The sequence below is a fragment of the Lytechinus pictus genome, chromosome 9, assembly GCF_037042905.1.
Source record: "Lytechinus pictus isolate F3 Inbred chromosome 9, Lp3.0, whole genome shotgun sequence".
In the NCBI taxonomy this organism is placed as follows: Eukaryota; Metazoa; Echinodermata; class Echinoidea; order Temnopleuroida; family Toxopneustidae; genus Lytechinus; species Lytechinus pictus.
Window position 1 is genome coordinate 18,909,810 of NC_087253.1, and position 104,395 is coordinate 19,014,204.

At 36.8% G+C, this 104,395-nt stretch overlaps 4 protein-coding genes across 7 annotated transcripts in view; 1 reads left to right on the top strand and 3 right to left on the bottom strand.

The window, feature by feature from the left end:
• Window positions 1-26,642: 26,642 nt before the first annotated feature.
• On the bottom strand, window positions 26,643-48,281 carry LOC129268169 (arylsulfatase I-like). 3 transcript variants are annotated; one of them, XM_064104862.1, is made up of 11 exons: window positions 48,109-48,281; window positions 44,561-44,756; window positions 43,737-43,896; window positions 42,755-42,867; window positions 41,135-41,251; window positions 38,095-38,220; window positions 36,809-36,938; window positions 35,640-35,994; window positions 34,614-34,765; window positions 31,143-31,304; window positions 26,643-29,512 (listed from the first exon to the last, which is right to left on the bottom strand). In XM_064104862.1, exons 2-11 carry the CDS (start codon window positions 44,681-44,683, stop codon window positions 29,268-29,270), a joined length of 1,683 nt encoding a protein of 560 aa, XP_063960932.1. In that variant the 5' UTR covers window positions 44,684-44,756; window positions 48,109-48,281; the 3' UTR covers window positions 26,643-29,267. The 3 variants fall into 3 exon arrangements, with proteins under 3 accessions (XP_063960932.1, XP_063960934.1, XP_063960933.1); XM_064104864.1 differs by having other exon boundaries at window positions 41,144-41,251; window positions 48,109-48,278; XM_064104863.1 differs by lacking the exon at window positions 41,135-41,251 and adding an exon at window positions 40,020-40,130 and having other exon boundaries at window positions 48,109-48,255.
• Window positions 48,282-52,172: 3,891 nt separating this feature from the next.
• LOC135155430 (uncharacterized) lies at window positions 52,173-52,919 on the bottom strand. The gene has a single exon (XM_064104380.1). The coding sequence runs from the start codon at window positions 52,917-52,919 to the stop codon at window positions 52,173-52,175; it is 747 nt and encodes a 248-aa protein (XP_063960450.1).
• A 6-nt stretch (window positions 52,920-52,925) lies between these two features.
• LOC129268168 (arylsulfatase I-like) lies at window positions 52,926-97,999 on the top strand. The gene is made up of 10 exons (XM_064104381.1): window positions 52,926-53,027; window positions 77,637-77,796; window positions 79,468-79,580; window positions 88,422-88,532; window positions 90,645-90,773; window positions 91,670-91,799; window positions 92,743-93,097; window positions 93,587-93,735; window positions 94,564-94,722; window positions 95,063-97,999. Exons 1-10 carry the CDS (start codon window positions 52,926-52,928, stop codon window positions 95,206-95,208), a joined length of 1,554 nt encoding a protein of 517 aa, XP_063960451.1. The 3' UTR covers window positions 95,209-97,999.
• Window positions 98,000-101,904: 3,905 nt separating this feature from the next.
• LOC129268167 (uncharacterized) overlaps window positions 101,905-104,395 on the bottom strand; it is a 17,650-nt gene continuing 15,159 nt past the window's right edge. For both annotated transcript variants that reach the window (XM_064104865.1, XM_064104866.1), the window contains exon 7: window positions 101,905-104,395. This exon is cut by the window's right edge and continues 623 nt beyond it. The gene's annotated coding sequence lies outside the window, so the exon portion shown is untranslated.

The window sequence follows — 104,395 nt, forward strand, 5'->3', positions numbered from 1 at the left end:
TTAAAAGTAGGATAAAAGAGCATTGTAGATTAAATGCCTTGCTCACGGGCATAGCTGCCGCGGCCGGGATCGAACCCCGGACTTTTTCATGTATAGCCAGGCGCCTTACACCACTCGGCCACGGCACCTCACACTCATACTCATGCACACACACCCACGCACCCAAGTATGTAGGCCGGTCTATTTCAATTCGTCTAATGCCAATTCGTCCAATTACCAACTCGTCTACTATCATTTGATCTACTATCACTTCGTCCACTATCCACAGAGTCTAATTGCAAATTCATCCACTCACCATTTCGTCTAATAACCAGTTGATCCAATAGCCATTTGGTCCATATACCATTTGGTCTAATTGAAGTGTTAATTGTGCAAAATAAATGAAAACGAAATGGATTATGAACAAAATGTTGATTAGAAGAATTGATGATTACTCTAAATTGTTATTGGTCTAACAGAATGTTAATGGATGGAATGGCATTAGACTAAATGAAGGTAGACCATGCGGTGAGAGGACGAGTTGGAACGAATTGGAAATTCACCTGTAGGCCTGCTGTGGTCAATGTAATTCATGGCCCAACTATAAAAAACAGTTTAAAGGAAATTTTATGAAAATCGTTGCTTGTGTCACATGACCTTAATTGTAATTGATCTATAATCTATATAGGGGAGACATTTTCTTTTTAAATCACAATGACACGATATCTATCACCCGGGGATCCATCACTCTACATCTGCATAAACAAATAACAGGGTTCCCAGCTTTTCGAGAAAACAAAGCTCCCTGATTTTTCCCTGACGATGTTTAAAAATTCCCTGATAATTATTTAAACACATTCCCAGTTTCGCATGTTTTCTAAGTTGTTGCAGAGAATAACATGCATTTTCAGTATGAAAACAATAATTTATAACTAATTAGTAGTATATTAAACAGGCATGTAATGGCCTCCCTTCTCCCACCCTATACAGAAAGAGTACCTGTACTAGTGCAGCCAAAGAGGCTACACTAAAAAACCACCATATAACCAGTCAATCAATGAATTTTGTTTTGATATGCAACAAAATATAACAGTCTGACTGACTACCATGCTTTCCCTGATTTTTTTCCTCATTTGAGGCATTTTCCCTAGCTGATTTGAGGTATTTTTAAAATCAAAAGATTTTTCCCTGACTGGAAAAAAGTAAAATAATATTCCCTGATTTACCTGATGGGCTGGGAACCCTGCATAGAAAGAAATAGAAGTACTTTGTCAGTTTACAAGGGTAGACTGTCCTATTGGAGTCAGTGTTGTGCCAGTGTTGCTTCTTGGATTATTTCAATCCTGAAAAATACTTATTTCGTAATATAAGCCTCGTCTCCAAAGCAGAAATATGTGTTTTGTACTCTTTATACATATATGGTAATCCCTCATACAATCTTAAATCGTTGATATAGAAAATGCAACTTTTTTCATTGTTTTGATTGTTAAATATTTTGCTATATACTATTTATTTTCTTTGTTGATTTGTTTAAAATTGAATAGTTGCAGAAACAATAATGAAATGAAAAACAAATGAAAATATTCCATGGTGTTAGTGCTAGAAGGAAGCTCAATTTATATTGCGATCCATATAGCTCCAACACAAATCTGTCTACAAAACTAGTCCGAGTCCAAATCACATATTTATAGCCTTGTGAGATTCATTCCAGGACCGAATTCATCTAAAGGCTACTGCACAACTTGCAATTGGTCTTCAAACCAATTTTGGAACAAATCTCATTTTCCTTATTTTCTGAAAATGCGAATGCATAAAATATTTTTATTTGAGGTTCAAAATGACTTTTAGAATACCAATATCAAAATTTTTTATGATTGCAAGCCATTATTCCGAAATAAAGGTCAAATTTGTTTCAAATTGTAGCCTGTCGCATGGTTGCTGTGACGTCATTAGATAATTAATTTACTTTTATGCTACTAAGAATGGCAATATTCTTGTGGATCTGAACGTAAGTGTACTTTGCGATTATCTAGAAATTTGCAGAGTAAGTTATTTCATATAGACAGGAGTCGGCACAAATGTTACGACGCCTTACTCCAAAATCAAGCCGCATACCAATCGTAAGGTGTTTGGTGGACTTTAGATTAAATTGGAGCCGGAGCCTAACACCAACACCAAACGGTCGACAGTGAATATGAAATAATTCATCAGGCGCGGATCCAGGAGGGGGCCGAGCCGGCCCCGGCCCCCCCCCCCTATTTTTTTTACAACCTGCAGAAAAAAGTGTACTCTTTAACTTGATAGAAACTATGAAAAACAGAAAGAAAAAGAGGTATCGTACCCATGATGTGTAATTTGCAGCCTCGTAACGGCCGGTGTACCGGCGGATCCTGCGCCTGGCAGATACTGTTCTAGGCACCAAATCCGCCGGCGGATCGTGTTCTACTCCGGCGGATTCAGTACCAAAAAAGGCCACTCTCTTCGGAACATATCGTTCTTGCGCTATCGCGATATCCTTCAGTCACATACGTGGAGGTGCCGTGGCCGAGTGGTCTAGGCGGCCTGGCTATACATAGAAAGTCCGGGGTTCGATCCCCGGCCGCGGCACCTATGCCCGTGAGCCTGGAGGCATTAATCTGCAACGCTCTTTTATCTTGCTTTCAAATAAATGGAAATGCTATATGCATTAGTGGTAACTATATAGGTGTGCACTGTTAAAAAAAAATACGTCTTGTAATAAAAAACATGCATTTGTAATTTATTTTATACCTATTAAATCCTTCTTATCACAATTTTAGGGATAAATTGGATACAATATGCATCAATTATGATTGATACAGAGTATTAAATAAAGGCAAACAATGGCAGGATTTTGTAATAAGTTTTCTAAAGGGAAGTATATAGATAATGATCACTGCAAATGAAATTCTTGATTTGCGAAATTCCTATGTATTATTATTATTTCCTCCACATTTTCTCGTATATTTTTTTTCTCCCTTCCCTCCTCTTTCTATTTCTCCCTTTTTGGTGCTATATCACCCACGCGTATACGCCCCAGATATATTCATAATGTGCCAGAAATGTTAGGAAACTGGAGAAGAGGCAAAAGGGGCGAAATGAGCAGGGACAGAAAGAAAGGCAAAAAATAAAGAGATGAAAAACCAGAAGGGGTATAGTAAGAGAAACAAAAGATATAAAGGAGAAATTATATTTCACTAAAGATCCCATATTGATCTTAAAATTAGATGACTGAGAGGTAAATTAAGGAGCATACAATACGTGGCGTATCTAACTTTTGTCAGGGTGAACTTCCGGTCCCCAAGTTCAGATTCCTTAACAAAAATATTGAAGAAAAAAAAAATACATGATAAATTAAAAATTGGCCTACAATAAACTACATAAGAACTAAATCATGTTTTGACATTATTATTTTTTTTTTTTTGTTAAAAATGTCAAATTTATGTTTTCACCCAAAATTAGCATTCTACAAGCAATAATATGAGTTAACAGCAAAACATATTTTCATACACTTATTTGCATCATTTATTTGGAAATATGAAGTTTTAATTTGTTGAAATTTTTCTAAACATTTGCAGTTTCAAAAACCAATATGCCTATATAGTGCGTATCGAAAAAAAAACGGGACAGATTTGAAAAGTCTATAAAATTTTTTGTTTCAAATTATGACATCTATATATTGGTGTTAATAGGTGCTCTGAGGTCTTATCTTTCAAATGCCATTAAAAAATAGTTTTGTTCATGCTTGAGCGAACACGGAATGTTTTTGTTTGGGGTTAAAAAGGAATATTGCGCCAAAATGGCATAACATGATAAATATGATGATCGGACTTCTTGCTATTTAGCAGACTTCCTTTTAACCTTTTAATTATCTTTGACATAATTTTCGAATTATGCTGTTAAAATTCATTTTCGAATCTGTTTATTTGCCTGAATTGTTCTATTGTTTCTTTTAAATATGTTCTCTTTTAGCTTTCAATATTCATTCTATAAGCAAAAACAATTTTTTTAAACCGAAGTATGGGAAAGCGTGTATTTTTTTAATCCTTCCATTGTGTGCTACAAAGGTTATGGTGCTTTTGAACAGTGGCATACAGATGGGTGGGGGCTCGGGGTGTTACCCCCCCCCCCCCCAATAAAAAAAGTGGAAAGGGAATACAAGGAAAGATAGAAAGTGAAATATGATTTATTTTCTAAATATTTTGTCAAAATCTATCACAGAATTGGATATTAAAAAAAGTGGAAATTTTTGCTTGCTCGCTCACAACTATTTAAATACATTTTATCCGATCTGCCATATCTAGCTCCTTCAAAATTTACTCAATACATTGCCATTGAAAGACATGAATCCTTTCCTGTTTGCCCTGTCAAGCACTTAATTAAACTTGGTCAAGGAATCAATGACCCCTTGAAAATAGGATTCATGTTTTTCTATTATAAAGGTACCATAACGTAATTTTTTTCACCTAATAAAATACGATTTGAATAACTACAAGTTCTCCCAATTAACATGATTAATAACGCAAATCTTCTTCCTTGGGTTGACAAAAGTCTTCTTTTCTTACTTATGAAGGAAAATTCAAAGGTTAAAGAAGTTTTAATGAAAAAACAAAATAATTCAAGTATATAAATTCATTTGTAAATAAAATTTGACAGCATAATTCGAAAATCATGGCGAAAATAATGAAAAGGTAAAAAGGAAGCCTGCTGATTAGCAAAAAGTCTTATCATCAAATTTCTAATTTCTGCCATTTTCGCGCAAGCATCTCTTTGAACCCCCGACAAAAACGTCCCGTGTTCGCTCAAGCCTGAACAATTTTTTTTTTTAATGGCATTTCAAAGATAAGATTTCAGAGCATCTATTAACATCAAAATATAGATATCATAATTTGAAACAATTTTTTATAGACTTTTCAAAACTGTCCCGTTTTTTTTTATACGCACTGTATGGGGGTGCACATTTTCGCCAAACAGTCTGGCAAACTGACACTAACATTGGTGTGAAAAAGCACAGTTAAAGAGATCGATGCATATTGCGGACTGAAAATAGTATACAAATTCAAAAAAACAAAATGATGAAAATTTCATCAAAATCTGATAATAATAAATAGCAAAGATTTGGCGTATGTGCCAGGTCTATGTAATACATGAAATATCGAGACATTATTTCTCCTATTAATCCTCACCCCCATCGAGCCCTATGTCGAACGCTGTATGGATCCGCCCCTGAATAAAAATTCACTAAAGGCGGACGAAAATTCCCCCCCCCCCCCCCCATTGCGATCGACATTGCCAGAGCCGCGCATGCGCGCGCTGCCGAGGTTGTCTGAATTACACGTATAGTCAATAGAACCAAATCTGCAAACTTTAAGCCGCGCAAACCCGGCGTATATGGTTCCGATTAAAAACGATATCGGCCATTTAGAACGATATCTGCCGGCGGATACGGTATCTGCCGGTGGAACCGAATCCGCCGCTACACCGGCCCGACCCAACCCCGAAAGGAAACAAGAAAAAGGTGAGGGGATCAATTGGAAAATAGACTTTATATTTAAAAAAATCGCTAGCGCTTCGCGCTCGCATTTCTTGTGTAATAAACCCCATTCAAGAGGATTAATGGCACTTATATATCCAGTTCTGAAATCAATTTGCACACAATATTTTAGCACGCACATCAAGCTTTCATTATTTTGTTTGATTTAAACAAATTGTTTATCAAAATTTTCGGCTCGCGCTCCGCGCTCGCATTGTTTGATTTGGGAGTTACCCATCCTCTTTGAAAATTCTTACCAAAATTTGTCAAAATGCTCCTTTATCATGTCAGTAATATCAACAAATTAAGCTCGTGCTTCGCGCTCGCATGTAATTGTTTGTGAACACACAACTTGTTCTTTATTTAAATAAAAACGCGCTTAGATTGTCCAGTTTTCAGGTCGAAATATCCAAAAAATTTGAGCTCGCGCTTCGCACTCTCATTATTTAATGGGTGATACTTCTACCCTCTTCATTAATCACTAAAGTGCAGTCCTAATTGAGTCCCTTTTCACGTTACTATAATAAAATTTCGACTCGGGCATCGCGCTCTCATTGTTTAGTTGGATACTTATCTTTTTTCATGATTATAAAATCTCCTCAGAATCTTCAGGTCTAAGGAAATAAAATATCAAATAATTTGAGCTTGCGCTTCGCGCTCGCATTATATATTAAGACCACATGTGATACCTTATTTTGTTTATAACAATAAAAACTAACATATTCTTAAAACTTCAGTCTTTAGTTAGGACTACCCCCTGAAAAATCAACAAAAAAATCAGATTATAGCGGCAAATCGAGCAAAATGTTGATGAAAATATTTTTCGGCCCCCCCTATTGGCGAAAGCTGGATCCGCCCCTGTTCATTGTAGTTATATCCCCCTACTGCTGGCTACACTGCAAAAATAGTGATTAACACTACACCATCAATATTTAAAAATATATATATATTTGACACCAGCATCAAATTCATGGGCTCGTATTCAGGTTTAACTTAGACCATAGTCTAACTCTGTGCTAATGTTATGGAAAGCCAAAAATGTCAAAAATGATCCTTATGTTGTATGTTTCTTATGGTTACTGTGCTCTTTCCCAACTCGTGAATGGTGAAAGAAAGCCCCCTTATTTATCCTTCCAAAACAGTTAAACTTGATTTGAGAGAAAAATGAGCCGATACATTGAAAATGATACTGTAAGAGATTTATGCCACTATATTGGCTATCCATAGTTAAAGCAAAACTTGAAACCAGAGTTCAACACCTCATGGTGTTTCAACACATTTCGTTTATTATTGTAACACTATTCAGTCTTATGTTAAACACCTTGGTATATTTTAAAGGGGTCCTCTGGGCTGAAAATAATTCATCAAATCTGATAATAAAGTTATTGAATTTTAAAGTTTAGCAATATTTTGTGAAAACAGCTATAAGCATGTAATCATGAATATTCATTAGGTGGGCTGATGATGTCATGTCCCTACTTTCATTTTTCTTATGTTATTACATGAAACCATAATTGTTACATGTTATCATACAAGTGTGTATGATATGCATCCCTTGTAACAAGTTACAGTAATAAATAGCTAATGCATTTGATCAATCCAATATTTTTAATTCTTGGAGGACAAAATTTGAATAAACATAATTTCATATAATAAAATACAAAAGAACAAGTGGGGATATGACATCATCAATTTGCTCGTTCAATATTCACGAAGACATGCATGTAGTTGTTTCAACAAAATTATAAAAATCTTTAACATGTCATAACTTTGTTATTCCTTGTCTGATTTCTTATCGTATTTTCAGTGTTTTGTTTGTCTGATTTTCTTTTTCTGTTCAAATCATTTTATTTTCAGCCTGGAGTACCCCTTTAACACTTGGGGTTGTGGTCATCTCAATAGTTTTTACAGTGTAGGATTTACAGTAAACATCAATGAAGGAAAATTAAATATTTTTTATAAAGTACAAAGCAGTATTTAATGTAGAAAAATATGTTCCATCACCACTATACATGTACATATCGTGACAAAAGATTCAAGACTCAAGATCAACTGATTTGAGAGGATCCAAAACATACTACTATAGTTATGGAAAAAATAGCTACATGTACAAAAGTTTTGTATCACAATAGTTCGTAGAATAAAAATACAAACAAAAATATCTGATAATAATTTAATCCTTTTTCCTGCTTAATATGTAAATGGCAAACTTGGGTAATGTGCAAATTATGTAAAATAATTATTTCATAGTGGAAACCAAATGGCACTAACATTTCTAACAATGATTGTCTTTGCTCATTGCCTGATGGAGTCTAGCAGCTTGCAGACGAAACGTTGCCTTCCAACTACGTTTGATACATCGTGAGACAACTGGTTATTTCTTCTACTCAATAATTGTATCATCCATATAAAACAAACCTGCTATATATAACAATAGTCAAATCATATAACCTAAAGATATCTAAATTACAATGGAGCTTTGACAAAAATATTTGACAATAATTGTCTCTTCCAAATTTCATCCAAATTTTCCTGCTAATTATGATAATTGGCAAACATGGTAAACATATAAGTCAGGTTTGGTAACTCCATGTCTTGGAATGAAATGAAGTAATAGTACAATTTTCGAACAGTCATGCTTTCTTGAACAAATTTGTTTGAACATGTTCACGGTCTTACATGTATATCACTACATGAAGTCAAGTAATATCATAACAATATGCCAGCATAAACATTTGAGGAAAAAAATATCTGAAATGAAAAGGAGTTTACATCTGCACTAGAAGTCGAAAGGCAAAATGAAAATGATAATCAACATTTTGATTTTTAACATGATTATATATCATAAGATCCCTTTTCACATCTTATGCAAACGTCATATTTTAAAATTGCACCAATCACTTTATAATAATTGCCAAAGGCATCCACCTCAAGTGGTTGGAGGCATTATACATATACATTACTCCATTTCAAATATTATTCATTTACATTAAGGCAAATATTATCAATTGCACTTAAAACTTCATCATCAACTTCAACTTTATTCATTTTTTTCAATTAACGTACTTAACTTGACTCCAATGGATGCAATTGAGACCAACATTTAGCTTTCAACACTCCAGTCATTTGTGGAGTTGTGCGTAACGTTACAAATGCATCCTGAAACAGCCCTCGAGTCCCCATTTTCTTTGCAGTTGTGCACTAACGCAAGAAATTTGTTTTAATTTACGATTAAAAAAGTGGAAGTGAGTCTTGCACTCAGCAATAGGCTTGTGACTCCACATCTACCAGCTTGGCATATATTTTTAATGCATTTCTATACCCAATTTACTTAACCCTAATTAACTGGGCTATTTCAGACCAGGTTATACCGCATACATTCGTAATTCCGAAGGTTCGTTAGTCCAAAAAAAACGAAATGAGGTTCGTAATTCCAAAGGTTCGTTAGTCCGAAAACGAAGTGAGGTTCGTAATTCCGAAGGTTCGTTAATCCGAAAAAGAAATGAGGTTCGTAATTCCGAAGGTTTGTTAGTCCGGAAACTAAATGATTAACTAACCTTATTTCGTTTTCGGACTAACGAACCTTCGGAACAACGAACCTTATTTCGTTTTCGGATTATCGAACCTTCGGAATAACGCCACAAATGTTCGGATTAACAAACCCTTTTACATTTTTCGGATTAACGAACATCGAGGTATAGGCAATTTACGTGTTTCGGAATTATGAACCTTCGGAATAAACAACCTTCAGAATTACGAAGTGTAACCGGTTATACTGGGGGCAGAAAGGGGAGGGGTCAATGTGACCACACACCTGATCTCGATCACTGATTGCACGTTCATCGCAAATATTTGCATGAATTGGAATTTGTGAATTTTTTATGTATTTCTTTGTTGTTTATGATGAACTTTGTCAGGGACCCTATTGCGATCATAATCAGGTAAAAATAAAGCCATTTAAACCAGCGAAAGTAAAAATTATCATACATATATGATTTCTTGAGGAATATACAATTTGAATTGACTTTGTACATGAAATCATGTTTTGGAGCAAATTTGGGTCTGACATAGGAACAGTGATTCAAAAAATTGCCTCGTCCGTTTCAGAAAATTCTGTTTCAGCATGTCTGAAAACTGAAATTCTGTTTCCCCATTGACTTTGTGTACCTGAAAAAGTGACAATTCCGTTTACATTGGAAATCAATATGCAATGAGTAGCGATGTCAAAATGCTCGCGCTGGTCAAACTTTGTATCTGCCACTGTACTAACATTGCTTTAAAATCTATTGTAATTGAAGAGATACGACTACAACAAATATTTATAGAAGCATAATTAACATGAATACATCCTTACCTTTCACATTATTAGCATTATTTTAGGGTTGAATGAGATTTTATCAATAATTTTAGGACTCTTTGGACATCGTTTTGAGCAGTCGACGTCTTCCGCCTATCCGCCATTTTTAATTTGAGGTATACTGCGATCAGCAACACACGGCCGTGTTCCGGCCTTTACTCTAGGTTCATTGAGATATGTTCGGTCGCGCTCAGCCAACTAGCACTTGTGAATATTTTCGATACGATTGAGTGATGGAGTCGAGTGCATTGTGTGGATTGTCATGATTGTAGCGAAGTGAGATCGTGTTTTGCGGCCAGTTGATATTCGTATTTCGTTGAGGATTTGGGAGTAATTTCTGTTGAAAAATACATTTTCTGTGATTTTCCATATTGAAAAGCCACTTTCCATTTCAAAAGGCCAATTTTGTGAATTCCGTCCGTTTTCCGCAATTGCGGAAAATCACTGTCCCTACAGGCACTTACGAAATGTACTTGGGTGTCCCAAATTTGGTCTCAAAAGATGCAAGAGAGCAACACGGTAAAAAAATGTGTGGTATCGAGGGGGGTCAATTTGACCCCCCCCCCCCCCACCGGGTAAGCTTAGGGTTAAATAAACTGCATATATTCAAAATTAGTAATCTAAGATCATAATGCACTAAATTTCATTCCAGCTGGCAAATTATTGAAGTCTCCAAAGCCCCATCTCTCCCACTACTAATCTATGCCTTTAAGAACCACTTTTTGAGTTCTGGCGTTTGTATTGTACGGACCCTGGCGTAAAATATCAGACGGACCTGAATCATAATAAAGTTCGGGTGTTGAGTCCGTACCGTTTCTCCACGGAACCCAGCAGTTGTCGTGGTACTTGGGGTTGCTCAGTGGATCCGGTTTCTTGTTCCTGATAGGGACCATTGTTTTACGGTACTCTTCAATCCTCATCATCAGTATATCAACAATATCTGTGAATAAAAAAATTAAAATAAAAGTAAGAGTGTATAAGTAAATCACTAAAATATTGACAGTATAAGAGTGTATTGGGACAAAAGAGATCTGTTCTACTTGGGGAATAAATCAACTGAGAAGAAGTATATAACACGTTTGGCATAATGAGGGGGTGTTTCACAAAGAAATTAGTGTGACTTAGAGTCATGCTTCCGCAAACGCGTACCTGTTATTTAACATGCGAATCTGATTGAGGTGTACGAGGTCATGCACGTCCGTGCACATGATCTAACCAATGCGGTGAAGCCTTCTATACCGAAACCAAGTGGGAATTTAAGTGCAACTCTATTAAAGTCATAATTAAATCTTTGTGAAACACCCCCTGGTCTAAAACACTGCTTAGACCTAGATGAATATGCGAGTTGTGGAGGTTTGTCTTTATCTGCAAGTTTACCTGTACACGCATTCTGGCTTGAACCCAGCAAATTAGATCACATGTTCAATCTGATAAAACTCTAGGAACCATGATATCAAGAATGAGGGTTTGATTCCCACCTGGCCCTAATGTCCTTTGGCAAGGCACTTATAAATGTTTGTCACTCTCCATCCAGGGGCCCGTCTTACAAAGAGTTGCAATTGATCCAATCAATCACAACTATGGAAAGCCAGCAACGTCAACATCTAAAATAAATCTTAGTTAAAAATACTTTCTAGAAATTATGTATATTCAAACATTCAGTTTTGTTGTCAATTCAGTATGCTTCTCTTTGTCATCAAAGGACATTGTGCAAATTTCCTGAAGAAAAGAATTATGACAGTGATGGATTTCCATATATTGGAGATTGATCGGATCAATTGTAACTCTCTGTAAGACGGGGCCCTGGTGGTACCCAGTAGAATGTGAACGTCAATATGATAAGACTGACAAAGATCAAATTGATTCGACAACGCATGTGTGCGCCGATAAACGGTTGCCTGGCCAGGATACTCCCCAGGGAGCGAAGATGGTGCACTTTGTGGGTGGAACAGTGATGGATCCTATGACCAGGGTAATAATAATAACAATGTAAAGTGTTTAGAAACCAAAGTATGAAGCACTATATAAATGTAACTATTATTATTAACCGTATCAGACATCTGAGCAGGGCAACTTTAAGACATTATTACCTGCTTAAGACTGGGATCAAGTGGTCGGTCAATAAGTATGCATCTGTTTAACCACGGACAAATTTATTGCCCGCTCAGGAAAAAATGAGTGGAAAGGTAGCGGGCAATAAGGCAGAGCTAACATCCCCGGCCGCGGCACCTATGCCCGTGAGCCTGGAGGCATTAATCTGCAACGCTCTTTTATCTTGCTTTCAAATAAATGGAAATGCTATATGCATTAGTGGTAACTATATAGGTGTGCACTGTTAAAAAAAAATACGTCTTGTAATAAAAAACATGCATTTGTAATTTATTTTATACCTATTAAATCCTTCTTATCACAATTTTAGGGATAAATTGGATACAATATGCATCAATTATGATTGATACAGAGTATTAAATAAAGGCAAACAATGGCAGGATTTTGTAATAAGTTTTCTAAAGGGAAGTATATAGATAATGATCACTGCAAATGAAATTCTTGATTTGCGAAATTCCTATGTATTATTATTATTTCCTCCACATTTTCTCGTATATTTTTTTTCTCCCTTCCCTCCTCTTTCTATTTCTCCCTTTTTGGTGCTATATCACCCACGCGTATACGCCCCAGATATATTCATAATGTGCCAGAAATGTTAGGAAACTGGAGAAGAGGCAAAAGGGGCGAAATGAGCAGGGACAGAAAGAAAGGCAAAAAATAAAGAGATGAAAAACCAGAAGGGGTATAGTAAGAGAAACAAAAGATATAAAGGAGAAATTATATTTCACTAAAGATCCCATATTGATCTTAAAATTAGATGACTGAGAGGTAAATTAAGGAGCATACAATACGTGGCGTATCTAACTTTTGTCAGGGTGAACTTCCGGTCCCCAAGTTCAGATTCCTTAACAAAAATATTGAAGAAAAAAAAAATACATGATAAATTAAAAATTGGCCTACAATAAACTACATAAGAACTAAATCATGTTTTGACATTATTATTTTTTTTTTTTTGTTAAAAATGTCAAATTTATGTTTTCACCCAAAATTAGCATTCTACAAGCAATAATATGAGTTAACAGCAAAACATATTTTCATACACTTATTTGCATCATTTATTTGGAAATATGAAGTTTTAATTTGTTGAAATTTTTCTAAACATTTGCAGTTTCAAAAACCAATATGCCTATATAGTGCGTATCGAAAAAAAAACGGGACAGATTTGAAAAGTCTATAAAATTTTTTGTTTCAAATTATGACATCTATATATTGGTGTTAATAGGTGCTCTGAGGTCTTATCTTTCAAATGCCATTAAAAAATAGTTTTGTTCATGCTTGAGCGAACACGGAATGTTTTTGTTTGGGGTTAAAAAGGAATATTGCGCCAAAATGGCATAACATGATAAATATGATGATCGGACTTCTTGCTATTTAGCAGACTTCCTTTTAACCTTTTAATTATCTTTGACATAATTTTCGAATTATGCTGTTAAAATTCATTTTCGAATCTGTTTATTTGCCTGAATTGTTCTATTGTTTCTTTTAAATATGTTCTCTTTTAGCTTTCAATATTCATTCTATAAGCAAAAACAATTTTTTTAAACCGAAGTATGGGAAAGCGTGTATTTTTTTAATCCTTCCATTGTGTGCTACAAAGGTTATGGTGCTTTTGAACAGTGGCATACAGATGGGTGGGGGCTCGGGGTGTTACCCCCCCCCCCCCCCAATAAAAAAAGTGGAAAGGGAATACAAGGAAAGATAGAAAGTGAAATATGATTTATTTTCTAAATATTTTGTCAAAATCTATCACAGAATTGGATATTAAAAAAAGTGGAAATTTTTGCTTGCTCGCTCACAACTATTTAAATACATTTTATCCGATCTGCCATATCTAGCTCCTTCAAAATTTACTCAATACATTGCCATTGAAAGACATGAATCCTTTCCTGTTTGCCCTGTCAAGCACTTAATTAAACTTGGTCAAGGAATCAATGACCCCTTGAAAATAGGATTCATGTTTTTCTATTATAAAGGTACCATAACGTAATTTTTTTCACCTAATAAAATACGATTTGAATAACTACAAGTTCTCTTAATTAACATGATTAATAACGCAAATCTTCTTCCTTGGGTTGACAAAAGTCTTCTTTTCTTACTTATGAAGGAAAATTCAAAGGTTAAAGAAGTTTTAATGAAAAAACAAAATAATTCAAGTATATAAATTCATTTGTAAATAAAATTTGACAGCATAATTCGAAAATCATGGCGAAAATAATGAAAAGGTAAAAAGGAAGCCTGCTGATTAGCAAAAAGTCTTATCATCAAATTTCTAATTTCTGCCATTTTCGCGCAAGCATCTCTTTGAACCCCCGACAAAAACGTCCCGTGTTCGCTCAAGCCTGAACAATTTTTTTTTTTAATGGCATTTCAAAGATAAGATTTCAGAGCATCTATTAACATCAAAATATAGATATCATAATTTGAAACAATTTTTTATAGACTTTTCAAAACTGTCCCGTTTTTTTTTATACGCACTGTATGGGGGTGCACATTTTCGCCAAACAGTCTGGCAAACTGACACTAACATTGGTGTGAAAAAGCACAGTTAAAGAGATCGATGCATATTGCGGACTGAAAATAGTATACAAATTCAAAAAAACAAAATGATGAAAATTTCATCAAAATCTGATAATAATAAATAGCAAAGATTTGGCGTATGTGCCAGGTCTATGTAATACATGAAATATCGAGACATTATTTCTCCTATTAATCCTCACCCCCATCGAGCCCTATGTCGAACGCTGTATGGATCCGCCCCTGAATAAAAATTCACTAAAGGCGGACGAAAATTCCCCCCCCCCCCCCCCATTGCGATCGACATTGCCAGAGCCGCGCATGCGCGCGCTGCCGAGGTTGTCTGAATTACACGTATAGTCAATAGAACCAAATCTGCAAACTTTAAGCCGCGCAAACCCGGCGTATATGGTTCCGATTAAAAACGATATCGGCCATTTAGAACGATATCTGCCGGCGGATACGGTATCTGCCGGTGGAACCGAATCCGCCGCTACACCGGCCCGACCCAACCCCGAAAGGAAACAAGAAAAAGGTGAGGGGATCAATTGGAAAATAGACTTTATATTTAAAAAAATCGCTAGCGCTTCGCGCTCGCATTGCTTGTGTAATAAACCCCATTCAAGAGGATTAATGGCACTTATATATCCAGTTCTGAAATCAATTTGCACACAATATTTTAGCACGCACATCAAGCTTTCATTATTTTGTTTGATTTAAACAAATTGTTTATCAAAATTTTCGGCTCGCGCTCCGCGCTCGCATTGTTTGATTTGGGAGTTACCCATCCTCTTTGAAAATTCTTACCAAAATTTGTCAAAATGCTCCTTTATCATGTCAGTAATATCAACAAATTAAGCTCGTGCTTCGCGCTCGCATGTAATTGTTTGTGAACACACAACTTGTTCTTTATTTAAATAAAAACGCGCTTAGATTGTCCAGTTTTCAGGTCGAAATATCCAAAAAATTTGAGCTCGCGCTTCGCACTCTCATTATTTAATGGGTGATACTTCTACCCTCTTCATTAATCACTAAAGTGCAGTCCTAATTGAGTCCCTTTTCACGTTACTATAATAAAATTTCGACTCGGGCATCGCGCTCTCATTGTTTAGTTGGATACTTATCTTTTTTCATGATTATAAAATCTCCTCAGAATCTTCAGGTCTAAGGAAATAAAATATCAAATAATTTGAGCTTGCGCTTCGCGCTCGCATTATATATTAAGACCACATGTGATACCTTATTTTGTTTATAACAATAAAAACTAACATATTCTTAAAACTTCAGTCTTTAGTTAGGACTACCCCCTGAAAAATCAACAAAAAAATCAGATTATAGCGGCAAATCGAGCAAAATGTTGATGAAAATATTTTTCGGCCCCCCCTATTGGCGAAAGCTGGATCCGCCCCTGTTCATTGTAGTTATATCCCCCTACTGCTGGCTACACTGCAAAAATAGTGATTAACACTACACCATCAATATTTAAAAATATATATATATTTGACACCAGCATCAAATTCATGGGCTCGTATTCAGGTTTAACTTAGACCATAGTCTAACTCTGTGCTAATGTTATGGAAAGCCAAAAATGTCAAAAATGATCCTTATGTTGTATGTTTCTTATGGTTACTGTGCTCTTTCCCAACTCGTGAATGGTGAAAGAAAGCCCCCTTATTTATCCTTCCAAAACAGTTAAACTTGATTTGAGAGAAAAATGAGCCGATACATTGAAAATGATACTGTTAGAGATTTATTCCACTATTGGCTAGCCATAGTTAAACCCAAACCAGTTCAACACATCATGGTGTTTCAACACATGTTTATTATTGTAACACTATTCAGTCTTATGTTAAACACCATGGTGTATTTTAAAGGGGTACTCTGGGCTGAAAATAATCATATCTAAAAAAAAATAGAGTAAAATTTACCAAGCAATGTACTGAAAAAAATTCATCAAATCTGATAATAAAGTTATTGAATTTTAAAGTTTGGCAATATTTTGTGAAAACAGCTATATAAGCATGTCATCATGATATTCATTAGGTGGGCTGATGATGTCATGTCCCTACTTTCCTTTTTCTTATGTTATTACATGAAACCATAGTTGTTGCATGTTATCATACAAGTGTGTATGATATGTATCCCTTTAGTATCCCTATATTAGACCCCAAAATAGCCAATCTGGAATAAAATTATTGGAAATGGTTTTTCAACTGATTTCAGTAGGTCTGGGTGTCAACATTTACCAAAAAAAAGTTAGGAGGAATACGGGTTGGGGAAAGTGGTTTTTTTCAAGGTCAAAGGTCAATGACCTTTTTACATTATACTGTATAATGGTATCTCTGAGATGAAAAGGCACAGGTTGGTGATCATGGTGTCAAAATGCACAGATTCTTACCAGAAGATCAAATGAAATAAATTTAAGTACCTAGAATGCACATTCACCCATAAAATTTAAGGCCAAAGGTAAACTGTATGACCTTTTATGCATTATATACCATATTATATAATGGTATCTCTAAGATAAAACGGCACAGGTTGGTGTTCTTGGTGTCAAAATACACAGATTCTTACAGGAAGATTGAATAAAATAAAATTAAGCATCGACAATGCACATTCATCCATAAAATTCAAGGACAAAGGTCAACGTCCTTTTTAACATAAGATAATAATAATGGTAGGCCTATCTCTGAGATAAAACATCGCAGGTTGGTGATCTTGGTGCCAAAATGCAAAGATTTGTAAAAGAAGATTAAACAACACCAAAATAAGTATAAAGAATAAACTTTCACCCCCTTGAAATCCAAGCTCAGAGGAAATATATATATATATATATATATATATATATAATTATGTATATATATACACTGTTGGTCATAAAGGTGGAATAAAATATTTTTGAAAAAAAATCGACAGTAATGTTAGTATTTGAAAGGCTACGCGTAGACAAAATGGTAATTGAGTGATTACATAATGTTTCCCCGTTACACAGGTGACATTATAACATAAGAAATTTGGATTTCGTAATAAATTCTTTTGTTGAAGACTATAAAAGCCTATGCATATGATATTCTGTCCCTTTCCCTGATTTAGCACTGTGTATAAGAAGGTTGCATTTTTTCGAGTTCCTTGTACCGTTTGACGTTCCCTGGACTATGCCTGGTCCAACGGCAACAGCAACACGCGAGAGAGTGGTAGCACTGCGATAGGAGGGCTACAAGCAGACTGATATCGCAGAAGTCCTAGAGATATCACAGGATGCAGTCTCTAAGATCCTGAAACGTCAACGTGAGGCATGGAATGTGCGGCCACGGAAATCTCCAGGACGTCCCAGATTGACCACAAGAAGAGATGATCGCCAACTGTTGAATTTCAGCCGCAGAAACCGGAAATTGCCCACGAGCCGTCTTCGTTGCTTGTGGAGGAGACATCATGGGATCAAGGTTTCCCGGTCAACCGTTAATCGCAGATTGCTCCAACATGGTTACCGAGCACGACGGTTGAACAAATGTCCACGCCTGTCTGTTCGCCACAGAGTAGCTCGTCTTCTTTGGGCTAGGGAGCACAGAAGGCTTCATCCAGGACATTAGCAACATGTGGTCTTCATGGACGAGAGCCGGTTCATACTTGACCGAAAGGATGGGAGACAACGAGTTCGTCGATTAGCCGGGGAAAACCTTCACGATGAATGTATCCACGAGACGACTCAAGGCGGAGGCGGCTCAGTGATGATATGGGCCGGCATCCATTATGGAGGGAAAACGCCACTGGTGGTTCCGGACGGAAACGTCAACGCCGCGGCCTACAGGGATGTCTTGGAGTTCTACTGTCTTCCATTTGCAAGACGAGTGTATGGGCACAATTTCTGACTGCAGGATGACAACGCTAGACCGCACAGGGCCGCTGCAGTAAGGGAATTCCTGGAGGCAGAGGGCGTCGTACAGTTGCCATGGCCAGCTTGTTCGCCGGATATGAACCCCATAGAGCATGCATGGGATGCCCTAGGCCGAGCCATCAACGACAGAGAGGTCATTCCTCAAAATCTGCAGGAGTTGGCAGATGCTCTGAGGGAAGAATGGGACGCTATGCCTGTTGACGTCATCAACAAGCTAGTGGACAGCATGCCACGACGTCTGCATGCACTGGTTCATGCCAGGGGTGGACATACCCGATACAAGTGACTGAGTAAGAACAATGACTCAAGTTTGATGCAAATTTGTCCATGAAATCACAAAAAAAAACATATGGAAAACTGAGAGAGATTGAAAATAAATATATCATGATCCTTTAATTTACTGTATATTGTCGTCATTGTTGTTCTATGCTCATGCAAATTAAGTGAAAAAAAGTTGATAACCAAATAACACTTCTTTATAATATATTGCGATGCAATGAAAAATAAATAAATGGAATCAAGTATATAATTTGAAATTATTTTTATCTTAAGTAGCAGCATTTTATGCATCATAATCAAGGTTGTCGTGTCTTTTTCTCTCCAACGATAGGCCACTCACCTCAATCCCAGAAGGAAAAACCAGTAAGACCAGTAAGATTTTTTACTGGGGGGGTATTCTGAAAAGTCTCGTAAGTTTCCACTTAAGTTTCCTCATAAGTTACCCATTTAATGGAGCGCTAATGTACCTCCAAATTCGTATTCTGAAAACTCTATTAGCGCTCAATTAACTCCCTTTAGGCCACGCCCCTACTGAGCCGAATTAGCCAATCAAATGCGCTCTTACAACGTAAAATTTTCTCCCAGCGCGTAGTGTCTCTTCACTTTGCTGGCTTGCAGCGCAGCGCCCGGCTGCTGCAGGTGGACTGCACCACGATATTGATACAAAAAATTTTTGCTGAAAAATAATGCTAAAAGCATTTGCATCGGAGATTAACAGGAGGGTCATTATGTTGTTGAAGCTAACTGTTGTCTTTTCCCTTTCTCTCATTTATTGTACCTTTGTGATTTTCTCTTTTTTTTCGAACGCGTTCTGATTTCACATCCACCTATTGTAGCTTTCTTTGTTTTGTTTTTTTTACAATATTTTAGTTGCCTCTGTCTCGGGGTCATGATGGGGGGGGGTTCTTCTTTAACTTAATTCCTACTTATTTTAAAAATAACATACTTTTCATTTTTATGAGAAATCTTCTTCAACAAAATGCTGATTTGAATAAAATGATTCAAAAAATCAAACTAGCATAATCGTTAAAAAAGCCGAAATTTTATTGAAATTGGATGTACAAATGTTATGATATTTAAGATTTTATAGGTGGGGAAAACGATGGCATCCCTCAGTATTTTTTTTCTTTTGTACCAAAGGGGTCAATGCTTATTTTTTCATTGTCGGAAACAAGGTTTGATTCCCCCCTGAACATTGCTGCATCTATTGTTACTTGGCAATCTCATTATTGTCAAAATAATGTGCAAAAATACTTTATGATGCTTATAATAAAAGAAAATATAGAAAAATAATAGTCATATTTCCCCTATAAGTACACAATTTCTGTTTTCTTTTTCCTTCTTTTCTAATTTCTTTATTACCAAATATAACCCCCATTCCTTATTTTACTTGTATAAATTGTGAATATTTTTGGAACAAATTTAAGCCTGAAACATATTGTTTAAAAGTCCGCCAAGTTTGGACACCCATACCACCTTCTTTCCCTTTATTCCCTTTTTATACCTTTCTCCTTTATTCTCTTGCTTCCTCCTAAATTTGGTCGCAGTATTAAACCGATTTGATGATATTTATACGAAATGAAAGCCACATTTAGCAAGAGAAAATGAGACTTAATGGACCTCTTATCACCATTATCTTTCCCCACTGGAAAGTCCGCTAATTGAGCGCTAAGAGACTTTTCAGAATACCAAAAGTCTCGTAACTACTCAATTAAGTCTTCGCGCGGTCATAATGCGTACTGTTGCAAGTGCGCGCAACGCAACCCTGCCAAATAAGGAAAGGGGCACTTAAGTGACTTTTCAGAATACCAAAATGCTAATTGAGCGCTAATTGACCGCTAATTGAGCTTTCAGAATACCGCCCCTGGTTTCCAGTAGAATTTTTCCTGGTTTCCAGTATATTTTTACTGGGCCAGTTGATTTTTAACTGGACCAGTAAAAATCAACTGGAGACCAGTTCAAACAATTGCATTCCAGTTAAAGCAAAGTAGTAATACTAGTTAAATTGTTTTTCATCAAACTGGTGTTACTGGTCCAATAAATGGTTTCCAGTAGATTTTTACTGGTTTCCAGTATATGTTTACTGGACCAGTTGATTTTTAACTGGACCAGTAAAAATCAAACTGGAGACCAGTTCAAACAATTGCATTCCAGTTGAAGGAAAGTAGTAATACCAGTTAAATTGTTTTTCATCAAACTGGTGTTACTGGTCCAATAAATAATGACTTTATTTCAAGTCAGATCATTTGACGAATTATGGAAAATGAATCTTGCAATTCAGAGAAAGTTATTATCGTTATCATTGTTATCATCATTCTTCTTATAATTATCATAATTATTATTATTATGATTATTATGATCATTGTTGTTATCATTCTTATTACTGTTATCATTGTTATCGATATTGTAATCATTATTATTAATATTATCATAATTATCAAGTATTAACATTATCATTAAAATAATTATTTCCTTTAATTATGATAAAGATCAAAGCAAGATATATTCCTCTGATATAGTCAACTGGTCCAAAGTAATTCATTGTTTGAAATTGAACTGGTCAAGACCAGTAATACCAGTAATTCTGATGATGCTGATCACGTGGTTTACCTCATTTGCATATTTCCTATTTCAAAAAGAAAAATCAGGATTTAGAATGGAATATCCTTGCAATGGCACTCATTGTTGTTTAAAAACTTTCCAAATAAGTGTGTGAACTAATTCACAGTGGAAATGTGTAATTTCATATATCACATTTAAAATAACAGCAGAAAGGTTAATTTACTAACCATCTTTTCCATCACATTTCACTGACCATGGTATATAACAAACCAAATGAAAGTAATAAATTGATCCAGTAAGACCAGTACGAGGACCAGTTTGACCAGTTCGAGGACCAGTTCGAAGACCAGTAGAAAATACCAGCAAAAGACCAGCTGTGAAGACCAGTGAGACCAGTAACAAGCACCAGAAACAAAACCACTATAAAATTCCAGTAATTCAAGACCAGTTTAATTTTTAACTGGACCAGTGAAATTTTAACGGGACCAGTATGACCAGTTAGACCAGTAAACCGATGTTCCAATTTCCAGAGTTACCAGTTAAAATTATACTGGTCTAACTGGTCCAGTGGAACTGGTTTTTCCTTCTGGGATGCTATCATTTATTTATTCATTTTATCTATTTATTTCGTTTTATTTACCCAGGGTAACCCCATCAGTGGACTAAGCACTGCTTTTTCTTGGGGGACCTGTATAATAAATATTATTAACTATTAGCTTAATCTTCTGAAATTGTATAAGATAGGTCTAACTCTCAGATCATTTCCAAACAGCAGAGGGATGATGATGAAGATGAAATGAAGGCCATCATTAGAGCTGCAGCTTATGTCATAGTAAATGGCATTAAGTGTCTGACATTACGTATCTCAACTTCAACAAAGATGAATTTCCGTATTATTAATTACCTCTCATTGCGAGCTGCCAGAATCTCTTGAGATGCTAATGCTGCAGGACAAAACTTCATATCTGCTCTCTGCCTTACGTCACCCATGATGCTATTTCTACTAGGTATCAGTTTGCACAAGGATCATACTGTATTTGGTCCAGAACAACTGATTGTTATCATGCACAAATTATATAATAATGAAATTCAAAAGGAGCTTACAAGTCCCGGTTACAAGTACACATCCATTGACCTAAAACTCCTACAGCACCACTTCCAGTTCTTGAGAATCAAGCTGTGCAAGATATCAGTAATAATAGATCCTGGTCTGATATCCCTTGACAGAACGTTAGTCTTTCATTGAATGGGACAGATCAAAGTCCTGAAAATGTCAGAAGGTTTTCAAGAGTTTAATTACTCTTTGCTAAAGTTGAGACACTTAACTTCATTTACTATGACAAAAGCTGCAGGTCTAATGATTGCCTTATTTCAATTCTTCATCATTGTCCCTGGCTGTATGAAAATGTTCTCGGATGATGCTTGCCATGAGAGTTAGGCCTATCCTTTCCATTTACAGATTAAGTTATAGTTTATAGTATTGATTGTAGCATTTGAGGTTAGTGACTTGTACAGAGAAATTAGTACCTTGACTTAGATTTATAAAATGCATATCTAAATGCTGCTACTTTAGACAACTTCGCCATTCCAAATTATATCATACATGATTTTTTTTACACTTTTGGCAATGCATTACAATATATATTAAAAAGTGCTATTTGATCTCAATTACACCTCGAACTTGTATTTTGACATCATCACTGGTCAAAGATTCAACTATTAAACTTGTTCATTTTCCACGCAGGCCAGTCTTTATCCCATCAGAATCACTATACCTACATGCCACAATTAAGTTATCGACCTATTTACTTAAATTCCCTGACGTTATTAACATAGTTGATTGACATCTAACCCCTAAATATATTTTTCATGGCCATTATTTATCCTTATTTCAGAGTGAAATTATTAAACACCCAAGTTTTCATTACAAATAGCTATCTTTGTTTCTATTATTCACAAATAAAATGTGAATATAATGGATTAATTTCTTTTTTTGGGAATCATGCATGGATATATAGATATTACTTAACTTTTGACCTTTGACTTTGGATATCAAAGGTGAAAGATTATTCTATATATTTTGTGCCTTTTTATTTTCTTGCAAAAATTGCTTTTGACACCCAAATCACCAACATGCAGCGTTTTATCTCAGAGATACCATTATACAATATATAGCCTATGTAAAAAGGTCATTGACCTTTGACCTTAAATTTTATGGATTAATATGCATTCCAGGTGATTAAATTTGACCTTCCTGTAAGAATCTGTGCATTTTGACACAACGATCACCAACCTGTGCCGTTTCATCTCAGAGATACTATTATTATATACAGTAGGCCTATTATATACAGTATGATACATAATGTAAAAAAAGGGTCATTAAACTTTGAAAGGCTTTGGCCTTGAATGTTATTGTTTAAGGTGCATTCTGTGTACTTAATTTTATTCTATTTGATCTTCCTGTAAGAACCTCTGCATTTTGACCACCAAGATCACCCACCTGCACCTTTTCGTCTCAGAGATACCATTATACCGTATATAATGTAAACAAGGTCATTGACCTTTGAAAGGCTTTGACCTTGAATTTCATGAGTGAGTGAGCATTGTAGGTACTTGATTTGATTTTATTTGATCTTCTTGTAAGAATCTGTGCATTTTGACACCATGATCACCAACCTGTAATATTTTATCTGGGAGATACCATGAAACAGTATATTCAGAGCTGCCAACCTTGTGCAAGCAAAAAAAGGAATCATTATGGCCAAAAAAAGGAATTTCCAACAAAAAAAAGGAATGTGTTAAAATGAACCTTAAAACCACACGCGACAAATATCCAATGCAAAAAGTATGTATGCAGTGAACAATAAAAAAAAATTAATCTCTAGGCCTAGTCTGGGCTAAGTAACCGAGTGTTACAAATTGGACCCTTAGTCTTGGGCCTGTTTTGACAAAATCTACCAACTTTAATTAAGTCAGTAGCAGGGCTCGAATTAAGAATTGAGAGGGGAAAGGCCATTTTTAAAAGGGCACTTTCAGCTTGGGGCAACTGGTAAAGTGGCCTTCGATGCCCCAAAATTTCAAGGGGCATCAACCCATTCTAAAGGGCATGAAGGCCACTTTTATTCTAGTCAAAAGGGCACCAAGGCAAATTTTTCAAAAAAAGACAAGTAGGACTTTAATTTTGTAGTGCAACCTACTCTGGCACTTCCTTATCAGAGTAAAGATCTGTCGAGAAAAAATTCTTTCAGGGGCACCAAAATCAGTTCTGGTGAACATTTTTTTGGGCTCCATTTTTATGTGGCTACCTTTCCACCTTTAAAATAATACATTGTTTTGTGTTGAGTTTCCTGACAAACTACCAAATTGTAGACTAAGAGAAATAAAAAAAAAAGTTCACATCAATTCAGACTTCTCTTCCCAAGTAACATTGTTTTTGCCAAACAGTACCCTTTAAAATTAAAGTGTCATAAAATGGAAGTACATGTAACATTCCACAAATATAAAAAAAATATTCATAAATCAATCTAATCTAAAATTCAAATAGATCTAGAAGTTCAAATCATTCCACAAAAGTCCCATCGTAGATCACTTCACGATGTACACAGCTCAGCCTCAATCACACTGCACGCACACTCAATCATCCCCAGCAGTGACAGCACTATAGAGCAGACATCTAGGCCGCCAGAACCGGGGAAGAAATCTTCCCATTTCTGCTAAACTTAATGCTACAGTGCCGACTTTTTTAAAGAATTCCAAAAGCAGTAGGACATCTCTCTAGTATAAATCATATGAAACTATCAATAAATGTTTAATATCACCCAGAATTAGTACTTCAGGGGACAATGAAGAGCTTTCCAGGTCTTTTCAAAGCCGAATTTATCGTATTTGTTTGATACGAGTTGATGAAAATTAACCAGACAGTACCATTATCCGAAGAGAATTTATGTAAATCAATTCCAGAAAATAGCCTCAAAATTTCATTTCTTTATTACCACAATTAATTTAAAAGTATATGAAAAATATCTTTAGATGATTCCATCTTTAATATATATGATGAGTATTTTTGTAAAATTTTGCAAATGGAATAATAATTTCCCTCAAACCTCCAAATCCCCCTCCATTATAAATGGACTCTTCTCTTACTACATTTGGGGAATTACCCTACTCAATTCATCGTACTACTCGCTCTGCGCTGCAGAACGAACGTTGGCTCCACTCACCTGAAGAGTGTTGGCCCGTGCGTAAAGACAACGTATTAATTTAGCAGTAGCGTTAGATCTATCATTCGGCGGAAATCCGATTTTCGGATCGTTTTTTGTACATAAAACATCACTTTATAGGAAAGAAATTACATGTAAATTTAAGATAAGATATATAAAATTCAGAAATATCGTACCTTAGACCGCAGTTACTGCTATTTCCTTTCAAATGATGATCAAAACATAATCATCCTCGATCCTTTCGTTGGTCATCGTAAGTTGCCATCTTGGATGACGTCATCATCCTTACAGACGTATTTACCAGTCGCTATACATCGCGATTCATGCCATGCATGCCGCTCGCATGTTCAACTATAAACGAATATGTACGCGCGCGCTATCAAATTATCAAACTGCGTTGGAAAACCGGCTGGCGGGCGACTACGCACGCGCAAGTACCAGGCTCATCTCGGGCTCAACACGCACTACACATACATTGTACATACAATTATGTACACACATTATCAAGATCGTCAAAAAACGTAATTTGAAAAGAAAAACCATAATGCCGTAATTTGAATGAAAAAACGTAATGATTACGGCAAAAACGTAATGGTTGGCAGCTCTGTATATTTAAAAAAAGGTAATTGACCTTTGACCTTGAATAAAAACACTTTCCCCAAACCGTATTCCTCCTAACTTTTTTTCGGTAAATGTTGACACCCATACCTACCCAAATCCGTCAAAAACCATTTCCAATAATTTTATTCCAGTTGGTTACTAATTACCGGATACTACTTGTAATAAGTTACAGTAATGAATAGCTAATGCATTTGATCAATCATCAATCCAATATTTTTAATTCTTGGAAGACAAAATTTGAATAAACATAATTTCATATATAATAAAATACAAAAGAACAAGTGGGGATATGACATCATCTATTGCTCATTCAATATTCATGAAGACATGCATGTAGTTGTTTCAACAAAATTATAAAAATCTTTAACATGTCATAACTTTGTTATTCCTAGTCTGATTTCTTATCGTATTTTGTTTGTCTGATTTTCTTTTTCTGTTTAAATCATTTTATTTTCAGCCTGGAGTACCCCTTTAACACTTGGGGTTGTGGTCATCTCAATAGTTTTTACAGTGTAGGATTTAAACATCAGTAAACATCAATGAAGGAAAAGTAAATATTTTTTATAAAGTACAGAGCACTATTTAATGTAGAAAAATATGTTCCATCACCACTATACATGTACATATCGTGACAAAAGATTCAAGACTCAAGATCAACTGATTTGAGAGGATCCAAAACATACTACTGTAGTTATGGAAAAAATAGCTACATGTACAAAAGTTTTGTATCACAATCGTTTGTAGAATAAAATACACAAACAAAAATATCTGATAATAATTTAATCCCTTTTCCTGCTTAATATGTAAATGGCAAACTTGGGTAATGTGCAAATTATGTAAAATAATTATTTCATAGTGGAAACCAAATGGCACTAACATTTCTAACAATGATTGTCTTTGCTCATTGCCTGATGGAGTCTAGCAGCTTGCAGACAAAACGTTGCCTTCCAACTACGTTTGATACATCGTGAGACTAATGGTTATTTCTTCTACTCAATGATTGCATCATCCATACAAAAAAAACCTGCTATATATAACAATAGTCAAGTCATATAACCTAAAGATATCTAAATTACAATGGAGCTTTGACAAAAATATTTGACAATAATTGTCTCTTCCAAATTTCATCCAAATTTTCCTGCTAATTATGATAATTGGCAAACATGGTAAACATATAAGTCAGGTTCGGTAACTCCATGTCTTGGAATGAAACGAAGTAATAGTACAATTTTCGAACGGTCATGCTTTCTTGAACAAATTTGTTTGAACATGTTCACGGTCTTACATGTATATCACTACATGAAGTCAAGTAATATCATAACAATATGCCAGCATAAACATTTGAGGAAAAAAATATCTGAAATGAAAAGGAGTTTACATCTGCACTAGAAGTCGAAAGGCAAAATGAAAATGATAATCAACATTTTGATTTTTAACATGATTATATATCATAAGATCCCTTTTCACATCTTATGCAATCGTCATATTATAAAATTGCACTAATCAGTTCATAATAATTGCCAAAGGCAACCACCTCAAGTGGTTGGAGGCATTATACATATACATTACTCTGTTTCAAATATTATTCATTTACATTAAGGCAGATATTATTAATTTCAATTAAAACTTCATCGACTTCAACTTCATTCATTTTTTCAATTAATGTACGTAACTTGACTCCAATGGATGCAATTGAGACCAACATTTAGTTTTCAATACTCCAGTCATTTGTGGGGTTGTGCGTAACTTTACAAGTGCTTCCTGAAACAGCCCTCAAGTTACAATTTTCTTTGCACCAACACAAGAAATTTGCTTTAATTTACGGTAAAAAAAATGAAAATGAGTCTCGCACTCAGCAATAGGCTTGTGACTCAACATCTACCAGCTTGGCATATTTTTTTAATGCATTTCTATACCCAATTTGCTCAACCCTAATTTAACTGGGCTATTTCAGACCAGGTTATACTGGGGGCAGAAGGGGGCAGGGGTCAATCTGACCACACTTCAGATCTCGACCGCTATTCGCAAGATTATCGCGAAAATTTGCATAAATGGTATTTGTCATGCATTTCTTAGACTTTTATGATGGACTTCGTCAGGGACCCTATTGCGATCATAATCAGGTCAAAATAAATCCATTTAAACCAGCAAAAGTAAAAATAATCATAATACAAATATGAGGAAAATATTATGAGGAAAATACAATTTGAATTGACTTTGAACATGAAATCATGTTTTGGAGCAAATTTGGGGTCTGACAGGCACATGAATTTTTCTCCCATAGACTTTGTGTACATGAAAAAGTGACAATTCAGTTTACATAGGAGATCATTACGCAATGTCAAAATGCTCGCGCTGTTCAAACTTTGTATCTGCCACTGTACTAACATTGCTTTAAAATCTATTGTAATCGAAGAGATACGACTACAAAAAATATTTATAGAAGCATAATTAACATGAATACATCCTCACCTCTCACATTATTAGCATTATTTTAGGGTTGAATGAGGTTTTATCAATAATTTTGGGACTTTTTGGATAACGACTTCCGCCTATCCGCCATTTTTAATTTGAGGTGTACTGCGATCATGATATGTCCGAACATAGAGGGCAACAACACACGGCCGTGATCCGGCCTTTATTCTATGTTCGTTGAGAGATGTTTGGTCGCGCTCAGCTAGCTTGCACTTGTGAATGTTTTTGATACGATTGAGTGATGGAGTCGAGTGCATGTCACGATGTGTGGATTGTCATGATTGTCGCGAAGTGAGATCTTGTTTTGTGGCCAGTTGATATTCGCATTTCATTGAGGATTTGGGAATTTTTTTCTGTTGAAAAATACATTTTCTGTGATTTTCCGTTTGAAAAGCCACTTTCCATTTTAAAAGGGAAATTCTGTCCGTTTTCCACAATTGCGGAAAATCACTGTCCCTACAGGCACTTAGAAAATGTACTCGGGTGTTGCAAATTTGGTCTCAAACGATGCAAGAGAGCAATACGGTAAAAAAATGTGTGGTATCGAGGGGGGTCAATTTGACCCCCCCCCCCCCCCCCCCCCCGGTAAGCTTAGGGTTAAATAAACTGCATATATTCAAAATTAGTAATCTAAGATCATAATGCACTAAATTTCATTCCAGCTGGCAAATTATTGAAGTCTCCAAAGCCCCATCTCTCCCACTACTAATCTATGCCTTTAAGAACCACTTTTTGACTTCTGGCCTTTGTATTGTACGGACCCTGGCGTAAACTATCAGACGGACCTGAATCATAATAAAGTTCGGGTGTTGAGTCCGTATCGTTTCTCCACGGAACCCAGCAGTTGTCGTGGTATTTGGGGTTGCTCAGTGGATCCGGTTTCTTGTTCCTGATAGGGACCATTGTTTTACGGTACTCTTCAATCCTCATCATCAGTACATCAACAATATCTGTGAATAAAAAATAAAAGTAAGAGTACATAAGTAAATCACTAAAATATTGACAGTATAAGGGTCTATTGGGACAAAAGAGATCAGTTCTTCTTGGGGAATGAATCAACTGAGAAGAAGTATATAACACGTTTGGCATAATGTGGGGGTGTTTCACAAAGAAATTAGTATGACTTAGAGTCATGCTTACGCAAACGCATACCTGTTATTTAACATGCGAATCTGATTGATGTGTACGAGGTCATGCACGTCCGTGCACATGATCTAACCAATGCGGTGAAGCCTTCTATACCGAAACCAAGTGGGGATTTAAGTGCAACTCTATTAAAGTCATAATTAAATCTTTGTGAAACACCCCCTGGTCTAAAACACTGCTTAGACCTAGATGAATATGCGAGTTGTGGAGGTTTGTCTTTATCTGCAAGTTGACCTGTACACGCATTTCTGGCTTGAACCCAGCAAATTAGATGACATGATCGATCTTACAAAAAGTTCTGATAAAACTCTAGGAACCATGATACCGAGGGACGAGGGTTTGATTCCCACCTGGTGCTAATGTCCTTTGGCAAGGCACTTATAAATGTTTGTCACTCTCCATCCAGGGGCCCGTCTTACAAAGAGTTGCAATTGATCCAATCAATCACAACTATGGAAAGCCAGCAACGTCAACATCTAAAATAAATCTTTGTTCAAAATATTTTCTGGAAATGATGTATATTCATACATTCACTGTTTTGTTGTCAATTCAGTATGCTTCTCTTTGTTTTCATAGGACATTGTGTAAATTTCCTAAAGAAAAAATTATGACAGTGATGGATTTCCATATACTCGAGATTGATCGGATCAATCGTATCTCTTTATAGGACGGCGCCCTGTTGTAAATGGGTACCCAGTAGACTGTGAACATCAATATGATTAGATTGGCAAAGATCAAATTGATTCGACAAAGCATGTGTGCACCGATAAACTGTTGCCTGGCCAGGATACTCCCCAGGGAGTGGAGATGGTGCACTTTATGTGTGGAATCGTGATGGATCATATGACCAGGGTAAAAATAATAACAATGTAAAGTGTTTAGAAACCAAAGCATGAAGCACTATATAAATGTAACTATTATTATTAACCGTATCAGACATCTGAGCAGGGCAACTTTAATACATTATTGCCTGCTTAAGACTGGGATCAAGTGGTCGGTCAATAAGTTTGCATCTGTTTAACCACGGACAAATTTATTGCCCGCTCAGGAAAAAATGAATGGAAAGGTAGCGGGCAATAAGGCAGAGCTAACATCCGGGTATTTTACGCGTTTTTGTACATGGCCTTGAACCGTGCAGTGCTGTATGTCAAATTGAGAAAAATACTGCGTCCCCAGGCCAGGGACGCGTCATGTCAATTGCATCACAATGGTAAAGTTCAGAGGCCCAGTCTGCTCAACCTAGATTCCCATTCTTAAACTGTAAAATATTCAAATTTCCCGATTTTTGCTCTAGATGTCTGATTTGGTTAATAATAGCAATATTGACTGGCCTGGGGGCGAAAGGATATAATTGAGTTGGGGCGATTTATGTTGTATCGCCCCGAGGCCAGTCAATATTGCTTTATTATTATTATTATCATTATTACAACATACCTTGGTTCTCATCAGCTATGTTATTAAATTCACATGGATCTTCATTAATGTTGTAGAGACATGGCTTCTGAAAGGGATCACAGTTCGTGGAAGCATTATCAGGCTTGGGTGGGCAGCTCACTACAAAGGCGTTTGGAACAGGTTTAGAGTCGGATGAGTTGTCTGCAGTAGGAAGAAAAATAAACAATATGTGACCAAACACTCGCAAACCAACAATAACTTGTCTAAAAATAAACAATTATATAATATTGACTGGTCTTGAGGGGAACATCAAATATATTGCCAGCAAAAGAATCATATTGGCCCGAGTCTTTAGACGAGGGCAATATGGGTCTTTTAAGGGCAATATATTTGATGTTACCCGAAAGAAGGGCAGTCAATATTTTTATTATCATCCAAATCGGATATCTAGAGCAAAAATCATGATAACAGTGATATCTTTTAAGAATAGAGTTCTGTTGTGTCATGATAATATCAGTGTCTAGGCTCTGCACTTTACCATTATGACGTACTTGCAAGCGCCCAGATCCAGTGTTGTCTTTATTATGACGTAGATCGTTGGTGCGCGGAACATTATGAAGCGTATCACTTCATTCGCATCCTCAAAGGCCCGGATGTGAGACCAGGGAAAATACAAAGGTATATTTTGCGTCGTCTCTGCATGCAAAGTCAATACGCGCATTGAGACCGAGGAAAATACAAACAATATATCTATCCCTTCCTGATAATAATAAAATACAGGGAAATACGGTTTTGTAAATGACCAGCTCAGATGTCTGATACGGGTGATAATGTTTATTATTACAATTATTATTATTACTAATATTAGTATTATTACTTTCATTATTATTATTGTTATTATTACTATTATTGTTATTATCATTATTATTATTACTTAGTAGTAGTATTGTTATCTTGATTGTTTTCAAAACAAATTTTAAAAAATTCATTAGCTTGAAAAATGTATCAAGTAATTCATCAAAATTTGTATCTTTGTATTTTCATATTCTTCCCATTACACAACTTGCTTAACTTTTTGACTTTTCTCAGCAGAACAAAAATAATGTTTAATTGGTGAATATGCTGACAACTGGCACTCCATAACAGTGTGGTCTATTAACCCAGGTTTCCCTAAACCATGACAATCAGAATACTACCCAATGGCCTGTATTCTAAGGTCAGGTTTCACTTAGACCATGGTCTACCTCTGTGCTAAAATTATAGATAGCCAAAAGTGTCGAAATGTTGATTATATTGTATGTTTACTCTGCTCTTTCCTGAATCTTCAATGGTGGAGACAAATAACATATTCATACTTCCTAGACTATTGAGACTGATTTCAGAGTCAAATGAGCTGAAATATTTTATCTCTACTGTTAGTGAGTTATGTCACAATTGGCTATCCATACTTAACTCTTTGCCCGCCACGGACGACTCGCGGCACATACAGCGGACTGCCAACAACGACTCAAGTCACAGTTTGCACACAATGCATACGGAACGCATTTAATTGTAATTGTGTGCACACACATACAATAGCGACGCGTGTATTGCATTGTTTACGAATCTAGCTTTCGTGTTATAGCTTTTGCCGACGTTGTTTACATAGAGATTTTTCGTGTAAAATTGAGTTTTTTGAACTGCTATAGGATATATTTCGATGAGCTTTCAATAGCTTGCACTGCTTTCCTTGTAATAAAAGAATGATACAAATTGCCACCTCCCTATAACAATAAGGAGATCAAAGTATCAATAGACGGGAAGTCTCCCAGGACGGGAAGTCTATTGAAAAGTAGCCAGGGACAATTTCAATAGAAGAGTTTAGTTCATTGCCAGTTTACTCTTTTTGAATGCCCCATTTCAATCCTAAACTGCTTAGCTCATAATGACCATAAAGACATGGATTTTTCTTATGTAATGAAAGCTAAAGAACACATCTTTTCAATGGACTAACTTAGAAATTTAACCTTCATTAGGAAGTATTGAATATAAGAGGTATAAATTACCCTCCTAAACGAAAAATTTGAAACAGAATGTAAAGTTAAAATTCTCAAAAATCTATGATTTTATACATAGCAAAAATGATACCATTGGCAAGAGTATTCATTTCTCTAAAACTTTGCTACACAATTTTTTTCAATACGATAAACCAGTAAAAAGTTATTGCTAGTTGAATAAGACAGTGCACGCAAACCCCCTCTGAATGTGGCACCCCAAAATTAATGTGGCGCAGAGGGGATAGTGTACGTGGCGGGCAAAGAGTTAAACCACAACTTTAAACGTGACTTTGAATTAAACCCGACTTCAGAATACGGGCCAATGAGTTTACTCCACAAACGGGGGTGTTTCACAGACATTTAAGTATGACTAAGAGTCGCATTTAAACGCCTAGTTACGTGCGGTATAAAAGGCATGACCACATTGGTCAGATCATGCCATGAGGACGTGCACTACTGCGTATCAATCAATAAGATCGCGTGTTGCATATCATGTACGCGTCAGCATTTAAAGGGGAATCCAGCCTTGCCATTAAAATGTTGTGATGGGAAGGAGAAAAATAAATTAAACAGAATGGTGAAAGTTTGAAAGAAATCGGTCAAGCAATAAGAAAGTTATAGCTGCTTTAAAATTGAGATCACTAATACTATGTAGATTTCAAATTGGCAACTGGGTAAGTAAATTATGACAAGGGGCAAGGACAACTTTCCCATAGGCCATGTAATTTATTATCAGGGATTTGTGGTTTTCTCCTAAGTACCCATTCCCCTGGGGCAGATATCTAAATATAACCTAGGTAGTATAATGTTTTATGTCCTCAGGAAAGAAAAATATAATTTGAAATAAAACTTTTGGGAAAAATGACATTTTAGCCATTATATGTATTGGAGTACATGGAAGAGTAGTCCTTGCCTTACATCACTATGACATCCCATATGCGGCCAATTTTAAGTCTCCATGGGTATAAATAATAATATAGGGTATTTATAATGCGCACATATCCACCTTGTTAGGTGCTCAAGGCGCTCCTATATTACCCGGCTAAGCTAGGCGTTCATAGCGCACACAGCTTTTTAAGGAATTACTTCCTACCAGTACCCATTTACCTCACCTGGGTTGAGTGCAGCACATTGTGGATCAGTTTCTTGCTGAAGGAAATTACGCCATGGCTGGGATTCGAACCCATGACCCTCTGTTTCAAAGTCCGAAGACTAATCCACTGGGCCACAACGCTCCACGGTATAGTGATTACCAATATTTAAAACTTTTTAAAATTCATAACTTTCTTGTTGTTTGTCCAATATTGTTCAAACTTTCACCTATCAACTTGTCTGATTTTTCTTTTCCTTATAAAAACAAGTTTTTATTTGGGTTGGATTCCCCTTTAAGTGCGACTTAAGTTATACTTAAATCTTTGTGAAACACCCCCAGGTTTCTTAAATTGCCTTTTAATATCATTAACAAGATTCTTACCAGTGGACTCTCCTTCTGGCGGGTACCAGTCGGACCACTTGCCGTTGTAATTCTGGCCTTGCACCAACTTATAATTCCCAATACGGATTGCAGATACATTCCGCACAGGATCAATGTTATGCAGGATCTCATTCCTAGGTGAAGGCTCCCCTCTGCAATTAGGCATATATATATTGTAATAATGATTTCTGAAAATATAACAACTTGAAGAGGGATTTTTTATTCCAAAAACAACTTGAAGAGGGATTTTTTATTCCACAACATCAGACTCCAAACTATCAACAACAAAAATTATTCAAAAATTTCGATTATTATTTATTTATTTTTTTTTTTAAATATAAATTTAACAATAATATTACCATTTTAAGCAGGCGCCGCTGGGATAAAAGTTTTTGGAACTGTAGTGCCTACTGTGGGTAGATCTATTAAAGTTAATTTATTTTAGTATTATTTTTATTATTAAAATTATTTATATTATATAATATCATAATCAGGAATTTCAGTAGAATGAGAGTAATAATTTCAATTTGACTTTAAACTTGTATTGAATACATAATGAATTCTTTAAAAACCAAATTTAATTGCAATTTGACAGTTGATAACCAAGATCTTGGGAAGGGCCTTTAGGTGCCCCCCCCCCCATTTTTCCAGGCTCAAAATACCTCAGTCCTTTTAAGGGTTAAACACTTACCTCAATATTCTTAAAATTATTCACACCATTTTCGGCGCTCCTATATGGACAAGGTTAAAGTTGATATATCGAATAACGACCTTTGTTCTCAATACCCCCCAAAACAAATTAGATCATTGTCCATCCAACATGCATACAAGACAAATGTTTAATGGTGATCTGTCCCTATATTTGTTTTGTTTTCCACTGTATTTCATCATTTTTCATAACTGAAGGGAAGGGAGGGGGCTATTAAAGAAAAGGTGTTTTCTATGAAATTCAGGATAAATTCCTGAATTATATGAAATGTTCACATTTTCCGAGAAGTGTTTGTTTTCACGTTGTAACCCACTCACCTTGAGAGCATCGGCCAGACATCCATACCATCGAGATGTTCTAAACTGCTGGTATTCCCGCCTGCCAAGCCATACAACGTTGGAACCCAATCACAAACATGCATCATTCCATCGCTCATTCTCTTCGGCTTCTCAATGAGGGCGCCCCATACGAACCCAGCGCCACGAAGCCCACCCTCCCACGTCGTGTCTTTCACTCCCCGCAGCGGCCAGTTGTTGGCGTAGTTGGCGTCGAACCCGTGGGCGGGTCCTCCGTTGTCGGTCGTAAAAACTATAATTGTGTTGTTATAGAGGGTGCTCTCTTTTAATGTCTGTGTGATGTTTCCAATAGAGTCGTCTAATGCAGAGACCATGGCTATCAACAGAAAGAAAAGATTTAATTGTCGCAAATAATTTTTTACCTTCAGAAAGGGCTCCATCAACAAAAGAGATGCAATTTATCATAAACAAACCTGTTTCCTACTAGAACCACACTGTGCCGATAAAAAGTTTATAGAAACTACAGAATTCAGTAGTAAACAGGTTAACCCATTGACCATTGGAACTGGGTGATATCAGTACATGGCCATACAAATCAAAGAATTCAGTAGTCAATGACTTACCCCATTGCCCACTAGAACTGGGTGATCCCTGTACAAAGTCTATGAAGCATACAGAATTCAGTGGTAAACAGCTTAACCCATTGCCCACTGGAATCGGATCATCCCTGTACAAAGCCTAAAGCATTCATGAATTTCATGATGAAGACTATGAAGATGGAGATGATGATGGCGATGATTATATTCATCATCATGATCATCAAATTCATCATCATTATCATCATCACAACCATCATCATGATCATGATGATAATGATGACGACGATGACAATAGTAATTATCGTAAAGACAATCATATGTCATCACTTCATGACGGTTCCATGACAATTACTCCGATGGAAAATCCGCACTTTAAGCCAAACATAAAATCTATGCTCCAACACTAAATAAACCCTAATCTTTATCTTTACATTATTCTGCACCAAAAACTATATTCCAATCCTAACTCTAACCATATGCCCTCTGAGATATTAAGACCGGAGCAAATGTCGCAGGAGCAAATGTCGCAGGAGCAAATGTCGCAGGAGCAAATGTCATGTCACCCTTCATGACATTCTCAAAATAAATTACCTGCAAATTTTCTCCTGTTTTCATCTTTAATGTTCGGGAATCTTTCATAATACTTATGCGGAGCTTGCAACCTCTGACCATCGTAATTTGCACTGTGTACTGCTTGATGGGCTAGGTAGATATACAGCGGCTAGAGAATATAGAGCAATATTTCAAGAGTATGAACAGGTCATTAAAAAAACCCACAAAAATGAATAATTGATATATGAAATATAGTTAAGAATATCTACATGTACACTGTATAAGACTAAAAGGGAAGTATAAGAGAATGGTTTTTATACTATAAGGGCTTTCAAAATTACACTTTAAAAACATTCTTTTTCACAGAATGAAGTGTAATGTAAAGACTGACCAAAATACTGAATGGTGACAAAAAAAGGGCATAAATAATTGTCGATCTAATGAAAATTCCATTTCATGAACACAGTTTGATATTGTTTCACTCTCTGTAGCAGGCCTGGGAGTAAAACAATCAATGAATTTGATCAGTTTACCAACAAACAGAATATGTTTGCTAGATATTAGTTAGTGATTTGAGACATTTTATTATGCAAGATAGCAAACAAATTTTTTTCTAAAATTTAATGAGTTCCAACACTGCAACTCTTTCAAGACACAATGACGGCCGTGCTGGCGACCGTGCATCGTTCAGCTGTGATGATATGCTTGTCAAAGGCACTGTACTGGGACACTCGAATGAGTCAGCTTGCTCATTAAGTGTGACCACTGGCAGGTCATGTAAATATTCAATTTTTTGTAATGTCTTATATTCCAGAAATCTCGATTGTTCAAACTATTTCATTGTTTACCCAGGCGAACAATTGAATGACAAAAGGGTATTCATCCCAGGCCTACTTGGTACATGTAGTTGAAGCACCAACCATTAAAAATCAACATTTAATAGATTGATTGATTGGTGGGGATTTTTTACCTGATTGCTAAGAAAGCATGAATGCTTGTAAGCAAGCAACCAGAGGACCGACGGCTTAAGGTCCTCTCCGAAGGACCTGGTAATGAGGATTAATGCCTTACCAAAGGGCACTAGCGCACCAAGTGTGAATCGAATCCGGGTCACAAGAATGCGAATCCCCCGCTCTACCGACTGAGCTATCGCGCCTCCTAGTAGTTGACTACTGAACAGGGTTATTATTAGAGGAAATTATATTGTGACGATATTTTAATCAAAATGCTTAATAGTTGTAGCTTGTAGCCACCTGCAATGGCCCCTAAAACCATAGACTAATCCATCAAAGGGTGATCGTTGCGAACATTAAGCTAGGCATTACCTCTTGCGGGTTATGATTGCGAATGATCTCCTGCGTCCTCTCTGTATAAATCTCAGTAGAATACTGGCCGAAAACAGGTTTGTAGACTGATCCATTCGCATGGAAATCAAATCCAGTCACTTTATGCTGCGAGGTAAGGATACAATGAAAATAAAATTGAGGTTGTTTCAACTTCAAGATTCTTCAAATGGTAATCTTGCACTTAAACATATGAGTTTTTGCTCTGGGATGGAGAATCAATATTATACAACTCCCAAGAATATTCTGTAATCTGATTTGTCCAAATCGGATCACATGATATTCAGCGAACTGCACTATTGCATCCAAACTGCACTATCCTGCACTCTGTCATACCAAATGCACTAGTGCGAGTTCTGGAATTATCTAGAATTTAGATCAAATGTATCATTCGGGGCAACTCAGTAATATGGGTGACCGGGGGGGGGGGGGGTTGAATAAAACAAACAATACACGCATTCTTGTGCATAGAGGACCTAAATAATGAACTCTGTGCTTGACTCGCCAAATGGATATACCGCACTCAGTCCTGCGGACCTTGGTATATCCATTGGCTCTTCTCGCACATCGTTCTTTACTTGGCTCTGCATGCACGCGCTTACGTGCATTATTTGTATACTAGCAAATGCATTGAAAATATTACAGTAGAATTCAAAACCTCATTCAGCTAATTCAGGATAATTGTGGATCTTTATTTCAAGGCTGGCCTCCAATACACATGTATATCATATCCTAGTACATTGTAAGTGCAATTATGTCTGTATCAATGATATCTTTCCAAATTCAACTTGAAATAATGTACTCCTACAAAGTCCTACTCGATGTGTTTTTTTTTTTCCTTCTCTTTTTTTTTTTTTTCTTTCTTTTTTTTTGCCGAGGGGGTATCTCCTTATTCATTCATATTTTTTTCTCTTGTTTTTTAACTTACATGTATATCAGTCTGAATACATCTAATGCACATGTTGTTTAAAAAGTGCACAAAACACATTTTGAATAATAATAAGAAGTAAATTAATGACAGGAGATTAGTACTGGTCATCAATAAGGTGAAAACGTTAACAAAATAAAAGGAAAAAACTAATTTATGCATTAGGATAAATGCTAGTACTAAATGTGAAAAAAATATTAGTAAGAATGTGTCAATTTCATTCATAAACATGCATAATTAATTAGATAGCTCAAAAGTCAAGGAAGAAAGGTGGGAGCATCTTGGAAAGAGTAGGGGAGCAGGCTGCAGTCAGTAGTTTGTCTTGTTTTCACAATGCTATTCTACAACCCATAATCCATTTCACATGCATAAAGCTTGGCAAATTTCATGCAATCTATCAAACCAACAGATATAAACAAACAAATGACAGCTACAAAGTAGGCCTATTGCTGCCAGCATTTAATAGTAACAAAAGGAAACCAATGATCCATCTGAAAGCATGGTGTTCAATCTCTCATCCCTCAAGCAAATGTAGACTTTTATTACATATCTCCCCCTAACAAATTGACAATTTTTTTTTTCATCAACATTTATATGTCTTTTACTAATATTTACTAAGAATGTCAATTCTATGTTTTGAATTTGGGAAAAATATTTTACAAAGGATACTGGCTCATTGACCCCTCATTGTCATAAATATGTTTTATATCTTTTGTGACAATGCTCTGTTTCTATATTTTACATGTTTCTTATTTTTGAGAAACATTGAAATTGAATTTAATTAAACGATAGAGATGTACAGTAAAGAGTAACGAATGGGCTACAAGTAGAAATAGGGGCAAGGGTCAAATAGAGATAGCTTTAATGCAGCAGCTGAAAGGGATTATTCTCCAAGGTTCAATGTTGAGAAAATACAGAGGTCGAAAGAATATCAAAGGGTTTTAAGGAGATATGGATGACAGAAAATTTGGGTTATTACCTCAGTGGAATCGTGGGTAAAGTAGTCCTGCATTCCGCCGTAGTAACCATAATACGACTCAAAACCACGGTGACTGGGAGTAAGACTATCCTTGAAAAACCCTAGATGCCACTAAAAAAGCCACGCCCCCATGGAGAACACGATGCATAGTTTTATGGGGTGGGAAAGGGGTAGGAATGGAGTAGATAGGGGTTGAGGTATAGGCAGACAGACAGCCAAGCAAGCCCAGGGAAATTAATATGCATACACCGCCAAAGATTTGTTAGCATAACAAGATGAGCGATAGAGAGAGAGAGAGAGAGAGAAGAGAACAAAATATTTAATATGATTATTTTTGTACATCGAAACAAAACGTATGCATGCAGACTCAAAGGGATACTCGATGCTGAAATCAATATGAACTGAACAAACAGATATCTTTACCTCACTTAATTCATGATAATGAGCATGCACCCGTTTCACTGATACAGTGATACTAACGTGCTATAAAACTTGTTTTTATTTTCATCAAAATCAAATGGCATTTTTAGTGTGTTGAGCTTGTTTTAATAAGTCTTCTCTATGTCTTCAGTTCATATCAATTTCAGACTTGAGCACCCTTTCAAGACTGCACACTCAAAGTATATGTACACTGCAAAATGGAGGTGTTGAATGAACAATAGCCCAGTATCATGTATGGCCACAACACAGAAGTGTTGAAACAACACCATTTTAAAATCAAACAAATTAAGTTTTAACATTGCCTGATGCTGTTAAAACACCATGGAAAACACAAGGTGTCAAAACACTTAAGCATCATTCAAACAACCAATAAAAGCTTAAACATTCTCCTATTTTGAAAACTAATTGACCAGATGAAAAAAGTTCCCAAAAGTTGCTGAAATTTCACATCTTTACATCCATAACATGGTCATCTATTTTCCATATTTCCTTCAAATTATTTTGATTTTGCAGAGAACTTTCAAGAAAATGAGCCCGGTGTTGCCTCAAACAAAACTTTCATTCCTCTGATGATGACATATAAAGATACCAGGCTGGTGCTGAAGAACACCTACCTTTTTGCAGTGTAATAAAAAAAAAAATCAAACATGTAGCATAAATTTTAGCGGCACTACCTCTTCTACCTGGGCTTCATGGGTGAAATAGTCTTGCTGTCCGAGGTAATATCCGTATGTCGACTCAAAGCCTCTTTCGATGGGTGTATAGTCCTTGCTGAAAAACCCTAAATGCCACTATTGCCCAAACCCACAACAAAAAAATTATAGTATCTGTCATAATAATAATCTTAACAGGTGATTGGTCTAATAAACCCCGTCATGTGACCAAAGATAGTCCCAACCAATGTCACAAAATTTGCAAAAATCCCATCAATCCTGATATCAATTTTATCATAATAATTTTTTGCCTGCGCTCAACAGTTATTTACACTTTTATTGACTATGTACATGTTCATCTCTCAATATGATGATTTCTTTATGGACTTTTACCTCTGAGTGTAGTTAAAGTAATACACCAACATCACTTGGGGGTGATACATACAGGCCTACCAATCGCATTACTAAAGCCGGTGTAAAGCCACTTTCAAACCACATCCAGAGGTGGACTCGCACCGAGCCGGCGTCAGCCTGGCTTTTCAAAAGAGGGCGGTGTTTCACATAAGTCAAACCGCCTCTGATACGAGCTTCAGTCCACTTTCGACGTATATGTATCACCACCTTTACAGTAAGTCATGTTCTCATTAATCTGAATATTTATTGATATCACACATTCCATATAAAAATTGCCTTTTGTTAACATAAAACAATAGCAAGAACTAACTTTTTATCACAAAATCAACTTAAGCTTTTAATAAAAAATCAGTTCTTGATATTAAGAAATCGGGTTAATTGAGATATGCTGGTTAAAACATCCAGGGGGGGGGTGTTTCACAAAAGTTCAAGTGTGGCTGATAATTTCATTTGAATTCCTGGCTGCATGCGGCATTTAATGTATCACCTCATTGGTCAAATCCTTCTCACAGGACACGTTCTACTGCATATTAAATCAATGAGAATGCATGTTGAATATCATGGGCGCATCGGCACCAAGCATGACTTTATTGAAGTCACACTTAAATATTTGTGATTCCCAGGGTGACCAAGACCCCGTCTTACAAAGAGTTGCGATTGATGGAAAGCCAGCAACATCAACATCTATTATGCATGTTTATTCATAATATTTTCTAACTATTATTTATATTCATGCATTTATTGATTTCTTGAAAATTTGCTGTGTTTCTCTTTGTTTACAAAAAACATTGTGCAAATTTCCTGTAGAAAAAATTATGACACTGATGGATTTCCATGGAGTTACGATTGATTGGATCAATCGTAACTCTTTATAAGACGGGGCCCAGACGCCCCGGATTTCAAAGGACTTCCCGTATTTCAGAAATCTGTCCCACGTCCCGTATGAACCTTCCTGGGATGTCGCTTTTGTCCCGTATATTCAAGCATTACATTGGGAAAAGAATGAAATTTAACAATTTTTGCTCGCTATAAGTTTTTTTTTAATAATTGTACCCTTTATGCCATATTAACCCCTCTGAAAATGTTTGGCTCATTATACAACTAATCTGATTTCGAAGCGTCCCGTATTTTGACTATCCAAATGTCGTCACGCTGGGGAACACCCCCGGGTGTTACAGCTACCTCCAAAAGTCATGAAAAGCTGAATACTACATTTCATTTCCTTACCTTACCAACCATATGTGTTCGGTATCCCAAAGGCCGGAGATACTGAGGCATTATGGTCTCATTGGTGCTGAGGCCGTACGGCTGGTCTGCTATGATAACGCTATACTGTAGCCCTGAAACAACAAGAATACATCCATTTACCCAAGGAGTGGGCTATACAGTGTTCAAAATAACCCTTTTTCGTCACTTTACATTGGGAACAAAGTTATGACCAAAAATGTGATTTTCTAGGGAAGTGGATTTTGGATTTTGAGCCGGCACACTTTTTTCTCTAACCCAAGACAAAAAATATTGTCATTTCATGTCAAGATAAGGTAAAGGAAGATATAAAATCTGTTCCCGAAGCAAAATAAAAAATCACCCATTTATAGCCTATTCCTATTTACAGTGCTAAAAGCAGACAAAATGTATTTCATCACTATGCGTATATACATACACAAGTAGCAGCACCAGAGTTGGTTAGGGGGCAATCTCATGGTCTAGTGGTTCTGCTTCTCGTCTCTAAAACAGAGGGATGCGTGTTCAATTCCCAGTCATAGCGCATATTTCTTTCGCAATAATTTTACCCACAATCTGCTGCACTTGACCCAGGAGTGGTGAAAGCTTGCCTACAGCATACAACATTTTTTCCTTGAATAAATTGAGCGCCAGAATCAAGTGGCAGCTCAAACTAAAGCAGGGGAAGTTTTAAAAAATTGCTCTATATATTCTCTGGAAAAAGCACTCCATAAATCCAGAGCATATCCCCACCCCAGTGATCTCTCAAATGATTAAACAATGGGGGAATAGCATTGAAATTTGAAAAAAGGAAGGAATGCGCATACCAAAAAAGTGTGCTTTGATCGTATATAAAACCCCTATTTTTGAATGAGAAAAAGAGTGAAGCCAACTTCAGGCCACCTCCAACCTGCTCCCCACCCCCAATACCCTGGCCAATATCCTTATAATAATTTGAATCGAATATGTGAAGATGTTAACAAACCTGTGTGTATGGGGTGTTTGCCTGACATAATAGCACTCCTAGTTGGCGTACAAATGGGGGACACATAGTAATTGGTTAGCAGTACACCCTCCAATGCCAACGCATCAAGATGCGGAGTCAGGATTTGCGATGAACCATGAAAGCTAACATCGTTCCATCCCTGCAATAAAAAAATAAATAAATCAAACCACATCTTGTGGGAACAACGATCATTTACCATACAAGAAATGAATATGAATGAAACTGTATCTAAAAATGAATATTACAGAACAGGCCATATATACGGGACTATAGAAGCATTTTTTTTACAAATTTCCAAAAATAGATACGGAGCTAGAGTATATGAAAGTCTTAAAATTGTTTACAATACAATGTATCTAGAGTTCTTCAAATCAACAGAGTTGCTCTATAGACAGGTTTTGCAGACTTCCAAATTTGTGCTTTCAATGTAAAATGTTTGTCAATCGCACATTTTCTCCATTATCAAAAGCAGTTTATTTCACTTTCTTTCTTTCACGCACCGTACCTAAATCATTGGAATATAATCAGTAAAATTGATATGAAATGAGTTCTCCTCCTCCCCCTCCCCCCCTCTCTCTCTTTCTTCTTCTCCTCCTTCTCCTTCTTTCCCTCCTCCTTCTCCTCATCGTCCTCCCCCCTCTACTTCCTCTAATACCAAAGACCTATAGCTGGTTGATATGTATGGATAACAAGTGTTAACACATGTAGTTGCTCACAAATATTTCCTCTTTCCAAGTTGAACAGACTAAAGAGACATTTTTTAGAAATTATTATGACAAAACCATCTTGATCTTTATACCCACCAGGTCGTCTGCAACGATGAATATAATATTAGGAGGCTGGGCTGTCAGCACACATTTGAGCATACAGCCAAGAAGAAAAGCTCTCATCGGAGCCAACTTGAACATCTTTGAAACTGAATACATCTCACTTGAGCCAGCCTTCCATGAATTTAAAAATGATCACGCAGTTCTGATCATCATTGATTTCATTGAAGACCTGTAAATAATACAAAAACAAATATTCTTTTCACAATCAAAATACATGCAATTCATGCAAAACTATTTTTGGCGAAGTAGAGTGGGCCGATTGCAAGAAAAGATCTTTGCAAGGATTGTCTTTCATGCCACCCATTAATTAAATCGCGCTGTGTGAAGCGCCTTCTAACAAGTCTATTATAGATCTAGTCTAACAATTAACATTATTTAGCTCACTTTTGAGTTTTAACCATTTTATAAAACAATGGATTTGTTCCCTTCAAACTTCAATTAACGAATAAAATATGTTTACAGGAAATTTATCTAAAAAAGGCTTCTCATATGCACTCACACGTATTGCGAGGTTAGTAGTATACTAACCTCGCACCATGAACCGCGTTTGGCAGTGGATTTCTAACTAGTGGGTAGCGCGTGCTGGGATCTCACTTCTGGTGTCCACAACACACAACTTCTATGGTTTGATTTTTCTGTGCGCGGCGGCATGTAATGAACCCTTGGGTGTCTCATATAGTGCATCAATCATAATATTAATAAAACAGCGACATGAAAGTCCCCCATTAAATTCAGGGCTTCGTGCGTGAGGCACACCCCAAATTACCTGGAACAGTGGAAGCTCGACTGCTGCTGTCCTGATTTAGCATTCTTCCACTGTATTTGCGTTAGGGAAGGTAAGGTATAATTTGACTTTGAGTGCCCCCCCCCCCCTGTAAAGACCGCCCCTCGCCCTCGCAAAGACCCTTTCCGGGCTTTCGTGCAATCGGCCATGGCGCTAGTGTAGTTTCGCACCTCCCCGTTTCATGGTTTTCAAACATGTACAATCTCACCCTAAATAATTCACAACCTAAAATACTTGCATCTGAGCCTCCAAAGTCCAGTAGAAGTTGAATATTTGCCGTTTTGACACTTTTTTTACAAAGTTTTACACCTATTTCGGAATCACTCGGTCGCTTGATCAAGCTCAGCGCTGCACATAAGCAGTCGGTACGCGTACAGTACGTACCACCTAGTGAAGTGTGTGTGTATTTGAGTTTTGTCAGACGTGTATCAATCAGATATGATTATTTACGTCTGGGACCGACCTTTAACGTCACCATCCGAAAGACGTGACCAGGGCTCGAACCTCTGCATCAATTTGTAACTTCCCCACAGCTTGGATTACAGGCGCACGCCACAACGCCCAGTTAAATGCAAGAAGAGCGAGTTTTTCTATGGTATCTTCAAAAAGATTTTACCCCCTCTTTCAGCTTGCACCAAGTATTACGGTAGTGGTTGTGCAGAGTGGTTGATGTTTGTTGTGTGAAGGTATGTGTGTGCGTGTGTGTGATTTTTTGAATGAAATAAGAAATGTGAAAAATGTGAATACACGTACTTCTACTGGACTTTGGTCTTTGGAGGCTCAGCTCAGATGCAAGTATTTTTAGGTTGTGAACAACGAACGTAGATTAGGAAGGTCCACTCCGCTCAGATTTTGTGACCATTTTCTCCCAGAGCACTTTTTTGGAAGATTGTAGAGTTGATTTTTTTTCGTTTGTTCAATTTTACTATTTATTATTGATAATAAAACCTCCAAGAAAATATGTTAAATAATATTATTTTAGCATATTTGTATTTTTAAAAAATTGTAAAACAAAAGGTAATCATGATTCTTGTAGTTTACATAGCAATAAAAATACATAGACTGATGCCATTTGTGTTACCGTTCTTCTGCTTAATTTCGCTGCCCCTACCAAATCTACACAATCTAACGCCAGAGCCAAGACCGTGATGTTCTGGTCTGGCCGCGCCGAAACTTCCCCGGTCACCTGTATCTCGGTGCGCGTACTGCGCTGCGTGAATGATAATGCTGACTGCACTGCACTGGCATGATAATCTCGACGCGACTCGACTTAGCTAGATATGGACTTGAAAGATATAGACTCGGTCTGTCATTGATGTGGCACTACGGCGGATGAGCAACGATAAATATTCAAGGTTAGAATTTTAATTATCACTTAGAGTGTAGATTGTAGTCTAAAAATCTAAAATAATTATGCTATATCCACAAATCCAACCCACATTTTGCAATCCATCAGGCAGGATCGAATACGACCACTAAACAGCAAAGCCAAGTCCCAGTCTAACGTTAGACATAATATTAGACAGAAATTATATGGTTCAGTATCGAGCTATGTATATTCCGACGGGTCTTGACTTGAGACGAACTATCAAGGGGCGAAGGTCTATGTCACATTTACTTTTTTCATTTCATAATTTTACAAAAATTTGTGTTAGCATATGCATGCAGCCCACCGTACCCTACCTCAGCACCGACCGGCCCGGGGCGCCGGAGCGGTCATGCCAGCCATGGCACTTGTATAAGAGGCGGTGCTGGATATTGTGTAGGCGCATTATGGTGCAGCGAAATTTAGATGAAGACGTATCAACCTCACGTATACTTGTTATCATATTGATATGCAAAGTCATAAAACTGTTGTCACCACCATGTAATATTTTATGAAAAATACAGGAACAAGTATTTCATATTTTTAAGCATGATATTTAATGTAAAAATATTTCAAGCAAAAATAATGATAAAGAGGAAATGAAAATAAATCAACTCTACAATCTACTAAAAAAGTGCTCTGAGAGGTTTTCGGTGGTCACAAAATGACTTGGCTAAATCCGGGTGAAATTAGCAGACTGGTTTATTTATGACAGAATTTAATCCTGTTTTACTGAAGATGTACAAAAAAATTGTGAGAATAATTTAGTGATATATTATTTTAAGAATTTGGTACATTATTATTTAATTTTTTATATATTTTTTGTTTTCATTGTTTTAATCTACTATTGTCATAATCTATTAGTTTACCTATATTTTGCTGTCACTCCGTGATTGTATTGTATCGGATCATGGTTTCGTTGGCATGACTACCAAATTGCTCGCGCACTTCATTTGTATGCGCGTATCGAGTGGACCTTCCTAATAAAAATAGCAACACGCTTGTGTGTTGCTGCCCTCTACGTTCGTTGGTTGTGAATTATTTAGGGTGAGATTGTACATGTTTGAAAACCATTAAACGGGGAGGTGCGAAACTACACTAGCGCCTCGGCCATCTACCGCTACGCGCTACCCACCAGTACGTACCCGGCCCCTGAGCTCGGCCTGGCCGAGCCGGCCACCTTTAAGGCCAAGCTCCTTCGCCCGCCCTTCGGTGGCCCCGCCGCCGCCTAGGCTTAGCCATGGCCGTGGAGGAGGCGAACTCCCAGGTCCCAGGAGCGCGGAGCCGTCGCTGGTTAACAGATATTTATTATTGCTTCTTTATTTGTGTATCATATTCAGGTTTGAGTACCAAACTATATACCGTACTCACCTAAAAACCTCCCTATTCTCTCAATTTTCCCGACGAATTTGAAGCAACAGTATGATGTTTTCTTTTCGAAAAACTCCCGAGTCTTCCTTTTTTTTATCCTCTCGAACTCGCACAGCTGCACTCGACTCTGTCACATGACTTTAATTTGGAAGTCACATGATATCGACTGCAATGTTTTCTTATTCTGCATATACAGACTCTAATTGACATTTATCTTATTTTCTTGATATTCGCTAGAAAATTGTGTCAATTAATTCATATAAAAACTTGACGATTCCCAAGATAGAAGCTGATTTAATAATTTAAGTATTCATTCTTGGCTAATTGTTATTTTTGTGGACCACGATTTAGTGAAAATGTTTGAATACAACTTTTGATGTCTAAGACCTAGACTACAATTGGACACATGTCACGTCACTGGATCGATGACAGATGAAAAAGCTCGAGAAAGCAAGAAGAGCAAGCATGATTATCGAGGAGGAGTGACACACTCTGAGTCTAGACTCTGACACAGTGGCAGTTTGTGAGAAGAATATCAATATGCCTAGAATCCTCTTTATCTTACTGAGCTGTTTATTACACAGTGTTTACACAGACCAGCCTCCAAATATAATATTCATCGTAGCAGATGATCTTGTGAGTATAACATGATAAATTATGCCCCCGGCCCCACATAAAACTTAAAAGTTGACAAATCAGCACAGGGTTCATTACCATGGTTCCTGCCTGTGGGGAATCTACAGGTAGGACTGGGAAATAATAAGATGGCAAATATAGCGATCTTCAACGCTTATATATAAGCGTCAAAATTTGTAGCCATCTCATTGTATTAGTCTATAATATACGACGTGTCAAATTGTAGCGAACTAGTTCGCTATTTCCAGATCTCCTCTACTAGGCCTATATATAATTAATATATACGAGGGGGAATTGTAGCGAACTAGTTCGCTATTTTCCAGATCTCCTCTAAAGGCTCTATATACAAACGACTGGAAATTGTAGCGAACTCGTTCGCTATTTTTCGGATCTCCTCGATATGTACACGAGGGGGAATTTTAGCGAACTAGTTCGCTATTTTCGAGATCTAGCTCCTCTATATATACATACGGGAAATTGTAGTTCGCTATTTTTCGGATCTCCTCGATATATACACGAGGGGGAATTGTAGCGAACTAGTTCGCTATTTTTCAGATCTCCTCGATATATACACCAGGGGGAATCGTAGCAAACTAGTTCGCTATTTTTCGGATCTCTATATATATACGAAGGGGCATTGTATAGCGAACTAGTTCGCTATTTTTTTGATCTCCTCTACATATACACGACCGGATATTGTTGCAAACTAGTTCGCTATTTTTCGGATCTCCTCTATATATATACGAAGGGGCATTGTAGCGAACTAGTTCGCTATTTTTCGGATCTCCTCTACATATACACGACCGGAAATTGTTGCAAACTAGTTCGCTATTTTTCGGATCTCCTCTATATATATACGAAGGGGCATTGTAGCGAACTAGTTCGCTATTTTTTTGATCTCCTCTACATATACACGACCGGAAATTGTTGCAAACTAGTTCGCTATGTTGTTGTTGTTGTTGTTCGTTTTGGGCCTGTTTCACGCCCTAGTAGTCTCCTCGGTAGACACTTAGTGTTGAGAACTCAAAGGTAGAAAAACTGCTAGGTAATTGTTTTGTTGGCTAGTTTGGCTAGATGTTAGCGCTGGTGGATGAGACAAATGCTACCACCGACGCGATGCTCTAATTATAGATTGCATTTGCTTGGTCATTGCAGGGTTGAAGCCCAGGAGGGTGACCACCGAGATCTCTCTGAGATGGTATGGAGTGTTAGTTTTGCTGTATCCTATCTCTATGGTCTGTATCATCTTCAGTAAGCTTTTTCGGTATTGATATTTTCAATACCGGTATTACTAATTGCTTCAATACCGGTATACCGACTAATACCGGTGTAAATTCCCAATTCATTGTGCAAACAGTGTCCAATGTTTGTTTAGCCCTGATATGGCCTCGGATAAAGAGTGGATGCTTGCGGTCAGCTGAGGAATGCTCAGCATGGTCCGTTCTCATTGACAGAAACTTTCTCAAACATATTTTCATAGATTAAAAAAAATTAGAAATGACGAAGTTGAGACTTGTCTTGAGCCTTGCAAGTCACCACTAACCTTAGATTTTCAAATGGAAATAATCATGATTTGTTTATTAAAGAGAGATTAGAAAATGAGAAATTATCGTATTTCAAGTCCCAACTATTATAAAGACCTGAGCAAAAAGTTATACGATCATGCTCTCTCCCGGCCCCACCGAGACGGCGAGAGAGAGTTACCTGTGCACGTGCGCGAAATTATCTCAGCAAGCACGTGGTACAATTTATTAATCCTATCTCCATGCTGAAATGAATTAGATGTAGTCAAGTTACCAAATGCTATACCGCACCTACTCACTGCTATTTTGCTAAACGTGTGTACATGCCCCAAGTTCCAAGCACCAAATTCCCTGCTGAAACAGTCAAGGAGATTTGCGTGATTTTCCCTTCACCGATTTGGCCCCACTCATTCACATTTAGATACGCCCCTTTTTTTACCACTCACATCAACACGTGTTCGTCGAAGGTTCAAAGTTTGTCGACCTCAAATTTTGACATCTCGTAAATAACTTTTCTTATGTCCATTGTGTTGAACCCCCCCCCCCCCCTCTTAGCTAACTCCCTTCAGGCCATGTTTTCTCCCTCTTGTGAATCTCCACAGTAAAAACCTCCCCCTTGACTTCTTATCCCGCGGCCGCCTCTTTCTCACTCTTTTTTCTTGATTTTGTTTTTCTTTATCTCCCAGCCCCTTAATTCCTCACTCTCTCTTTCCCATCGGCCCATCCTCTCCCCGTCACCACCCCTCTCTTACCACAAACAATCAACATCCTCCTCTTCTCCGAGTCTCGATCTTCCCCCCTTTTTTCTAATTCTGTCTTTTGCCCCCCCCCCCCAAGTCCTGGTCATCAATACTTTTTCATTTTAATAATGTCAATTCTATCTTTCACACATGCCAAAATTGAGTTGATCATCTTATCACGCCACCAGTCCATCATAAATTTAAATTAAAATCAATCCAATAGTTTATTTCATTTTATTCATGACCGCACATGCACAAAAAGGATACATCACCCATCACAAATCACACAAATATTCCAGCCATTTTCTTCCATTCACGATCACTTCACAGATCATTTTCAAAATAAACCAAGAGGGATGGCGTAACATTTTGTTTCCATGTTTTTTATTTATTTGTTATTATTTTTTATATTTATGTATGTATTATTTATTATTTGGGGGGGGGTGTCAAACGACTTTTGTAGCAGGCTGCATAAAAGTAAACTTGTCATAATTGAAACAAGTTAAGAGCAGTCCGAGAAAAAAAACTTTCACTAAGAAAAAAAAAGTGTTAATCCATGTGGTTTGTCTGTCGATGCCCAGCACCCCCTCCCTCCCCCCCCCCCAAAAAAAAGTTAAGAGCAGTCCGAGAAAAAAAAACTTGCATAAAGAAAAAAACAAGTGTTAATCCCTGTGGTTTGTCAGTCAACGCCCCAAGGTTGATACTTTGTTGAAGACACCACGTGGTCAAAAGGCAGGCTGGGGAGTGTTTCAAAAAGAGTTTTGTCGGTGATTTTGTTTGTTTATAGAGGGATGTTACAAGCTATGACAAACCCTCGCATGTGATTGGAGGAAAGCAAATCTGTTGTTGAAACCACTGAAAAATCTTCATGAAATGCTCCCCATCTCGATCGGCTTCGTTTGTTTTCTGTAGCTGTGTGCACAAGTGCATGCAGCCGATATGCACCCCATGTAGGCCTAGCTACGTAGCGGTGGGGCCGAGGCCTTATGCAGCGGCTAGCGGAGCTCAGACATTAGTTCAGGGGCGATGTATTCATTTCGAGGTTAGATTATCGGATTCTGATTTCATTAAATACGTTGAGAGAGCCAACTTATTGTTTTGGCTTAATTTTACTGTAAAAATACCCATAGAGGACAATACAGAAGAAAATACCGGTATGATATTTTCAACTTTTGGTATGACGGTATTTCGGTATTGAAATTTTAACGGCGGTATCCATACCGGTATGCCGTTCATACCGAACGGTATTACTAATACCGGTATACCGAAAAAGCTTAATCTTCAGTCTACTGGACTCATAGAGTGAACAGTGGAGAAGGACATGCTCTATAGTTTCCCTGTCTCTGTTGCAACTGCAGTTAGGTGAAGGGTGGTTGTGAGGGAAAATTCTGTGCATATTGTCATTGAGTTTGGTATGTCCTGTGAGCATCCTCATCAGCTTCACTTCTGTGGATCTTGGAAGAGAGCTGTGTGCATTCTTCCTGGCAACTGTGGGCTGGAGTTGGTATGTCCATCTTCCTTTTGTAGATCTGTCCCATCGTCGTTGCCACAGCTTCTCAGTGTTCTTACGGATAATCTTGGCACTTTCCTTGTGCAGAGTAATTGCAGAAGCTAATGATGATGAGCTTGCAGCTTCCAAAGCAGCATCCTTGGCTAGTTGGTCAGCAAGTTCATTTCCCATGATATTTGCATGCCCAGCGATCCATGTGATGGTGACAGTAGTGCCTCTACTTCTTAGAAGAGTGATGTTTTTATTAGTGCGAGACACAACCTCTGGGAACGATGAAGAGTGGAGAGAACTGGTCATGGCCATGACAGCACTTTGACAGTCAGTGAGAATGTGCACTACCTGATCGACTAGGGCTGGTTTCTTCAGGGTGACATGTTCCACAGCTGTTTCTATGGCGACCATTTCAGCATGAAAGCTACTCGAATTTCTAGCAACAGGCTTGCCGATGCAGGTTGGTATGCAGTTCAGTCCTGTCCAGTAGATGACAATGCCTGCTCCGCAAGGACCTGGGTTCGACAATGCAGACCCATCTGTGAAGATGATAGTTCGCTATTTTTCGGATCTCCTCTATATATATACACGAAGGGGCATTGTAGCGAACAAATTTTTCGGATCTCCTCTACATATACACGACCGGAAATTGTTGCAAACTAGTTCGCTATTTTTCGGATCTCCTATATATATATACAAAGGGGCATTGTAGCGAACTAGTTCGCTATTTTTTTGATCTCCTCTACATATACACGACCGGAAATTGTTGCAAACTAGTTCGCTATTTTTTTGATCTCATACTATGCAATGTGGCAAACTGTAGCGAACTAGTTAGCATTTTTTCCAAAGCTTACATTATTGTGAACAGGCGCGTAGCCAGGGGGGGGGGGGGGGCGGTGGCCCCCCAAAAACGTCCCCAAAAAGAAAAAAAGAAGGGAAAAAAGAGAGGAGAAAAGGAATAGGGAAGGGAGGAAAGGGAAGAAAGGTAGCTTTGTGTTTTTTTTTTCTTTTTATTCTTTTTTTTTCTCAAAAGAGAAACTCCTTCACTCTTGCTCTAAATTTATATATAGTGGAGCGGTTATGTGACAAAAAATGGCCAAGATGCTCGGATCTGGCAGAAAGTGTGAAATTTGGTATACAGGGGTATTTTTGGGCACTGATTTCAAAAATTGCCGGCCCCAAGCGATTTGACCATCGGGTCGGCCGCCATTTTGAAATCCAAGATGGCCGCCATGCAGAATAATTAAATGTCATTTTTTTTAGTTTTACATGGCATGTGACACTGAAATTTGGCATATAGAGGTATTATGAGGCACTGATTTCAAATATTGCCGGCCCCCAGCAATTTGACCATTTGGTCGGCGGCAAAATGGCCGCCATCTTGAAATCCAAAATGGCCGCCATGATATATTGACGTCCCGTTAAAGACAGCACGTTAGCCATTCTCTGATTGGTCAATTAAGGAAGTCCGATAGTGTGTGTGAGTTACGTGCAGTCTATGTAGTGGGCTCGAGTGGGCTACGTGGCCGTACGCTCGCTATCGTTCGTTTACGACTAATGAGTAATATAGATTCGTGCGAATTAATTTCAGTTGATTTATGGGTTAAAACACATGTAGATCTATTTAATGTTGACGATATCGTGAACAACAGAGAATCTAGCAATACTCGTTAGAGGTACAGGCAAACAGGTATGTGTGCGCGCGTACGAAGTTAGATGCGAGATCAGTCGTTTTTCGAAAATGGAACAGTGCAATTACCACAATTAGAGTACCAAATTCAATCATAAATTCAAGGGAGTAGGGACGCGAGCGCGAGTTCTGCAGCATATCAAACGTGGAGTTGAAATTTGAAAACATATCAACAACATCAACTCGTAGATTTTATTTCCCCATTATAAAAGCATCTATAAGTCTAATTTTAATATGATTTCATTAAATTACAATTTACAATTATTTTTTTATTTGGTGGAAGATTCAATGCACTAAGAGTTAGAAAAACGAAACCTTTTAATTTTAGGGTAGGGTAGATAGGATTATTTAATTTTGTAAAAATATTTTCATCATGATAATCTTTAATATACAAGGCAAAAAGTGTTATAGAAGGCCCTAAATATTGTAATAGAATTTCAAATACAAAAATAAAAATACATTTGATAAATTTCATAAAGCCATTGCAAAACATGATTTTCTTTTTAAGCACATTTAGACATCTACAGAAGTTTGCATAAATGGCAACACGGTTGTCTCTAAGTGTCATATAGACTATATGTCATGGAATGGCAACACAGCTGTCTCTAAATGCTTTATACACTATATGTCAAGAAAATGGCAACACAGCTGTCTCTAATTGTCATATAAACTATATGTCATGAAAATGGCAACACGGCTGTCTCTAATTGTCATAGAAACTATATGTCATGAAAATGGCAACACGGCTGCCTCTAATTATCATATAAACAATATGTCATGAAAATGGCAACACGGCTGTCTCTAACGTTGTCATATAAACTATATGTCAAAAAATGGCAACACAGCTGTCTCTAATTGTCATATACACTATATGTCAAGAAAATGGCAACACGGCTGTCTCTAATTGTCATATACACTATTTGTCAAGAAAATGGCAACACGGCTGTCTCTAATTGTCATATAAACTATATGTCAAGAAAATGGCAACACGGCTGTCTCTAACGTTGTCATATAAACTATATGTCAAAAAATGGCAACACAGCTGTCTCTAATTGTCATATAAACTATATGTCAAAAAATGGCAACACGGCTGCCTCTAATTGTCATATAAACTATATGTCATGAAAATGGCAACACAGCTGTCTCTAATTGTCATATAAACTATATGTCATGAAAATGGCAACACGGCTGTCTCTAATTGTCATAGAAACTATATGTCATGAAAATGGCAACACGGCTGTCTCTAATTGTCATAGAAACTATATGTCATGAAAATGGCAACACGGCTGTCTCTAATTGTCATAGAAACTATATGTCATGAAAATGGCAACACGGCTGCCTCTAATTGTCATATAAACTATATGTCATGAAAATGGCAACACGGCTGTCTCTAACGTTGTCATATAAACTATATGTCAAAAAATGGCAACACAGCTGTCTCTAATTGTCATATACACTATATGTCAAGAAAATGGCAACACGGCTGTCTCTAATTGTCATATACACTATTTGTCAAGAAAATGGCAACACGGCTGTCTCTAATTGTCATATAAACTATATGTCAAGAAAATGGCAACACGGCTGTCTCTAACGTTGTCATATAAACTATATGTCAAAAAATGGCAACACAGCTGTCTCTAATTGTCATATAAACTATATGTCAAAAAATGGCAACACGGCTGCCTCTAATTGTCATATAAACTATATGTCATGAAAAATGGCAACACAGCTGTCTCTAATTGTCATATAAACTATATGTCATGAAAATGGCAACACGGCTGTCTCTAATTGTCATAGAAACTATATGTCATGAAAATGGCAACACGGCTGCCTCTAATTGTCATATAAACTATATGTCATGAAAATGGCAACACGGCTGCCTCTAATTGTCATATACACTATATGTCAAGAAAATGGCAACACGGCTGTCTCTAATTGTCATATAAACTATATGTCATGAAAATGGCAACACGGCTGCCTCTATTATTGTCATATAAACTATATGTCAAAAAATGGCAACACAGCTGTCTCTAATTGTCATATACACTATATGTCAAGAAAATGGCAACACGGCTGTCTCTAATTGTCATATAAACTATATGTCAAGAAAATGGCAACACGGCTGTCTCTAACGTTGTCATATAAACTATATGTCAAAAAATGGCAACACAGCTGTCTCTAATTGTCATATAAACTATATGTCAAAAAATGGCAACACGGCTGCCTCTAATTGTCATATAAACTATATGTCAAAAAATGGCAACACGGCTGCCTCTAATTGTCATATAAACTATATGTCATGAAAATGGCAACACAGCTGTCTCTAATTGTCATATAAACTATATGTCATGAAAATGGCAACGCGGCTGTCTCTAATTGTCATATAAACTATATGTCATGAAAATGGCAACACGGCTGCCTCTATTATTGTCATATAAACTATCAGCCGTGTTGCCATTTTCATGACATATATTATATGTCATGAAAATGGCAACACGGCTGTCTCTAATTGTCATATAAACTATATGTCATGAAAATGGCAACACAGCTGTCTCTAAATGCTTTATACACTATTTTTTGAAGTGGACTTGTCCTTTAAGTAGTCAATTGATGGCTTTCAACCAGGATTATCTATTGTTAATTCCTACCCCAAAGCAGGATATAAAGCTGAATGTACTATAGTCCTTGAAGTGCTAATTGGTTTTCTGCTAAAAGTAATCCCTCTTTTGATACTAGAAATACTAATTGTAATGACTTTGGGTTTGCAAAGTATATAATTACCGTGAAGAGACTGCCTATATAATAATTACAGTTGAAGATACTAATATCTCAAATTCATTAGTATCATAACCGCGTTTCAATTTGCATGGCAGTTATATAGTCAATATAACATGAAAGGATGCTCCCGGCTGAAGATATATATCTAAATAAGTAGAGTAAAATTCACAGCCTAGAGCAAAATGCTTTTTTATCAGAATCGGATAACAAATAATGAAGTTATTGAATTTTAAAATTTAGCAATATAGTGATATGCACTTCGTCATAAATAGGCCTATTTATTATGTGGGCTGCGGATATGATGTCACATCCCCACTTTTCGTTTTCTTATTACTTGAAATCATAATTGCTTCTATAATTTTTCATCCATGCGTAAATGATGCGTCTCCATTTGATGAAAATAAGTTCCAGCAATTGATAAATTAATGCACTTAATCATTTTGTCAGCAGTGTTGCCATTTTCATGACATATAGACATTTAGAGACAGCCCTGCATGTTGCCATTTTTCATGACATATATTATAGTCTATATGACATTTAGAGACAGCCGTGTTGCCATTTTCATGACATAATAGTCTATATGACATAGAGACAGCCGTGTTGCCATTTTCATGACATATTTATATGACAATTAGAGACAGCCGTGTTGCCATTTTCTTGACATAGTGTATAAAGCATTTAGAGACAGCTGTGTTGCCATTTTCATGACATATAGTCTATGACATTTAGAGACAGCCCTGTTGCCATTTTGTCTATTTAGAGACAGCTGTGTTGCCATTTTCATAAAATATATTATTATGACATTTAGAGACAGCCGCGTTGCCATATTTTCATGACATAATAGGGCTAGTCTATATGCACTTTTAGAGACAGCCGTGTTGCCATTTTCATAGTTATAGAGTCATATATTATAATATAATCTTCAGTTAATGCACTATAATTATGTTTACCTTATAAGTAGCATATTTAAGTCTATCACTATAAAACGGTCCATTTTCCCATAGCACACGTTTTAATAACATTTCGAAAAGGTCTCATTTATGTTTTCCAAATAATGTTTTGTAATAACGTTTTTATAACATTAATAAAACATTTCAATCATACGCTTAATATTTGAATAATGTTTTGACAAAAAATTGTTTATGCTAAAAGAAAATAGTGTTTTTGAAACATCGTTATAACGTTTCCCAAAAAGCAAAAAACGTTTTGATAACATGCATTTTAAAACTATTATTGCTAAACGTTATATAAAAGAAAGTTTCCCTATAACCATACATAGATATAACCATACATTTTGACATTTTAAAAATGTTTTCATAGCATTTACCTATAATATATAATATATTAATGTTATAATATTCTTAGAATGTTTTTGTGCTAGCTGGGTTTATCTTCTCCATGCATTTCGATCTCTATTTGATATGCGGTACTTTTTATATAGGTGTGTTATTTATTAGATTCTCATATTTTATCAATATCGCGAATTACCATCAAGGTTTTAGAAGATAGTGTATCTGATATAGATTTTTTTTTAAACTTACCGTCATTGTCATATGAAAGCAAAACAAATTGTGAAGGGAAAGTTTATGAAGGAGAATGTTTTACAGTCCTTAAAGGAATGAAACAAAATAAATCACCAGGGAATGACGGACTGACCGTAGAGGTTTTTTTTACTACATTCTGGACAGAAAAAAAAGATATATTACTAGGGGCCTTTAACGAGGCTTTTAAAACAGGAGAACTAACTGCATCACAAAAACAAGCTGTGGTCATTCTGATTGCCAAAGATGGGAAGGACCCTCATTTACTTAAGAATTACAGGCCAATATCATTAATAAATATTGATTATAAAATTCTGTCTAAAGTCTTGGCAACAAGATTAAAAGATGTTTTAGAAGACATTAGTTCAGTAGATCAAATAGGTTTTATGAACGGGAGAACTATTGGAGAAGCAATCAGAATAATATAGGGCGTAATATTTTATTTTATGTTTAAAAATACTGACACATAATATAAGGTATATAGGGAGGTTAAAGGTATTTTGTTTGGAAAGGAGGAAATAAAACAAATCATGTATGCAGATAACATGACCCTTTTTGTTCAAGATGAAGATTCAATTAGAAAAGTCAAATTAGGTTTATTAGAGAATTTGGAAATATTTCAGGATTTGGTGTTAATAAGGATAAAACAAAAGTTCTCTTGATTGGGGCTTTACAAGGAAAATCTTATGAAATACCTTTCGGCCAGAGAGTGGATTTTGTTAAGATATTAGGGGTGTTTTTTTTCTTCGAACAATGAAGTAAAAGAAATTTTGAATTACAAAGAAATATCAAGTAAAACAAAAAAACTTTTAGGTTGGTGGAAACAGAGGGATTTGACGTTGATGGGTAAAATATACAGTTACTAAAGTTATTTATATATTCAAAATTCATATACACAGCATCCCTCATGCCAGTTCCAAAATGGGTTTATGAGGATTTAGAAAAGATAACTTTTGAGTTCCTGTGGGGTGGAAGTAATAAAATTAAAAGAAATACGATGTATCTGGATTACCATTTGGGAGGTCTGAAAATGATGAATTTTGAACTGTTAATAAAAGCACAGAGAGTTATGTGAGTCAAAAAACTTATGGAAACTAACGAAATGAAATGGAAGTTATATTTTTAATCACGCTACACAACATGTAGGCGGAAGTTTCATTTTTCTTGTGACTATTTACTTGACCTTTTGAATTTAACATTACCAAAGTTCTATACAGATCTTCTGGAAGTGTGGATAGAAACGAGGAATTTCCAGCAGAAATATGAACCTTACATAGGAAATGAAATAATGTTTAATAATAAATTCATACGAGTTAACGGAAAGTGTGTATTTGACAGCAAGCTTTTTGACAAAAAAATATATAGATTGAACCACATAATGGATAATGACGGAAATGTAAGATCTCATGGATACTTTCAACGACGAGGATTACAATCCAATGACATTGGATTGATTGGCAAGATCTATGGTACACTTCCGGTCAGCTGGAAGAGAAATATGAGAACAGATAGAGACACAATTCCTGATGATCCTGACATAGTTTTTTTATTAGGTAAAAATGTTGTAGCAATAAATGATATTGCATCAAAAAAACTTTGTACAACATTTCTTTACCAGAAAGCAATAACACCTGAAGTATTCACAAGACTAAAGTGTAACTATAATTTATACCGTCTTTCAGATAAAGATAAAATATTTTTAAAAGAATAAGGCAATGTACATTAAACAGCCGACTTATATAGAGAGTTCCAATTTAAATTAATACACGGAATCATTTATACAAATCAGCATTTGCATTTATTTGGGAAAGTTGATTCTAATCTGTGTAGCTACTGTAAAAAAGAAAAAGAGACTTATCGTCATTTATTTTTTCAATGCGAAAAAGCAAAATTAATATGGAGAGACTTCGAGAATATTTTTTACTTTGTTTCTTTCACCAATCTTACTTGGGAAGACACATTTTGGGGGATAAATTAAGCAGATCAAGGAAAAGAAAAATCGGTTAATCACTTTATAATCCTTGTAAAGTATTTGGTTTTCAGTGGTAGAGAAAACAATTCAGAAATAGTTTTAAATAAGATTAAAAGTAAATTAAAAGAAGATGAATTTGAAGAAAGAAAATTGGCATTAAATAGAAATAAATACCCCCTTCACTTAAGAAAATAGGAATGATGGGAGGAGTTTTGGGAGAGCTAGATGTGCAAAAAACAAAAACAAAATGAAAATAAATAAATTAAAAATATAAAATAAATAAATGATAAATAAGTGAAAAATAAAATAAGAATAAATGAAATAAATAACATGTGTGTATAATAACGATAATGAATAAAGTATTTTTTTTCAATGAATGCTTATAGGTATATGAGAGTATATTTCATTAATATATATATATGTACATATATACATATATTTTGTTCATTCTTACCATTCAGAGAAGGAAGGAAAACGTTTTTTCCACCCCCACACGAGTAGAACGGGAAGGTTGTGACGACGAAGGGCATGGGAGGGGGGGTTATGGGGAGGGGTAGAGGCCTAGAGGGTAGGGGGGACACATGCCTGGGGTTGGGAGGGGGTTTGTATTGTTTTGTTTTGCTTCCGTGTTTTTTTTTTTTTTTTTCTTGCTTCTTGGCTATTTTCAAACTCCTTGATATAAACAACAAAGGGTCGGGAGGGGGGGGGGGGGTGGTAGGTAGGGTTCGGGCCTGAGGCTGATGTTGTTATAGGATATGAAATATTTGAGGAATGAGGCCAAGGTGTGGGGAGGGGGGTATGGAAAATCCTTGTTAATGGCTTCAATTCGACTAGGTTGTATTAATGATTGGTTTTGTGTATTTGGAAAATCTGTTATGTTGTGAATATTTTGACACTATAAAAAAAAATTGAGTACGTTGAGTTTTATTAGGTTTTATTGTAACACTAAAGGAAAAAAGAGAAAATGTAAAGTGTTAATTATATGAGTTTACAATGTATTCATAATTTGTAAAGATATATTGTATTTGATGTATGTATTTTATTTTGATTATGACATGTATGAATTGAAGTTGTTGACAAATAAAAACTTCTTAATACAAAAAAAAAACACCACTCGAATAAGAAGACTGTCGTTATATTGTAAATATCATCCACTAACGTAGAAAACAAAATCGGTTAGCTCTAGTGCAACGAGCCACGAGTCTGATACACAAAAAATTGTATCTTCGGCGACGTGCATGAAATATGTTCTTTTATTACGACTGGTACCGAAGTCTATAGTCTGACCATTGATTGAGCGTGAGCGCGCGCGTCACAGTATGGGTCAAAAAGTTGTTTTTCTTCGCTAGATACATCCATTCGTCCTGTTGTCCAATTCAGAATTCCTTGGAGAATCTTTCATTTGCAGTTGTGTGATATTAAAATTAGGAAAACCACCTGAATACGGTGATAGCGAACCTGTGAAGATCGTTTCAATTACTATCTTGCAAATAACGGTGGCCCAGTGTATAGTCCGTACGTACATGCACAGGATATACGTCCTTAACCGACCAATCAGAGAATGGCTAACGTGCTGTCTTTAACGGGACGTATATATTGTCACTCATTTTCTCGAGTTTTATATGAACTGCGGTATTGAAATTTGGCATATAGGCTTAATTTGGGGTGCTGATTTCAAATATTGCCGGCCCCAAGTGATTTGACCATCGGGTCGGCCGCCATTTTGAAATCCAAGATGGCCGCCATGAGAAATCATTAATGTCATTTTCTTGAGTTTTACATGACGTGTGACACTGAAATTTGGTATGTTGGGGTATTTTTAGGCACTGATTTCAAATATTGCCTGCCCCCAGCAATTTGACCACTTGGTCAGCGGCTAACTGGCCGCCATTTTGAAATCCAAGATGGCCGCCATGAAAAATCATTAAATGTCATTTTCTTGAGTTTTACATGATATGTGACACTAAAAATTTGGCATATAGGCTTAATTCGGTGTGCTGATTTCAAATATTGCCGGCCCCAAGTGATTTGACCATCGGGTCGGCCGCCATTTTGAAATCCAAGATGGCCGCCATGAAAAATCATTGAACTCATTTTCTTGAATTTTACATAATATGTGCCACTGAAATTTGTAGTATATTGGTATCTGGGTGAGTTCATTAAAAAAATTGCTGGCTCCAAGCAATCTGACAATTGGTCGGCGGAAAAATAACCGTCATCTTGAATTCGAAGCTGGCTGCCATAGAAATATTGAAATTATTTCGTTGAGTTTTATATGATCTGCGGTATTGCACTTTGACATATAGAAGTAGTGTCGGGAGCTTATTTCAAATATTGCTGGCCCTCAGCGATCTGATCCCCTGAGTCAGGGTTATACGGGCCAAAGATATTCATTCGAGCCAACCCATTTAATTCTCAATTTTTAATTTTGATATTGCTGATTGACAAAAATGAATGAATATGATTGATAATCTAACACTGATTCTAGGGAGGGTAACTTTACTGAACTTCCTTTTTTCAAATTGGGAAGATATATCACCACTTTGGAACTATTTTTATACTGGCGGAAGAAGTACTGCCTCTTTACTGTCTCAGGTGATGAATTTTATCCTGTCAGGTGTAGTCTTCATAAATGCCGATTTATTTTTAAAATGAGCTGGTCGAGGTACCCTTTTCTGGTCAGATATAGAATGTCAGACATATATTCTATCCACTGGACAGGTAGTAAACATTCAATTCTCGAATTTGATCCTTATTTTTTTTTAGAGCGCCTCTTTAACACAAAAGTCTATAGGAAATGTTTTAGGAAATTTAGGCCCGTGATACCTCAGGTGTCACGCGCGTAAAACATTCCCCATAGACTTGTGTGTTAAAATGGCACTTAATTTCATTCATAAAAAAATAAATGTGAAATTAGAGGGTCGAATGTTTACTACCTTTGGATAGGATATATATCTGACATTCCATATCTGACCAGAGAAGGTATCATAGCCAGCTCATTTTAAAAATAAATCGCCATTTATGAAGATAACTATGATGGGATCAAATTCATCAACTGAAACAGTAAAATAGCCCCAATTCTTCCGCCAGTCAAAAAATAGTTCCAAATCATTGATATATCTTCCCAATTTGGGCAAAGGAAGTTCAGCAGTTACCATTTTTAGAATCAGTGTTAGATTTTGAATCATATTCATACACTTTTGTCAATCAGCAATATCAAATTGAAAATATTCGAATGGGTTGGGTCGAACGAATATCTTTAGCCCTCCTGATGTATAATTAGGCTCATGGCACCCTCAGCTGCAAAATGGCAGCCATCTTGAAATCCAAGATGGCTGCCATAAAAAAATCATTAAAAAAAATCAAGTATCATAATTATAACGAAGGTATTATTTTGAAATTTGGCATCTTGGGGTATTGACATTTCCCCCAAGTAATCTGTCCAATAGATATGCTGCAAAATGGCCACCATCTTGAAAATTCGTTAAAATCATTTTCTTGAGTTCTAAATAATTTGAGGCACTGCATTTTAGACATACAGGCAGGTTTTGGCCTGCTGGTTTTAGAATATTGCTGCCCCAGTGATTGATCCACCGGGTCAGCTGAAAATGACCGCCACTTTGAAATCTAACATGGCTACTACGAAATATATTTCAAAAATGTTTTCCTGAATTCTACATTACCTGTGACACTGTAAATTGGTACTATGAAGCAAAAACTTGTATTGTATGTCAATTTCAAATATGGATAGATAATGAACATAATTATAACACATAACACACCTTATCTGCCATTTTAAATCACACAACATAATGGGGCTGCTGCTCGTACAGTATATGACGTCACAAATCAAAAACTTGAAATTCTAATATCTTTGATGGATTTACCAATATCCTTTTTATATCATATTTTCTTGTGTTTTTACATCAAACTTTTGTCCGGGGTGAACTTTCCTTTTTAATGGATAGAGCAACGTCCGATGTGGTGCTGCTAAGTTGCTGCCGGGCTCATGATCTCCAGTTTATGGGCGAAATAAATTTTCGGAGCATTTCTGTTACTGAATTCTATTTTGAACAATAAAAAAGTATTATTATCATCCATCATTAATATTAATTTCATCATCATCATCATCATCTTACCACTATATAACCATCAGTACTTCAAGTCTGGAGCAGTTTTCTTCTTGTCGATTTGTAATAAAATATCGCAATTATTGGAGCAATATTCTGAAACCAGCTGGCCAAAAACCTGCCTGTATGTCTAAAATGCAGTGCCTCAAATTATTAAAAACCAAGAAAATGATTTTAATGAATTTTCATGACAGTCGATCCACTCTAGATTTCAAAAAGGTGGCCATTTTGCAGCATATCTATTGGACAGATTACTGGGGGCAATTTCGATAACCCTAGATGCCAAATTTTAAAATATGTTACGTGATACTAGATAAAATGATTTATTTTTCAATGATTTTTTTTCATGGCTGCCATCTTGGATTTCAAGATGGCTGACATTTTGCTTCTGACTAAAGGGGATCAGATTGCTGAGGGCCAGCAATATTTGAAATAAGCACCCCGCACTCCGTCAATATGTCAAAGTGAAATACTGCAGATCATATGAAACTCAAAGAAATAATTTACAGCCTCTCAACAGAAATGATTGTTCCGGATGGTTATTATTCAACCAAAGCCACCTCAAATGTGTAACTGCAGAAGAAGCTAGCTGGTTTGCGTATTTATGGTGCTTCATACTTACGTAACATCTATATCAGCAATTAAGGGTGCCAAAGTATTATAATCCTTGCAACGGACAAAGATGTGGTTGTGTTGGATTTGTTTTCAGTGCCAATACAATGGGTTTTACTCACCATTATAATGTTGTACATCATTCAAACTTGGTAACCATATTGGAATTCAAAATAGCATCTATTATGTTTTTTTCATTGATCAAGGATGCAAAGATCAAGTTTTTCTCCAAATTCAAAGTGTTACAGGCCATACGTAAGACTTGAGCAAATTATCTTTCATGGCGGCCATCTTGTATTTCAAAATGGCAACCAAACAGGGGTCTGACAATAATCAGTGCCTAAATATATGCCTATATGACAACTTTCAGGGCCTGAGTTCATATAAAACTCAAGACAATTATCATTACTTTTAATTCATGGCGGTCATTTTGCCGAAACCCGGTGGTTACATTGCTGGTGGCCGGCAAAAATCAGTGCCACGTACTTCTGTATGCCAAATTTTGGTGTCATATATAATGTAAAATCCAAGAAAATTATTTTGATATGGTTTTTCATGGCAGCCATATCTTGCCGCTGAACTGATGGTCAGATCACTTATGGCTGGCAATATTTGAAATCAGCACCCGAAAATAGGTACTCTATTTGCCAAAGTTCAGAGCACATGTAAAATTCAAGAAAATGATTTTTAGTGATTTTCATGGCGGCCATCTTAGATTTCAAGATTGCAGCTGACCTGGTGGTAAGACTATTGAAATAAGTGCCCTAAACTACACCTACACTGTATATGCTAAATTTCAATACCATAGCTCATACAAAACTAGAGAAAATTATTGCAACGAAATTTCATGGCGGCCATCTTGGATTTTAAGATGGTTGCCGTTTTGCTGCTGACCTGGAGGTCAAATTGCTGGGGGCCGGCAATATTTGAAATCAGCACGCCGAATTAAGCCTATATGCCAAATTTCAGTGTCACATATCATGTAAAACTCAAGAAAATGACATTTAATGATTTTTCATGGCGGCCATCTTGGATTTCAAAATGGCGGCCATTTAGCCGCTGACCAAGTGGTCGAATTGCTGGGGGCAGGCAATATTTGAAATCAGTGCCTAAAAATACCCCAACATACCAAATTTCAGTGTCACACGTCATGTAAAACTCAAGAAAATGACATTAATGATTTCTCATGGCGGCCATCTTGGATTTCAAAATGGCGGCCGACCCTATGGTCAAATCACTTGGGGCCGGCAATATTTGAAATCAGCACCCAAAATTAAGCCTATATGCCAAATTTCAATACCGCAGTTCATATAAAACTCGAGAAAATGATTGCAATAATATATCATGGCGGCCATCTTGGATTTCAAGATGGCGGCCATTTTGCCGCCGACCAAATGGTCAAATTGCTGGGGGCTGGCAATATTTGAAATCAGTGCCTCAAAATACCCCTATATGCCAAATTTCAGTGTCACATGCCATGTAAAACTCAAGAAAATGACATTTGATGATTTTTCATGGCGGCCATCTTGGATTTCAAAATGGCGGCCGACCCGATGGTCAAATCGCTTGGGGCCGGCAATTTTTTAAATCAGCGCCCAAAAATACCCCTGTATGCCAATTTTCACACTTTCTGCCAGATCCGAGCATCTTTTTCACATATCTACTGGACTAATATGAATTTTGCTTCCACGCTGCGCGCGGTTAAATGATAATATTGAAGTTCTCCATTGTTTCCCCCACCCTTTCTCTAACCCTGTTTTTCCACCTCAGCTATATGTGTTTCTTGCCAGTTAAAGTTCGAATGTATACATTAGGGCATGGAATTAGAGTAAGGTTAGGCCGAAGTATATGAAGTTATCTTTTTTTTTTATTGATTGCGGAACTTCTGGACGGGTTGGCCCTGGGCGGGTAAAATCTTTATATCAATTTCTGCCGTCACCTCCATAAAGTCAACTTCTGCTTTTCAGCTCATCACTAAACAACCATAATTTTGGGGCAAACAGGTTCCTAATTTAAAAAGAGGAAGGTATAAAATTTGTGTCGTATTAGATAGAAAAGTACAATATTTATTTTCAAATTCTATTAAACCTCATGTCATTTCCCTGCACATTCATCTCCTGTCCTGTTTTGCGCACTCAGTTTGAAATTTTGAATGACACTTAGGGTTCTTTATAATTCAAAATGAAGCGCTTCAGGATAAGTCAAAGAAATTAGGCATCCTTTTTTATATAATTTCAATGAATCACAGAAGTTTCAAATTTTTGCGCACTATTTTCCTTGTAATGAAGTTCAATAATCTTAGAAAATCAATTGAATTAGACCCGATGGGGTATTAGAGATATCTGCATTTGATGAAACGTCCGCCCTTTGAAACTTCAGAGGATCATTGCTCTGCGCGGGGAGGAATATCTTCCTCCCGGCATATAGACTTCTTCTCCTCTGTTTTGCGAGTTATGCACTGTCGCTAAATTGTTTGTAATCAAATCTGATCTTTCCAAGGGAAGTATTCAATCTATCTTTGAAAATACCCTTTTATCGGGACCCTTTTCATGGCAAAAAAAAAAAAAAAAAAAACGCTTTAGCCTCCGCGCTTCGCGCGGGGTTTGAAGCGCGGGGTTATTATTATTTTAATTTCCTCCATTGTATTCCTTTTTTATGCGTTCGCTCACAATCACTGTTGAACTGAACAAGGTTCATGAAAAAAAGGTTAAAAATCACAATATTGTCAACTGAATTGGAGCTGATATAGATACTAGAGACGAGAGAGACGGCTCCTTTTCATTTTAATTCATGAAACACCAAAATCTTCGTGCGGGAGGGGGAAACTCCCCCTCCCTGGACCCAACCCCTAGGGAGCGCGCTTCGCGCGCTCTGTAAGTGTTGGCACGCTTCGCGTGCGATTACCGCCCCCTCAAAAATGAAATCCTGGCTACGCGGTTGATTGTGAAGGCTTCAAAGTGCAAATCTGCAGGTTTTGGCTGTATATATTGGTGCCATATTGTCAAATTGTAGCGGACTAGTTCGCTATTTTCCAGATCTCCTCTATATATAAAATTATATACACGAGGGGGAATTGTAGCGAACTAGTTCGCTATTTTTTGGATCTCATGATCATACACCAGGCCAGGGGGAATAGTAGCAAACTAGTTCGCTACAATTCCCCCTCGTGTATATAAGTTTATATATAGAGGAGATCTGGAAAATAGCGAACTCGTTCGCTACAATTTCCCGTCGTATATATATATATAAGAGATCCGAAAAATAGCGAACTAGTTCGCTACAATTCTCCCTCGTGTATATAATTTTATATATAGAGGAGATCTGGAAAATAGCGAACTAGTTCGCTACAATTTCCCGTCGTATATATATATATATAGAGGAGATCCGAAAAATATCGAACTAGTTCGCTACAATTCCCCCTCGTGTACATATAGAGGAGATCCGAAAAATAGCGAACTAGTTCGCTACAATTCCCCCTCGTGTATATCATTTTATATATAGAGGAGATCTGGAAAATAGCGAACTAGTTCGCTACAATTTCCCGTCGTATATATATATATATATATATATATATATATAGAGGAGATCCGAAAAATAGCGAACTAGTTCGCTACAATTCCCCCTCGTGTACATATAGAGGAGATCCGAAAAATAGCGAACTAGTTCGCTACAATTTCCCGTCGTATATATATATAGAAGAGATCCGAAAAATAGCGAACTAGTTCGCTACAATTCCCCCTCGTGTATATAATTCTATATATAGAGGAGATCTGGAAAATAGCGAACTAGTTCGCTACAATTTCCCGTCGTATATATATATAGAGAGAGGAGATCCGAAAAATAGCGAACTAGTTCGCTACAATTCCCCCTCGTGTATATATATAGAGGAGATCTGAAAAATTGCGAACTAGTTCGCTACAGTTTGACACGTCGTATAATATAGACTAATACAAGGAGATGGCTACGAATTTCAACGCTTATATACAAGCGTTGAAGATCGCTATATTTGCCATCTATAAAATACCGGGTAGGACTATGGTTAGACCAAAAGCTTCAGTCTCTGTATTTTGGTTGTTCCACTGAACTACGTTGGCTCCCAGTAAAATGTCAGAAATTGTTGAATAAATCCCCAGAAACGACGGTTATTCCTGTCTAGACTATGGTATGCCAATGCTTTATACGGGGACATCCCGATAGACCGCGGGTCCGATAGTCCGCAGTGTGTGTAAAATTATGATCAGATGTATCAAATGTCATCGAGAGGTCCAAAGGTCAAATGATACGAGACCATGGGGTTCTATCAGGTGCAGATCCATAGGGGGCCGAGGGGGAGCTGCCTCACCCCCCCCCCCCCCACCCCCAGCTCAAAAAAAAGAGAGAGAGGAAGATGGGAAAAGAAGAGAATAGAAAAGAGAGTAAGGGGGGAGGAAGGAAGAGAATAAAAAGAGAAAAGAGAGACAGAAAAGACGGGAAAAAGGGAGAAGAAAAGGGGGAAAGAGAAGAGAAAAAAAAGAGAGGAGGGAAAAGGAAAAGAAGAAAAGAAAGGAGAAAGGAAAAGGAGGAAAAAGAAGAAGAAAAAAAGAGGAAGGAAGAGAAGAATATTTAAATAGAGAGGAAGATGGGAATAAAGATAAGAAAAAAGAGAGAGAGAGAGAGGAAGAGGGAAAAGAAGAGAAGAAAAAGAGAGAGGGGGAAGGAGAGGGAGGGAAGAAAAAAAATTAAAAGAGAAAAAGGGGAAAGGAAAGAAAAAGAAAAAAGGGGGAAAGAGAAAAAAGCGGAAGAGGGAAAAGAAAGGAGAAAGAAAAGGGGAAGAAAGAGAATAATATTTAAAAAGAGAGGAAGATGGGAAGAAAGAAAAGAGAGAGAGAGGGGAATAGAGGAAAAGAGAAGAAAAAATGAAAGAGTAAGGGGGGAAGGAAGAGAATAAAAAAGAGAAAAGAGAGAAAGAAAAGACGGGAAAAAATAAAAGAAAAGTGGGAAAGAAAAGATCGGGGAAAAGAGAAGAAAAGGGAGAAAGGAAGACAAGAAAAAAGAGAAGAAAAGGGGAAAATAAACAGAAGAAAAAGAGAGAGAGGAGGAGGAAGGAAAAGAAGAAAAGGGGAGAGGAAGAGGGAGAAAGAAAGAGAGAAAGAAAGAGAAAGGAAGGGGAATGAGGATAAGAGAAAGAAAGAAAGAAAAGGAGATGGGAAACGAAAGAGGGAGATGTAGACCCGGACGTCGATTTGATGTTCGAACTAGGCGGCGCCAAAATGACATTCGAACTATGGGGCGCCGAACTGATGTTTGAACTGGGAGGGGGGCGCGAAATCGATGTTCGAACTATGGGAGCGCCGAATTGATGTTCGATCTAGCGGGGCACCAAATTGATGTTAGAACTAGAAGAGCGCTAATTTGAATTTTGACCATAATGCGACAAATACATGTTTCAGAGGGGGGGGGGAGGGCAAAGTTATATTTCACATGGGGGCGCCAAGTTTATGTTCAACCGAGGGCGCCAAATTGACCTTGAACTTAGGGGGCTTCATGCAAATTCATTTTCGACCGGGGGCGCAGCATTGCTCGTATTGCCTGTTTATAGTGAAATATATGTCCTGCCCAAAAAGCTTAAATTAATGCGGGTGAATTAAAATATCCCGTTTTTACGATAATAGACAAAAACAATGTTTTCGAGTTTTAAGTCTGTTTAGCGAGATAGATATCCTGTTCAGGGTCACAAAAAAGGGTTATTATCAAATTCAGCTCGCACTACGCGCTCGCAATATTTCATCAATGAGGTATGCATCCTCTGCATCAATCCTACATGTAAGTGTTAGTGTTTTTCAAGTCAACATACATAGGCCGATCCACGGGGCAAAGATTTTGCCCCCCCCCCCCGCCCATGGTGGCGCAAAAAAGGGGTAAGAAACAGAAAACGAAGAGAAAAAGGACAAGCTATTAGAATAGGAATTATACCTTAGTCCTTCTTAAGTCAGTATATAAAAAATTGAGCTCGCGCTTCGCGCTGGCATCAATAAATTGTTTAGTTATTTACGCATCCCGACCTCACAGTTTTTTTAACAGAACGAGAAGCACAAGCCGAAAATATTTGATATTCTAACCTGACAACTGAAAATGTATTTTTCATTTCATCATTATAAAAGTTTTCAGCTAGCGCTTCGCGCTCGCATTCATTTCTTAATAGATATGCATCGTGTTCATCATAAAAACTACTAACATAGGCGAATCCAGGGGGCCCGAAGGCCCCTCCCCCTATTGACGGAGCAAATAAATTGGGAAAAACGGGGAAAGAAAGACAAAAAGAAGGGGAAAGATAAAAGGAGGAAGACGAGTAAATAAAATAAGGTCAGGAGAAGACTTGAAAAATAATTTTTTAAATATTTAATGTCACTATATTAAAATTTCGCTCACGCATCACGCTCGCATTGCCTGTTCGATGAGATACATATCTCGGTCAATGTAGGCTGATATATAGTTCAAAAGATCAAGTTTTGAAGTCAATATACAAAACATAATTCAGCTCGGACATCGATCTTTCATTTTTTTGTTTTATTTGCCAATTTATTTTTTTAAGTGCTCTGGAAAATGTCCGTTTTATGGTGTGAATCAACATTTGCAACATTTTGTGCGCTCGCATTATTTGCTATGTAGGCCTACCTTTTGCCTTTTTGTATTTCATATAAGATTATCTAAATATTTCTTTTCAGGTGTCTTGATTCTAAAAAAAAAATGAAGGCCTATGCTCATGCTGTGCTCTCGCATTTTGCCGAGTTATGTACACCTATACTGTATATTAATTCTATAACAAACTACTTAAATCCCCCCCCCCCATTTAAACATTTCGGATCGCGATTTGCACTCGCGTCATTTGCTAAAAATATATCAACCAATGAATCCTATTCATGATTATAAAAATACTTAAAATTTCCAGTTTTCAGGCCTCATACACTGTCAACAAATTTCACACACTCATTAGGCTTATTAGATTAATAAATATGAAATAAAATTTTTATGAATTCATAATAACTAAATTGTCCCTTTTTCATAAATAAATATCGACACGTTTTAGGAAAAGAAATAGAAGATAGTCATCATTCTTATATGATGACAAAATATCCTTAGGCTTAAAATGTCTTGATCCTAGGTTAAAATAATAATAAAATATCAGCTCACGCTTCGCGCTCGCATCATTTATTTAGTGCTATCCACATCGACGTCACAATTTCCCTATATACAAAGTGCTGTAAATAGTGCTTAAATTGACTCATTTCATATCGGAATTTCAAATATTATTTTCAACTCGCGCTTTGCGATCGCATTATTGATTTTCATGATGAAAAATGAAATGTATTCAGAATGCAGATTCTGTCTAACTCTAAAACACGCGCACGCATGTTTTATTTTTAGATACGCAGCTTGATCTTATTCAAAACGTACTAAAATTATCCAGTTTCAGATCAGAATATCAAAAATTTTCTGCTCGCGCTTTGCGCTCGCATTATGAAGACACTAAAAATTACCCATCCTTTTTCATGATTGACAAAACATGACTCGAGCGTCCTGTTGGGGGGTTTGAAATCTCATCTTTTTAGGTTGGAATATCAAAAATGTTGAGCTCGCGCTACGCGCTCACATTATTTAATCGTTGAAATATATATCGTCTTAATGGCTAACTGCAAAGCGTCCTTAACAGGTCCCTTTTCGACTAGGCCAGAATGCATATTTAAAGGTCAAGTCCACCCCAGAAAAATGTTGATTTGAATAAATAGAGAAAAATCAAACATGAATAACGCTGAAAACTTCATCAAAATCGGATGTAAAATAAGTTATGACATTTTAAAGTTTCGCTTATTTTTCAAAAAAACAGTTCTATGCTCAACTCAGTGATATGCAAATGAGAGAGTCGATGATGTCACTCACTCACTATTTCTTTTGTTTTCTATTGTTTGAATAATACAATATTTCAATTTTTATGAATTCGACAATTAGGACCCCCTTGCTTGAACCACAAAATGTTTAAATAATTGAATTACATGTGTTCAGGGAGGAATGAAACTTTGTTTCACATGACAATGACGAGAAAATCAAAATATTTCATATTTCACATAATAAAATACAAAAGAAATAGTGAGTGGGTGATGTCATCGGTCCCCTCATTTGCATACCGACCAGGATGTGCATATAAATGTTTTGAAAAATTAAGCAAAACTTTAAAATGTTATGAGTTATGTTAACTTTCTTTTTTTACCTCCGATTTTGATGAAATTTTCAGTGTTATGTTTGTTTAATTTTTCACTTTCTATTCAAAGCAACTTTTTGTTGGGGTGGGCTTGTCCTTTAACACTTCTGATCGCGCTTCGCGCTCATGGTAATTATCTAGTTACATAACGCGTTCTGTTCAGGTTCACAAACATTGCCCAGAATTTTCAATTTTCTGGACAAAATACATGAAATTTCATTTTTTTTTAGCTTGCATAGGGCTTATGAGATTATTACACATTTATGTTGTTTATAAAGTAAAGCTAGGAAATGACTGTTAGGACATGGGCGTTTTGCCCCCCCCCCCCAAAAAAAAAAAAAGTAAATAAAAGAAAAAAGAGAGAAAAGGAAAGGGATTAGGATGAAATATGATATTATTTTCCAAATATTATGTCAAAATCTATCACAACCTTGTATTTTTGTAATAAAAATGTCAGCATATTTGCTTGCTCGCTTCGCTCACTGGAAACTTCTTATTAATTTTATGCGATACGCCATATCGAGCCCCCTCAAAATTGTTGGCTCATTACGCCACTGGAACAACCCCTTCAAAGAAACCAAACAAAACAAATCAACATTGAGCGGCCGATCGGGGAAAATATGGGTGAAAAAATTCGCCCCCTCATTTGCGGAAGCTGGGTCCTCCCCCGGAATCAGGCTTTCAGGATAAAATACATTTAAAAAAATAAAAAAATCAGATCGCGTTTCGCGTTCTCATTATATATTTAGGCCTTGTGAAATACCTCAATGTGTTTTTTTTTTATAAAATCTCAGATATTCTTTAACTTCTACCCCCTCCCCATTTCATTGATTGTTGTTATCTTGGTGCCCTCTACAAAAGTTCAACAAGACCCCCCCCCCTCCTGCACCCATGCTGAATAAATACGCCACTAATGAGGAGAATGAGTCGATTGCTTCGAGATTGCATTATTCACAAGAAGCTATCATTAATATTATTGAAGGCTGTTCTAAAACAACTAGCAAAGAAACTACACCTCCCGTTCACACAATATTCTAGTAGGGCCTACTCTCGTGAGTAATTAATCCAAATTGAACCCCCCCCCCCAAATCGCTCGCGCTTCGCGCTCCCATTGATATTTCATTATTATATTCATGGATTTTTTTTTAAAGAACACATTAAAAGAGTGGTCTTTAATTGGCTTTTTAAAATGTGATTATAAGATAATTCAAAATCAATTTAAGGCACTTAAGTTAGCCTGGCTGGAAGGGAGTGGGCGCAATTTTTCGAAAAGTACACATGGGCGCCAAGAATCAGGTCAAATTTGGGCCCCCCTTCTCACCAAATCCTGGATCCGCGCCTGGGTTCTATAACAATAACCAAATTAGGGCAATCATCCACTGACAACTACTTCAAGGAAAATATGATCCCCATATTTTTACCGCCGGGGACTGTAACCCCCAGAAATTTACCCTCGAGACAATTATCCCGGATAATTACCCTTAGCCTTTAAAATGCCATCGACGTGACGACATGGCGTGATACTTTATCTTGCCATGTATGATTAATAAGCTTATTATTTCGACATGGCGATATATTCTATCTTGTCAAGTCAATATGTCGACATGGCGAGATCTGAAGTGTACAAGTCCCGGCGAGAATCCCGATATATCGCCATGTTGACATATAACTTGTTACAAGTCGACTTTGCAAGATAAAATATCTCACCATGTTGACGTATAACTTTTATATGAGGACTTGGCAGGTATCTCGCCATGCCGACATAATAAGCTTATCTAGTCGATATGGCAAGATAAAGTATCTCGCCATGTCGTCAAGTCAGTGGCATTTGAAAGGCTCTGTACTAGGGGTAATTGGCGTCTAGAGGGTAAATTTCCGGGGGGGGGGGGGGGGGTTACAGTCACCGACGATAAAAATATGGGGATAATATTTTCCTTGAAGTAGTTGTCAGGGGGCGATTGTCCATTCGGTCATCGTTATAGAACCCCATGGACTCGTATCATTGACCGTTTGACCTCTTGACCTCTTGATGACATTGGATCTCACTATATCCTGATCATAATTTTACACACACCGCGGACTATCGGACCCGCGGACTATCGGACCCGCGGTCTATCGGAACCCGCGGTCTATCGGACCCGCGGTCTATCGGGCTGTAACCCTTTATACAGCACCCGGGGGGGGGGGGGGCCACTTACATTGACTAGTGAATACCATGCGTGACCAAAAAAACTTGAAAAAAGATGTCTTTTTCCCGGGGGGGGGGGCACTCAGTATATAATAATGCATAGACTTATTATGTGCCGCGGAGGGGACCCCCATTTTTACACTCAAATTCCGTTCCAAGGCATAGCATTTTTGTCTTATTGAGAAAAAGAACAAAGAAAGCCGCTCCAAAGCATAGCAGTTTCTTATCGAGAAAAAAGAAGAAAGAAATCCGCTCCAAAGCTTCGCATATTTCCCGTTTCGCCGTTCCAGCCATATTGATCTGCTACAGTGAGCCGCAATTTTGGTGAAAAGCGGCCGCAGAGCGCTGTACGTCCGACCATCTCATCTGCGCTAGCGCACCCGGAGCCCGGGCTAGCTGCATGCCATAGCTGCACGCACGTATGCCCGTTCCATAGGGATGAGTACGCACTCAGGCGACCCGTTCCAAGGACCCCCGTTTTCACAAACATTTGTAGTTCCGAAGCCCGTTCCGAGGACCCTCCTTTTTACAATAAGCCCGCTCCAAGGCCCCCGTTTTTTGTCTCGCCTGCGGCACATACCTACTACTTTTTTGGTCGAGTGCCCCCCCCCCCGGGGTCTTTTTCAAGATAGGGCACATTACGTACGTAACGTAAATTGTAATAAGGGTGTCAAAAACACTAAAATAATGAAAAAAGGGTATCTATTTTCGATAGGAAAGCTACGTGTTTAGCAACTTTAGGGTCAAATTTGCGAGGGTATAAAAAATCAAGACTAAAATGTTTTATAAAGGATGTACTTTTTGCCCCAAGAGTCAACACCACGTGTTCAGAGTACGATTTGCCGGAGTGGGGCTGTAATGTAATAAACCCAATGGTGTAGGTAAAGGTAAAACCGACGTCCGTGACATAACAATTGAAATATCGCTGTACTTGGTTAGGGGTTCAATTTAGGGAATACTTGCCAATAGTATAGTTTTGTTTCCAATACTTGTTAAGGGTAGGGTTTCACATGCCAATACTTGTTAAGGGGTGCACTTTCAGAATGTGGAAAATACGTGTTAAGGGTGCTTTTTGAGATCTCTTGGTTGTGCATGGTATCCACTCGTCAATGGAAGTGCCCCCCCCCCCCCCCCCCCCCGGCACAGCACAATTTAAAATATCACTTTTGTAACCAAAAATACGAATTTCCATACAGTTGCAATTTATGTTTCATATTAAAGTAACTTGGGAGTAATTTTTGTATTCACCAGAGCGCTCGAAAACTTGAATTTTGGGCATATTTTTGTGTAGGCCCTCTATTGGTGGAAAGTGATATGGCAAGACAATTGTCATTTTTCAATTTCTATTTTAATTAAGAAAAATTAATTTAAAGAATCAAATTTACTTAAGAGTAAAGTTATATGATGAATAGCTGTAATGGAAACTGACAGTGTCAAAAAATCAAGCATTTGTCCCAAAGAAAAAGAGAAAATAAACCAAACAGCTTATCCAACACACAGGGAGTAGCAACAGAGAACAAGGTTATATATGTATCATAACCACCTTCATAGAATGAGTGACAAACCAGCAACTTCACATTCATCTGCGTGTACCGCCAAAAAACCTGAAACTTCCGCCCCCGAGATTTCTACTTCTAAAAGATCTAGCCCTGAATCATGTAAATGGGATACAACTTCATTTCCGACATTTCTACGCTATCGATTTCATTTTTAAACAAGAATTCTTCAAAAAAATTAGAAAATATTATAAAAAGACGGGGGAGACTCGCCCGATGTTTACGCCACCATCTTGTTTCCTATTGTTCTTCCCCAACGTTACGGACGCGTGCGTCAGTAAAGTCAGATAAAGTCCCAGCTGTTGATAATAATATCCAAGGCCTCTGGAGTGCATAGATCTTGTAATATTTTTGCTATACAAGAATTATTTAATATTATTGTTATGAATTCTCCATAATCCTACTCCATATGTTCATTCCCGCAGGGTTGGAACGATGTTAGCTTCCACGGTTCATCACAGATTCCGACTCCTAATATTGATGCTCTGGCACAAGAGGGCGTCATTCTCACCAATTATTATGTGACGTATGTCTGCACTCCAACAAGAAGTGCGCTCATGACCGGTAGACATCCTATCCATACAGGTTTGCTATAAATGCAGATGATGAACATTTAGAAGGGCAATAGTAAAAAATATATATACAGGTTTGTTGTTAAAGGGGTACTCCAAGCTGATAACAATATGATTTGAACAGATGACGAAAAATCAGACAAACAGAATACTGAAAATTTTATCAAAATCAGACATGGAATAATGAAGTTATGACATTTTAAAGATTTGCACTATTTAGTTTCCAGGGCAATTTGAGCATTTTAGGGGCTGAATTGCCCCCAGCCCCGTGTAATTTAAGAGCGACTTTAAGAAAGACTGGTGATCCTTTCTTGTGTTAAATGGTATATACCAAAATGTTCATTGGCGATGGTTTAGAGCGTAAGAAAGGATCACCAGTCACTCTTAAAGTCGCTCTTAACTTGCAAACAGCTTTATGATACGGCCCCCAGGTTTGTTAGTAAAGGGGTACCCAAGGCTGATAACAGTATGATTTGAACAGATAAAGAAAAATCAGACATACAAAACACTAAAAATATATGGAATAACAAAGTTATGAAATTTTAAAGATTTGCATTATTTCGGTAAAACAGATGCATTAAAAGAAATGATCATGAAAGTTTTTAGCTATGCCCCTGTGGGCTTTGCAGGCTATTTATCACAACTTACTGCCCAAATCTGAAACATTGCAATGAATGGAGATTTCCAGGACTCCTTTATTTAGTTTCCAGGGCACTTTTGAGCATTTTATGGGCTAAATTGCCCCCAGCCCCTGTGTGTTTTTCACCCTGGGGCTTTGTGATATAATGGAATATTAATAAGGAGTGCAAACCCCCCCCCCCCCCCCTGTCATTAAAACTATGTTAAACCAGCTGTATCTTCATGTGTGATGATATGATAATAAAAAATACAGTTTTTAAGACTTTCTCTTGATATCATTGCCCATTGCGACTAATCCGTAGTCAAGTTTGGCTGTAAACGGTCCTCAGTTTCGGATGTTTCACTATAATTTTTTCGAGGTCTGCAACATGTTGTTATAGAATTAGATAATCCTTCTAGATCAGTGCCGACCGCACAGAAACGTTGTTAGCCTAACAGAGCACTAACAATAAGCTCAGTCACATCTTTCGGATTGTTAAGTCAAAACGTTCATTTCAATGTTAAGCAATGCATTGTTGGAACAGTAGGCATCGCCGTCACATTACCGGTTGTAACAGGGCCTCTGTTAGTGCGCTGTTAGCGCTAACAACGTTTCTCTGCGGTCAGTACATACAGGACTAAATGTAGTCTAGTTCTAGACGATATTAAACGAATTTATTTGCACCGATATATACGTTCTATTCCGTGCGTACGCCCAGCCGAGTGTGCGCGCGCCCAGCCGAGTGTGCGCGCAAAACCGAGAACCTGTACTCCGAGGAAATATCCTCGGAGTACAGGTTCTCGGTTTTGCGCGCACACTCGGCTGGGCGTACGCACGGAATAGAACGTATATATCGGTGCAAATAAATTCGTTTAATATCGTCTAGAACTAGACTAGACTAAATGAGAAGATTATGCCTCAGTACAGATTACTATAAGACCTTCTCTCTATGCCATTGCTCACTGCCCACTACCTAGACCTCAAGTTTGGACATAATCTGTTATCAGTCTTTGGGGCCTATACGCCTGTATTGCTACATTGTTTTTTTATGATTTCCTTTCATAGGTCTACAACATGGAGTCATAGGATTAGATGATCCCTATGGATTAGGACTCAAGGAGAAGATTATGCCTCAGTACCTCAGTGAAATAGGTTATAGAACACACATGGTGGGAAAGGTATGTAGAATATTTATTTTTGTCTCGCCTGCATAACAGAGCGAGACTATAGGCGAAATCTTAACCAAGGTTAAGTTTTTGAAAGGTCATCATAACTTATAAAGTATATGGACCTAGTTCATAAAACTTGGACATAAGGGAAATCAAGTATTACTAAACATCCTGCTTGAGTTTCAGGTCACATGACCAAGATCAAAGGTCATTTAGGGTCAATGAACTTAGACCATGTTGTGGGAATCAATATCGAAATCTTAACCAAGGTTAAGTTTTTGAAATGTCGTCAGAACTTCGAAAGTGTATGGACCTAGTTCATGAAACTTGGACATAAGGGTGATAGTGTATCATTAAAGATCCTGCCTAAGTTTCAGGTCACATGACCAAGGTCAAAGGTCACTTAGGGTCAACAAACTTTGACCATGTTGGGGGTAGTTGTGGAATCGTCATCATAACTTTGAAATTTTATGGATCTAGTTGATGAAACTTAGACATAAGAGCAATTATGTATCCCTGAACATCCTGTGCGATTTTCAGGTCACATGACCAAGGTCAAAGGTCATTTAGGGTCAACAAACTTTGATAATGTTGGGGGTATTTGTGGAATTGTCATCATCACTTTAAAAGTTTATAGATCTAGTTCATAGAAACTTGGGACATAAGAGTAACTATGTACCGTAAGTAACGGTCTATTAACCGCACCTTTTTCTCGGCGGGATAGAAGCAAAAGTCGGGGGTGCGGTTTATCCACGGTGAGGGGTCTGAGCCAGCCCGTCGTAACCCCTCTGCCAGTTCACAACACATCGAGTGGCCGGGCGTAGCCGCCCAGGGCAATGTCGTTTAGAGGGGTATGAGCTGCGGGTAATGAGAAGCGATTATAACAAACGCACCCACCTTCATGACACTAATTTCGACTTTATTCTCGGTTCAAAGCAGCGAAGTTCCCTGGCTAAGTTCAAAGAGAAGCCAAGCATACTCGGTAATATTTTGTCACAGCTGAGCAAGAGTTGAGTTAGCTGAGCTAGCTTGCGTTGTATTGTGCTTATAGTGCGACTTAAGGACGTTCCACAGTTATGTTTGTGCGCATCATGATCTGCGCATATTTTACACTGCGCGCTGACGTCACAATGGATGAACAGGTTATTAATCAGCTGTATGAGCTGATTTTTCTCCTTATCTGCAGTAACTGCAGATCCGATGTGTTATCTTATGAAGCTAATAAACTATAATTATTCCATGGACCATTTTTTTAATTCCTCTACAATTTCAAAATAGTTTCTCTGTAGTGCTGCAAAGTATGATGAATATGACCCCGAGTTTGAATAAATGGAAAAGTGGTTCGGAATTTTTCCTCACATAGATATTGCTTTTGGCGCGTTTTCTGGTGTTTTAAGAAGCAAATCTGCTCTAATAAGAATGCTGATAGTTTGAAAACAAGCACATGAACCCATATTTTTTAATGTTTGCACATCTTAGGTATACCGTTCTCTACAACTTTGCAAAGTTTGGTGAAAATGACGTGGGTTTTAAATAAAGTGCAGCATTTCTTTTACTTCTCAAGTTTGTTATTGAAATTTGAAATTTTGAGGTTGAGTATCTTTCCCGCAATTTCTAAGAACTGGGAGTGTTGTTAGACTTAAATGAGCAAACAATTGACAGCAATATAGATAGATTATCCATCTTACAGATACAATTATTAATCATATTGCAAAATTTGATGAAATTTTCATGGATTTGACTGAGTAATAGGGCTTGTTGTTGTGATCTCGTGAGGTCTAAAAATGCCAAATTATTTTGGATGCGCAATTCTTCAGAACATCATCCATTTTGGGTTAACTTTTAAGCTCTACGGCAAAAAATCAAGCACATGGACCCATGTTAATTTTTGCATATTTGGAATACTCAGGTGCTAAAGTATCTATGTGCAAAGTATGATGAAAATGACATGGATTTTTAATGTTTGGGAGCCAGACTATACGGAACCTTTCGCATTTTAGATGGTATTAACAGACTTTGGCTTGTTTTTCGGCGCATTTTGGGCTGTTTCAAGCCAACTCGCAACCGTTTAGACACTAATAGTTTAAAAACGAGCACATGAACCCCATGTTTTTAATATTTTAACGTCTTCAAAATAAAATCCTCTACAAATCTAGAGAGTAGGATAAAAATGACATGGATTTTGAATGTTTGGAAGCAAAACTATAAAGGAACCATTCGTATTTTAGACGGTATTATTATACTTTCTGCTTGTTTTCGGCGCACTTTTTATCACGCCAACTCGCAACACTTTGGACACTGATAGTTTAAAAACAAGCACATGGACCCCATACTTTGAATATTTTAACGTCATCAGAATGTATTCCTCTGCAAATCTAGAGAGTGTGATAAAAATGACATGGATTTTTGAGTGCTTGGTAGCAGAACTAAGGAATCATTCGTATTTTAGACATTTCGGACGGTATACTAAGATTTTTGCTTGTTTTCGGCGCATTTTAGGCTGTTTCAAGCCAACTTGCAACATTTTGGACACTGATACTTAAAAAACGAGCACATGGACCCCATACATTTAATATCATTACGTCATCAGAATATAGATCTCTGCAAATATAGTGAGTATGATGAAAATGACATGGATTTTGAATGTTAGGGAGCAAAACTACGGAACAATTCGCATTTTAGACGGTATTATAGACGTTTGCACGTTTTTAGGCGCATAGATTTCAATATTTTCAAGCCAACTCGCAACACTTTGGACACTGATAGTTTAAAAACAAGTACATTGACTCCATATTTTTAATATTTCGATGCCTTTAGAATATATTCCTCTACAAATCTAGAGAGTATGATGAAAATGACATGGATTTTGAATGTTTGGGAGCGAAATATGGAACCATTTGCATTTTAGACGGCATTATTAGACTTTTGCACGTTTTGGGCGCATTTTCGGCGATTTTCATGCCAACTCACATCATTTTGGACACTCATAGTTAAAAAACGAGCACATGGACCCCATATTTTTAACATTCCTACACCTTCGATATGCATTCCTCTACAATTTAGCCGAATTTGATGAAAATGACATGGATTTTGACAAAAGTGCAGCTTACAAAATACTTTTTTAATTTTTTAGTAGATTCACGTCTTTGAAGATTTGTTTTTTCCGAGTTTTTGCACCATTATTGCCAAATGAGGGCGCTGCTTACTCCAAATAGATATAGTTTTACCAATTAAAAGACTTTCTCTTACTTTGGTATACACTTTGTTATATATCTTGAAAATTTGATGAAGTTTGATGCGGTATCCACTGAGTAAAGATGATTTAAACTCATTTGGTGAATTCGTGAGGTCTAAGAGAGGCATAATTCTCTTGATTGCGCAAGATTGCATATCATTCAAATACGGCGACTTTGAAGACCCGTAGAAAAAGAATAAGCACATGAACCTATATTATTTTTTGCATTTTCATAATGCATAGATACCAAAGCAACTTTCTGCAAAATTTGGTGAAAATGACATGGACTTCATTTTAACTGTGGAACGTCCTTAAGCTGGCACTATTAATTTTAACCCTCGATCCCCTCCAAAGTCCCGTTTCGCGCCAGCTTATTTTTTCTTTCCCGTTTGCTTTTCATAAGATACCATGTACACCACGCAACGAGAGAGACGGCACGAAGCCGTCAAAACAACTGTAAAAAATGCCAATTTCTTTGTTTCTTGAACCTTCCTGTTATAATCCTGTATCCAAAATTCATGCTAAGACATCGAATGCTAGACAAATTCTGAAAGTGATTGTGAGTTTGTGATGCAAGAAATGTGAATGTTTCTTCCTCCTACGGCGGGAAAGACACAGATCATTATTTCATAAGATGTACTGGTACCGTATCGTAGTTTGCTATGTACAAGAACGGCAGTGCTGTGTGTGTGTACACTGTGACTGTGAGGTGAGTGAGTGTGTAAGTGGCCAATATTGTCGGGACCTTTCTTTCTTGCAAACATTTGTAAATGAATTGATCAAGAACAGCAGATTTCCGCATACCGGTAATCTCTTTGGATACTTTGAAATCTTTAACTTAGTTTTTGTTTCTTCGTACCTCAAATATAATGTGAGGATTTTTTTTTTTTTTTTTTTTTTTGTCCAAAGTTGGGGGTGCGGTTAATCCACGGGTGCGGTTTATAGTCCGTTACTTACGGTATCCCTGAATATTTTGTGTGTGTTTCAGGTCACATGACCAAAATCAAAGGTTATTTAGGGTCAATGAACTCTGGCCGTGTTGGGGGTATTTGTTGAATTGGCATCATAACTTAAAAAGTTTATGGATCTACACATGTAGTTCATGAAACATAGACATAAGGGTAATCGAGTTGTTTTGCACATGTCTGTAGGTCACATGATCATGGTCAAAGGTCATTTAGGGTCAATGAACTCTGGCCGTGTAGGGGGTATTTGTTGAATTGGCATCATAACTTAAAAAGTTTATGGATCTTTACAATAGACATAAGGGTAATCAAGTTGTTTTGCACATGTCTGTAGGTCACATGATCATGGTCAAAGGTCATGTTGGGTAAATGGACATAGTATTCTATTATCATATGAGCGTTTTCTTTTATGAATAATTATTTAATAGTCTTTTTCAAAGTCAGCACTGCTGGTATATCAAATCGCGTAATGCAGGCGAGACTGCAGAGGCGTTCCACTTGTTTATTTTTTATTTATTTATTTTTTTTCAGTGATTCATTTACATATTTGTTTGTTTACTTTTTTCATTGATTCATTTTATACATATTTGTTTATTTATTTTTGTATTTGTTCAAAGTAACATGAAACAAATTAACTCTTAGTCCAATTAGACCTGATGGTGTATGGACTAAATGGCTATTGGACCAACTGGTTATTAGACAAAATGGTGAGTGGACGAAATGGCAATGAGACCTTGTGGAAAGAAGACACACTGATGGTAGACCAAATGATAGTAGACAAGCTGGTAATTAGACCAATTGGCATTAGACCAATTGAATTTGACCCCTGGATCCGTCCCTTCTTTATGCAGGGACCATACCGTCCCAGTAGAAGTGTGCGTATGAATAAGCCCATAGTCGCAGGGGTGTGAGAGTTCAGATTTTTATCTGATTTCAGATTTTTTTGTTTTGATTTTCAGCTTAATTTCAGCTTATTTTTGGCCTTCCTCTGTACAAAAAGTATGGGAGCTCTTTCTATTTCAGACTTTTTCAACACTCTTCAGCTTTTTTCAGATCTTTTTATTTGTGACCACTCACACCCCTGTAGTCGGTGATTTTCTGAATCCGAATCTTCCATTCACCAAATCTACCTTTCTATCTCTGAGCATGATCGGTTAAGGGTTAGCATCGAGGTGAAATTTTTTTTTATAGATATTTCTATCAAAATTGCTTTTAAGATAATCTTTGATATCTCAGGTTTCAAAGAACTTAGTTTCATTAAGATTGATAAATTCAAAAGTACTGGAATAGTCCATTTTATTCGTGGGGGTGCTATTACCTCTCATCACGGACGGACATTTTTACTCAAATTAAATTCTCTCTAGTTTTATTGTTTTTAAAGTTATTCTAAATTGGTTTGGATGTTCTTGCACTCTAAAAATTAATCTATTATCAAACATAAATTAGTAGAAAAAAAATATTGGGAAGTAATTTTTTTTGGTAGGTGTTAACATTTCCATTTTGAAATTTCCGTCCGTGATGAAAAAAAATATAAAAAGTTTTTTTATTTTTTATCAGAATAGAAATAAAAAATAAAAAGGTGTAGAGGTATCTCACTAAACACTGTACATCATTTTATTTGGACATAGCTGAAATCCGTACATTTTATCCATATCATAATCTCAATCAAAAATGATCACGGACGGACATTAATTTCATCACGGACGGACAATGTAAATTCACTCAAATTCAATTCACTCTAGTTTTATTGTTTTCAAAGTTACTCCAATTTGCTTTGGATTTTCTTGTACTCTGAACATTAATCTATCATCAAACATAAATTAGAAAAAGAAATATGGGAAGTAAATTTTTCTGGTAGATGTAAACATTCCATTTTTAAATTTCCGTCTTTGATGAAATTAATGTCCGTCCAAGATCATTTTTATTGAGTTTATGATATGGATAATATGTATGGATTCAGCTTTTTATTCTTTATCAGAATAGAAACAAAAATAAAAGTGTGTAGAAGTATCTCACTAGACACTGTACATCATTTCATTTAAATATAGCTAAAATCCAAACATTTTATCCAAATCATAAATCAATCAAAATAATTGCAGACGGACATTAATTTCATCAAGGACAGACAATGAGCAAATACTGAGCAGATTATGAATTTAATTTTAGTTCCAATTTGCAGTGAAAAATGGTACTGAGAATTATTCAGAACTCAAATGGATGGAAACCTACAACTCTTCACAATTTTTTGTGAAATCTTTCTTTGGCTGTTATTGGGGCTTAATTGTTGTCAGGAATTTTTTTAAAAACATAATTGGAATGCAGATAGAGTTGGAAGCTACATGTATGCCAAAAAGCAGGAAATGAAATAGAGCAAGAATAAGTCAAAAGCTGTATATTTCATCAATTGAAGCTTGCAGAAAGTGATGGAAAAGAAAGTAGAATGCATATTCTGATAAGCAGAAAAAAATCATTATTTTTTTCCATGTACAAACCTATGGACTCACAATGCTTCTAACAGAACATGACATCACGTCCATAGGCTTGTGAAAAGGACAAGAATTCCTTTTTTTTAAAGTCCATTTTGGAGCTAATTTTGAGCAAATTGCTGATCTGGTAATCTGTGAAAATGCATACAATTCATATAAAGCTTGCACTGCAGTGTTTAGAAGTTTAATTGGTATCTGATTTCAATTTTGGATTCCGTCAGGGCCTAAATACATGAGGGCTGTTGATGTGAAGGGGTGTCTCCACTTTAATATGGACAAAAGATGAATTTGAAGAGAGCCTAGACAAGTGTTGTGGTCATACTTGATCCACCAAACAAGCATTATTATGATCAGCAACCTGTGAATCTTTTGGATTTAGTTAATGGACATTAAAAAAAATCTGTAAGGCCGTCTGCACCATCCCCAGTTTTCAAATTAGCGCACTATTTCTGATCCGACAAATTATCCCAATCTGAAAAATCTCGAGATTGTTTGCAGTGCAGACGCAATTATCGCGCTAGTTCGTAGGATTAATCTCGAGATTGCAATCCCAAGTCAACTCGGGTTTATTTGCAAAATAGCGCGCTATTTCACGAATTATCCCGCTAATTCGTAGGTGCAGACGCACTCGAGATTGGACTCGGGGTAATTTATTCATGACGTCAGCCAATAATGCAATTCGTGTTCCACTTCCGCCTTGGTCAAAACATAAACACGTGCGAAAGTCTATTTTATACACGCGAATAGACATTATCGCGAATAGCGTTCATCAATTCCCCAATCAGCAACGATGGTGTCCCAACAGTGAATGGATTTTTGGGAGAGACCAGACCTATGGATATGGGGGAGGCGCTCATTTATCGACGTTGGTCATAGTCAATAACAACACTCGTATTGGCCTTCGCAAAATGTGAGCAAATAGCATTCTTTCCTCCTCCTTTTCTCTCTCCCTCTCTCTCTGTCGTTGCCTCCTTCTCCGCCATCATATTTAACGAAGAATACATCACTTCTTCACTCGCTGAGCGCGGCTGAGCTGAGAGGATTGTTGCATAACACTTGTCGAATTCGGCGAAAGTGCTAGAGAAAGGAGAAGCCTACATGTATTTGATTGCATATCGCCAAAAGTTATTCAAAAGCACGGGCCGTTGAAACTCCAAGATCCGAAAGTGCGCATGCTCGAAATATTGGGCTTGTTGCCTCGCTCGAGCAGGAATCGCTCTTCTTGCGATGGTGGAGACGGGGTTTCTTGAATCTCGAGATTAATCGCGAAGAGTGCCGATCGGGCTAAAATCTCGAGATTGAGCAAACTTGGGATGGTGCAGCACCTATTGCTCTTCGAAAAATTTATGCCTAAAAATGTATGAACATGTATCATCATGATATATCATAAAAAGTATCAACATGATCATTGATCCACTGGATATTGATTTGGTACCAACTATAGTATTCTCTAAATTGAAAAGAAGACAATGTGCATTAGGATATTTGATTTTGAAAAGAACTGTGTTTAAAAGCACTCATATGGCTAGATTATTTTGTGTGTCTAGCATAGAAATCATGTTGCTACAACTTAAATCAAGTTGCAGCAACTTGATTGAAGTTGTAGCAACTTAATTGTGCAACTAATCATATAAAATAATGTACAAATCATCAATACAATAGCATTTGTTCCCCCAAACAAGTAATAAGAACTTCTTACAAGGTACTTCCAATGTATTTTAATTGTGTCCGTCCGTGATGTCCGTCCGAGATGTCCGTCCGTGATGGAAAATATTTGCAATTCTCTCAGAAGTTTGATATTGGTTAAGAATTCAATATGCTGAACATAGAAGCTAACATACCTGAGTGTAAGTTGCATTAACAATTATTGGTCAAAGTTAAGCTATTTAGATAGAAACAATAAAAATGTTCAAAAATTCTGAAAACCACATTTCTATCATGTCCGTCCGTGATATGGCACATTTAGTGGCTACCTGTGTTTGTAGGTAACCATGGCAACAAACTTTTTTCATCATTCTGCATACTTTGTCCTACCCTTCACTATAAAACACAAAGGAACCATGTTCATCTTATTCCTAATTTGTTACAAGCCTTCAAAGTTTTCAAAATCTATCAAATGTCCGTCCGTGATGAACCGATCACGCTCCTCTATCCTGTTATATAGTGGCACCTTGGGTTTTTCAAGGAGAGTCTCACACCGAGTCATCGTGGCTTTGAAACCTTCTATGGGTTCTACGGCGGCATGGGGGACTACTATACGCATGAAACCTCTGCGGTGAGTTTTACTGTAAACCCTAATATTTTTGCACCATCTTGAAATAATTATTCCCTCATTTCCTGTGTCTACTGTTCACATACTTGATGTATTGCATGGTAATTATAGGTAAGCTATCATAGCTTTTCAATTCAACTATTTTATTGCCAAAATTCATTGAAAAGAACACATTGAAATGAGAAGGAAATTATATATATAGACAAAGAACAGAACAAACAGTGGTAATAGTAAAATAATAGTTGATGCATGATTATGAATGGAAATGGGGCATGCACTAGAAAGCCATAAAAAGGCTTGTTGAAACGTGCATACCCAAGAGAAACTGATCATTTAAATGATATTCAGTATATGGTATGGATGTGGCAAGTACCAATATAGAAATAAGAATCATTATTGACTGGACAAAAAAATAATCCACTTCATCAAATTTAACATCTGTAATGTCATGATAAGGTTATCACCATACTATTTAGAAATCTTATGGCAGGCATGGTCTCTGTGTGTCGCACAGTCCTTAGCACTTAGTGACCCATGTGGTCTCAGGCATGGTTATATAGCAAATCTTCATTATTTGTCGCAGTTTCTTCCATTTTGTCTGGAAGCTCAAGAATGAGAAGATTTGCCCTGGATGTCAAAGAAATTTTTAGACCAGGGCCCCGTAACACAAAGCTTAGCGATGAATAGCAAATATGAGAGAACACTTCTGATTGGTTCCTGGTTGGTAGTTTGCGCCACATGCGCGTGTAATATTGATCTTTATTGGTCAGTTCATTTAGCGATTGATCACTAATCTTTGTGTTACAGAGCCCAGGTGGGTGTTTCATAAAGCTGTTCGTAAAGTTACGAAATACTTTACGCACGACTGGTGACCTTTCTTGTGCCACACTATCCCTATGTAGCTCACTTACATGTAGCACCTAAGATCATGTTCCAGTCGTGCGTAACAGGACACCACCTGATTATGCCAAACGTGTATAGAATGGAAAAGGTTTTTTGTGGACATAACATTTGCTTTGGCGACAGTTGCTCTGCTGTAGATTCCACATAATGATGGAATGACAAACTCCAATCCTGGATTTAACACCATACCATGTCTTAACCCTAACTAGGCCGGGCTTTTTTTGGCCGTTCTGTGGCCAGGGGGGGGGGGGGTTGATTCAACCCCCCCTGAGATCTCGGCCGCCGATCGCGTGAGCGCCGCAAAAATTTGCTCACTGGTAGTGTGCGATGTAATCTACAAGGCTGTATGGTAAAATTTTCCAAAATACCGGAAATGAGATTTTATTTTATATGAATTAATTATGCTAATTTATGCATAAATCATACTTTTTGCTCTAATTCAATAAATAAAGCTCCTAGAATGCTAATTTTTTATAAAAATATTCTTTGTAGCATTCTTAACAATCGCAATTGAAAAAAACTTTGGTTTGGAAATCAATTTCTTATGTATTTTATTGTTTTATGAATTTCTTATGTATTTCTTTGTTTTTCAACTTTTTGTTTTTCTTTGTTTTTTTCACCAGATTAATTGCACAACCTTTTTGAAGCATAATTATGCTAAAATCAATTGATTTCAGCTGTTTAAAGAAAAAATAATCAAATCTTTATGAATAAGATGAGAAAACTCAATTTGCATTGACTTTGTACACAAAATCACGTTTTGGAACAATTTTTGGTCTGACATGTACTTACGAAATGTTGCGTAATTTCGGAACCGCGTAACCGGGCGTCGTAAATTTGGTCTCAAAAGATGCGCGAGACTTAACTCTGCGAGTGGCGCGGTAAAAAAAAATCGCACGGCGGAATTATCGCAGAAAATATTGAGGGGGGGGTTGATTCAACCCCCTGGCCTGTTTAGGGTTAAACCTAACCCTTAACCTAACATAAACCCTATCATGCCCATTGCATCCCTAACCCTACATCTTAGGACGAAATTAAGACCAGAGCAATTGTTGCCAGGTAAAATATCATGTCACCAATATTTTGGTCCCAAATATTTACATGTAGTTTAGGGCTTTAGGAAAAGTTACCAGTATTTGTAGTTGTGACAATCTTCCTTCATCCATTTCAAACATGACTTCATCTGCTGTGATTGTTCTTTTTCCACTGCAGAGTAATAATTGGACAGGTTTTGATTTTCATTTGGATGGTTCCATCTACAAACCAGTGTATGGGAAATATTCTACAGAGATATTTACAGAAAGGACACAACAGATCATTCGTAATCATGATCAGGATGAGGTAAGAGGGGATGATGATGATATTGGTTAAAATGATGATGATGATGATGATGATGATCAGGATGAAGGTGATGATGGTGGTGGTGGTGGTAGTGATGATGACGATGATGATATTGATGATGATGATGATGATGATGATGATAATGATGATGGTGGTGATGATGATGATGATGATGATGGTGGTGATAATGATGATGATGATGGTGGTGATAATGATGATGATGGTGGTGATAATGATGATGATGATGATGATAATGATGATGATGATGGTGGAGAGGACAGTAGATCATTCGTAATCAGGATGAGGTTAGAGTTTTTTTTTTTATTAACTGCACGCTTTGTTCGACTAGAGTCACATACAGCAGACTGCCAAGTTCGACTCAAGTCACATTCTATTCACAATACACACAGATTGCATTAAAGTCTATTGTTCATACACACTTGCACAATAGTGATGTGTGCATCACATTGTATTGGGTGCACACAAAGCTTCTTCTTACAATAAACCAATCAAAAGCTATTTTGAGCTGAATTAGCATACCGGTAGTCCAAATATCCTTAAGGTTGCACCTTGAAATTAATGTTGCGCAGGAATGATTCTCCTGAAGACGGCAAGAGCACACTTGTCAAAACGTCGAGATTGGGTGGTCCTTTTAAGGACCAACATTTGCCCATGAAAGATCCATGGTGTACCGTGAAACCTACTACATTATTCTTCTTTGCCATGGATACCTTCAGAAAATACATCAGGAGTGATTCTGTCTGTGGCGGGCAAAGCATTAATAAACTGATGAAGATTATGAGTGTATTTTTATTACTTTGATAACAATTTTCATAATTTTTTTTTTCAGTTTAACAAAAATACCAACTGTAATTGTATTTTTTCTCTCTTTACAGCCTCTGTATATCTACTTGGCTCATCAAGCAGTGCATAGTGCCAATTACGACGGTCAGAGATTGCAAGCTCCGCATAAGTATTATGAGTTATTCTCTCACATCAAGGATAAAAACAGGAGAAAATATGCTGGTATGTGTATATATAGGCCCGTAATCTGAAGTCGGGTTTTAACTTAAACTCAGTTTTAAAGTTGTGGTTTAAGTATGGATAGCCAATTTTTACATAAATCATTAACAGTAGAGATATCATATTTCAGCTCATTTGGCTCTCAAATCATTCATAATTGTCTAGGAAGTATAAAAAGATAATTGTCTTCACCATCGATGAATCAGGAAAGAGCACAGTAAACATAAGAAACATACAACTTGATGAAAATTTTGACACTTTTGGCTTCCTATAATTTTAGATCAGAGTTAGACCATGGTCTAAGTTAAACCTGACTTCAGAATGCGGGCCATAGAGTATTAATTCCTTATACTGTAACATTTAATTTTCAATTGGTCTGATTAGTTCACCATTTTGTCTTATAACCAGTTGGTCCAATAGCCATTTAATCCATATATACCATTTGGTCTAATTGGAATAAGTGTTAATTTGGCAAAGTGAATGAAAATGATATGCTTATTAGACCAACTGGTTATGAGACAAAATGGGCATAGACGAACTGGTGATTAGACGAAGTGATGATTGGACCAAATGGTTTCTAGATGAAATGTTGATGGACAGAATGGCATTAGACTAAATGAAGGTAGACCATGTGATGAGTGGACAAGTTGTCAATAGACAAATTGGTAATTTACCACTGTAACTCCCAAAGACATACCAAATCTCTCCCCTAAGGCTTGAGACTCCCCGCCTTTGGGACTCTTGCTCATCCCCTTCTGTATTACAGCCCATCCCCATATAACACAATGCCTGCAATCTTACACCGAGTAACAGAAAATCTCATGCACAGCTTGTCTTTGAAGTTGGTATCAGTGCTACTGTAATTTCCATGTTATCTTCAAAAGGTCTATTTTAATATTTGTTTATTTATAAGTGATTATTTATTCATTTGTTTGTTTTATAACAGCAATGGTAGCAGCTTTGGACGACTCAATCGGTAACATTACAAAGACCTTGAAAGAAAGCGCCCTCTACGAGAACACCCTTATAGTCTTTACGACCGACAACGGAGGACCCGCTCACGGCTTTGATTACAACTACGCAAGCAACTGGCCACTGCGGGGGGTGAAACACACCACCTGGGAGGGCGGGGTACGTGCCGTTGGATTTGTATGGGGCGCCCTCATTGAGAAGCCTGGGAGAATGAGCGATGGAATGATGCATGTTTGTGATTGGGTCCCAACGCTGTATGGCATAGCGGGTGGGAATACCAATAGTTTAGAACACCTTGATGGATTTGATGTCTGGCCTATGCTCTCGAGGTGAGTACTTCTTATTTTTATTGGCCCGTATTCTTAAGTCAGGTTTAATTTAGACCATGGTCTAACTGTGCTAAAGTATGGGAAGCCAGACATGTCAAAAATTTGATTACCTTGTACATGTATGCCTCCTATGTTTCTTGTAATCTCCTAATTTAATAGCGATGACAAAAATTATTATTCATTATTTATGAATTTTTTATTTTTACATCATCTACAAAAAAAGAAATCATTAGATTGATAGATGTAAGGAAAATTTACATTTTATAATTTCTTCTGTGATGCCAAATGTTCCTGTTTTTGCAGTTTCATAGTTTATCTCAAACTTACGAAGATTTCATAATTCCATGCATTTCATTTCCTTTGCACCATACCACCTCTTCCTTTTCACTATTGCACTTTTTTCTACAAAGAATTAACTCAGATTTTATTACATTTCCATGCATTCAATTTACTTTCCACCATCTTGCATTCTCCTATTTTCGACTACAGAGGGCAGGCTTCACCTCGCACAGAAGTCCTCCACATGATAGATTCTGCAATGAACCTGTCTGCCATTCTTGTTGGGGATTATAAACTTGTACAGGGGCAGCATGGAACAGACTGGGATGGCTGGTACCCCCCTGAGGGCATGTCATTAGGTAATGTCATCTTAGTCTGCAGGCTCAGACCCTCAATAGGCGGTGCTGCACCATCCCGAGTTTGCCCAAACTCGAGATTTTAGCCCAATCGGCCCTCTTCGCGATTGATCTCGAGATTCAAGAAACCCCGTCTCCACCATCGCAAGAAGAGCGATTCCTGCTCGAGCGAGGCATCGATGCATTATGGTTTGACGCCGTGAATAAATAATCCTGAGTGCGTCTGCACCTACGAATTAGCGGGATAATTCGTAAAATAGCGCGCTATTTTGCAAATAATCCCAAGTTGACTTGGGATTGCAATATTGAGATTAATCCTACGAACTAGCACGATAATTGCGTCTCCATTGCAAATAATCTCAAGATTGTTCAGATTGGGATAATTTGCCGGATCAGAAATAGCGCGCTAATTTGAAAACTCGGGATGGTGCAGACGGCCCTATTGAAACTTTGATCAACAAGTGGGTCTCTGCGCAAAGACTAGCACATATAAAACTTGCTATTCCTGAGCGAGAGGGCCTCCGCTACACAAGGCATTATAGGATGCACGTTCAGACCCTTAACTCGAGTGAAGGGTTTGCACAGCCGACTAATGTCATCTTGTGGCACTGGTGGATCCAGCCTTAGGCAGAAATGCATTCTTCATATTTTTAGAAACACCCATGGATCACATGTATCATTGATAAAGTTTACCATTATCTGAAACACATTAAAACTTCAATTTAAAAATTGTGTAATGGAATATACATCACGGAACCAATGTTGATATTATTGTTGTAATTTAGTGCAGCTCTATTATCAACTTTGTTTCTTTTTTTCTCTGCACTCCAGCTGATCTGGAATCCAACCCCGTCCCTAATGCCTTTGTTGTGCATTGCCTGCCCAAGCCTGCCAATGCCTCAACCAACTGCAAACCTACAGAGAAACCGTGTCTATTCAACATACGGCATGATCCTTGTGAATTTTACAACATAGCGGACTGGAATCGAGGTAGGTGATCAGCAGGGAATTCACTAAAATTTAAAGGACTTAAAGGGGAAGTTAACCCTTTGTGGAATGAATTTTTAGATAAGCAGCAGAAATTATTGCTATCGTCTAATGGCCATTTGGTTATTTAGATGATAAGACTTCTTGATTTAACTGCTGCTTTTTGGATATTCATGAACACATAGATTGAATGTTCAAGACCTGCTAATGCTCTTCAAGATAGTTGTACCAATGTTGCTTTAAACTGTCTTTATCTGCGTTTGTTGTTTAATGGTGTAAATACTTGTCTTAATCTTGTCTAATCTCATTTTATCTTTTCTTTTCCTTTTTTTCGTTTTTTTAGACATTGTCGAGCGACTCTTAAAGAGAATTGATGAATACCGAGCGACGATGGTTTCCCCAAGGAATAAGCCTTCTGACCCACAGAGCAACCCAAAATACCATGACAACTGCTGGGTTCCGTGGAAGGACACAAACGAATCACCTTGAGAATTTTGTTGTTGCTGAATATTTATATTATATTGGATGGCTCAGAATGGAATACCAGAAATATTCCAAGGGTTTGGGAAAATATTCCACGATTCGCAGATGAGTGGAATATTGGCCCTAACGAGTGGAATATTTATGGTATTTCATGAAATAAAGACATCCAATATGATTATTATCATCTATCCCAACCCCCCCCCCCACCCCCCCAAAAAAGAGGGAGCGATTTGATTTAACAAGTCATATCACATTATGCCATTATCACTTCTTAGGATCAATTTCGGTCTTTGACATGCGACTTGCATGTAGTTCATTATGACGCCATCGAGCGTAATTGTGCTCTATGTTGCGCATCGCATTGTTTTTATTGTTGTACGCGTTGTATATTTGATATTGATACTGCACGAGCAATTGATGCAGACCAAAATACGCGTTTTTACTGCATCGCTAGAACACTCTATATAGATGATAATGTTGAATGTTTTGACGATTCCATGACATTTGCTCCGGAGACAGTTGCTCCCTGCAAATTCCACACATTAATGGAATGGCCACCTTCAACCATGGATTGAACACTACATGTATATCCTATCCTAAACCTAACATGAAACCCTATTTCATACCTAAAGGCCACCGCACACCTTACGACTGGTCGGCGACTCGATTTCAGAATAAAATGTAGTAGAATTTGATGCTAATATTGAGACTTGGAATATCTTACTGTGTAATGTTCTAAATCATCGTACGAATACCTATGTTCAAATCTGTGACTATGCTATCATCCTCCTTAGAATAAAAGCGAATTCAATATCTAGTCGTAATGACGTCATAGCAGTCGTACGATTGACTACGATTTGAAACTAATTTGGCCTTTACTCAAAAATAGAAGCTTGCAATCATTCAAAATGGTTATATTAGTATTCTTTCAATTGATTTTAACCTCAAATAAAATGATATGTCCCATTCACATTTTCAGAAAATAAGCAAAATGCGATTTTCAAAATCGGATCGCGAACACTAGTAAGGTGTGCGGTGGCCTTAACTCTAACCCTATTTCAAACCTAACTCTAACCCTATTATCTTAGACGAACTAAATTCCGGACTAATTGTAGCCAGAGCAAATGATGTGTCACTGTCTTGACTACCGCGATAAATGCTGGTTTCCATGGATACGCAATATTGACACTTCACAGCTTTGTCATATTAACAAAGCAGAGTGGGTTCATCCAGCCATTTCACTCTACTTTTGATTTTATTATGTACGTCCATTTACCTTGTATTGTTTTTATCATTGTGATATGGAAAATAAATGCCCAAACTCGACAGCTCAGTCAGTAGAGCAGGGGTGGGATAACATCTTGGTACGCTGGTGCCCTTTGGTAGGCCATTTATCCTCATGACCAGGTAGAATGGAAAGGAGCTTAAAAGCCTGTCAATGGTTTTGGTAAATACCCCAAAAGTACATGGCACTTTTCCTTTTCATTACATTTTATATGCATGTGCTCCAAAACGGTTCTGTCTGTTGTATTGGATAAATGTTACAATTTTACATGAGATTTCAATTTAATCGCATACCTGGTCAAAATAGAATATATGGGTATTTTTGTCATTTATTCAAAACACCTTTTCAAGAAATGGGCTGAAAATTTTAGGATATTATCTTTGAAAACAGCTGTTTGATATCCAATTACTGAATAAGTAAAGTATGTGCTCAAATCGCTGTTTTAAAGTAATTTGTTTTTAATAAAAAATATTAACAAAAGAGGGTGCTACATGTAGATTTGAATTTTAATCCTAACTGCCGGAAAATTTCCATATTGAAATTCTAACGAATAAAAAATGCATTCAAGAACTACTATGGTTTTGTAATATTGTAATGTTCGATGATACCCAAGTATAGTTCACATTACTTACTTTTTACCAAAGCCAAAACAGGGTTTTAGCCTTTCGTCCTTTAGTTGCTTGCCAACAAGTATTCATGCTTTCTTCATCAATATTGAAAAAAATCACCACCAGAAATCACTACCTTATTGAATGTTGCTTTGAATGTGGTGGCTGTTATGTTGTTGATTGTTGCAACAACCGACCATGACAACTACTGATTGTCCACGGGTATTTGACGTGAGCAAATCATCTTGAGCTTGTTGTTACATGTACATGTAAATGCTAACTCTTTGTTTTGTATCACATTGTTCCTCGTATGCAATATTTTTAGTCAGGCCAGGTGACTTGAGGCAAACTTTTGTGGGTTTTTTTTTGTGCATGCATGTTTACATGGCCATATCCAAGGTGATGTGAGATGATTTATTTTAATAGCCGTATGTCCAGTACTAGATAGCATTTACGGGTAAACTGCACAAGTTGAATACCTGAAGTAAAATAAGAGAATACTGTATTCACAAGAAACATTGGAAATACAATTTTGGCATTACATGTATTAGTTTCTGTAATTTTAGCACAGTTATACCATGGCATTAGGTAAACTGAACTTCAGGGTACAGACTTTAAAGTCTTTTTTTGTACTTTATTCTTGTGCCTATGACAATCCTGTAATTTGAGAACAGGACTATACTATTGTATTGAAATATACTTTTGTATTTGTACTTGTGTATTTATGTACTTATTGTACTACTAACCAAGTAAAAGTGCTTTATGTTAGTATAAGAGACATACATGTATATACTGCCATTTCAGTCAAACATCTATTCATGTCATTCTGAAATTAAAAAAAATGCATGTTTTTATTTATTTATATAAGTTATATATTCTTATTTAATAAAATCTAACCTCCAAATCGTTGGTCACTTGGCTGTGTGAGACTTTTTGATCGTCGGGATTCAGGAGAGGGGACAGGCGCGGATTAGACACAATAGTTTGGAGAGGCCAGATATTGTGCAAAAACAATATGACCCCAAAATAGTATTGCCTAATCTAGCAGGATCCATTCCCCCGGGAAGGGGGGGGGGGGGGGCTCTTTAGGAATTCAATAGTCAATTGCCACTTGGTCTACTTTCCATTTGGTCTCATCCCACATGTTCTAATCCTACTTCGTCTACTAACCATTTGGTCTAATTGCCATATTTAGTCCACCCTGTTTTCCAGCTTACATGCTATTATTTTGTCTTATAGCATCTACAACCAGTTTGTTGTCTAACCAGTTGGTCTCATTGCCCACTATCAGTTTCTATGTTTTTTTCCAATTAATAGACTAATACTATTTTGTGTTACACCATTTATTCTATGCGATAAGATGTGTATGAGCCAAATTTTCATTTGACCAAGTGCAAAATAATAAAATAAAAATGCAAAATAAGTAGGGGAAGCAAAAAATTAGGCCATCTGGGGGATGTTTCTCAAAGAGTTAGTGTGATTTCAGTCACACTTAAAGGTGAATGAAACCTTTGGAACAAGAAAGCTTGTGTGAAAACAGACAAATCAAAGAAACAGATCAATGAAAGTTTGAGAAAAATCTGACAAATAGTGAGAAAGTTATGAGCATTTGAATATTGAGATCACTAATGCTATGGAGATCCTCCCATTGGCAATGCGACAAAGATGTGTGATGTCACATGTGAACAACTTTCCCTTTGATGGACTATGAAATGCCCCCAAAATGTCTCTTTTTGCTCATTCTTATAGTGATACAAACTCTTTATCCATAATATATTCTTTGAAAATCTGTAGTACATGCCCTCCTATAGAAAGAATACATGATCTACCGATAGATGTGATAAAAGAGGCAGTTTAAAGTGAAATATATACTAAAGTAATGGGAGAGTTGTTCACAAGTGACATCACACATCTTTGTCGCATTGTCAATATGAGGATCTCCATAGCATTAGTGATCGCAATATTCAAATGCTCTTAACTTTCTCATTTTTGGTCCAATGATTCTCAAACTTTCGTTGATCTGTTTCTTTGATTTTTCTGTTTTCACACAAGCTTTCTTGTTCCGAAGGTTTTATTTTCCTTTAAATTCCAAGTTGTGTGGTATAAAAGGCATCATCACATTTGTCAAATCAGACGCGCGCTATTGCCTTGTAATCAACGGGATTGCGTGTTTGATATCCTGTACGCATCGGAACTAAGCATGACATAAGTCACACTTAAATCTTTGTGAAATGCCCCCCTGGACAAGTTGGTGGACCAAGTAACATTGGGATTCAATAGCCATGATAGTGTACAATGATCTTTATCTGCTGCACAGAAACCTTGTTAGGGGTAACGGAGCACTTACAGTAGGCCCAGTCACATATTCCAGGTTATGATGTCAAACATTGATCCAATGCATTCTTCAGAAATATTAGGCATCGCTGCAACATTACCGGTCGTAACAGAGCCTATAATAGGGCGATTCCATACGTGTCGTACGGGACATTTTGTCAACAATTTCTAGTCTCTTAGCTGATTGCTTGAGCAATGAAAAATTATTTTTGGTCAATAATAAAGTTATAGTGAGTAGTCATGTGAAAAACTGATTACCAACAAAAAATATTTGATTATGGCTGAAGGACAAAAATGTTGTGTCGTACGGGACTCAGAAATGTCCCGTACGACACGCAACATTTTCACCTCTAATTCACCCATGGACAGCATATTTTTGTTGGTTGTCAATTTTTCATGTCTACCCAGTAGTACTCTATTATTACCACAAAACAAAATGTTGCGAAAATAGCTGATTTTTCTAGCATGGAATCACCCAATAGTGCATTGTTAGCTCTTACATAGTTTCTGTGCGGCCGACCCTGAGAATTAAGACAATATGAGCCCCATTGCATATAAGTTACCATTATGGTAACTATGCCATTCAATGGTATCTTGCATGGAATCCTTGATTTTGATTGGCTGTTGATATGCGTTACCATGGTTGTTACCATTGGATGGCAAAGTTATCATAATAGTAACATTTATGCAATGATGCCCTGCTACCTGCTATCTCTGGAACCATAGAAACCTGAGGCCTGTTTTATAAAACTTAAAGGGGAATCCAGCCTTGGCCATAATATGTTGTGTTGGGAAGGAGAAAAATATATTATACAGAATGGTGAAAGTTTGAAAGAAATCAGACAAGCAATAAGAAAGTAATAGCTGCTTTAAAATCGAGAACACTAATAGTATGTAGATTTCAAATTGGCAACTGAAAAAGTAAATTATGACAAGGGGCAAGGACAACTTTCCCATAGGCCATGTACTTTATTATCAGGGATTTGTGGTTTTCTCATAAGTACCCATTCCCTTGGGGCAGTAATCTAAATATAACCCAGGTAGTATATTGTTTAATGTCCTCATGAAAGAAAAATATAATTTGAAATAAAACTTTGGGGAAAAATGACATTTTAGCCATAATATGTATTGGAGTACATGGAAGATTAGTCCTTGCCTTACATCACTATGACATCCCATATGCGGCCAATTTGAAGTCTCCATGAGTATAGTGATTACCAATATTTACAACTTTTAAAAATTCATAACTTCCTTGTTGTTAGTCCAATATTGTTCAAACTTTCACCTATCAACTTGTCTGATTTTTCTTATAAAAACAAGTTTTTGTTTGGGTTGGATTCCCCTTTAAAGAGATGATCCGGGCTGAAAATATTTATATCTTTTAATACAGAGTAGAATTCACTGAGCAAACTGCCGAAAATTTCATCTAAATCGGATAACAAATAATAAAGTTATTGAAGTTTAAAGTTTAGCAATATTTTGTGAAAACAGTCGTCATGAATATTCATTAGGTGGGCTGTCGCATCCCCACTTTCCGTTTTCTTATGTTATTATATAAAATCATAATTTTTTCATTATTTCATACTTGTGTGAATAATGTCTCCCTTATAATGAAATAAGTTGCAGCAATAAATATCTAATGCACTAAATCAGTTGTCAATCCAATTTTTCTAGTTCTTGGAGAAAAAAAATTGAATAAACCTAATTTCATATAATAAAATACAAAAGAACAAGTGGAGATGTGACATCATCAGCCCACCTAATGAATATTCATGACAAATGTTTTCACAAAATATTGCTAAACTTTAAAATTCAATAACTTTGTTATTTGTTATCCGATTTTGATGAAATTTTCGGCATTTTGCTCAGTGAATTCTACTCTATTTATTAAGCTATAAATACTTTCAGCCCGGACCATCCCTTTAAATGTTACAGTAACAAATGCAGTTTCTGGAACAAGATTACTATCAGCCAATAAAATTGAATTATTTATGTAGCTTTAAGCTGTTGCAAATTTATTATTACAAGTTTTATGAAACAGGCCCCAGATATGCCATTGCATCCACATAGTCCAAACAATGTTAATTTCCTTTTAATAATAGGCCCTTTATAACACCATTTGCATTTTAAGAAACATTGTGACATCAAAATATGTATGAAATGTGAACATAATTTATTTATAATATCAAAGAAATTCATCTTAACATTGTAACGACAAGTATATTTATATTCCTTCAAGCGTTCATAAAATATTTCTTAATTATCAAACACGGCATACTTGATATACAATAAAGACTTTTTTTTTTCTTTTGAAAAGTGAATCAAATTTATTCATGGTATAAAAATATCAATTTTTACATTGTAACGACAAGTATATATAAAATTTTCCAATCATTCATAAAATATTGCATAATTATCAAAACATGACGTACTGTACATGATATACAATAATGATAGTTTTTCTTTTACATCGCAATACGCACTAGTACAGACATTAACATCATGCTTCGACATAGGCGATTATTCGACTTATGGAAGGTGGACTTAGGCCGAGTTACCTGTATTCTTATCTTATTTTCTATTATATGTCACCTAGATAGATCCTTGTCATTTGATTGGTTGTTTGATATCAATCATTCAGCCCATTTTACAATGACGTCATCGTCTTTTTTGCAATTTTGGATCAATACGATTTGTCCATTGCACGCGCGCACCAAGACCCCAGTCACCACAAGTAAAAGCACTTGTTTGCAGCGAGCATGTAGTAATAGTATGTACACGACAATTGACAGATCGAGCTCGCACTGCATGAGCAAATAGTAATGCCAGTCCAACATCGGACAAATAATTCCTACTATACTTACTGAAAGGATGGCATATTTGTATATTATATTCAAAACTCAAGATTAAACTCCAGTTCACAAGAATTAAATAACAAAAATAAGAATAAGTAAAATCATGCATCAGTTATACAGCACTTAATATGCAAGCACTAACATGATAAATGATATTAAGTATTTGGGCAGTTGTATAATATAGAAACACTGAATAACATAGAGAATGGAATTCCCTTCACACACATGAATAAATCTGTTTTCATAATACGACAAGTAGATATACCATCGGAATCTACAATTTGTGCTTATAAATGACAATACACGTACATGCATCCCTGTAAAATGTATATATTTTTCCATAATTTTTATTAAATGTATATGGAAGATATTCTCATTATGCAAACAGAAAATAGATAAGGCATTATAGAAATGTTGTTGTTATTATCATCATCATTAATACTATTCTTATAAAAAGAAATTATTGTCATGGTTTATTGAACCTTTACATAGCCAAGTATATCAAATATGCATGTTATGGTACTTGAGAAAAAGTAAACACTGATTTTTATTGTATATTACTAAATTTTGGTTTCCAGCATGTATAATACTCGTTATTTTAGAGTATATTTATCAGACACACACTTGTCTAGCCAGACACAAAATCTGTCAACAAATGACAAGGAATGTTCTCTTTATACCACCTTTTCTTTTAGCTACTTTATACCTGTATGACCAACAAACAGGACTTGAAAAAAAAACAGATTCAGTGATAGGGATTACATAATAATGACCCTTTTCCTGGGATCCTGGCAGGCAAAAAAATAGTCTTTAAAAAGCCCTGTGCACACTATGCAATTCGTTGTGATCCGATTTTCAAAGAAATTATAATAACATTTTATATGAACATTCCAACCAATGAAATCTTAGTGATCAGAGATAAGAATAGTGGTGAGGCTACTGAAATCAAGATTCAGTCTGGTTCCAGCCTCCCTGTAGGAATAAAAGCAAAGTTAATTCTAAATCGCAATGACGTCATCATCGGCCAAGACTTGAAGCAGATTTTAACTTTTCTCCGACAACAGGGATAGCCTCAAAACAAAATTATCATTTTGTTATTGCTAACATTATGCAGAACTTCAAATAAAGTAATTTTTCTTCTTGGAATTTTCATATTTTATGCTAAATGCTTTTTTTTTTTTTTTTAGTTGTGTCGTATCGGATTGCATAGTGCGCACTGGGCATAAGACCAAACATTGGTGTAGAATCCCATGCTTATTTTGCTGATTTCTCAGCAAATACACCAATTTCTTCCAGAATCATTTAGAACATATATGTTCATTCATTCAAACGGACACTTGTGTGGTAATTTATTTATCCATACATTCACATTCCTTATTTCATGAACACATTTTGAAATTGTTAATATAACTAACATTCATCTTTATCTTCAATATTCACTGACTAATAAAATCAACTTTATACCATCAAATAGCATGATAAAAATGGCTGCAACAAAATCAATATAACTCAATCACAATGTAATTACTGAGACATCTTTTTTGAATAAATTTTGTGTATTAAAAAAATGTATATTGGTCGGAAATACAAACGCACATCATTAACAGAATAAATGGCCACAGCGCGATAATACTATATAAAATGCATCATAGTATTTCAGGTAGATTTGCTTTTTTAAACAGATGGCAAGGAAAATTTGTCTGAACATATATCACAAATACCATGTGTATATATGAATATGTATTTCCCATCAAAATTACCTGGCGGGTGATTCATAAAGCTGTCCCTTACGTACGAATGGTCACCCTTTCTTGTGATGATATATTCTTATGTAGCTAACTTAGCATATAAGAACAAGTTTAAAGTCAAATGGACTTGATGAACAGCTTTTGAAACACCCACCCAGACTTGAAACCTGTTCATTAAAGGTTAAGTCCACCCCAACAAAAAGTTGATTTGGATAAAAAGAGAAAAATCCAACAAGTGCAACACTGAAAATTTTATCGAAATCGGATGTAAACTAAGAAAGTTTTAAAGTTTTGCTTAATTTCACAAAACAGATATATGCACATCCTTGCTGGTATGCAAATGAGGAGACTATGACGTCATCT

What these genes read in the sequence shown, in the direction of transcription:
- LOC129268169 (XM_064104862.1), bottom strand. Translation starts at nt 44,683, where the DNA reads ATGTATTCAGTTTCAAAGATGTTCAAGTTGGCTCCGATGAGAGCTTTT. An exon ending in GAACACATATGGTTGGTAAG is followed by an intron (nt 41,252 to 42,754) that starts GTAAGGAAATGA and finishes TTTGGGCAATAG; the next exon opens with TGGCATTTAGGGTTTTTCAG. An exon ending in GCAATCATAACCCGCAAGAG is followed by an intron (nt 36,939 to 38,094) that starts GTAATGCCTAGC and finishes TATATTCTCTAG; the next exon opens with CCGCTGTATATCTACCTAGC.
- LOC129268168 (XM_064104381.1), top strand. Translation starts at nt 52,926, where the DNA reads ATGAAAGCTACTCGAATTTCTAGCAACAGGCTTGCCGATGCAGGTTGG. An exon ending in ATACGCATGAAACCTCTGCG is followed by an intron (nt 88,533 to 90,644) that starts GTGAGTTTTACT and finishes TTTCCACTGCAG; the next exon opens with AGTAATAATTGGACAGGTTT. An exon ending in CCCTGAGGGCATGTCATTAG is followed by an intron (nt 93,736 to 94,563) that starts GTAATGTCATCT and finishes TCTGCACTCCAG; the next exon opens with CTGATCTGGAATCCAACCCC.
- LOC135155430 (XM_064104380.1), bottom strand. Translation starts at nt 52,919, where the DNA reads ATGGTCGCCATAGAAACAGCTGTGGAACATGTCACCCTGAAGAAACCA.